The 144179-nt window shown below is 38.2% G+C and overlaps 1 protein-coding gene across 1 annotated transcript; it reads right to left on the bottom strand.

Annotated features, from left to right (window-relative positions):
- Positions 1-30074: 30074 nt before the first annotated feature.
- RERG (RAS like estrogen regulated growth inhibitor) lies at positions 30075-141138 on the bottom strand. The gene is made up of 5 exons (XM_072653644.1): positions 140882-141138; positions 134583-134758; positions 46358-46414; positions 36282-36355; positions 30075-35096 (listed from the first exon to the last, which is right to left on the bottom strand). Exons 2-5 carry the CDS (start codon positions 134641-134643, stop codon positions 34689-34691), a joined length of 600 nt encoding a protein of 199 aa, XP_072509745.1. The 5' UTR covers positions 134644-134758; positions 140882-141138; the 3' UTR covers positions 30075-34688.
- Positions 141139-144179: the final 3041 nt, after the last annotated feature.

Here is a 144179-nt window from a genome sequence, read left to right as displayed (position 1 = left end):
TCATGACTGAACATTTTGTAGAAAAGACTACACAAGTTAAAATGGATAATATTGATTATGAAATATTAAAAAAATTTTCACAAGCAAATCTAATGTGGTAAAAATTAGACAAGAAAGAGGTAATTGAGAGATGGGGGGATCTTTGCAGTGTTTCTCTGATAAAGGTGTTATATCCAAGATATAATAAATAATTCAAGATTCAAATGTAAATGTATTGGACTATAAGCCCAATAGATAAATATCAACATGACGAGGAAGTTTTCAAAGGAAGAAATCTAAAGTATAAGCAATCTTATGAAACATACTTTAAAACAGTAATAATTAGATAAATTCAAAGTAAATCTGAGGTTGCACCTCATTGCTATCAGACTGGAAAAGATGACAAAGGAGAGAGAGAGAGTGAGAGAGAGAGAGAGGGAGAGAGAGAGACAGAGAGAGACAGAGAGACAGAGAGACAGAGAGAGAGAGAGAGAGAGAGAGAGAGAGAGATAGAGAGACAGAGACAGAGAGAGAGAGACAGAGAGAGAGACAGAGAGACAGAGAGAGACAGAGGCAGAGAGAGAGAGAGAGAGAGAGAGACAGAGACAGAGACAGAGAGAGAGACAGAGACAGAGAGAGAGAGACAGAGAGAGAGACAGAGAGACAGAGAGAGAGAGAGAGAGAGAGAGAATTGGAAGGATGTTTTTTCTTTCTATGCTAACTGGGCCTTTCCTATGAACTCATTGTATTCCTCTGAGTAAAAAAAGCAAATATAGGCTTGTGAGTTATTGTTTTGAATGCATGTGAATTCAGAGTACCTTTAGCCTTGCCTGTGGGAGATGACAGGAGAAAGTCTACCCCTTGGTGCTACACAAAGAATTATGAAAAAGAAGTGGTATAAAGGATGTCATCAAAAAAGTATCAGGGAAAAGAAGGAATGGTCTCACAGAGGACAACCAAGGGATAACCAAATGAAAGTCCATATGCTCTACAAGTGTCCTTGTGATATCAAGAGAAAGTAAAGAAGGGTATAAGCCCTTTGGGCAGATCACCTGTGGAAGACTTAATCAGATGACAAAGATGGGGGCTGTACAGGATTTGCTAAATTACTGGAGGAAATACCCACAATGATGAGATGAAATAAACATCTGAGTATTTTGCATTTTTGAGTCAAACTTATTTAGTCGAGAATCTTGTAAAGTGTTGACTAAGGGTTTTGTGAAACCTTAAACAAAGTGCTGTTTGTACAAATACCACTTTGCAAGAATGTGAGAGGTAGAGTTAATGAAAACTTGTGTTTTAAATTGCCTTTGGGAAGGATCTACTATGAACACGTGTTTAACTCTTTTGTTTATCTACATTAAAAACAAACTGAGGTTTGTCTAAAATGTAGACAAGTTTAGTATAGCCACTGGCAAAACTAGTTAAATAATGTTTGCATTTAGTAAAAATTTTGTTTACTTGAAATGTCCAGAATCACAGCTTAAGGGGGATGCCAAAGCTAAAGATATATTTAAAAACGTTTTTCCACACAAGTCTGTTTTTCTAAAACAGTGATCCACTATAGCCCTAATGTTTTTCCTAGAAAAAAATTGGGCTGGAAAAAAGAAGATTTAGGGGGAACTTGTTGGGTCTCTTCTGATGTTTGAAGGGTTCTCATGTAGAAGGATAATTATAATTATTTTTTATTTATGAGAAAAAGTACTTTGTAAACTTGAAGTACTACACCAATGTGAGTTATTTGCAACAAAATAAGTATTATTGCTGTAATCGTTCTTATAACAAAATGGGTGAAATTTAGAAGAAAACAGATTTTATCTGACTATTAGGAAGAATGAACTCAGACTTAGTAATTGTGTTTTTCAATTTTGCTTTGAATACTCTGTTTTCTTCATTGAAAGCTCTGGCTTCTGACTTAAATTCATTCCCAACTTTTTTGGTTAATTTTCTATTTTTCTTTTGAGACATTCTGAAGTGTGCTGCTATCCATGAACTCTGGAGAGACCATAGGATTCCCTTTCCATCAGACACTATTTATTGGTACACTGTCTTTTATATTGTAGTATTTGCTAATAAAACTTTGGTTTTCTCTTTAGAGTTTACTTATTTCGTCTGTTTTTAGGATTTTCTCTCTTATTTCATCTCCTTTTGCACTGTACTTTTATGAAGAGAGACTTTGTCTCTTCATATCTTCGGTGTTTTAACGTTTTTATGTTGTCCTTTACTGATTCTCTGGCCTTTTTCCTCTTCACAGACTGCACCCCCATTTTCTGTCCCCCACCCCAACTCCACCCCCAAAGCAAGATTGCAGTTGTGCCTCGGGGTTAGGGTTGGGCCTGACTCCAGCACCCTGTAAATTCAGGTTTGATTTGGGAGGAAATGAAGCACTCATAAATTATAGGAAAATTAACAAAAAGAGGTTTACTTAGCCCTAACATAGCAAGCATATGCAACACAGATTTCAGTGACATCTTCCCTAAATTCTCCCTCCCCAACTCCTACGGCAATTGAGGGAAGTATAGTGAATCCAATGGTCTTCAGACATAATCCAAGTTGAAGGGACTCTGATTCCATAGGGGTGGGACTTTTTGTGCCCTTAAATGACCAAGAAGCTGGTCAGGTAGCTGGAAGGGAGTCAGGGGCCAATCAGGTGCCACAGACAGTTTTATGGACTTTCTGGGAAAACTCAACCTTTTTTTTTTTTTTCAGAGAGATGGGAAATCTTGGTCCTATCACACTTAGTATTCTAATGTTCAAGAGATATGGTGGTTGCTGTCCTGGGTACCTGTTCTGAGTAACCTCTAGGATGTTTTTTGTCTCAGCCATATTTTGTGTAGTAAGTCAATAAGGATTTATTAAGCTCTTACAATGTGCTACACAATATGCTCTAGCTCATGTTTAATGAGAGAGAGAAAAATAGAGACAGAGAAAGAAGGAGAGAGGGAAGGGGTGAGGGAGAGAACACATAGCACATCCTGAGTGTGAAAATAGTCTTTTAAAAGAAACAAAGCACAAACAAAAAATAACAAACAGCAATATATTTCCTCAGAATGGTCAAGGAACTTCCCATGTATTATGGCACTTGGTCCTAGTAAGTTAAGCACAAATTACTAATTCTATTTACTTCCTCTATGATAGACAAGATTTACATCCAAGTTTCTCTCACACACCAGTAGGAGTACTTGTAGCCCAGTCATTGCTTGCACTGTTCAGGAAACATGTTTATTTTATACATATTCCAAAAATCTCATGAACTCAGAATCTTTTAACTGTGGTGTACTTTGGTAGATTGTACTCAAAAACATATATTCATACAGATCTATCTTTAAAAATTGGAATGTTGATTCACACAATTAAAATCAAATAGACCTTGATAAAACTGAAAGAAATTTTAGTGCAAGGTGGAAAAGAGACAGAGAGGGAGGGAGGGAGAGGAAGAACATATAGCATATTTTATGTACAAATGCCCATACTTTTTAAAATCTCAACAACCCATCATAAAGACTACCTGGAGAAACTTCACCTTGGCTACCTTATCCCCTACTAATATCAAATCCCAGTTTTTTCCTTTATAATTTACACCAAGTTCTTACTCAATATAGTCATAACTGATTATCGAGTCTCATTATATGAGTTTTTATTCAGAATTCAGAATTATGAATTCAGTCTCTTATTCAGTGCATCAAATTTTAGGAGAATTTTTTCTCTCCTTATTTTACCTTTTACCATTTTAAATTTCCTCATTCTTTAGATTCAGGGAAAAAGGAAAATGTCCATGAAATAAAATTAAATAATTATGATTAAATTGCACTCTGATTCCAATCACATAGTTTCAAATTTCTTCCTGAAAAAGTATATTTCCTCAGTTTTAACTCAAAGACCAACCATGGTCATTACAATTACATGGAATGATAGTTCTTGTTCTTTTTCTTTACATAGGCATTGTTGTAGTTACTATATATCTCTCTCTGTCTCTCTCAATTTTTCCTGGTTCTTTTTACTTCACTTGACATCAGTTAACATAAATCATACATTATGTCTCTGAATTATTAAGTTTTGTTATTTCTTTCAGTTTCATAATTTCCCATTATATTCATAGACCATAATTTGGTTAGGCAGTTCTTTGCTACCACAAAAAGTGGGGTATTTACTATTTTGGTATTTATGGGATCTTTCTTTCTGTACTTGATCCTCTTGGAGTATATACCGAGAAATGGGACTGTAAATCAAAGGACATTTAAGTAAGGGTTTTTTTTTTGTCTTTGCATAATTCCAAATTGCTTCCTAGGTTGGTTGGACTAATTGACAGATTAAACTAAACTATATTATTGTACCTTTCTGCCTATGGTCCTATCAACATCGACTATTTCCATCTTTTGTCATCATTGTCAAATTGATAGATGTGAAGTGAAACTTCAGAGTTGTATTAATTTGAATTTCTCTTTTAATTAATGATTTAAAACAGTATTTTATATCATTAATAGTTTCAAATTCTTCTTTTGAAAATTATTTGTTCATATATTCTGTGACGTTATCTGGAGAAAGTTCTTGATCTTATATATTTGAATTAGTTCCATTATATATATATATGAGATATATCTTATATAATTTGAATTAATTCCATCTTATATACATATATCATATGTATATAAGTTCCATCATACATATTAGTTCCATCACATATATATATTAGTTCCATCTGATATATATATATACATACATATATATATATATATATATATATCAGATTTAGCCCCTCAAATATATTCATGAACAACTCATTATTCTACTCAGTTACATATAGGGATGGTCACAACCTTGATCTCACCACTATCCATAAATGTTACACTGCCTTGAACAAAAATTCTGAAATTACTCTATCTGGTCATAACTTCCTATCATTCCATTTCCCCATTGCTCCCTCCTTAGAAACCTTATAAACTTACTCTCCTTCATTAGACTTCCAATATTTCTACCCCTTAATACTTTCTTATAGCATTTTCCCTGCTCTTATTCCATTTTATTCTTATTTCAATTTCAACTCTGTAGTTAGCCAGGCAAAATCTACATTTTCCTCTACTGTGGAATTCCTTCCACCTTGTCCCCTCAGTTAGATTTTCACCAAAGCAAAGCAATCCTTTTATTCTTCTCCAATTTATTCTCTATTTTACTTTCTATAGAAGTTATTTCAAACTTTCTTTTCTCTCTCTGGGCCTCCCATACTGTTTCCTCCTCTCTCTCCCTTCTCAAAGAGCTGAGAGCCATAACTTTTTCTTTAGAGGGAAAACTGAGATGGTTATGTATGAGTATTCTCCTTTTCTTTCCATCACAAAACACTGTTATCATCACGAACTCTCTTCTCCTTGACCTGGTCTCTGAAAATTAGGTTGTTTTCCTCCTTATGAAGCTCAATTCCTCCATACATGCCCTTGATCCCAATACCCTCTCATCTTTAGAGGTCATCTCCTCTCTCTTTCTTATTAAAAGAGATACAGATTTGATTGCTTTGCCCATGCAAAGCACTTTATAAAACTTAAAGTGCCACATAAATGCTATTATTATTATTATTTTTTCCCTTTAGTCCTTCTCTTTCCACTGGTTCCTTCCCTTTTGCCTTTTAATCCACTCAAGCCTTTCCTATTTTTCAAAAGAAAAAAAAATCCTCTTTAGACCTTACCATTCCCTTAAGATGTCTTTTTATATTTCTCCTCTCTTTTTCAGCCAAACACTTAGTAATAGCTAATAACACTCATTGCTTCTTCTTCTTCTCCTCTCACTTTCTTACTTATCCTTTCACAGTTTGGCTTCGTACTTCATCACTCAACTGCAATTGCTCTTTCCAAAGTTATCAATATTCTCTTAACTTCCATACCTGATTGTTTTTCTTCTTATGCTTCTTGACCTATTGTATGCTACATCTGACACTTTTGATCACTCTTTCCTCCTGGGTTCTCTTTCTTGCCTTTCTGGGTTTTTGTGACTCTACTGTCTATTGGTTCTCCTCCTACCTACCTGATCACTCTTTTGGTTGAATCATATTCTCTAACTAGGGGTATTTTCCAAAGCTCTGCTCTAGGCATTCTTCTCTTCTCTATATAAATTTTCTCTTTAGTGACTTCATTAACTCTTATGCCTTTATCATCTATATACTGATGATTCACAGATCTATATATCTCAATCTGAAGATTATCTTAATTATATATTTTGAACTACAGTTTCCATAGACAAATAAAATCAACATGTTCAAAACAGAACTCATTATCTTCCTCTCAAAACACCTATCTTCCTAATTTCCCCTTTTCTATTGAGGGTAGTACCTCCATCATTCCAGTCATACAGGTTCAGTACTTTGCATTCAAACACTGCCTTACTCCTCACTTACCACACATGTCCAATCATTTGCCAAATCTGACTGTTTCGACTTCTATAATCTCTCTTACCTCTGTCACTTTCTTTCCATTCAAAAACTCATTAACCTAATTCAGGCTCTCATCACCTCTTATCTTCTCTATTGTAATAGCTTCCTAATTAGTCTTCCCACCTCAGGTTTTTCTGATTCTAATTAATCTTCTACATAGCTTCCAAAATATATTTCCTAAAATGCATGTATTACCATGTCACTCCCTTATACAATAAACTCCAATATCTCACTATCATCTCTAGGATCAAATATGAACTTCTCTGACATTTAGAGCCTTCTGTAACCTAAATGAACCTTACTTTTCTACCTCTCTCTCCACCATGCACACTATGATTCATCCAAACTGATCTTCCAAATGTTCTTCATATGTAATTCTCCATCTCTCATTTCTGTTCATTTGCATTGGTCATCCCACATGCCTGAAATGTATACCCTCTGTATCTCTGCTTCTTATAATACCTTGTTTCTTTCAAGGCTCTGCTCTAGGTTCATGTTCTAAAGGATACCTTCTCTGATTTCCTCTTCCCCTCATTCCTCCAAAATCCTCCCATAATTATGCTGGATCTCTATATTATATATATTTAAAGATATAATGTCATCTCTCCAGCTTGATTGCAAGCTCCTCAATGCCAAAGGCTCTTTCATTTTTGTCTTAGTACCAATCTTAGAATTTATGTACTTAAAATCTAGCACATAAATGCTTGCTGATTAATTGTGATAGAAATAAAACTCCCTTTTCCCTCATGGTTAAAAATATTCCCCCAGCAATATTTGTGAAAGACAGCCACTGTTTTCTACTTTTTTTCTTTCATGATGTGACCTCTTATGCTTGTCAAATATTCATTTAGAATGTATGATGGTCTACAATAGAAGATGTTGATCTGAACATATTTTCTGCCAAACTGCTTTCTAGTATTTCTAGTAATTCTTGTTGGATATGGAGTTTTCCCCAGTGCAACTAAGGAGTGACAAACGGTCTAGAATCTTAAGAGAAAAAAAATGAAGAATATTGGCAATAAAGCGGGAATAGTTCTTTCAAACAATAATCAAAATAATTTGGTACTAGTTAAAAAGTAGAAAAGTGTATCCATGGGAAAGACTAACTAAGCAAAAAGTGGAGTCAAATGAATCAAGTATCCAAATTTTTTATAAACCCTTGCTTTTTTTTTTTTAGTTTTTTTTTTAGGGGTTGAGTATGAGAAGCAAATGTGTGGTTTTTGTAGTGAATATATTGTTTGTTTCATCACTTTCTATTCTTTGGGGGTTTCTTTTAAATTATATATATACATACCTATATATTATATATATTCTATTATATATTTCTATTCTTTGGGGGGTTTCTTTCTTTTAAATTTTATACACACACACACACACACACACACGTATATATTTGTAAATAATCCAAGGGACAATGAGAGAGACTCATAGTGGGCATAAACAACTATGACATTTTTCCAGTGATGGCTACTGTCCAAGAAATGACATAAAGGGTTTCATTCAGGAAATGTGTAAGTGAACCAGTAGAATGTAATTAATTAGGGCTCATTTCATTTTTTTTATCTTTATATTCCTAGCATCAGACAAATGTCTGGATCATGGTAGGTTTTTAATAAATTCTTGTTGATTGATTGACACAGCAAGAGTGAAGTGTAGCAGATGGCCAGGTACTTCATTGTAAAAATGAAATGTGAAAAACCAGCTAACCAGCCAAATAGTAGAAGATGGCTCCAAACACATTGGGGAAATGCTCTCTGGAGGATTTATGGAAGAACATAGACAAGATTCTTATAGAATGAGAAGGCATGAATGAATATCAATGAGATCCTGGATTTATTGAAGTATAAATGTATTATTAATGTTGTCAGAGGAGGTAAACAGCTTCGCATGGAAAATGGCAGGAGCACATAGTGGCCTGAAGTCATTAATTAATTTCCTAGCCATATTTAAGTAGGCACAAGATTTGACTTTGTTGCAGTGACTCAGGAAATTCTAATAAGAAGGGAGATTTCGTTGTTGTTGTAATGTTTTACAGAGCTGTCCTGTTTTTGTCTGCCCATATTGTTAATCAATGCTTTAGTACTAAGTACTTGTATAAATTATATAAATTCATATAATTTATATAAACTTGTATAAATTACTCTATGTAATATTAAATGTAAAAACCCAATGGTTGAGGCTTTAAGAGGTACGTTAAGGGTACATGACCAACTGATTGGTGTCATAAGACAACAAAACTGCTTATCTGTTTTTTTCCATTTTCTTTTTCTAGATCCTCCTCTTAAAGTTACTTCCCTCCTTTCCCACTGCAGATGACTCAATCTCAAAACCACATTTTATTGATTTGTAGATCCCAAAATGTTGATTAGAAACTATAACAATATAACTGTATAAAGAGTCCCTAAAGATCTCTGTTAGTAATTTTCCCCTAGAAGAGGTTGTGCAAGCAGCTGTAGATAAAGAAAAAGCTTTTGAGATTATAATCATCCTTTTTCTTAAGAGCAGCAATGAAAAGCACATGTTGTATTTGACATGTATTCTGATATATTTCCTGCAATTAACTATACAAACATTTAGGTAAATAAGAATTATAAACTTTATCATATTTATGTACCACCTCCTCTGTAGCTAATTTTCCCTACTTGTATTAGCTGATTGAGTACCCAGAAAGCAATGAACTACCTCTCAAGGTTAATAACCTCACTGAAACATTTCTAGTACTGTCATGTGATAGGGGACTAGGAGGGGGGCAAAATCATCCTGAAAGTCATCTAAGTATTCTCCATATTCTGTGGCTTCTCTCATCACTCTAACTTGCCATTGCAAAGTAAATGTGGTCTAGTTATGAGATCTGAAATAGGTGGACTAGCAGAATTCTATTTTTGACTCTGAGGGACCTTGAGGATGTGGTACCCTTACTATCGACTGTTCCTTCTCTCTATAGCATGAAAAGAGAGATACAAAATCCTTGAAAGAGTTCTGAGACAAAGTTTCCTTTGTTTCCTCCAGTATCCTACACATGCAGGTGCACCAAAAATCTACTTAGAAGAATTAATATAAAATGTGAAGATATTCATTATATATCAAATTATGAGGCAGAAAGAAGATGCTTAATTACTAGTCAGAAGTTTAAAACCGGTTTTGGTTACAGCAAAAAATAATCCACAGTCTTTAGGGAATGACTTGATTAGAATCCTTTGTTTATAAACAGTTTCGTCCTGCGGCACGCACTCTGCCTTTCTTCAACTACATTGATTCTAGAGTTTTGTGTTAAGTTCTGGGTATCATAGTTTAGGAAGGATATTGACAAATGGATTACCTTCCAGGGGAGGATGATCCAGGGATTAGAAACCAGACCTTGTGAAGATCAGCTTAATAAAGTCCACTTTTGGGGAAGAACAGTTAACGATTAAAAGTACAGAAAACTATTTTCTTCTCATTGTTTATTTATTTATTTTGGTAAAGGGGAAGATTCTTACTAAGATATTGCCATGGTTACAGATGGCACTGTTACATTTTATTACCTGAAAGGTATTAAAGTCGTTGTGGAAGGACTTTACCATCACTGGCGGGGTGTAGGGTGTGCTCAGGGAGGACCAGTATCTTGGTGTGATGGCTGCTGAGTCCTTTTCAGGGCTCTTTCCACCTTTGGTGTCCACCTGTTCCACCTAACTCTCACCTGTGGCTCCAAGAAGCTGCAGTATATACAGTGGCCACACCCTGGTAAACCATTTCGTCAGACGGGCCAAACCAAGTTGAGGGTAATCAAGGGTTCTCAAACCCATTGGTGAGTTGGGGAGTGTCAACCCCAAGCATGAGAAGACTTCATCTGGTGAAATGGTTGGATGAGAACAATTTGTTCCAACGGCGATGAAGGCAGATGAAGCAGGCAATGTGGAGTGCTTAGAGCTTGATTAGATACTGAAGACGCCAATTTCATCCACTGCATCCTGGACCATCACCAGCCATCTTGACTCAGTCCTGCCACTGGACTATGATGACTCAGGAGGAGACAGTGAGGCTGACAATTTCATGCAATTCTGCTTCACTTAAATCCAATTTACCCACAAATCAAAAGACATCATCCATACCATTTCACTATTATGCCTCAAAGTCCTGTGGCGACAGGCAAGTGATGAAGCAACAGGGGCGAATACACCCGGAGCTGAGTCACGACCCTGCACACAGGAGGCCCAGGCCATAGGGTCATTTCTCATTGGAAGCAGCAGTGGAACTCAGCAGCCCCCTGGGTTGCCTGGAGCACACAGGTGCTCCATCAGCCACCACCACATCATCCATACGTGGAACCACTGGTTACAACAAATGGAGAAGTTTTGAATGCTGTGGATAAATTCACTTACCTTGGTAGTGTACTTTCCAGGAATGTACACATTGACAACGAGGTTGATGCACGCATTGCCAGAGTTAGCTCAGTGTTTGGGAGACTCCAAAGAAAGGTTTGGGACAGAAGAGGTATTAGACTGACTACCAAACTGAAGGTCTAAAGAGCCGTTGCACTGACCTCATTGTTATATGCTTGTGAAACACGGACAGTCTACCAGAGCCATTCCAGGAAACTGAATCGCTTCCACTTGAACTGTCTTAGGAAGATTCTGAGGATCACTTGGCATGATGAGGTACCAGAAGTCCTTGCTTGAGCTGCACTGTCAAGTATTCAAACTATGCTTCAGAGAGCGCAACTCCAATGGGCTGGTCATGTTCAAATGCAAAATGTACACTTGCCAAAAAGACTATTTTATGGAGAACTTGCCTGGGGCAGGCGATCACATGGTGTCCAGAAGAAATGATACAAGGACACTCTCAAGGTCTCTCTCAAAAACTATGGATTTAGACACTGGCACAGGACCACTCAGCATGGCATACCCACATAAGAAAGGGTGCTGTGTTCTTTGAGCAAAGCAGAAATGAGACAGCACAAAGTAAATGCAGGGTGTGCAAATTTGGGGTATCCTCCCCAAATGTTCACATGGACTATCTGTGCCCAACCTGTGGTAGAGCATTCTGAGCTCATATTGGTTTGATCAGCCACAGTCAGACACACTGAAATTTCACTTTACAATAGTGATGTCATTTTGGTCTCTTCGAAGATGAAGGTCAACAACCAACCAACCATCACTGGCAGAGTCAGACACTGGATGAGCTCTTGGCAGTGTTGTAAATGGAATTCCTGTTCTGATATGAGTGAATTTAGATGGTTTCTATAATTCTCTCTAATTCTGAGGGTCTGTGATTTTAGAGCTTTTATTTCTGTTGTTTTTCCCTATGAGATAACTAAATACAACATATCTGTAACCAGATAGATTAGAGTTCAAGAGAAACACATGCAGTTACATATATACACACATAAATTTCACTTGGCAAGTCAGTAGAATTTAATAGAAAGTATAATTTTATTCTCAGATTTAAAATGTTCCATTCTTCAGAATGTACCACCTATAGGAAGTGAAACTCCAGTGATCATTGTCACTGACTTACTTTTTACATCCTTAACACATACAGAAAAATCTCTATAGATTTGATTTTGTGAATTCAGTTGTATATCATTCTTATGATGATGATGAAGAGCTCATCATGGCTACATCTTTTTTTTGTATTTAAATTTATTTATTTAAGTTTTCAACACTCATTTCCATAAAATTTTGGGTTCCAAATTTTCTCCCCATTTTCCCCTCCCCCCACCCCAAAACACCGAGCATTCTAATTACCCCTATCACTAATCTGTCCTCCCTTCTAACATCCCTCCCTTTCCTTATCCCCATCTTCTCTTTTGTCCTGCAGGGCAAGATAATTTTCTATGCCCCATTACTTGTATTTCTTATTTCCTGGTTGCAAGAACAATACTCAACAGTTGTTCCTAAAACTTTTGAGTTCCAACTTCTCTTCATCCCTCCCTCCCTACCCATTCCCTTTGGTAAAGCAAACAATTCAATATAGGCCATATCTGTGTAGTTTTGCCAATGACTTCCTTAATAGTCATGTTGGGTAAGACTAACTATATTTTCCTCCATCCTAACCTGCCCCCCATTGCTTCTATTCTCTCTTTTGATCCTATCCCTCCCCAAGAGTGCTGCCTCCTCCCACTGTCCTCCCTTCCATTATCCCTCCCACCCTGCTTACCCCTTTCTCCCTCACTATCCTGTACTGTAAGATAGGTTTTCATACCAAAATGAGTGTGCATTTTAATTCTTCCTTTAGTTGAATGTGATGAGAGTAAGTTTCATGTTTTTTCTCTTACTTCCCCCCTTTTTCCCTCCACTGAAAAGTCTTTTACTTGCCTCTTTTATGACAGATAATTTGCCCCATTTCACTTCTCCCTTTCTCCTCCCAATATATTTCTCTCTCACTGTTTAATTTCATTTAAAGATATGATCCCATCCTATTCAATTCACCCTGTGCTGTGTGTGTGTGTGTGTGTGTGTATGTGTAATCCCACCAACTACCCAGATACTGAAAAAAATTTCAAGAGTTACAAATATTGTCTTTCCCTGTAGGAATGCAAATAGTTCAACTTTAGTAAGTCCCTTATGACTTCTCTTTCCTGTTTACCTTTTCATGCTTCTCTTAATTCTTGTGTTTGAAAGTCAAATTTTCTTTTCAGTTCTGGTCTTTTCATCAAGAATCCTTGAAAGTCCTCTATTTCATTGAAAGACCATTTTTTTCCCCTGAAGTATTATACTCAGTTTTGCTGGGTAGGTGATTCTTGGTTTTAGTCCTAGTTCCTTTGACTTCTGGAATATCATATTCCACACCCTTCAATCCCTTAATGTAGAAGCTGCTAGATCTTGTGTTATCCTGATTGTATTTCCACAGTACTTGAATTGTTTCTTTTTAGCTGCTTGCAGTATTTTCTCCTTGACCTGGGAATTCTGGAATTTGGCCACAATATTCCTAGGAGTTTCTCTTTTTGGATCTTTTTCAGGTGGTGATCGGTGAATTCTTTCAATATTAATTTTGCCTTCTGGTTCTAGAATATCAGGGCAGTTTTCCTTGATAATTTCATGAAAGATGATGTCTAGACTCTTTTTTTAATCATGGCTTTCAGGTAGGCCCATAATTTTTAAATTGTCTCTCCTGGATCTATTTTCCAGGTCAGTTGTTTTTCCAATGAGATATTTCACATTATCTTCCATTTTTTCATTCTTTTGGTTTTGTTTGGTGATTTCTTGGTTTCTCATAAAGTCATTAGCCTCCATCTATTCCATTCTAATTTTTAAGGAACTATTTTCTTCGGTGAGGTTTTGAACCTCCTTTATCATTTGGCTAATTCTGCTTTTGAAAGCATTCTTCCCCTCATTGGCTTTTTGAACCTCTTTTGCCAATTGAGTTAGCCTATTTTTCAAGGTGTTATTTTCTTCAGCATTTTTTTGGGTCTCCTTTAGCAAGGTGTTGACCTGTTTTTCATGCTTTTCTTACATCTTTCTCATTTCTCTTCCCAATTTTTCCTCCACCTCTCTTACTTGATTTTCAGAATCCTTTTAAAACTCTTCCATGGCCTGAGACCATTGAATATTTATTGTGAATGTTTGGGATACAGAAGCCTTGACTTTTATGTCTTTCCCTGATGGTAAGCATTGGTCTTCCTCATTCAAAAGGATGGGAAAAGATATCTGTTCACCAAGGAAGTAACCTTCTATGGTCTTATTTTTTTTCCCTTCTTTGGGCATTTTTCCCAACCAGTTACTTGACTTTTAGGTCCTTTGTCAAGAGTACGGTATACTCTGGGAATCTGTAAGATCTCAGTTTCTCCAAGGTGGCACAATCAAGTGTGTACTGGTCTGGGCATAGAGGGGAATTTTTGTGCCTAGAATCTTAGCAGAGTTTTCTCTCCACAGCCGCCTGGCCTCCAGTTCAGCCAAGTCAGCACTGGGGGGCTGATTTTCTGATAAGCTGGATGGGCAGGGCTGCCATTCAGTGTGAGACAAAGACCAGCTCCCCCAGGGCCTCCACACAGAGGCGAGGCAAGAATCAGCTCCTCAGTGCCCCCAGGGGTTTTATGCTCCAACAATGGATCTGGCTGCTGCACCTGTGAAGTGGCCTCTGCAGCCACTGCCTAAGGTCAGAGCTATGCAAGGCCCTTCTTCCTTCCAGGCCAGATGAAAAAAACCGGGCCATTGACCTTTGTTCCCTGTGGATTGAGGGATCTTCGAACCCGCTGCTCCTGGGACTGAAGATTCCACCCCCGAGGGCTGTTTGTAAGCTGTGCTGGGGACCAAGGCTGGGCTGGGTTCTGCTCCACATCTGGTGCAACAGATGTTTCCCATGGGCCTTTCAGGTCACCCTGGGCTGGAAATTTCCTCTACTCTGTTGTTCTCTACTTCTGCAGCTCCAAAATTTGTTGAGAGTCCCTCTCTCCAGGTATTTTATGGGTTGTGTTGGGAGAGCCTGCGTATGTGTGTCTTTCTATTCCGCCATCTTGGCTCTGCCCCCCATGGCTACATCTTTTTTGCTACTTGCAGAAATCTTAGTGCTTGAGATATATCCCAAGTGAAAATATTTAAAATGGCATTTTAATATTTAATACATTTTAATTTATTATTTATTTTTAACATTCTTTTAAAAATTTATTTTCAAATTCTCTCCCCCAAGCCCCTTTTCTCCCTGCTAAGAAGGCAAACAGTATATCATTTATACATGTGAAATCTTGCAAAACATATTTCCATTTTAGCCATGTTGCAAAAAAGCAAGAAACATAAAGTGAAAAAAAATTACCCTTCAATTTGCACTCAGAGTTCATCAGCTCTCTCTCTTTCTCCGGAGGTGGTTACTGTTTTTCATCAAGAGTCCTTCTTCCTGATTGTATTGATCACAGTAGCTAAGTTTTTCACCATTGATCATCATTAATAATATTGCTCTTAGTATGTACAATGATCTCCTAATTCTGTTCACTTCACTTTCCATCATTTCATATTGATCTTCCCATGTTCTTTTCTGAAAACATCCCCCTTGTCATTTTTTATAGCACGATAATATTCTGTCACAATCATATATCACAACTTACTTGTTCCCAATTGGGGAAATATTAAAACAAATTTATTTTTTAAATTGAGAAAATAGCACATGTAAATACTTTAGTATGAAAAGCAATTGATCTAGAAAAGAGGTCAGAGAGACATGATTTAAGAAGCATGAAACTCCTTGGGAAGCATGACCACTTCCCCCAATTTTTTGCGGTCACCATATTTCAAGAAATCATACGTAAAAGTTGTTCAGATAAATTATAAAAAAAATAAGCTCTATACATATATACATACATACATACATATATATATATATATATATATATATATATATATATATATATAGAGAGAGAGAGAGAGAGAGAGAGAGAGAGAGAGAGAGAGAGAAGAGAGAGAGCCAGGCACTATGCTAAGCACTTAGCAGTTATCTCATTTGATCCTCACAACAACTCTGGCAAAGTAGGTATTATTACTGTATTTTACAAATAAGGACACTAAGGCAAACAGAAATTAGGGTCAGACAGGGAAGGCACCAAGGTTATCTGTTGCATCCTGGGCCATTGACTTGTGTCCTGCCACTTGTGTCTTTGATGTCTCTGGAGGAGAGGGTGAGGCTGATGACTTTGCACAACTCTGCCTCGCTTAAATCCAGTTCATGCATGAGCCAAGACATTATCCATCATGTCATTGGTCCTCCTCTAAAAAGAAGGATGAACAAATGGGAAGTAATGAGGACTTGAACCAGGGTAATTGTAATATGAGTAAAGACAGGAACTCTGGTGTGAAAGATATTGTGTAAGACTGACAGTATCTGGAAGCTAGTTGGATGTGGGAACTAAGGAAGAGGAAAGTCAAAGATAAGAGGAAGCACAATGTGTTGGAATGATTTAGAACCAGAATATTGGAGTTCAAATTCTTGACCTCACACAACTCACTTTATTTCTCCTGGATTTAGTGTCTTCATCTGAAAATTGCTCAGAAAAATTTCCCTAACCATTAATGCTCTCCCTTTTAAATGTTCCCTGAAATGCTCCCTTTCCTTGGAGGTTATCAGAGGCCACCTGTTAGGTGTGTTATAGGGGAGATTCCTTTTCATGTATGAGTTGGACTCATTGGTAATTGAGTCCCATTCCAAACCTTAATTTTGGGATTCTTTTATTATGTGCTCCTTGAATTAGGACTTCATCATCCTTTGGCTCCAAGTTTCCAAAACTAGGGAACCAAAAATAAATAACATCGGAGTAGTGGCAGGTGCTGAGAGAAAGATGATGAGTTGAGTTTTGGACCAGTCGAATCTGAAGTCCTAGTGGGATGTTGAGGTAGAGATATACAACAAGCAATTTTAGATCTGGTACTGAATTTTAAAGGCAGAGATTAAACCTAGAGATATAGAGCAGATCAATTATGGGAATCTGTGTATAGAGAGGATAAATGGTTCTAGGATATTGCCTTGGGCAACTACCACATTTAGAGGAGGGGAAGAAGATTATGTGCTTGCAGAAGACATTAAGTCTGGCTGGTTGGAGAAGAACCAGAAGACAGCAGTAACATGGAAATCAAATGAGAGGGAATTCAGGAACTAACACTGTCAAATGTGCAGGTGAGGACTGATTAAAGACCTTGGGATGACTAGGTTACCTTTGAAAGAACTATTATAATAAAGTGGTGGGACTGAGTAACACGTTGCTAGGGGTTGAACAAATTATTAAAATACTTATTTAGCTATTTTAACGTGCAAAACACAATGCTAAGTACTGTATACTTACAAACAGAAATGAAAGATAGTACCTGCTTTTAAGCGGCTCACATTCTAATCGAGGGAGATGGGGCAAATTCATGAGTGAGGCAAGTAGGTGGCATTGTAGATAGATTGCTGAGCTTGGAATCAGGAAGACTCATCTTCCTGAATTCAATTTCAGCTTCAGATATTTATCACTTGTGTGAATCTGGGCAAATCACTTAACCCTGTCTGCCTTAGTTACTCCTTTGTAAAATGGGCTTGAGAAAGAACTGGCACCCTCCTCCCCTACTCAGTATCTTTACCAAGACAATGCCAAATATGGTCATGAAGAGTCCAGCATTACTGAAATGACCAAACAATAGACTTAAGGGTTGACACATGAGTTCGTATTGAGGAAGTAGAGTATAGATGATTCTTTATAGTAACTGAGTTGTGGAAGGGAGGAGAGGACCATAAGGTGCAGAAGCTAGGCCCAAATATGTGGCATTATATCTGTATTAGTGGAAAATACTTTAGGCGGGACATTCTGGGTTATCAGCTCTGGACAAGGGGAAAGTACAAGTTATTGAAGTGAGATTGAAAAAAGAAAGTCAACAGCTCTATACTTCTCTCAACCTTCTACCTCTCCTTCCACAAAAAAGCCTTCATTTAAAAGGTCAGTGAGAAGAGAGGAAGAGTGAGGTAGAGCTAAACTCCCCATGATCAGTGTTTTTAGAACTCTCAAATCATAGGGTATAAAGGGATTTAAAAAAATTCAGCCTCAGGAGGACCACTCCCAAACTATCCTGAAGAGTAGAATTCAGTCTTGTTTGTACTTTCTGAGAATAAACCAGATCATTTCATTCACCCAAAATAGGCTTGGAATGAGTGAATCCCACATCCAAACCCACAAAGGAAAATGGGGTTGGTTTACAAGGAAATGGAAAGGATGTTCATTTGCTATTTGTCATTGACAGCACTCCCAGTCAGGAGGGTTGTAAAGGCAGAAACTTATACTGAATTTGTTTTCCTGGAGAAACATGAAACCAGAAAAGATTCCATTTTTTAAAAAAATGAAACTTGTCCATTAAGAAGAATAGAATAGGTATAGATGGGGGAATTTCTGGCAAGACTGATGAGTGAGTAAATGTGATGAAGTTCTCATTCCTTTCATTACCTTTATACAACATAAAATTAATCAAATATTTTTTTAAAAACAAAGCAAAAAGGGAAAAATGAAAAAATCGCCACAAGGAAAATCCTACAGAAAACCCAGCAGAGAGGCTGAAGAAATAAATGAAGCCCTTAATATTATGAAGAACAGTTGGATAAAAAGTGTGGAGAGAAATCTCCGGAAGAATGAATGAATGAAAAAAGCACTTATTTATCACTTACTGTATGTTAAACATTGTGTTAAAGATTCAGGATACAAATCCACAATGAGACATTCTCTGTCCTTAAGCAAATTACATTCTAATAGAGTAACAGAAGATACACAGAGGAGTGATGAATTTATTTGGTTTGGGAAATGATATATTGGTCAGTGAGCCAATGGAGCTGATACATGATTTTCAGTAATATTAATACTGATTGGTTCCAGAGCTTGAAGAGGGAGGGAGAGATGCAGTTCTCAATAGTAGATGGTGAGAATATTGCCAAGAGAGAGTGAGAACCATGGCTAGGGCTGATTAGATATATGGGCAGTGTAAAGCACTCAACAGTTAGGACTCCAGAAGGGTTCAAAGGAGGAATTTCAGACACAAGACAGTTAAATTCTCAGGGCATGGGTCTGGAGGGCACAGTGGCAGGCTAAGTGATGACAACCAGAAACCTAGAAAGTATAGGGCAGGTAGGATTAACAGGAAAAACACAGACTAGAAGGAAAAATGCTATGATAACTACAAATAACCAAAAGTAAGAATTGTAAGAGCCTGGTGAGTGACTGAGATAAAAAACTAAATTAAAAGAAGATATAAGGAGCAAAATTAGGAATGTAAATAATTTTAAAAGATAAACAATGGGAATCAATGTTTTAGACAAGAAGGTGGAAAATTTTACTAAGCGGATATTCTGAAAAAGAGAACGGAAGAGAGAACTCAAAAATGGAATGAAGCAGCAAGATGTTATTTAAATGACAATAACATTGGAAGTATGCTTCCCTTCTCATCCTAGTTAATTTTGTTTTTGAAAATACTTCTCAATTTCATATTCCTGACATGTATTTATCCTTTGTAGTTGCCTCTATTTTTTTTTTTTGGTTAAGAATGCAATCCTTATCCACTCTCTCCATGATCTTCGCTGACCTATTTCATCATTCCTTCTCAGTCTCCTTTGTAGGATCCTCCCCCCTAACTGGAAGTGGCTCTCAGAGTTTTGTCCTGGGCCTTCTTCTTTTGTCTTCTCCCTCTATACTGCTTCACTGAGTGATCTCATCAGTTCCTATGGATTTAATTACCATCTCTGTGTTGATGATTCTCAAATCTACTTTTCCTGCCCCAGTGTCTCTGCTGACCTCTGATCTCACATCTCCAACTGGATGGCCAGTAGACTTTGTAAAGTCATTATGTCCTCCTAGTCCCTCATGCTAAAAACCTAAAAGTCATCCTGGATTTCTCATCCCCACCTCCAATATCAAAATTATTGCCAAGGCCTGCTGATTTCCTGCTGATTAACATCTCTTAAATACACCTCCTTCTCTTCTCTGATGCTGCTACCACTAGTATTCATCCTTCATGCCTCATGCCTGGAATATCGTTAATAGCCTCCTTTCTGATGGGTGTTAAGTCTCTCCCCTTTCCAATCCATCCTCCATTCAGCCACCAAAGTGACATTCTTAAAGCTCAAATCTAGCTCCCCTGCTCAGTAAACCTCATTGGCTCCCTATCAACATCAGGATCAAATACAAATAGTATGTAATTCAAAGCCCTTTATAACCTAGCCCCCTCCTATCTTCCAGTCTTCTTAACACCTTATTTCCTGCCAGGTACTCTTTGATACGGTGACATTGGGTTCCTCGCTGTTCCATGAACAAGACATTTCATTTCTCTGCCCCAGGTATTTTCTCAGGCTGTTTCCCATGTGTGGAATACTTTCCCTCCTCTGCTCTGACTATTGAACTCCCTGATTTCTTTAAAATCCCAACTAAAATGTCATACTTTACAGGAAGTCTTTTCCAACCTCTCTTAATTCTAGTGCCTTTGCTTTGTTAATTATTTCCTATTTATCCTGTATATATGTATGGAACGTACTTTGTATATATTTGTTTGCATGTTGTCTTCCTCATTCAACTGTAAGCATTTTGAGAGCAGGCACTGTCTTTTTCCACTTTTTGATTCCTAGCACTTAGCACAGTGCCTGGTACATAACAGGTGCTTAATGAATGTTGATTGATTTATGGATAACTGTGAAAGGTACCTTCTCTTCACCTTCTTCTTTCTCCTCTCTCTTCCTCCTCCTCCTCCTCCTCCTTTTTAGTTCTGTTTAATTCCCAAGAATACAAACTACTGGGAAAGATTCATCATTTTATAAAAACTCCTGTAAAAACTGGAATTTTTTCTTTGTAGACAAAAGATTTAGACTGACATTATAGAACACATGCCATAACATTTCCAAGTGAATAGACAGTCTAATATAAAAAGGCACACAATAAAAATCAAAGGACAGAAAGTTATATCTTTCATAGCAATTAATTAGGGGAAAATTCTTAACTGAACAAGGACATAGGAGATTATAAAAGAAAAAATAGTCTTGATTATCTAAAGCTTAAAAGATTTTGCAAGATAAAATGAAAGTAACTAGAAGAAAAGATTAAGCGTGAGGAAAGTATTTTGCATTTAACGTCTCAGTCTCAGTTTTCTGATTTGTATAATGAGGGAGTTAGTCTAGGACAGAGGTGTCAAGCATATGGCCTATGGGCTGATTGTAGCCTCCAACCCCCTCAAAATCAGTGGAACAAGATTAAAATGCAATTGGGAAATATTTAACAAAATTAATAGAAATACAATGGAAAATAGATATTGTTACTAATTTTATACATTAATATGCAGGCCACAAGGTTACAGACTGTTTAGTGGCCCATTAGTTGGACCCTAGTGGTCTAGATGACCTCTAAGGTCATTTCTATCTCTGTATCATCTTATGAACTTTGATAAAATTTGATATCTAAAACCTAGAGGGGATTGACACACATTTCTCTAAGAGCCATCTACCAATAAACAACCAATCAAAGGATGTGAGCAAAAACTTTTCAAAAGAAGAAATGCTAATCTTATTCCAGCAACACTGTGAATTGGAAAATAATTTGGAATTACACAAGAAAATTTGTGCAAGAAAAGTTGCTAAGTAATTCATACCCTGAGTATTGGGATCAGACCTCAAGTGAGTTAATTTTGTCTTGCAAAATCTTGCATTTATCTTGCATTTTATCTTGCAAAATTTTTTTAACTTTAGGTAATCAAGACCTTTTCCTTTTATAATCTCCTATGTCCTTGTTCAGCTAAGAATTTTCCCCTAATTAATTGCTATGAAAGATATAATTTTCTGTCTTCTGATTTTATGGTGTGCCTTTTTATAATTAGACTGTCTATTCATTTGGAAACCTTATGGTATGTACTCTACAATAAGTAAAAATCTACATTTTCCTTTTTTTTTTTTTTTTGAGGCAATCAGGTTTAAATGACTTGCCCAGGGTCACACAGCTAGTAAGTGCCTGAGGCTGAATTTGAACTCAGGTCCTCCTGACTTTAGGGCTGGTGCTTGATCCACAGCACCACTTAGCTGCCCCCTACCCTTCCTTCCTTCCTTCCTTCCTTCCTTCCTTCCTTCCTTCCTTCCTTCCTTCCTTCCTTCCTTCCTTCCTTCCTCAAACACAATCCATTAATGTTCCAAGACTGCAATATTTTCAATATTCTAATAATAGCATGTCTCACTTAAATCAATTTATACCACTGAGTTGAGAATGGAAACCTCTATACACTCTTATTCTAATCATTGACTGATCACTTAATGCCCAAACAGCACAATATCCATGCTGACTCAACATATAATTTGAAAAATTAATTTCAAATATTATATGCAAAAAACCAAAAAGACACTCAAGGTGGGGGGAACATTACTTGTGATTTTCCCTAAAAGTTTTCTCTGGAGGTACTGAAACACCTCATATATCAACTCAGGAAGACTCCTCTTCCTGAGTTCAAGTTTAGTCTCAGGCATTTACTAACTGTGTGACCCAGGCAAGTCACTTAACTCTGTTTGCCTCAGTTTCCTCATCCATAAAGTGAGGTAGAGAAGGAAATAGCAAATTATTCCAGTAACTTTGCCAAGAAAATCCTAAGTGGGGTCACAAAGAGTAAGACACAACTAAAAAATGACTGAACAGTAACAACTTGGAGGAAGCAAATAGGGGGGGTCATTTGGGGCGTTGGTTGGGAAATGTCTATTATGTTAAAAATGAAATGTATCCACTGTCATTGATTGATAGATATTCCATGACTCATAGCCATACTCTGTCACTGGAAGAATATTGATGTTAACAAAGATTGTTCTTCATTTCAAGAAGAACCTTGGGTCATTAAAAATGCAAAAATGTGACATTTATATAAATTAAGGTTCTTTATCAAAATGACAATCTGTACTAACTTTTTAAAATCTCTTGGATTTGGGGAGAGGTTTAGGCATGAAAGGGATATTTTATTTACATATTTCTTAAATATCACAATGCTTTTGGATGAGACTACTGGCAAGGACCCAAATGTCAGTTTTACCGTGGTTTGGAGTTAATTTGATGAGACTATAATCTTAGAGAAGGTTGGACTAAGCTTGTCTCAACTCTTTTCCATTTTCCATTTACCTTGGAAACTCATACATGGGCTTAGAGATAATTTGCCATTTCCTTCTCTACCTCACTTTATAGATGAAGAAACTGAGGCAAACAGAGTTAAGTGATTTGCCTGGGTCACACAGCTAGTAAATGCCTGAGACTAAACTTGAACTCAGGAAGAGGAGTCTTCCTGAGGTGATGTATGAGGTGTTTCTGTACCTCCAGAGAAAACTTTTATATTACTTATATTTAAGCACTACTGATGGAGATGACAATGGGCAGCTACAGCCGTGCACCTTCTTTCTTAAATCTTGGTAGCTCTAGCTAGACGTTCAATGAAGGAAAAGAATCCCAGTAGAGGCCTGTTTATAGCCTCATAATAGCTGAATTGGTTGGAACACTGAGCATTTATGTTTGTTGATTGTTGTCCTTGGTTCTCGAACAGGACCAAAATGACATCACCATGGTAGAGTCAAGTTGCAATGTGTCCAAATGTGGCTGATCAGACCAATACTTGGAATGCTCTACCACAGGTCGGGCACAAATAGTCCGTGTGAACATTTGGGATGGATTCTCTAAATTTGTGCATCTCACATTTCTTTTGAGCTATTTCAATTTTGTTTTGCTCATAGAGCACAGAGCCTTCTCTGCTATGGGCACACCATGCTGAGTGGTCCTGTACAAGTATCTCCCATGTCAATTTCAAAGTTCTTAAGGAAGATATTGAGCGTGTCCTTATATCGCTTCTTCTGATCACCATGTGAACGCTTGCCCTGTGTGAATTTTGCATAAAATATGGTCTTTTTGGCAAGCCTACATTTTTCATTCATCTAATACAAATCTCTCATTTTTCACATAAGGAAACTGAGGCCCAGAGATGTTAAACAACTTGTGCAAGGTCACAGAGTAACAGTTCTAGATTTGAAACCAGGTCCTCAGACTGAAAACATGACTCTCTTTTCACTGTACCACATCACTTTCTGAATAATTTGTTTTCCAGTTCATGCAAGATGGGAATAGCTAGCACCCTTCTGTTTAACTACTAAGACATCATTCTTGGTAAACTCCCAAGGGCATCATTTCTCAAAACAGTTTATTCAGTTTGAATATAAACTTCAAATATGCATGGCATAGTTTATAGACGTTCAAGGCAGATTTGCAAAGCCTTCCTATAAAAAAAATCCACCAGCCTTTCTTAGGTTCCTCAGTGTAGTGACAAGGAATATGCGGAGGCTGCATACTCCTCTAGTCTATAGCATCCATTTTTTATTAAAATTAACAGCATATAACACAAGAACTTTGAGATACAGTATCATTTCTTGAAAACCAGACACTGGGGGTCAGTGACAATTGGTATAACTACAACAGTTGTCTATAGGACTTGGTCTTCATTTCTGAATAGAATGCACCAAAAAAGGCATTTTCTTTCCATCCAATGTATGTTATATGCGTAGAGATACTGATAATTATCCCACATATTTTGTTGTTGAGGGTATCTAGGTGGCATAGTGGATAGAGTTCTGGGTCCTGGAGTCAGGAAGACCTGAGTTCAAATTTGGCCTTAGATACTAGCTGTGTGATTCTGGGCAAGTCACTTAACCCTGTTTGCCTCAGTTTCCTCATCTATAAGATAAGTTGGAGAAGGAAATGGCAAACCACTCTAGTATCTTTGCCAACAAAATTCCAATGGGTCATGAAGAACTGGACATCACTGAAAGGACCAAACAATAACAAAATGGGCACACATGAGATAAAGGACTTAATTCTATCACAAAGGAAGGTGGAAGAAGCTCAGAACTCCCCCTCCCCATCTGTTTAGTAGAAAAGACAGGAAGTTGTTCTAAAACTGTAACAAATTTCTTTTCTTTTTATCTTGGTCCGTGTTCATTTAGTCTCAGGGTGGGGTTTTACAATGTAAAAGAATCATTTACATGTAATAATTTATAAATCTATCACAAAATCAACTTAGCTCATAACACTGCTGCCCACCCTGACTCTGGGGACATTGCCAAATCTCGTTTGTGTCTGTGGTGGTGGTTATTGTCCTTCATTCTTGAAGAGGACCAAAATGACATCACCATGATAGTCAAGTTTCAATGTGTCCAGCTGTGGCTCATCAGACCAATACAAGCTTGGAATGCTCTAACATAGATGGAGCACAGAGAGTCCATGTGAATATTTGGGGTGGATATTCTAAATTTGTGCATCCTATGTTTCCTTTGAGCTATTTTAATTCTGCTTTGCTCATAGAGCACAGCACCTTTTCTGATGTGGGCACGCCATGGTGAGTGGTCCTGTGCCAGCGTCTCCTACATCTCTGTAATGGTCAACTGGCCAACAAGAACCCAATCCTTAGCAGCACTCACATGTATCCTTAGCAGCAGCACTCACATGTACCCTTGCCCCTCAGTGTGGAGGACTTGGGTTCACGCTGGCATGAAATGGCAAGATTGCTACATGCAGGAATTCTAAGGCCGTTTCTTTTGTGCATGTTGGGTGGTGAAGAAAAGATCACTTGGCTGGCTGCTGAGTCAGGAATGAGAGCATATAAATATATGAAGAGTGTATGGCCACGGCACGCAGTACTGTAAGACGCTGTTGATCTGCTTGGTTGATCTCTTGCTAGGTTGGTTGCTCCCCTCCCCCCCGCCCCCAACCCCTGACTTGGCTCCTGGTAAATTCTAGTATGAAGTTCAGTGAGTGGACCTTTGCTGCTCCAACGTTTGTCACAAGGTCAGTTCCTGTACCAAAGTGAAGATGATATACCAGAAGGCATGGCATTCCACAGACCATTTTGATCAGAGGAACTCTCCAGCTAGCATGAATGCACACTGTACCACCGCTACCACACACGCTGTCCCTCCAGAACCCGGAGACTTGTCCTTATGCCTTGTGACAAGCAAGAAACAAAGAAAGGGAGTTTCTCTACCGGGGTCTTTTGTAGGCATATCAGTTCAAGCTCAGCAACCAACAGAATAGCTCCTCTTCAGGAAGTATGCAGAGAAGAAACAGTCACAGAATGGGGCCATGAACACTCTGAATTGGAGGGTTTTCCATTATGTTGTGAACTTCCAGATGCAGCTCATGGGAGAGTCCCTCAGACGGAACATGTTGCACATTCCTAAGGACTGAGCTAATGATAATATAATAATAGCTAGCATTTATATAGTTCCTACTGTGTGCTAGACACTATGCTAAGTGCTTTACAAATATCTCATTTGATTCTCACAACAGGAGGTATGTAATATTATTATCCTCATTTTACAGCTGAGAAAACTGAGGCAAACAGAGGTTAAGTGACTTGCCCTCAGTTGCATAGCCAATAAGTGTCAGAGGTGGTATTTGAACTCAGATATTTTCGACTCTAGGCTCAATATTCTGTCCACTGAGCCACCTATCATTGGCCAGTCCCCCAATACATTTCATTTTTCCCATTAGATTTTTATTTCCCTTCCAGCTTTGTGTAACCTTAAAAGGAAATCATTTATATTATAGCTTATTGTAAGATTACATATATTGTAAGAAATTGAAAAATAATGGAATGTACTACTGAGACTCCCCAACTAGCTGCTCCAGTAACAGCCATCTGAAAGTCTAGTAGCAATCATCATGTTAATGACTAATATAAGAGTTACTTTTTCCAAGGGACTCCTAGGTCTGAATTCTTTGCAACAGATCTCTTGTTCCTAGGTTTTGGCAGAGGAGAATCCATTTCATTCATCTCATTCATTCCTCTTCTGAGTACTATGATCATAAAGGGGGACAAACATTTCATACTGAGGTGAAAGGGTACAAGTGATGGCTCCATTCTGATTCTTATGGAAACGTCTGATGATTTCTGGGTACATCAGGTGGCCTACAAAGGGAACCGGAGGACCTGCAGGCTCCCACTATAGGTTTATCAGCCCTTTTTCTTTGGCAGCGCTCATTCAAGTCATGTTCACCTTTCCCATCATTCTGGATGGTCACTACTCTGAGCATGAAAAACCTAAAGGAGGGATAGAAAGCCTTGTCCTATGCCAGGTGACCCCTCTTTCAAGAAGGGGCCTCGGCAGTCAGGCCTGTTGGTGGTTTCATGTGATTCTCTTTTCCCATACTCTGGCAGCATTCAATTATGGTCCAATATGATTCCTTAAGTGACTCATTTATTATGCTATTTTACAATATCAGACTGCAGATTTTTTTAAGCTCTAAGCACTTCCTCTCAGTGCTCTTGTTTGATCTTTGAGGGTACGGTTCCAGGTAAACCCAGGAAAGAAGAAATGTAAAAGAAGTTTTCCCATTCATGCCCAGCTACATTTGCATAAAATTGGGTTGGCTTTATTCTAATGTCAAGAGCCAAAATATACCTGAATGTATCTCAGAATTAAAAGCAGGTGGTCAACTCAGAAATGTTCTAGAATTTTGTGACAAAATGTGACCATACTGTAATCAAAAGCCCTAAACTGTTAAGAAAAGATAATTATTCAATACCGGACCTGGTAATTGGTCTAGTTTAGGGGTGGAAAACTTGCAGCCGCCGCATGTGGCCCTCCAGGTCCTTAAGTGTGTCCCTTTGACGGAATCCAAACTTCACAGAACAAATCTCCTTAATAAAAAGATTTGTTCTGTAAAACTTGCACCCATGGATCTAGAAAGCCACATGTGGCCTCGAGACCACACGTTCCCTACCCCTGGTCTAGTGGGTTATGGATTGAACAACTTTCTCAATTTTTCTGAGATTACATGAGGAAGCATCTGTGATTTGCCAATCCCAGAAAATTCTCTTGTATCCTGGTATCATATATTTGAATGGAGTCATCCCACCTTGTGGCTGGAAAGCAAGCTGCAAAACTTTTTGATCCAACATATCATTTTGATATGTTGGAACATAACACCAAACCTCAGGGAAAGTAGTATGCAACCATGAAAGCTAGAGATTAAAAAAGACATTCTGCAGGAAAATCTACTTGTGTCACTGAGTCCTCTTCTGAATATACTTAGAATTATTCAAGTGACTTTTCTTTCTGATTGACTTTTTCTATTACCTTACTTTCTTGGATGGACACTTACTTTCTGGAAGTAGCTTGAAATCATTTATCATTTCTATTGAAGTTTTGTTCTTCTTTGTATATTGAGACACTTGTGTTAAATTCATAATAAGGAAGGATATTTAATTAACATAGTAAGTATGTACCTAAGGAAACCACAAAAGCACACAGGGAAATAACAACATGGGGAATAAAGAAATTGTTGCACATGAATGCAATAGAATATTATTGCACTAGAAGAAATGATAAGCAGTTATGGCTAAAGTAGAAAGAAGCTGGTTTTGGACTCATGAAGACCTGGTTCAAGGTTGCTGTAGGACACACTTGCCGTGGTACCCCTGGGTAAGCCATGTAACTTCTCAGTGCTACAGGAAACTCTCTAAAACTATATATTACAGAGAAAGTGCTAATATGCACTGATATCTTACTGGCATTCCACATATCAATGAAAAAAGAAAAGAAAAGAAAAAAGAAAGCAAAAAGAACAAGAATGCAAAACTGAATACTCTGTAAGTATGATGACCCATCAATCAGCGAACATTATTAAACACCCTCTTTGTGCCAATAATTGTGCTAAGTGCTGGGCATATGAAAAAATGCAAAGGACAGTCCCTGTTCTCAAGGAGCTCACCATCTAATGATGATGATGGAGTTTTACTCTGGAGAACAGTTGAAAAAATATACCTCACTCTTTTCTTTAGTTTTGCTAAACTATTTCATTTATCTTTCCTTTTTAAATTCATTGTCAAAAAGGACAGTTCATTGGATAGAGGAGAAGAAATGGATATATTTGGGAATGAAGGTGATTTTAAAAAAAGCTATCAATAAAATGCTTTCTGAAGTTCCTACTCCACCTAGGACAAAGGGCTGTTGGGAGGATCAAACAAAAGAATGAACGTGAAATTACTTTGTAAAGAATAAAATATTATATAAGTGTAAGGCATATTTTAAAATAGCTATTTTACTTTAACTTCTACTGCAGAAATGGTTTGTCTTTGCCCTGCATTAGTTTTAAAAGTCAAAATCAGAATTCTTTACAGTGGTTTTTAATAGTTAAAAGCCAAAAGAAGAAGAACACAATTGTTTGTATTTTAAAATAAAGACATTCAATTATTTTTTAAAAAGTGGGCATGAGAAACGACACTGGAAATGGGGAAGCATGAAGGGAACTCTAGGTTAAAACCCAAACTCTAGGATAAACACAAGCTCTAGGATGAAGCTTCTCTTTTTTAACCTTTAAAGCCCTTTATAATTTGACTCCTTCCTATTTTCCTTATTCTTTCTATGTTCTAGCACTAGCCTGTGTATGACTTACCATTTCTTGTCTGTGTGTTTTTGTGTTGTCCTTCATGCCTGGAATATACTCTCTACTTAATTCTACTTCACTGCATCCTCTGCTTTCTTCAAAGCTCAGTTCAAATACCTTTTTCCTAAGGAAGTCTGTCTTGATCCCTGACTAGTTTAGTCTCCCCTTCCCTCTCTCTGAAGCTCTTTTCCCCAAACTTTTAATGTGTAGCAAGATGGGCTATGCGTTTGTGTGTGATACAGGGTATGAACAGTATTTTCTCAGGTGCACTCTGAGGAATGACAGCAACCACCACTCCAGTTCATTATCGTGTCCCTATTAATCCAGGTTCTAAGGGTGAGGACAGGCAACAGGTACATATACAAACATGTTAAAATATATAACAGGTTATTTTGTTTTTGGTAGGAGAGGCAATTGAAGCTGGGGATATCAGGTAAGGTCTCATTGTAGGAAGTGGCATTTGAGCTAAGCTGTGAAGGAAACAAGGGATTTTAGGGAGTACCAGTCTTGGAGGGCAATTCCTGTGCAAAGATACGGAGATGATGGGCAGAATGTTCTATCTGCAGAATAGTAAGAGAGTTAATTTGGATGGATTGGAGAGTTCATAAAGCTGAGTGATGCATAATGAAGGTGGAAAGGTAGGTTGAAGCCAGGAATTTAAATGCCATACAGAGGAATACTGGGTATGCTGAGGGGATTCATTTTCAGGTATGGGTTGGACCAGATAATTTCTGAGGCTTCTTCCTACTCCGAAATTGTTATTCTTTATCAATATGATCTACCAATATGATCAGGAGAAAGAATATCAAAGACATGACAGGATGTGTGAAAATGATATTTTATTATAATCTCAGTACTTCAAATAAAATAAGTTAATTACACCAAATTTTCAAAATGCATTGGTGAATCAAAGCTTCAACCTTACAAATGGTTTATACATATATCTATGCACTTATATATGTGTGTATACATACACATACATATATGTAAACATATACATAAACACACATACGTAAAAGATATAGACATTTTCCTCTAAAATAAAGTGCCAGAATTTTTAGATTTGGGGGCATGACAGAAATGACTCATTTATTTCAGTAAAGAGTAATTAAAGATTTACAAAAGAACCTAATAAATTTTTAAACACACAACCCTCTCATCTCTTACTTTGAGAGTACAGGTTAATGGATAGACAGCACTGGGCTGAGTGATACAGCTAACTCCCAGTTATTCATGCACTGACTATTAAATTCTTTGAGAGTGGGGATTGTTCTTTTTCTTGTATTTGAATCCCTGGCAAATAGCAAGGTACCTAGCACACGGCAAATGCTTAATAAATGCTCACTGATTAAAGCTGTTGCATATCCAGCACTGTGGCTTCCCCTCTGTCCTGCTAATACCTCCTTCTTTCTCCTCCCTTCATTCCTTTTCTGGGACTTTACTTTCTTTTGCCACTTTCACCAAAGGTGAAAAATCAGGAAAAAACAAGAGGGAAAAATTCGACAGTTTTGTCCTTTGTCTCCCCCCTTTCTCCCCTTAATTCTGGTGAGTCTGTAAGGGTGTGTATATGTACAAGATTACTGAATCAAATGAAGTTTCCAATTTATCTGTGGATGTCATTTATCCAAATGGATCTCACTAGTATGAATGAATGGACTATAGGAAATTTTGAATCTCAGCCAGAGCTCTGTGAAAATATATCTTACCACTATTTTAAATTGAGGTTTAATTAAATTAATGCAGACATTGTCACCTTGACAGCTTTGGGAATTGCTCTACTCTGGGAGAAACTGCCATTCTTCCATGTTTGCTGACAAATTAGTGCATACCACTGTTAGAGGTTTATAGTTTCACTAATTGAATATGATATGTGATACATGAATTGATATGGCATATCAATTCATTTTTTTACGCTTAAAGTACCTGGTTTTTATTTGGTTAGCCAAGAACTAATAAACAAACCCCATTGTGAAATCCCGTATATTTTTAGATACGTACCTAATAATTTTCCTTTTCCCAGGATGACCCATGTGGTCCATTATCACTCCCAAACCTTATTTTAGCCAAATGTTTCTTCCTCTTTTTCAACCCAGTCACTTATTAGGGCTATCCAAAAAAATGCTAAAATATTCATCTACTCTGTTCTCACTACTTCTCCCACCCATATTGTGGAGATTCTAATGAGCATGAAAAATATTTCACAGATAGCAACAGGGAAACAAAGAGGCTTGAACATTAGATGCTTGCTATAATATTCTGAGGAAAATAAGATCATATTTTTCCTCTATACCATTTTTGTCCAAGGTTCCATAAAATAGCTGCACTAGCTTGTATCCCTTACAGCAAAGTGTTATAAAGTTGTAAACTGCTGGGATTAAAAAAAACCCATCAAAATGATGTGTTCTAAATTAAATCCAATCTGCCACAAACAAACTGTGAAACGAGCAGGGTGAATCAAGAGGAAAGTGTCAGCAACAGAAACCACACTGCTTCAGAATTAAAAACAATAAAATTTGACTGTATTTATTTGTGTGTTTTTGAGAGGCAGTGTAGACTGATGGGTGGTGGGAGCTGGGCTGGAGTCAGGAGATGTGGGGTCAAGTCCGCCTCTGCCCCATTGTCTCCTTACATCATTTAACCTCTTGGTGACCCAGGCAACTTTTCTCAGAAACAGAGAAGGTGCCTATTTCATTGAGAGAGCTTATACCAATGAAATCCCAGGTTTGGTTTTTTAAAAAATGTATTCGTGTGCCCTGTAGAGAGGGAAGATGTTTAGGATATTTAATTTTGCTCTTTTCACTCTTTGGTGTTTTTTGACTTCCTCTTGAGTCAATGAAATAAGAAATGTTAGAATGAAAGCATAGCGTAAGCATTTCCGAAAGCTGTAACCTAGTTTTCTGTTCTATTATCAGCCCAAGCACGGCATCAACGATCTACCTTTAAACATAGATGAAAGACATGAGAAAAATCACTTATTTATAAATGCCTAGAATTCTGTCACACGCTTGCTCCCCAGACATGGGGATTCTTCATCAATCTTTGCTAATGGCTATAATGAATGAGCTTCCCACAATGGGTTGAGGGCTGGATTTAGAAACAGGAAGGCTTGGGCTCCAATCCAGCCTCAATCAGCCATGCGACCACTGGCAAATCCCCATCCCTGTCTGAGCCTCAGTTTCACCCTCTGGAAACTGGGGATAACAATACTTTTAGTACCTACCTCAAAGAACTGTTTTGAAGCTCAAATAAAAAAGTCTATGTGAAGCATTTTTCAAACTTTAAAGCATTCTATTAGGTATCTGTTGTTAACATCAGCATTCATGGCTAGTAAAAGTCTGCCCAAAGGAGACATATTGCTTTCCCTGGGGATTTTATTACTTCCCCATACTGCTTTGGGGAGTCATCTCCTCTAAGAATCTCTGAAGACAACTTCTAAATTAAGTTTAATCAAAGGAAAAAGGCTACAGTAAGATAAGGATTGTTTCTTTTCTTTTTAAAGGCACCCCTCCAATTTGAATGAAAACACAAATGATCAGAGGGTTTTTCTAAAATCTCTGTAAAGGAAGACCAAGATATAGACCACTGCTTGAAATTTTTCAAATACAAGTGTACATAAAATAACCTCATGGTTCAAGTTCAAAATATTTCTAGTGTCACAAGGCAATGAGTGATCATTTAGAGGATGTTTCAAAACTTCCTTTATCTACTAGAATCACCGAAACAGTTATGTGAAAAAGGAGTTTTCCAGCTCTCCCATCTTTCTCTCCTTCTCTCTTTCTTCCTCCTTGCCCCCACTCCTTCCTGATTATTTTGGAATTGCCTTTTAAACCATTAATCCTCATACAGACATTAATAATCACCACCCTACTTACTGAAATTCATTTTTATATATGCTCAGGCATACTTCAATGCCTCTCGGCCCCTCTACAACTTAAAATATAATTTCATGGTTTTCTGTAGCCAAAAACTTAAGCATCAACTTTTGAGAATGGGCTTCTTTGAATCTGGTTAGACTGAGACCATGGGAGAAAATCTACTGTCTATCCAGTAATAGAAGTGTCTCTAGCTGGGATGAACCTCACAGCTTACATTGTGAAGGCAATAGATTTGAGAACCCACAACTAAGATGACAATGTACATGTCAGAGTATATGACTTGTAAAAATGTACAAGAAACTACTACCATTTCTAAGGTTTTATAGTCTTTATAATTCTTATAAATAAATAATATAGTTAGGAAATAAATGATCACAAGATTTCTGACCTACCAGGTCTAAAATAAAGACACTTAAAGTGAAAGATGTATCAGATTCAGTTTGATTGGGAGTCATTTAGAATTTTAGTCAATTTAGTTAATCTGGGCCCTCAAATACTTTAAATTTTATTAGCTATACTTTCTTTCTGTCTATATTGTCTCAAATCCGCCAGGCTGTGTGACCCTACAGCCACTACAGATATCATTTGCTGTATTTTTAAAATTAATTTATTTGCATAGTAATCTTCAAAAGAAAGATTTCTCTAGTTTCATATTCAGGGCAATTTTTGTTTTTCCCATGAGGCAATGAGTATCTACTATGAATGTCAACTGGCTGCATATTTCCAAGAAAGTAGAAAGAGGACAAATTTAGGACATGAAAAACTCTACTTTCTAATACTAATTACTCTAAACTTTCCATTTAATGAGGTGAGGACAATAGGAAAAAGGTTGTTTTGGGGGCAATGCACCAGTGAAGAAGGGTCTGATAGGTTTTCACTTATGGTACATTTTATCCCTATTTTGGGTATGGGAAAAAAGAGCTGAGAAATGTTCCCTGATCTGGCATGAGGGATACTGCTTTATTCATGTTGATCATTACACAACTATTCATACAGTGTATTCATGGGAAAAAGATCTTGAGTCAATCAGGTGACGATAGAACCCATTTCACAAATGGAAACCAAATTCTATTGTGGAAAGGGAAGAAATACCTTTGGATGGACTCCAGTCCTAGAACTGTCCTAGTCTGAAGTGAATTTCTAAAAGACATCCAATACTATTCACACTGGCCATATCCTAAAACAAGGTGATGTCTTCAGAATATACTATATGCAAACAGGAAAGCTGAAAAACCTTATTAAGCATAATCACACTGTAATAACTGAAGCATATGAGCCTAGGAGACAAAATTCCCCCTTTGCCAAAAGAGGTGATAGTGTATTTTCTTTTTTCAGAGGGGAAAGAACAGATAGGGAGGAGAAAGAGGGGGCTGGAGGGAGAGAGGGAGGGAGGGAGGGAGGGAGGGAGGGAGGGAGAGAGAGAGAGAGAGAGAGAGAGAGAGAGAGAGAGAGAGAGAGAGAGAGAGAGAGAGAGAGAGAGAGACAACCATTTGGCCATTTGGTTTGCATTTTCAAATAGCCACCCCTGCCGTAGCATGGATTCCCCAGGAAATGTAGCCCTTTAACTGCTGATTTTGGTAAGCATCTTGTTAATTGCCTGTTTGACATGTGTGGTAGAACTTCGCCTCCTTGTCTTGCCCTGGACCATCTTCCTACGTCGGACCTCCCGGCACAGCTCATAGAAAACCTCTGTAATATTCCCTTCTCCGGTGCAAGCTGAACACTCATAAAATGCACAGGCCAGGTCAGTAGCCAGCTTCTCCCCTTCTTCGGTACTAACTTGCCTAGAATGGTCTAGGTCGGCTTTGTTTCCCACTAAGATCAGAGTCACATTCTTAGGTTTTTTGATCTCATCCAGCAAGTTCTTAAGTGGGAGCACATCCTCGAAGCTTCCCCGGTCAGTAATGTCATAGACCAGCACAAAGCCTTCGCCCCATCTCACGTGTCCTTCCCTCTGAATAGCATCCTCCTGTTGACAGAGAAATGACAACTGAGAAGCTTGAAGATAACAGCATTAACTGTAGCCTACAATGTCTTTCCTTAATTAGTATCATCTGTTGAATGCTATACAGCTTTGCAAACCTAAAAAGCCATTCAGTAGTGCATTCTCAGATGGACTTCCTCAGACAGCTTGTATAGTAGGACCATGGTAGTTTAATTTAATATCAGTAACCATGCCATACCCTTCCAGCTCAGTGACACCGAGGCTGGAGGTCCTGCTCTGCTCAATAGCCTCATGTGGCATGCCATACTTCACTCCTCAGCTGTCTCCTTACTAAAGGCTGCACTTCTGTTTGTGTATCCTCTGTACCCCTCCCTCCAGATTTCCAGGTCTGATATCAGAGTCAAAGGAATACTAGTGTTGTTACTAGAAAGGATGTGGCAATTAACTTCCCTACAGCTCCACTCACCATGCCTGAAACTCTTCACAGCCACCGAGACCTTTATGTGCTGCCTTTTCATCTTAGAATGGAAGCCCCTTGTGGGCAGCAGCTGGATTCACTTTTGTTTGCATCCCCAGGTGTGGCACAGTGTCGGTATGTGGTATGTGCTTGGTGAATGTTTTTCATTCATTCATTGTATATGACACCTGCCTTCTAAGTGACTGAGACAGGAGTCAGAATTGTATCTTTTAAAAGTTACGTCTCAGGCTTCCAACAATTAAAGGGGGTGTGTGTCTGTCTGTCTGTGTCTGTGTGTGTGTGTGTGTGTGTGTGTGTGTGTGTGTGAGAGGGTGGCTATGAAATAGTGTTTGTAAAGTTGCCTAATACCACTGCAAAATGTGCATACTATAGGCTCCTTTATTACACTATAAGGTCTTGGAATTCTTAGCAGGGACTGTCGTTTTTCACCTTGCTATCATGTACCTGCATCAATACCTTGACCGGTAACTTGCGTAAGCAATGAACTTAGCAAGTGTTGAACTGAATTGCACTGGCTATAAGACTATTACAGGAGTATATTAAAAGCCTGCATAGTCTGGGCAAAGCACTTCTTTGGTCATCAATCCAGGCTGCCATATAAGTGCTCACTTTTGATAGTCAGACTAGAGTACTTACTTATATTTCCCAGGCTATACATTTCGTGATTCTGAGATCCTAGTTTTGCTTTTATCACTCTCTAATCCAGAATACATTTTAACTGAACCTTCTACCTGACCAGCTGTGTCTAGTATGTCCACGGAAAGAACTTCATCATCGATGGTTGCTTGATGTCGATAAGTTGATTCTGAGGAAAGAAGGAAAAAAAAGAATATGATATTAATGAGATAAACTTGGTTCCTAAGGCTTGGATTAGCACTAATGAACATACTTTCTGTGTTTATATGTATGTAGCATTTAAGCTTTTCTTTCTATAAGACAGCAATTGTGTCTGATCTTTTATTTTTCCTGCGCTTCAGGAGGCTCCGCACACAGCACACAGCTAATCTATTTGTTGAAATGAAATAACTGAAGCCAAAGTCACTAAGGTCACTCTAATGTGATTAGATGATCACAGCAATGATTAAAACAGTGTAAGAAAGAGGAGAACTCCAGCTCACATCCTGAATTACATAGACGTGTAGAGTGACTTCTGCCTCATTTATTTATACATGCAGAGAATATATGTGTGCAAGTGTGGTATGTGAATGTGGTGTGCGTGTGCGTGAGAGAGAGAGAGAGAGACAGAGAGAGAGAGAGAGAGAGAGAGAGAGACAGATAGAGAGAGAGACAGAGAGAGAGAGAGAGAGAGAGAGAGAGAGAGAGAGAGAGAGAAGAACGGGTGGGGAACCTGTGGCTGAGGTCACATGTGGCCCCCTAGGTCCTCAAGTGTGGGCCTTTGACTAAATCTAAACTTCACAGAACAAATCCTTGTAATTAAAGGATTTGTTCGATAAACCTTGGCTTCAGTCAGAAGGCCTCACCCAAGGACCTAGAAGGCCACAAGTGGCCTTGAGGCCTCAGGTTTGCTACCCCTGGTAGGCAAGAAGACCAGAGGCTGTAATAATAATGATGGTGATGATGGTGGTAACAATAATAACCAACATTTATATGGTGCTTACTATGTGCCAGGGACTATGCTATTATTATGTTAGTTATTATGTCATTGGATCCTTATAAAAACCCCTGGGGGCAAGTGATACATTTTATAGAGGAGGAAAATGAAGCAAACAGAGGCTAAGAGATTTGCCCAAATAATGTGTCTGAGGCTGGATCTGAACTGAGGTTTCCTCACTCTGGGCCTGTTACATTATCCACTTGCACCACATCTGAAAAAAAATTTTATATAGTATTAACTATGTGGCAGGCACTGCACTAAGTGCTTTACAGTGATTACCTCATCTGATTCTCACAACAGCCTTGAGAATTAGGTGCTATTACTACCTCCATTTTACAGATGAAGAAACTGAAGTGAATATAGTTAAGTGACTAGCCCAAGGTCACACAGCTAAATCTCTAAGGCCATAATTGAACTCAGGTCTTCCCTTCTCTAGGACTGGCATTCACTTCACTTCACCACATAGCTGCCCCCTAGAAATGCCAACTCCAAGTGTCATACTTGTGGTCTCAAGAGTAATGTAGGCAGACGATTTAGTTTCAAGAGCGATAGGCTAGAGTTTGGGAAACTAGGACCACCAAATTATAACACTGGAGATGACTACTCTGTCTTTTCTCCATGTCCCTCCATCTAAGGGTGAATCCTCTCTCTGGTGAGCAGGCTGCTCTCTCCTTCTGTGATGATACCTTCCCATCCCAAATGTAGACCATCCCCTCTGAAACAGACACCTGTGTATCTGGGTTTAAACAGCTATGCCCTACATGACAAGCATGAGCTTCAAGCTTCAGGATGGCCCTGACCTTATGGTCAGCCCAAGTGCTGAAAAAAGATGAACAGAACTGCAGGATTGAGGCAACTGACGAAAGAAGAGATCCAGAATGGGCATTTGGAAGTCTGGTGGGCTTTAGAACTCTGGGATGAGTAGGAGCTTAATGTCAAGAGTAAGGAATGTCCCCTTAAGGGCTCAGCTCTAAAGATGGCTCAATGTGGACTGAACTCCACTGCCTTGAGGGAGAGTCAGAGTTCTAAGCGGCCCAGAGGATAATGAGTCATGCTAGGAAGAAACCACAAAGCTGTATGGAAGGCTGCTGCCAGAGAAAGAACCGTGAGCAGCCAGCTGCCTCCCTCCTTTTCCCATTTGAACACTGATGTGGAAAGCCAGGAGTGAGAATGCTTATGAGCAGTAGATGAGAGGCTTTGGTCTAAGGCTTGAACACACAAGCTCTGTACAACTTCCCTTTGCAACCTTATTACACTCCCCCCATGCACTCTACAATCTAGACTTACAGGTCTCCTCACTGTTTCTCTTATAAAATGATAATAATAACCAAACATATATACCTATATAATTATATAAACATAATTACAGTTAACCTTTCTTTAGCACCTATTTATTATGCGTCAGGCACTGTGATGTGGACTTTACAAATACTGTCACATTTGATCTTCCAAAGAACCCTGAAAGGTAGATGGTATTACTGTCCCCATTTTACAGCTGAGAAAACTGAAGCAAGCTGAGGTTAAGTGACTTGCCCAATGTCACACAGGTAGTAAGCATCTAAGGCTGGATCTGAACCCAAGTCTTCCTGACTTCCATTCATCCTTTCTCCACACTCATCGAGCTTCTCCATTTTTATTCTTCATGCCTTTGGACTAGCTGACTGTCATGTCTGGTTGTACTCTCTCCTCTTTGCTTTCCCTCAAGACACAGCTAAACACTACAACCTTTCACAGCTCTTTTGTATATTTTATGTGTGTGTATGTACATACAAATCACATATATATATGACATATACACATATACACACATTCTGTCTCCTTCAGTATATAAAATGTAAGCTGCTTGAGCTCAGGAATTATTTTGCTTGGTTTTTTTTTTTTGCACAGAGAACGCCTCCCTCTAACCTTCTGGGGCTGAAATCTGAGGCCGTTTGCCTGCAAAAAGACCACCTCACCTTCTGGCAGCACCCTGACTAAGCCGCCTGCACAAGGACCATCCCATCTGAGGGCAAAGCCTCAACTCTCAACCTGTAGCCTAGACTGAAGGGCAGGGCCCAACACCATGAGCATTCTAAGCACCTGCCATCTTCAGCTATGCAACTTCCACTTCTAATACTCCTAAAACTTACCAAACTCACACTACTGATTACTCTCCCAATCTCACACTCTCCTCTTCATTCTGGACTTCTTTCTCTGACACTCACAGACCTAGTTCCTCCTCAGTGACATGGTACCACGGGTCACTGTCTCTAGTGCCAGCTGTACCCCTTTAACCCTCAGCACCTTGGGTCTAGAGGGGGAGTTTAGGATGCTCTTTGCTCTCTACTTCTTCTATGGGATGGCTTTTGCTGCTGTAATCACTCAGAAACCTCTCTTCTTCTGAGGTATCACCCACTCCAGATCATGGTGGCTGCTGTCATTCTCCACCTTTTCTCAAGGAGTTTAGTACCAGGCTTACAGGCTTCTTCTCTTCCCCAACTCCTGCCCTTATGGCAGAGGAATTAAAGACACACTCACAAACATATATATATATATATAAAACAATATTATTAATATGTTATTATTAATATGTCAACATATACATAACATTAACATACAAGTGGTTCCTGTTACCTCAAATAGCCTACCTTGTTAGTTCATCAATTTTCTCAAATTCCACAACCTCTGTTTCTCCAATTCATTTCAGCCACACACAGGCATGGTCATACCACTGATCTTAACATCACCCACAAAGGCTCCATCTCCTTGATCAAAAACTTGAAAAGGCCTCAGCTGATCATAATTTCCTATTATTTTATATCTGCCTGTACCTTACTCCTCTTAAACCTAGTCTCTGACCTCACTGTGACTTCCAAATCATTTATTTACACCTCAGAACTCTCTCTGGGGCGTGGGTTATTTCAGTTTGTCTCTGTAGCCTTAGCATTTAGCAGAGGGTCTGGCATGTAGTGGGCACCCAATAAATGTCTGTTGTTGGATTGGTTTCCTAACCACTCTGTAAAAAAGGGTACATCTGGGGTTTTTTTGTCATCTAGCTTTCTAGTGTGCCATTTACAGCAAGAGTCCTCAAAGAAATATTCTGCCTTGATCATTTTTATCATCAATGCTCCAGTCTGACCCTGGAGCACCACAGGAAATGTCACACATGCTACAGGCACATATTCATTCCCTTCCCTTCTTTCTTTGATGTTTCTTGTGGAGTTTCTTATCCTTGCATCTTTGCTGGCTCCCTCTTTTAAATGATTAGCATTATTATTGAAGCCTCGACGGAAGCTAGAGTTTGAGGCTATATTTCATCTGCTTCCTGGTCACCTAAAAAATAAGGGTGATTTTCACTGTGCCTTCCACAATAAATCAGATAAGAATTTCAAGCACAAAATTCCTCAGTAAGGAGAAGAGAAATGTAATCAAATGATGTGAAGTTATGTGATCATTTGTCTGTCTGCTAACAGAGAAAATGTAAGAAATGAGGAAATGCCTGCTGCAACGATGACAGCGGCTGGTAGGAGTAATTGTATCTGCTCTGAATACTAGCTTTACACAAGTGTGGATATTTTATTTGAACTGATTTCCTTTCTCATTAAGGACTCTGCTTTTTCTCAGACAAACTCATTAGGAGTTTTGCCTACAAGGGCTTCTTGTATATGTATTAGGGGTTTTCTTTGCCTTAAAAATGCCTTTTTACTGCTACATTTTCCTTTAACACATTGGCTACTACCAAACAAAGAAAGACTCCTCCTTACACACACACACACACACACACACACACACACACACACACACACACACACAGTTTCTCTCCACTTTTGTACTCGATTGTTAACGGAAAGGATGAATCATTTGAAGTTTTGTTGCCTCTTTTTACATTTCTTTTCTTTACATGACTGATTTCATTGTGTTTATCATTCTTCCGGCACTCCTTTCTTCACTTTGCATCAGTGCATGCCAGTCTTCCTATATTTCTAAGACATCTCAATTCTTCGACAGAACAGTCAGATAATGAGATTATTCCCTCCAACAAAGCAAACACCTACCCCCTCTTCTGCAAGGCTGCTGTCCTTCTATTCCCAAGGTTTGCTCATTGGTATTTTTAATATTTACTCCTAATGGTTTTGCTCACTTCTGGTGTCACCCAACTGTCCTAATGCCCAATCACTTACCAATGAAGAGAGCTGTACCCGTGGGTGTCCATCAAAACAAACAAAACAAAAACAAAATAACAAACAGATTTCTACCTTTATCGGCAGGATAAACCACTGAAAAACTTGACATTATAGAAGGGGTTAAAGTGAACTCTCTACTTTGTTTTCTTCCTATTAAAGCAAAGAGCTATCTACTCATGTAGAATATGCCAGAATGGATGACTGAAAGGAAAGTAATTATTATATGATCCAGAATAGAAGATCCAAACTCTCCTTGTTCTTGACATTGGAAATAATATTATTCCTAAACTATTTCTTGCTGAAATGAGAGTTCTTACAATAACTGGTGGTAAAAATTATAAAGCTGTTGCTAGCTCCCTCAAAGGTGGGGAGCAAGTAGAAAATGTTTTTGTATTCCTCCCCTGCATTGAAACTATCATCCTTGTTCATCTATGTACCTCTGGCAGGCATGCTTTATCACTGCAGCTAATGAAAGACAAGGAACATTTCAGATGTGCAGAATTATCGAAGAACCTTCTTAAGCATAAACATTTTCTGGAATCAAGAGAACCAATTACTTCAAATGTGCCTATTTGCAGAGAATACTGTAGTAATTGCACTTATCTGGGGTGAGGAACCTGCAGCTTCAAGGCCACTTGAGGCCCTCTAGGCCATCAAGTGTAGTCCTTTGACTGAATTCAAAGTTCACAATCAAAGGGCTGCACTTGAGCACCTAGAGGGTCACATGTGGCCTCAAGGCCACAGGTTCCCCACACCTGCACTAGGCCCTCAGAATAAGATCTCCTCCGTAAGATCTATGGCAACTGAAAAGTTATTACACTACAAAGAAAAACCAACTAGATGAAGAAATCTAGCCTCAGGAACTTACTAGCAGTGTGACCCTGGGCAAGTTACTTAACTCCTATCTGCCTCAGTCTCTTTATTTGTAAAATGGAAAAATAGCACCTACCTCCCAGGATGATTAGGAAGATCAAATGGGTTAATATTCGTAAAGCAATTTACAAGCGTTAAGGTGCTATATAAATGCTAATTATTATAGATGATGACATATAGTTGTTGGGGAGACCACTGAGTTCATCTATAAGTACATATATAGCATATAAAGGCACATGAGTTGGGTCTAGAACTAGGAGGGGACAGGATGTATTGGTTTTGGAAAATGACACAATATTTTCAGCGATCCTAAATTCCTACATGATGCTAAAGCCCACCAGACCATGCTTTCAGAAGAACTAAACTGCAGGTGACCCAAAGAGATTAAAGTGACCACTAGATACTACCAACAATGGTATTCATGGAAGAAATGGAATAAAAGGCATCACTGTAATGATAACGATAAAAATAACAGCAATAACTAACATTTATATAACACTGAAGTACATAAAGAACTTTTAAAAATGCATTATCTCATTTGATGCTTAACATCCTGGTGAAGTAGGCATTGGATCATTATTCCTGACAACACCGAGGCTGGGAGAGGTTTACGTGACGTGCTCAGAATCCCATAGCCAAGGAAATAGCTGAGTGAGGATTTGAACTCAGGTCTTCTTGTCTCTAGCTCCATGGTCAATAATCTATGTACTCTAAGGACCTGCTTCAAGTCATCAAGAACATGTTACAAAGGCAGAATTCTAATCATGAGGAGTGAGAGAGAGGGATTACAGAGAGATGGACCACCTAAAAGTTGGCCAGGTATCCATGGAAAAGGAATAGATCCAGATAAAGGCCTGAAGCATCCTGGCTGGATAGATCTGCTACGGAAAGGCTAAGGTCAAGAAGCACACAGAATTCATCTTTATTGGAAGAGTAAACCACCAAGGAGGACATACGCATTCACCACAGTTGAAGTGTGAAGCATATGATAGTGTCAAAATTAGGCGTAGGACCTTTCTCAATTTACAACAAAACATTCATTGTCTTCAGCCCCCTCAGAGATCAACAAATTGGCAAAGGAGCAGATTCCCCTATGTTTATGAAAAAGAGACAGAACTCAGGACATTCTGATCAATCTGGTGCTTTGTTAGGCTTACCTCACCTCACTTTTTCTAAAGATTTATTCTCTGTTTGTAAACTGAAGGGCTTGGGCTAGCTGACCTCTACATTGTTTCCTTGATCTAATATTCTATAGTGTCTATGTTCCCAGTACAAAATGGATAGGCCTTGAATGCTGTTATCGAGACCAATAACCTAGGAAACCAAGGATTTGATAGGGGGAAATAGTTCCTTTTGTGCTACCTTCTAAAATACAAGTACAGCTGAAACTCTGGCTGCACTTCAACTGTGGACTGGGTAGACGGATTGGGAATTTCTTAGCTTGGAGACTGAAGGTAAGCTATCAGCCAAGGCGGTACAATTCCCAGTGCAAAAGAGTTAATGAAATCCTGGTCTAAGAGTGAGTCAGAGACTTGACACTCTTGAGCTCATAAAGCTTCTGATCAAAGCTTTGGTTGCCTAGCAGCCGCATTTAAAAGCCATTTTACAATACAATTTCTTTTATATTTATGTTTAGAGGTAAGAAAAATATGTCAAAAATTGGTTTATACATTCCCATTGGTAGCAAATTTTTTGGAGAAAAACAAAAAAAAGGAATTCACAACTACTTAAAACAGCAATTGCTGTTAACTGATGACTAAAGAGGGACACTCAGAAGAACATAAATATGTTATGAGCTCATAATTCTTATTTGCTTTTCTTTCAGTGGGAAGTACTTATTTCACAAACATAATTTATATTCTTCAGCCTATTTCTCATAAATTATTTGTTTTTGGAAAGCATAATCCCTGCAAAGATATGCTTATGAAAACAAAGTTCATAGAATCTAGAACTGCACAGGATCTCAGACAACATTTAATCCAAACACCTCATTTTACACATACGGAAACTGAGGTCCAATCAGCCAGACAACTAACGAGCACTTATTAGTTATTTACATCATGCCAAGAACTATGCTAAGTGCTGAGAAGCTAAGAAAGGCAAACACAGTTTCTGCCTTCAAAAGAACTCACATATTGATGGGGGGCAGAAAAGGCAAACTACCACGTATAGAGAAGAGAGGTAATGGGCTGCAGAAAGGTCCTTTGATTCCAGAGACAATGCTTTTCCCATTGTACTGTGTTGTATGGAAGTAGGGAAAAATGAAAATACGAATGTATTTTAACTGAAATTTTACCTTCAATATCATGATATTATATTTACTAGAATAATGACATATATACATATATGTATCTATAATGGTAAAGAATAGGCAAAAAGAATTTGTTGGGTATGAAAGTATCTCATTTAATTTTATCTTGAATATTATAATATTTACTAAAATGTATCTATCATATAAAAACATCTCTTTTAAAAAGCACTGTCAAGTATAAAATAAAGTAAAAAATTTTATCTGGCAAAAGAGTCAATTGAAAGGCTATGCATTAGAATACGAGCATCCTGAGGGCACTGTTTTTGTCTTTCTTTGTATCCCTAGGTGGGTTTAATAAATGATTGTTGACTGACTTACTGACTGTATAAACCCAGTTTCCCCTCATCAACTCAAAATAGATAAAAATATTCCAAATAAACCAAAAGAACAAATAAAAGAGGAAAAAATGAAAGAAACTTCCTCAGAAAGGGGAAAATACTCCCACAAACTATCGATAATTAATAACATTTACGTAGTACCTGAAAATTTACCAATTGCTTTATATATATTATCTCTTTTTATCCTTACTATAACCTTAGAAGGTGGGTGCTTATTATTACTATGCCCACTTTACCAGACTAGCAAATTGAGGCACAGGAAGGTTAAATAACTTGCCTGGGGTCACCCAGTTAGTAAGTGTGGGAGGCAGGATTTGAACACAGGTCTTGCTGACTCCAACTTTAGTGCTCTATCTATTATCCTAGCTATCTCTGAGCAAAGCAAAGATTAATAATACAATGAAGAATTACAATAGAGTAAGAGAATGTCAAGAAGAATATCCAGAAAAATAGAATAATTCTGCAATAACTACAGCTAGAATTTTAGATGAGATGGACCACACTGTGCCACTCATTTCTTTCCCCCTAGATACCAACTTCAGCTATGGATTTTTTAAAATTTTTATTTATTTGAATCTTAATTTATGTAATAAAACAAGAACTTCCATAATATAGGGTAATAAAAAAATTGTTTAAAGACACAATTTATTCATCTATGCCTACAAATTGTTTAGAGTACTTGGGGCATAAACACAATAAAACAGAGATCTAGCAAAGGTCTTTTAGAGGTCTCTTACATTGACTAACAGAGCATATGTACAAGGATATCTGAGTACCTGAAGGATCTATCATATGGTTTGTCTGTGTTTTCCTGCCACCAATAAGATCACCATATCTGACTTCCTAAATGGCTGGCCTTTAAGACTCCTGTGTCCTAAAATGGCATTGTCCTGAGGCCTATCTGGTAATGAGCCTCTCCAACTTAGCTATATCAGGTCCTTGGTCAACAAACGCAACATGTCACTGGGAGACACACAGCAGATATTTTCCCTTGCCACCCCAGTGCCTAGAACACTCCCCTTCCTCGTTGCCATCTCCTGGCTTCTCTAGCCTCCTTCAAGTCCAAGTTAAAATCCCACCTTCTACAAAGGACCCTTTCCTCATACCCCTTAATACATTGCCTTTTCTCTGATGCTTACCTCCAATTTATTTCTCAATATCTTGTTTGTACAGATCTGTTTGTCTCCCTATCACACTGTGAGCTCCTTGACAGCATGGTACTCTTTGTATCCCCAGGGCTTAGTACAGCTCCTGGAATATAGTAAGTTCTTAATAAATGCTAATTAACTGAGCGTACTTGAAGTCTTGCCATGGAAAAGAACTGATACAGCTTATACTCCAATGGCATAAATTGCTGAGAACATAAGTTCACTATCATACCATAATGAGACACTGATGCATATAGTAATTCAGAAGGAGGTTCAAAGAATAAGGACATAAGAACATTGGCGACAACAATAAACCATTTTTTCTTCCACAAAAAAAGTTAACATGAAACTTGACCTACCAAGGGTTGGGTCATATTCCCAGATGAACCGTTTGGTCAGAAATCTGACTACCAGAGCTGCAGAAGAAATAAGAAATATTTCAGTTGCAATTTTAAAACTTTACAATTTACATCTGCACACTAGCTTAAAATTTCCTAGATTTGATTGCGCCTATCCATGAGGGCAAAGTCTCATTGATTTTCCCCATCCAAACAACTTCTTATATTTGTCCCATTTTAGATCAAAATGTGCTTAACAGGAATTAATGCTGTCTTGTTTAATAGGTGAAAAGCATATGCATAGGCTCTTAAGAGCTAATCTTCTGTTCAGAGATCTGGTAAATATCAGTGGATAGAGCACTAGTGCAGGAGTCAGGAGGACCTGAGTTCAAATCTCACCTCAGACACTTGACACTCACTAGCTGTGTGACCTTAGGCAAGTCACTTAACCCCAACTGCCTCATCCTGATGAATATCTGGTCACTGGATTCAGATGGCTCTGGAGGAGAAGTGAGGCTGGTGACCTGCACAGCCCTCCCTCACTCAAAACAAAGTCAAGTGCAAGTCATGTCATTATTTCTCTGATGGCATGGTCTTCTTTAGCAATGAAGGATGAACACACACACACACACACACACACACACGCACATGGTTGCACACCAGTGGTCTTAATCAGTTAGGTGGCACAAATGATTTATCCATTCCCCAAAAGGAGGCCAACTACTTAGTGTCTAATTTTGGGCTGCCATGAAAAAGTTGTAAATATTTCTGTGCCTATAGACACTTTTCCTCTTTCTTTGATTTCTTTGGGCTTTAGGTCTAGTAATGGTATGGCTGGGTCAAAGGGTATGCAAAATTTGGTAACTTTCTGGGGATACCTCTAAATTCTTTTCCAGAATGGCTTGACCAATTCACAATTCCACCAAGTATACCTGTTTTTCCATAGCCCCATCAACATTTGTTGTCTTCTGTCATCTTTGCCAATTCAACAGGTATGAGGCAAAACTAGAAATTTCTCTGATTATTAGGAATTGAGTATGTTTTCATGATTATTGATAACTTGGATTTTTTCCTTTGAAAACTGTTTATCTTTTGACTTTATCTATTGGGGAATGGCTCTTAGTCTTATAAAATTTGAATCAGTCCCTTATATATCTTTTATATGAAATCTTTATCCAGGAAACTTATTGAAAAAATTTCATCGCCCTCCTTCCCCCCCCCCCCCCCCCACCTCCCCGGTTACCTTTTCCCTTCTAATTTTTTATTACATTTATTTCTTTCCTACTTTTTAATACAGAGTATTCCAAATTTAAGGGGCAGCTAGGTGGCAAAGGAGATGGAGTGTTGGGCCTAGAGATGATAGTAACTCATGAAGGACAACCACTAGACATGAAGGGGCTTCAGTTTGTACCAGCTGAAAAGCTACTCACACAGATGAACTGATGGAGTCAGGAAGATTCATCTTCCAGAGTTCAAACTGGCCTCAGACACTAGCTATGTGATCCTTTGCCAGTAACTTAAGCCTGTTTGCCTCAGTTTCCTTATCTGTAAAATTAACTGGAGAAAGAAATGGCAAACCACTCCAATATCTTTGCCAAGAAAACCCCATACGCAAAGATTCAGACATGACTGAAACAACTGAACAACAACATTCCAAGATTAATCTTAAATTTCAATGCCATCATTATGAAAATTACTCATTATATTGTGTATAATGTGTGTTTGTCCTTTGTTGCCAAAGAAGACCATGCCATCAGAGAAATGATGACATGACTTGCACTTGACTTTGTTTGAGTGAGGGAGGGTTGTGCAGGTCACCAGCCTCACTTCTCCTCCAGAGCCATCTGAATCCAGTGATCAGATATTCATCAGGATGACTGGAGATGACCCAGGATGAGGCAATTGGGGTTAAGTGACTTGCCCAAGGTCACACAGCTAGTGAGTGTCAAGTGTCTGAGGTGAGATTTGAACTCAGGTCCTCCTGACTCCTGCACTGGTGCTCTATCCACTGTACCACCGAGCTGCCCCTATTGTGTATAATATCACTCACACCTATAGTGATGTCCTGAGGGGCAAAATAATCTGTATTGTTAATGAATTTTTTTTTGTTTGTTTAATTTGAAGATCTTTCCCATCTACTAATAGGCCCATGTGACCTGCTGAAATCACAGGGAAGCCTAAATCACATGTGGTGGGAGGAGATTGCTGAATGGGTGGAACAGGAAAGGATGGAGCAGCAAGGTGGAGCAGGAAGAAGCGGAGCTGGAGCAGAGCTGAGAGGAAGGTGGTCAGATTAGTCAGAGCTGGGAGGACAGAGAAAGCAGGCAGCTGGCTGTGCGTGACAGGAGGGTATTTTACTTGAAGGTGCTGTGTGGGAAGGTCTGAAAGGTGAATGAAATTTTTCTACACCTGTTAAAGTTGTTTCTATTAAATGCTGAATTATCACATACACACACAAACACAAACTAATTATAAGAACACAAATACAAAATACAAGTAATAACAGATATAAACAATTGGAGAATTATTAACAGCTCATGGTTAGGCTAAGTCAGTATAAGAAAAATGACAATACTGCTTAAATTAATTTACTTATTTAGTGCCATAAAAATCAAACTACCAAAAATTATTTTATAGAAATAACAAAAATAATAAAATTCATCTGATGAAACAAAATGTTAAGAATATCAAAGCAATCAAAAAAAAATTAAGTGAAGGAAGGGGGCCAAATAGTAACAGATCTCAGACTACATTACAAAGTGGTAATCTGGTACTGGCTAAGAAAGAGAATGGTGAGTCAATGCAATAGGGTGGCCATATAACACAGAGAAGCAAATAAGCACAGTAACCTAGTGTTGGATAAACTCAAAGATCTCAGTTATTGAGGCAAGAATTCACTATTTGACAAAAACCATAAAGCAGTCTGGCAGCAATTAAGCATACGCTAACATCTCCCAGTGTATATCATGATAAGCTCAAAATGGGAACATGGTTTAGACGTAAAGATTAATGTCACAAGTAAATCAGTGGAGCAGAAAAATCATTATCTGTCAGATAAGTGGCTAAGTGATCATGGGAAGTAAAACAGATAATTCTGGTTACTGTAAATTTAAGTTTTTGAACAAACAAAACCAACGTAGCCAAAATTAGAGGGAAAGCTGGAAAATGTTCTACAGCAAGTTTCTTTGATAAAAGTCTCGTTTCTCAAATACATAGAAAACTGAGCCAAATTTATAACAACAAGAGCCATTCCCCAATTGATAATGGTCAAAGGATATGAATAAGCAGTTTTCAGAAGAAGAAAGCAAAGCTATATAAAAATGTTCTAAGTCACTAATAATTAGAGAAATGCAAATTAAAAGAACTCTGAGGTACCATCTCATATCCATTAGTTTGGTTATCATGACAGAAAAGGAAAATGACAAATGCTGAAGGGGAATGTGGAAAAATCGGTAAGCTAATGCACCTTTGGTGGAGTTGTGAACTGATCCAATCATTTGAAATGATGCCTTGAGGGGTTATAAAATTCTGCCTACTCTTTCACCCAGTGATACTGCTACTAAGACTGTAGTCCTAAGAAACCAAAGAAAAACGAAAAGGACCCATTTGTGCAACAATATTTATAGCAGCTTGTTCTGTGGTGACAAAGAATTAGACACCAAGGTAATGCCCGTCAGTTGGGGGATGACTGAACACACTAGTATATGACTGTGATAGAATGCTAGTGTATTGTAGGAAATGATGAAGACTAAAATTAAAACCTTGGAAGACTTCTATGAGCTGATGAAAGTGAAGTAAGCAGAAGTAGAGCACTGTACACAGTAGCAGAAATCGTGAAATGACAATCAACTGTGAGAGACTTAGCTACTCTAATCAATACAGTGATTCACAATAATCCTAAAGGACTCATAATAGAAAATGTTGTCCACCTCCAGAGAAAGAACGGATGCGCAGATTGGATCATATTTTTTCACTTTATTTTTCTTGCTTTCCTCCTCCTGTAATATGGCGAATGTGCAAATATATTATGCATTTAATGTGTATCAAATTTCTTATCTTCTCAATGGGTGAGGGAGGTGAGGAGGGAGGGAGAGAATTTGGAACTGAAAATTTAAAAAAAATAAGCACAAAGAATACTGAATTACTATTTTATGTCCATGTTAAAGCCAATTCTTCTGCAGCAGTTCAACACTTACCAGGCAACTAAGGAAATAAGCTGTGAATACAGGTCACAATAGGCCATGCACTAATATTTTTAAAAAGTTAAATAGTTTACAAGAATATATGTCTTGAATGTCTTTTGACATTTCATTATGCCTTCTTTGTTTAACATAAACTGTCTTCATATCTTTCATGTAACTTCATCACAAAAAGCAATAACTTATAAATAATTTTTAAAAAATTAATAAAACAGGTTCTCAGATCACGATTCTGCCCATCTTTAGGTAAAGGTCAGAGATGGCCTAGTCTGGTCAATCAGAGGAATGGAACTGATGACTTGGATGAACAGTTTTCCTAGACTTTTGCAAAGCCCTTGAAATCTCTCTCATGTTCTTCCTATGGAAAAGCTATATGGGGTAGTTGACAGTACAACTAAAAGGTCACAGAACTGGTTAAATGGCCGAACACCAAAGATACAATGCCAGTCTGAAATACTTAGAAATGGATCTGTATCTGGCCCTGTGCTGCTTCAAGTCCTTATCCAGCACTTGAGTAAAGGTATACTAATGGAACACTTAGCAGATTTGCTGATGACAGCGTCTGTGAAAGATTAACATACTGGATGAAAGAACCAAGATCCAAGAAGACCTTCACAGGTTAGCTATTGTGCTGAGTCTAATAAGAATGAACTTTAGTAGTACAGTTTAAGCCTTGTTCTGATACCTCATCCTGGGTGGTTCTGGAACCCAGAGCCTTAAAGATCTTCTTAAAGAAGGTCCCAGGTTCTGGCTGGTTCTGTCATATTGGGAAGGCCTTCAGGACAGTCCTGCCAATAGGCTGTCTATTTATTAAAGACTAGCCCAGATAAGTAGTTATTAAGAATTTGTGAAATGTTTACTTCATGCTAGCCAATGCCTTAAGGACTGAGGATGGAAATACAAAAATGAATGCGTTCCTGCCCTCACAGAGTTTATAGGTAAGTGTGGTAAGGAGCAGGGGGGAGGCATTTGCTTATTTTCATGGATAAGCAAATACAAGCTATATACAAACATACACAAAATGATCTCAAGATATAGGTGCACTAATATCTGGGAGTAATCAGAAAAGGTGTCTTGCAAAAGGTAGCACTTGAGTTAATCCTTGATACCATTATTGGTTCCAAGAGGTTGAGAAGGGAGAGCATTTCAGGCATTGGGCACAGCCCAAACCAAGGTTCAGTGGAAGAAGAGGAATGTCAACATAAACCAGTCTGGCTGGAGTTCACAGAACACCTTAGGAAGGGGCAGTGTGTAAAAGCAGATTGTGAAGGGATTTCAATGGTAAACAGGGGAGGTTTTTTTCTATAGGGAATGAGGAGCCATTGAAACTTCCTGAGCCAAACAAGTGGACGTGAACTGGCCCGATCTGTGCTTTAGGTACCAATTTAGCGGGTGTGTGCTGAATGAACTAGAGGGGAAAAGAACCTAGAGACAATGAGAGTAATTAGGAAGTTATTCAGCCAAATAGTCAATAAGTATTTATTAAGCACCAACGATATGCCAAGCACTATGCTTGGCTGTACCAATAAAAAAACTAAATAATCCAGCCTCTCAGCAATCTAACGTTCTAATTAAGAAGACAAGTACATATTATATATATATATATATATATATATATATATATATATATATATATATATACACACCATAAATGTAAAGTAAGCAAATACAAATATGTACAAAGAATTTAAATACAAGGAAGATCAGGGGAGAGGGCATTAGGACTTGGAGGGAAGGTGGAGGGGCAGGAAAGGCTTTTTGCAGAAGATGGTGCCTGAACTTCATTTTAAATGAAGGGAAGGACTCTACAAATCAGAGGTAAGGAGGAAGCACATTCCAGGCAGCCACTGCAAAGGCACACAGGTGGCAGATGGAATGTCATGTATGAAGAACACAAAGGCCAGTTTGGGAGGATGGCATATCTTGGTGGGGTATGGGAAAGAGAGAAATAATGTCCAATGTCCAATGATGCTGAAAAGAGAGGTTGGGGCAAAGCTGTGAAATGTTTGAAAAGTTAATAGAAAAAGATTATAGTATATCCTTGAGGCAACAGGAAACTTCTAGAATCAACTAAATAGGGCAGTCCTGTGCTGTACTTAATAGCACAGCACTTAAATACTTAGCTTTCTGTACTTGTAGAAAAATATTTTAGCAGCAGTGTGTATGATGGACTAGAACTTGATGATGGGAGACTTGAGGTGAGGAAACCAATTAGAAAGCTGTTGCAAGTAGACATGAGGTGATGAATTCCTCAACTAAGGTAGTAGCTATGTGATCAGAGAGAAGGGGTTAAATGTACATGGGAGAGATGTGGAGAGTGAAAAGGCAAGATTTGGCAGCTAAGTAAAGAGGAAAGGATAATGCCAAGGTTATAAACCTGGGAGACTTAGAAGGATGGTGGCATCTTTGGCAGATATGGGGAAGCATGGACAAGGGGAGGGTTTGAGGGGAAAGATAATGCGTTTATTTTGCACATGTTAAATTTATGATATCTCCATGACATCCAGTTTCAAATGCCTAATAGGCAACTGGTGAGACTCTGGGTCTGGATATTTAACTTTATATATGTTGATATGCATACAAGCATATGCACACATATATATACATATATGCATGTTTATATATGACATATGTATATATGTCATTTGCACAGAGATGACAGTTAAACCCATGAGAGTGGATTAGGTTACTGAGCAGAAGAGTGCCTAGCACAGAGCCCTGAGGAATAACCATAGTTAGGGGATATAATATGGATGATGAACCAGTAAAGAAGACTGAGGAGTGGTCTGATAGTAGAAGGAAAACTCGAAAAGTTATGTCATGAAAACCCAAAGATGAGAGCAAAGAAGAGCCTTGGACAGAATTCCAGGGACACACATATGGAAGTAGGATATGGCTAATAATCTTGCTTAGAAAGGTAAGAAGAGGATTAAGACAAGGCAGGGTCAGGAAGCTGGAGTATTCAAAGGGAGGGGATAGTAAACGGAGTCAAATGCTGTGCAGAGTTAAAAAGGGATAACAACGTAAAAAGCCACGGAGTTCAACATCACTGGCAACCCTGGAACAAAGAGGCACAATTTGAATACCCGGGACAGGAGCCAGAAGAAAAGAGCTTAAGAAAGGAGTTGAAGGGGAGAAATTGAAGGCAACAAGTACAGACAGATGTTTCTAAGGGTTTGGAAGCAAAAGAAATGATAGATACAGGACAACAGCTTCAGGCCATGGTAAGGTCAAGGGGAGGTTTTTCAAGGATGGGAGAGAGCTGGGCATGTTTATACCAATTTTGATCTTTACTCTAACAAGTAGTTTTGAATGGACAGCTAATTTAGGAATGACCCCCATATCAGTAATGAGTCACTTCCTATCTGTTGAAATAGAATTAATTTCACTTGTGTGTGTTTGTGCGCGTGTATGCGTGTGTATGGTGTCATGTGGTGCTTGTCATGCAAAGCACATACTTATTAAATCAAATAAATAAATAACATATACATGTGAATCTTCCGTGTAATTCAAGAGTTTTGAGCCTCTCATCTTTTTCTTTCTAAATTTACTTATTTATTTGCTTTCAATTTTCATCAATCACTTCTTTTAAATTTTCTCCCCCTTCCTTCCCACTCCCTCTCCAAGACAGCATGCAATCTTCTATGGAGTCTCTCCTCTTTAGAACCAGATTTTCCAATCACTCCTTACCTTCTCACCTATTTCCTCTCTTTGGACTTGAGTCACCAAGTTGCAAAGTAGATGCTGATTTGCTTTGGAGAATATTTTCTGTTTTATTTTTAATTAATTACCTTTCCCTACCCCATGCTCAATTTAAAAGAAAAAGAAGACAAATAGAGTCTCTGTGACAAATATGACTCATTTTGCTTTGGAGAGTTTTATAAAGCTCTTATTTGTCTATTTATTTATTTGCAGGCTTTGTAGAACTGCAATTGTTGTCATCGTGGTTTTCCTGCACAAACTTATCACAAGCACTACAATTTTTGTTGACAAAATGTCACACGAAATGATTCTTTTTGCCTGTGAGTATGAGAGAAAACTAACTCCAGGAATTCCCTTATTTGTTCCTCTCCCCCCTACAAGGGAACCTATGAGGCATCCTTCTATTCTGCTGCATCTTGCTTCTTGGATTTTCAATTATGATGAGACTGTCAGTATTAATATGATTAATATGATTCAATCCTTAGTAGTCTGCTCATTAACTGATCACTGGACTAGGAACTTTGACTCAGAATGCAAACAGCTATGTGAAATTCTATAAATGGTCTAAAAAACAGTTGATTTTTAGTGCAGTTTGCTTCTTTTGGGCCACTCTGCGTTGAGAGAGAGAGAGAGAGAGAGAGAGAGAGAGAGAGAGAGAGAGAGAAGGAGGGAGAGAAGGAGGGAAGGAGAGAGAGAGACAGAGAGACAGAGAGGGAGATGGAGAATAGACCACCACTATTTCCTAAAGGAATATATATGATGTAAATCAATCACTGTAACAAGAAGACCCAGGGAGCCTGGAAATCTACACAGTCAGTCAATACTAGATTTACTTGCCAACTGAAGAGAGATGGCAGCCAAGGGCAACACTAATTTAAAATATAAACTCAGCTGTGGTATCTTCCAAAGGAGAAGGTGAATGAATGTAGAAAAATTGCTTCATCAATCACTGAGAAGCAGCAGAAGGAAAAACAAATTTATGGAAAACCTGGCAAGAGACCCAAATGAACAAAGTCATTCAGAGGGCATTTAGCAATGAAACTGGATGTGGAGAAGTAAGGGAATAATAAGCATTTGTTAAGTACCTACTATGTGCCAGATGATCTCATTTGATGGATAACAACACATGAGAAATGGAGACAGATAATCTGGAAAGATTTTTTTAACAAACTTTTTTTTTTGCTGTTAATGCCAATGGAGTTAGCACATTTGGCCTAAAAAACCATATGTTCTGTATGAGGAAGTAGAAATGTTGTTAAAGAAAACCAACAGCAGTTGAGGTTAGACCCAGTTTACACTGAAGAGGTCCATTCTATAGGTGATACAGTTTTGAAATAATTGAGGGGGATAACTCTAAAGATATAGGAAAGGCTCACTCTCTCTCCCCATCTTTCCCTCCCTTCACCTTCTGAAAAACCATGCAAATTTCTCCAGTGCTTCTGTCAACCACTGCCAGCACTTCCCTTTATTCATTCATTCTCAGGGTTCCAAGCTTTCAGAGCCGGAAAGGACAGCAGAGGCCAACCAGGCCATCCAGTGGCTGAACAAGCATACCCAGATCCCCTACAGAGAGCCCTCAAGCATTAGCTTGGAGAGTCCCAGTTAGGGGAGGGCTGCCACCTCATTCCCGATATTCTCTCCTTTAGCAAACATTGATTAAGTCCCTCCTGCTTAAAGCATCTTGATTAGGCAGGGCACTGAGGGTGAAAGAGTGAAGACTGAAAAACAAAGAAATAGCTCCTGCCCTCCCCAGAGATGTAGTAGTGAGAATGGAATCCTGGGTCACTTTCATGTGTAATATGACATGAGCACACCTTGATCCTGTACCAGCAGGCCATCTTTGCTACCATTTTTTAGGGAAGCAAACTTTGTGCAGAAGGGGCCTGTTGTCTTCTGTCAACATCACCACCACTACCACCAACCACAGAGGAGCTGCCACCCTTCTGGCAGCCAAAATGGCAGTAAAGGATCTGATTATAAGATGCAGACAGAGCTTGACCCTATCTACACCCAGCTGGTGAAACAGTATAGCCTTCTATCCTGCCAAGATCTCCCAAGTGAAATGTCCCCTGATCTACCTGAGTAGGAAAAGGCCCAGATTTCCCCAAGGAGCTCAACCTGGCACTTCCCAGCTCAGAAGGATAGAGATTATGCCCAGATGATACACAACTGTGAGAACAAGGAGTTGGATTTCTCACCTGCAGTTGGGAGTATCTTTCTGGAACCAGGTACCCAGAGGTCCCCTGTGTCAGTCCAGGTCCACAGTGTGCAATGCTTACAGCCCTTGAAGGCAGGACTCATTACAAAAACTGAAAAGAGTTCTGGCTACTCCAGTGGTCAGCTCCTACCTGACTTGGGGCATAGAAAAGCACCTACAGCCCTCAAACCAAAGATCGTTAGCCTCCTAGCCTCCTAGGCACTCAGCCAGACCCCATTCCAAGGCCAAGAGAAGACTCACCTAAAATTCTTGATCAGCCCCTCCCTTGTTCCTGAGGGGTCTGGTCCAATGTGGGTACCTTTGCCTACTGGCTTTGTGACCCTGACTTAGTTACTTCCCTTTCCTTAGTCTCAGTTTTCTTTTCCCTAAAATAAGAGGCTTCTACTAAATGATTCTTGAGATCTCTAGCTGTTCACAATGTGTAATCCTTTGTATTCTTTCCTTATAAAAGTGGAAAATAAAGTGATGTCCCTATGGGGGAAAAGAGATAAATGAGGGAAAAATACTAATAACCAACATGTATATAGTGGTTTACTACCACTGGTAATCACAACAAACCCATTAGCCCCACTGCACAGATGAAGAAACTGCAGGTGACAGGCTAAGTGACTTGCCCAGAGGTCACACATCTACCAAGTATCTGGGGCTGGATTCAGAATCAGGTCTTCCTGATGCCAGATCTAGTGCTTCAGTCACCTTGACACCTACTTGTCTCTAGTTAAATGAAATCTTTTTTTTTTTTGTGCCATGAATTCCTTCGACAATCTAGCGATGCCTTCTCAGAGTAATGTTTTTAAATGTATCAAGTAAAATATATAGGATTATATAGAAAACCAATTATACTGAAATACAGTTATCAACATATTATAGGTTTTTATGGATTTGGGATTAAAAATCTATGAATTAAATTATATTGTAAAAAAAAATCCTTTACAAATTTAAAATCATTATATGCATTTTAGCTATTTTTTTCAAAATGTAAGAAAAATCTCACGTTTTTTTTTTGTTATTCAAAAGGTCATATATCTACTTTCCCATCTTTACAAAATCTTTACATTATTCAGGGCATCCTTAATCAAAGCATGAAAAAGGAAGAGGAAGCCCTCTGCAAATTAACTAAAAGGTGTAGGGACTACAAGATCTCATTGTATTTGAATAAATATTTCATCCCATAGAGACAAATCCTTTTATAAAAAGTTCTCCAAACACATCCCTTTTCATAGGCATGTATTAAGGACCTACTGTGTGCAAGGGACTATACTAGGTGTTGGAAATACAAAGACAAAAATCCAGAGATAGTTCCTGCTCTCAGGGATCTTTTTTTTTCTATTATATTCCAAAAAGGTAACTCCTGTGCATATGTCAAAATTAAACAAGATTCCTTGAAAAAGTAACAAGATATATAACTTTGTTAGACAATGACCTGACAAGAAATAAAATAGGGAGAATATATGCTCCCAAAGGACCTGGCACCATCATGTTGAATATCTAATACGGAATTCAAGTCAGATGGGCAGGTGCTCCACATGATCATATTTATAGGTGATACTGTATTGGTTGCATTAAGTTCTGAAACATGATAGTCTACTAAATAAGGTTCATAAACACTCAAAAAAATTTGGCGCAATTATTCACACAGTAAAAATTAAAAGGATGAAAAAAGGCTGTTATCTAGACTATAATCTGCAGCCTATGCTATAACTGTCTATAGCATGGATGGAAAGTCCATAGAACTGGTTCATTCCTACATGTATCTTAGACAAAGAGTGAGGAACAGACAAAAAGTGGGGTTTAGAGCTAAAGTGACAGAAGAGAGCAGGCTAGATTATCTTTGGTAATTTGCATAATGCTTTTAATGACCCAAGCTTCTCTCAGAAATAAAGATTTATCTTTTTAATAACAATAATCGTCCAGTGATACTGTCTGGCTATGAGTCTTAGAATACAACAGTTTCTGAAGAATTAAATTCAAGGATCACCCAAAAATATATGAGGACAAACGAGAATTTCTCATAAAAAGCAATAAAAGTAATATTTAAAAAGTATGTGACTAGAAAAACATACTGTTCAGTTATTTACCAAAAACAAAGGATGACTTGATAGCTAGCCCACAATACTCAACTGCTCTCCATACAATGTCAAGAGAACTAGAGGATGGTCCTGGCATTTTGGGTGGATCTCCTGTGGAGGATTTATGAGAGGACATGGATAAGACTAGGCAGGTCTGGGTGGACTGTAATGTGTATCACTGGACAGGGTTATCCTTTCCTGTGGGATAATAGAGCCACTGAGGCACTGCAGCATCAAAGGAGCATATTTGAGAGTTGTCACAATGCCTTCCTCTATGGTTAGTTATTACTGTCATGATGTTCTCCAGTCGTTCCTTACACTTGTGTATAGCCTCTGTGGATTTTACTGTCAACTACCCAACTAATGTTGAAGTAGAAAGGATCCTCTCATTATAAAACTACCACCACCACCACCACCACCACCCCAAGGATAGCTGATTTTGACTAATGGAGATGGTTTAACACAGAAGGAGCTTATTCTGTTGGTCTATGGCACTTATTCCTGTAGAAAATATTAATAGTTTTATTTTAAATGCAAAGGGTCCTGAGACTTTTGGGAAACCAAATCCACCAAATGTGTTTTAATGGTGTTTCACAGTTAACACACAGGAGGCACTGGAGTTTTGGAACTCCACCCTCTTAACAGGTTCATGCTTGATCTGGTCACACAGTCAGACAGCTTCAGAGGGGTTAATAATCAGCTTTATTTTAGTCTGGTCTTCTCAAAGGGCTGTGGGTGAACCAACTGCTACAGAAGTCCCTAATCACCCTTCTTGCAGGGGCTGGCATTACCATGGTTTCCCCTGTGGATTTCCCACTCACTGCCCAGTGCCCACTTGCTTTATATGGCAACAGATGAAGGCATCTTGCCAACATTCAACTCACAAGTTCACTTTAGCAATATCATCATTCTGCACAAGGGTGGTAAATATTAATTTACATGGTCACCCCTTATCTCATGGTGCAGTCTCAGTAGGACTGTCACTATGATTCTGGGAATGACTATCTAGGATTCTTGAGACTATTCTAGGAGTTATTATTTAACATCTAGAAGCACCATGGCCATGGGTCCTGAGAAACAAACTCTAAGCAGGATAACACAATTCTCCTTACATACAAATGGTGTAGTTGGAAACCAGTCAGTTCAATGTGGATGGAATTTCCCTTCTGAATTAACATTTGTATTTAAATCAAAAGGAGAAAAGGTGTCTAAGAAGATCTCTGAGAAGCATCATTTTTGAACCCCAAATGTTTGCTATCATCATCCATTGCCTAATATGGCTGAATTGTTCCTCCTTGGCCGTGAGAGGAAATGGCAACCAGGGAGAATCTGAATTTCAGAAAGTGAGAAAACAAAATCTGAGGACAGAAAGCTTCTTTCTTTTCCTCATGCAAACTCTAGCACATGAGAGAAAAGATGACATCAAACACAAAGAATGTGATAGGCAACAGAAGTGAAACTGCCTTGAAACTGAATTTTTCTAAAAAAAAAAAAATCTCATAATTTTCATGCTTTTATATTTCTCAAAAAAGACAAAAGAAAAGCGATCTCCTCTTAGTAATGCAATAGTTAACACTACCTGCTACATGGACACCTGCAAATCCAAATGGCAAGGACAAAGGAAAGAGAATTCATTTTCATTAAAAAATATTAGTAAATGCCTGCTATATATAAGGTACTGTTAGATGCTAGGAATACAAAGTTTAACGGTAGAAGCCTTACTTGGGAACAATCTACCAGAGAGGACATGGCACATATACAAATAAGTTTAAGACCATGTAGAATATGAGTAGAGAAAAGATCCTAAAAAAGTACCCAGAAAAATAAGGAAAGAATTCTTTCACAGTAGTGGTAGTGGTTGTAGAGCTGGTGAACAGGGAAGGTTTTTGCTCTTAAGTTCAGCACACCTAGCATTCTGACATCCTCTTTCACTTCTTCCACCTGTCATTCCCCATCCTCCAATTTTCCTTCATTACCCTAGGTCTTATTCTTTCTAGTAGGAAAAAGAGCATGAAGAGGAAAAAGAGTATGAAGGAACTGGAAGTATTGGGACACTCCTTTATGCAAGGAACAAGCAAGTTGAACTAGAGGCCCAGATGCAAAGAGGCAAATCAGATTTTTACCAATCACTGAGACATGATGGAATGAGATCCATGGCTGGAGTATAACCTTGGAAAAAGTACTTATTACTGTGGTTCAGTTGTTTTTAGTAGTGTCCAACACTTTGTGACTCCACGTCAACTCACAGACCCATGTTATAGAGTTTAGTCCAACCTGACAACAAAACACAATCAAATCAGTTAAATGTCACAGAAGACATGCCTACTTGAAAACTTCTACCAAGGTCACTATTTTGTTTGAAGGTAGCACACTGAGTGTAACAAATGGATCTTTTAAGAATATCTTGATACCTGCTAGTATATAACTCTTAGGACATCATTTATGTTTTTTTATATATGTAGAAGTTAGAGCTGAAAGAAACTTTGGAGAGCATCTTATCTCTACTTCTTATTTTAAGATGAGAAAACTGAGGCCCAGTGAAATTCAATGGCTCTCTCAGACTCATAGGTATTAAGTAGCAAAGCCACGATTTAAATGTTAGCTGATTATATATCCAGAGATCACTCCACTGCATCAAAGATGCCTACGACAAACATGAAATGTTGAGCAAATTGAAGCTTATTAACAAGTAAGGAAACACCTTTATAGATAATACATATTTTAAGTACTCTAGAATCACAGTATTTTGACTTGTTATTCTTTAGTATAATCTGACTAGATAAACTGTCCTTTCTCTGAAGTGTATGGAATGTATGTGATTGCTTTAATATTGTATTCATGTTAGCGGCTGGGTTAGGGCAAAGGCTGGGGTTTCTAGGACAGGAGGCCTCCCAAGTTGTTTGCTTCTGGGGATTTGGCTTTTAATAACTATACTATTATTTGGATAAGCATGCTATCCAAATATAGTTGGATCAGCTCAGCAAGCAAATTAAATTAGAAATATTATAATGACAGCCTCATTTCCTGGATTATATGTTTTCCAAATTTGTTTTATATCCAAATGCTCTCAAAAACAAAGAACAGAATAATCAATCGGATACACAACACTTTTTTTAACTCTTGGCACGCTACTTAAAAAAAAAAATCCTTGCCAGCTCATGAGCTAAATTTCCCGAAACCTCAGAAAAGGTTTATATTTATTTGAGTTAAGCTTGGGGGACAGAAGTTCAGGCCAATTCTTATTTTAAGAAAATGGGCTCCTCCACCCCTTGAACCTTAATGTACAGTACATAATTATGCTGGTGACCATGAAGGCTAGGACAATTTGTGATGTGGGTTTGGTGTACAATTTCACAACTTTAAAATATGGGTTTAAAAATGAACATGCTTTCCCTCAAGAAAGCTTGTTTTCAGAACAAAAGGCACTTTGTAACATCCTGTTTTCTTTGTACCTAAGTAAGATCATGTCTCTCTGAGCAAAATGGAGTAATAGTATTGATAACTCAAGTTGAAACAACCTGCAATTGAGGAAAAAGAATTCTTTTTGGACAAGAATATAGTCTGTATAGCTCCAAACCAACAGGTTACTTCTTGTTTTCCAGCATAGAGAAGATATTAGTTATTAATGATAGAAAAATTAAGACAATACAATTTTCAATTTGTACATATGTAAGCCCATGTCACTTGTGGAAATCTGTCCATTGGTCCTAGACAAACTTGTTCAAATGGGAACTATTTAGATTCTCTCAAAACTAACAAAATTCGAACTTTGAGAGATACTTCTTAGCAGTGAAAATGTAAAATTACTTCTGATAAGCTGGCTCAATAATTAAATCAACAAGCATTTATTAATTGTTTACTATATGCTAAATACTGTGTTAAGCACAAGAGAAAAAAAAGCCAAAAACAGTTCCTGGCCTCAAGGAGTTTATATGTGAAGGAAGGAAACCTTATGTGCATATATGTCTATATCAGACACATACAAAATAAAATACATTCATGGTAACACTAAAGGGCAAGGCTTTAATAGGTTGCTGGGGTGATGAGGAGGGGACTGGGAAAGGCCTCCTGCAGGAGGTGGTACTTGAGTTGAGTCTGAAAGGAAGCAAGGGAAGAGGTGCTTAAAGGAAACTCTAAGAGAAAGTTAGGAGAGAAAGCATTCAGGGAAATGAAGGGCAACCAGTGTAGAGATAGCATTCTTAGACAGTGTTTAGGATGTGAGGAACAATAAGCAGGCCAGTGTGCTTGAAGGTTCAAAGAACATGTGCAAGGAAGAAACTTGTAAATTGGAAAGATTGTAAAGAGCTTTAAATGCAAGTTTGGATAAGATCCTTGAAGGAGCCACTGGAGTTTACTGAGTAGGGGAGTGATCTAGTTGTGCAGGAGATGGATTCAAGTGGGAAGAAACTTAGAGGAGTACATTTAGGAGATTACAGAAACCATTTAGGCAAGAAATTATGAGGAATTGATTTAGGATGGTGACCATGTGAGTAGAGAGAATGGGATCTATGGGAGTGCTGTAGATGATGAAATGATGAGACGTGGTCATGGATGTTACATAAGATGAAAACCAGGGGCTCTTAATTTCTTTTCATCTCACAGAATCCTTTGGCAGTCTGGAAGTCTACAGACTGCTTCTCAGAATAATATTTCTAAATACATAAGATTACAAAGAAAATCAATTATACTGGTATATGAATATCAATTGTTCCGTTCTGTTCAGCTCTTCATGACCCCATTTGGGTTTTCTTGGCAAAGATAATGGAGTGGTTTGCCATTTTTCTTCTTGAGTGCATTTTAAAGATGAGGAAATTGATGCAAATATGGTTAAGCGACTTGTCCCCCTACTAAGTCACACAGGTGGTAAGTATCTGAAGCCACATTTGAACTCAGGTCTTCCTGATTCCAGGCCCAATGCTCTATCCATTGTGCCCTCAGACACTTACTAGCTTTGTGACCCTTGGCAAGTCACTTAACGCTGTTTGCCTCAGTTTCCTCAACTGTAAAATGAGCCGGAGAAGGAAATGACACACCACTCCAGTATTTTTGCCAAGAAAACCTCAAATGGGGTCATGAAGGATTGGGCACAACTGAAAATGACTGAACAACAACATTAGCAACATAGTTATCAAAATATTTTTTTAAAAAACCCAAGTTCATGGACCCCAGGTTAAGAACCCTGGATAAATATAATTTCTGTCAAATCACTTTCCCATTTTCCCAGAGTTCTTGTCAAGTATAGAGTTTTCCAAGTAGTTTTGTTCTCAGGTTTATCAATTATTGAGTTTGCTCCTGGTTTTTGCTTATCTAGTCTTGTTAATTTTTCTATTTTTTTTAAAAACCAGTACCAATTTAAAAAAAAAATCATTACTGCATTATAATATGAAGTGAGGTCTTGAAGTACTATTCCTCTTTAATTTCTATAATTTTTATGATTTCTTTTGAGAGTCTAGATATTTTGTCCCTCTAAATGAATTTTAATATCTTTTCTATCCCTACAAAGTAGCCACTTGTAACTGTATTGCTATAGTACTAGATACATATAGTATTGTAATTTCATTCTATTGGCATGGTCCAACCATGGCAAGTGGATATTCCCTCATTCTTTCTTTCTTTAAAGATTGTTTTATAATTGTATTTACAAATCTTTCATGGCTCTTCGTAGATAATCTCCCAGATACAATCAACATCTTGAAGTTATTTTGAATGGAATTTCCCTAATTTTTTTTCCTGAATTTTGTGCAAATGGGTCCTTTTCCTTTTCCCTTGTTCAGAGATGATTTTCAACAGGCACTCACTAGGTAAAATGCTGACTGTTTTCTGGATTTGTTTTGTATTCTGCTATTTTATTGAAACTATTAAATATCTCAATTATTTTCACTGCTGATTCTTTGGGGTTATCTAAGCAAAGAATCATGTCTTCTGCAACTAGGGAGGCTTCCATTACCTCTTGGCTAACAGTTATATTTTTCCTTTCCTTTTCTTATCTTTTGACTTTCATTAGTATTTTTAGTACTCTATCAAATAATTGGGGGAACAAGTGCATTTTTACTTTATGCCTATATCTGTTGGTGAAGCTTCTTGTATTTTACCACAGCTTTTGGTTTTAGATATATGGTGTTGGTCAAATTAAGGAAAAATCCATTTAAGCTTATAGGTTCCTAGATTCACAGATTTCGAGGTAGAAGACACTTTAGCCAACATTTACTTCCACCCTTCCATTTCACAAATGACAACATGCAGATCCCAGAGAGATTAAATGATTTGCCCTAAGTCACACAAATTGTCAATGCCAGAGCCAGAATTTGAACTCTGATCTTGTGATTACAAATTCAACACTCTTTCCAAAACACAATGCTACTTCTCCATTTAGTCTTTTGCTTTTCACAGTTATAAACATACATAAGTGTGGTATTTGGTCAAAGGCTTCTTATTCACCTAGTTATGTAATGATGCCATTTTAACTGTTTTTGTCACTAACATTATAACGAGCTAACATTTATATTCTGCTCTAAAGCTTGCAAAGCACTTTACCATCGCCTTTCATCCTCACAAATCTGTGAAGTAGGTATTATCATGATACTTATTTAAAAGAGGAGGACACTAAAACTGAACGAGGTTAACTGACTTGCCCAGAGCCACACTGCTACTAAAGGTCTGAGGCAGGACTCTAGCATGGTCTCTACAGTTTTGCTAATGTCAGGCTTTTTCTGGCAGAAATACAATCTAGTAATAGTGAAAAAGTTGAAACATATTATTGTGGCCTCTTTTCTAATATTTTATTCAATATTTTGCCATCAATATTTAGTAGTGATATTAATCTAAAGGTTTCCTTTTCTGTTTCCTCTCCCTAGTTTGGGAATTAGATCCATATTTGTCTCATGGAAGGAATTTGGTAAGATGCATTTTATTTCTATTTTTGCAAGTGATTTATATAACACAGAGGTTAACTGTTCTTTAAATATTTAATGGAAATTGCTTATAAATACATGTGGTACTCGGCAGGATTTCTCATCCCTTGCTTCAGGATCTCATTTTTGATTTGTTCAATTTCTGTTTCTAAGATCAAGTTGTTTAGATTGAGCATTTCTTGTTCTGTTAATATAGTTATTTTACATTTTCTAAATATTTATCCATTTAAAGTTTTTGCTTTTAGGTTCTACAATATTTTTGCATGACTTGCTCCATGATCTTTTAATTTTCATGTTTTCATTTCTGTACCTAGGTTTCTGATAAGTCACACGATTTCCCCAGGGTCATACACTAGTATGTATCAGAAATCACACTTGAACTCAGGGGCATGACCTATTCTTTTTTTTTTTGGCATGAACTATTCTTAACGAAATCATGCTGCCACAAAAGTATCACTGCTTCCTTTTCCAAATGCTCACCGTCTTTTAACGCTAAGTTTGAGAATTCTGCTAGTCACTGAAGTCAAGCTTGGGCACTTATAACTGAAAAATACAACCTTTTTTCCTTTTTTTTTTTAAAAGTCATGACAATATTTACCTACTCACTGAATTTATGGATGGTACTTAATAAATATTTGTGAAAGAATAGATGGACGTTTTGAGCTAGAAGAAAATCTAGTGATAATTTAGTCCAGTCTTCCTGTTATAGATGAAACCTCAGAATGGGAAGGGACTTACTTGTTCATGGTGACAGAGCTAGTTAGAGGTAACTAATTGACAGGGCTTCTCTAGACCTTCTCAGACTCTTTAATAACATCCAGTCAATGGCTGGCTGTTTGGCTAGACATGAAAAAGGAAACCTGTCACTTAAAATGCCAGCAGAGTTTTTGAAGGAAATAGTGAAGATCCACAGATTTGTATAAGTATAAAAATGGTCTGAAGGAATGAATGTATTGATGTAACATCATTCACAGATTTTTTTTTCTCCTCAAGATCTTGAAGCAAGCACATATTGACTGAGTTTCCTGTGATATGTATAAGATATGTAGCATTAACTATATTTGTAAATAGATGAGCTGTCAAATCTCTACAAATTATCCATCTTGTGGATTTATCCAAGACACTTTATTTCCATCTAGAATGGTTATTCTCTGCTACTCAGAAGACAAATCAATCCTGGCAATCACTGGTGTGACAGATGTCCCAGGCAGATTGTCCTTACACATCAGGCATCTAGTAGGATTCTGGGCAGCACCCTCATGTAGTTAGGTACACTCAAGGGATACAAATTAGTTTTAAAATCTGCCTGAGAGAAATAATGAAAAAGCTAAAGACATTGCAAAGACTTAGAATAGAACTGACTTGGCATTCCTTGGCATTTTTAGAGAATATGACATAAATAATATGGTACCATGCTTTCATATTTTTTGGATATATCACTGAAGAGGGCTTAAGAGCAACATTTACTTCAAACAGTGAACCAATACTGCTATGATCCTTACTATATAAAAAAGACCTAGGAAAGAAATGGGTCAACCTACCTACAAATCATCAATATGAGAAATTCTCTACCTGGGAAAAATGTAGTTGATAAAGAAAAGCATGAATGCTACAAAACAAATAATTTGAAAAATAAAAGGGAAAATACATTAATAAATGCATTAGTTAACTTTTTCAAATATGTGTATGTACACATGTTTCAATGTTCTATAAGGATTTAAAATGCATTTTTACTATCTGATAAAAAGCACATAACTGGTTCTATGGTTAAAGTGCCCTAATCAACCTTTTGGAAAACAAAAGTTTTTTGTTTGTTTTTTTTTAAAGATGAAATAAGAGAAAAAGAGACAGAAAAGAGCTGGTAAAATTTTAAATAGAATAAACATTGGGTTGACCAAGCCTTTAGTACCCTATTCCTTAACTGTGTCTCCACAAGAAATCTTGGCTTACATCTGCTTTGGCAGTCTGTTTACACAGGGCCAACCACTCTAAAGCAATGGGGTTGTTCTGGGCTTTCTGCGAGAGGAACAGATTTTATTGCCAGTTAGTAACATTCTGGCCAAATGGTAGGAAGGCGAAGAGGAGGAAATGGAGAGGAAGGAAATATTGATGTTATAGTATAAATGGAGAAATTACTTTTTATGACTGAATGAAAAACTGAATTGAATGGATTGAATGGAAAGTCTCCAAGGAAATGGAGAAATGGCTTTTATGATCAAATGAAAAATTATGGAGGGCATGTTCCCACAAATTACTTTGTACTAGTATTTAGTGCCTTTTTACCCCAGCCAAACTCTGAAGGCAGCTTTAGCTCCCACTCCCAAATGCCCCACTAAGTTATGACTACAAAGAAGACATATATTGCAAACTTCCCAATATGAATGATGTGTAGATCACATAGAGCTGCCATCACTATCTTATATCAATATCTTTTTGAGGAATGGGAGGCTCCCAAGAACAAAATTCTGGTGGATGTTACAATTTATTCTGATGATAAAGAAAAGAAAAAGGTTTCCAAAAAGATCTAAGGGATCTTCTAATGGGAAAGATGTCACTGTACAGAGAACTTCACTCAGATTTTAAGAAGGTAAGTACAAAATGTGGAACAAAGGGCAGGTAATTGAGGCTGAATATAAAGTGGTAGTAAGATCCCATAAGGCGCTCTCTCTCTCTCTCTCTCTCTCTCTCTCTCTCTCTCTCTCTCTCTCTCTCTCTCTCTCTCTCTCTTTTTCTCCTTCTCTCTCTCCTCCTGCTCCCTCCTGTTTCCCCTCTCCATCTCTTTCTCCTCCCCTCATCCCATATAGAGAGCAAAAGTCCTACTGAGGAACAGAATGACGGCAGCCTAAAAGATCAGGATCCTGGAAGATCGTTTGCTCTCTTCCAGTGCTGTGGTGGAGAATAATTGCTAACAGACCATGGATTGTCAAGAGGGGAACCCTGAGAAAAGCAGGAGGGATTTCATGGACTGAAAACCTTTCAAATTTAGCACTAAATATGTTGAACTATTCAGTGTTTGTATCAGACCAAAAGATACTAACATCATACTGGAGACTGATGAAATCAGTATTTTTGGAATGAAACCCCAAACTCTAAGAGACTGGCTTATGGCTGGTATGAAGAGTGGCCCAGATTCTCATGAATGACAGAGCTTTTTTTCTTAGAGTACCACTCACCTGAAGAAAGAAAAAAAGAGACCATATTTGACATAGCATTTTACCTAGTGATTGCCTGTTGAAAATCATCTCTGAACAAGGAAAAAGGAAAAGGACCCATTTGCACAAAAAATACTTATAATGGCTCTTTTTGTGGTGGCAAAGAACTGGAAACAAAGAATGCCCATCAAATGGAGAATGTCTGAACAATTTATGGTATATAAATGGAATAGAATGGTATAAGAAGTGATGAAAAGGATGATTTTTGAAAAACCTGGGAAGATTTGTATGATTCGATGCTTCGCGAAGTCAGTAGGATCAAGAGAAAAATGTGCACAGTAATAGCAATATTGCAGATAATCAATGTGAAAAGTTTAGGAAACTGATCAATGCAATGATCCACCACAACTCCAAAGACTCATGATGAGAAACGCTATCTACCTCTAGACAGGGAACTGATGGACTTGGAGGGCAGAATGAAGCACATTTTTTTCTCTTTCCTTTTCTTGCTTGTTTTTTTTCTTTTTCCCAGAATATGGCTAACTTGGAACTATGTTTTACATGACTTCTTATGTACAAGTAATACCACATTTCTTGCTTTCTGAAGAGGGGCGGGGGAGGGGTGAAGGGAAGAAGAGAATTTGAAACTACAATAAAAATATTTTAAAAATTGAAAAAAAAGATCCCATATGAATTTTGTCAAGAAAACTAAAATCCAGCATGACTCAGGCTCTAACAAGATGAAGTTTAATAGGGACAAATGCAATGCCTTTCACTTAAGAAAACAAATATAATGGGCTACAAATTTAAAATGAGTTGGTGATATTATGTGGCAGCCAAAAAACCCCTTCACCTCTACATTGATAGAATCACAGTGTCTAAGAATAGGGAAATGGTTTGATCCTCAAATCAGAATCTAAGACACTAAATCATTTGCTTTATATATAAAAATAATAATATCACCTCTTTTTGTGAAGCAGAAAGCTGGAAACCAAGAATGTCCATTAATTAGAGGATAGCTGAGCAAACTGTGGCAGCTAGATATGATAGGCTGAGATCTGCTCTAAGAAATGAAGAAAAGATGATTCAGAGACATGGAAAGATTTACATGAATTGATGCAGAGGTAAGTAGAACTAGCAGAACAATTTACTGTCACATCAATATTATAAAAGTGATGATTTTGAGGACTTTTATGAACTAATGAAAAAAGAAACTAACAGAATCAGAAGAATAAAACATACAAAACAACAACACTCAAAAGACAAACCGTTCTGAAAACTGTAGGAATTATATCAACACAATGAGCATCCATGATTCCAGAGAACTGAGGATGAAAAATACTCTTCATCTCTTGACAGGGAGGTGATGAATTTAATGTACAGACTGAGGTATATATATATTTGACACAATCAATGAAAAACTTGGCTTTATGTGGCTATATATATTTAGTAAAAAGGAATTTTTCTTTCTTTTTTCCCCAATGGGGTGAAAGAAAGAGAAATCTATTTCTATTCATTAAAAAATAATTTCCATGGCCACATAGCTAATAAGTGTTAGAGGTAATCGTTGAACCCAAGTCTTTCCTGACCTCAAGTCCGGTGATCATTTCACTATAGCTACTGGATTCATTCTACTCAGTTCCTGAGAATAAAATTAGGAGGAATGTATAAAGACTGCTAAGTTAGATTTGATTACAAAAAACTTTCTAATAATTTTATCTATCTAAAAATAGAATGGGGGAGCTCAGTGGGAGTGGGTTTCCTTTCAACTCCTTTCTCTACTGGAGGTCTTCCAGTAGAGACATGCTGGAGCTAGCTGGACAGCCTTGAGAAAATTATTAAATTTTCAGTGAGAGCATTTATGCCTTGGAAATTGGCAAATACTGTAAATCAAGGATTGATTTACTGTTTTGTTAACTGCCTAGATTTAAGTAAATGATGGACAAAATGTTCATAATGCAAGAGGAAACTATCTCATGCATATATTATTCATCCCCAGAGAGTTGGCTATTAAACATTTACCAGCACAACCTTATCTTCAAGCAATTGCTGAAGGACTATTTGTTGGGTGGGTTGTTAAGAAGATTCTTTTCCAAGATTGGATTGGATTAGAGGGGTCATAAGCCCTTTTGAACTATGACATTCTGAGATTCTGTGATACATCAATGGAGTTAGAAAAAGAGTGGTCAGATAAACAAGAGAAAGCAGTACCATGGAAGCCAAATTTGTGAGGGATGGTTATGAGGGAATTTTTGCTCTGTTAATATCTGGCTTAGATAGATTCTGAGACCCCTTTCAAATCTACCTTTCTACAAATCAGTGGTTACCTCTTACCACAAGGGGACTCGCCTCAGATCAAGTCTTCAGATTTTTTTTTTTTTGCTCTTCCTTCTCTGTACTTACTTGACAATACCTCTAGCCTACTACTAAACTTATTTCATTAATGTTTAATAGACATTCCTTATCAGGTCCAGGAGACAGGGACTAGACATACAACAACAGACATCAATGAATAACAGTCCTTTGGAATTTAAAACTATCAAGGGGCAAAATGAAATTCTCTTCCCGTATACACACCTAGTATACGAAGGAATTTAATCACTTAGGACATAATGGGGAACTTTTTCAATCTTTCTATGGTTGTGAGAACCCTTTAATTTAAAATGAATGAAGAAGAAAAGTACATAAACAATACCCACAAATTTGTTAAATTTATGTAAATTAATCATTTTTTTCAGGTCTGTGACTTGTATGACCAATAAGCCTGTCTGGGGGTGGAGCCAAGATGGTAGGTGAGAGGCAGTGACCCAAATGAACTCTCCCAACATTCCCCTCCATACAACTTTAAAATAACTCCTCAAATCAAATTTCTGAGTAGCAGTGCCAACACAATGTCAGAGTAAAACGTTTTTTTTTTAGCCTAAGACAACTTTGGAGTTCAGCAGGAGAGCTCTGTGACACTGGGGTAGCTGCCAACCTGGAGCATGACAAGAGCACCAGTGGTAGGCTGCAAAAGTGGCAGTAGTAGCTTCAGGAGCTCTCAGTCTAGAGATGGGGAGGGGGTTGGACAACTGATCAGAAAGAGAGTATGGGGATGGCCTTATGCTTGTCACTGGATGAAGCTGCAGTTTACTGGCAACTCCATTGCCCATAAGCAGTTGTGGGTCACAGTTCCAGGGTGCAGAAGAGCACTGGAGAGAGGTCACAAGGGAGCAGGGGACCGGGTCACAGTTTGAAGGCAGAGAGTAGTGCTAACAATTGCAACTAAGGGGAATAGGGGCCTTTCCTGAGTAAAGACCAGAGTGTAGACCAGGAGAGCAGTGACCACACCTCTCCTCAGATCACACTACCTTGGAAACACCAAAAACTTATAGATGTCCAGAACTAGCTTTGAAAGCAGCAGCATGAAAAAAGCCCAAAGTTTAGGACAGTGCCTCTGACCCCTAGGTGAGTAGAGTCCAATGTTAACATAAAGTTCAAAATCAAGAAATAGGCTGGAAAAGTGAGCAAACAACAACAAAAAGAACTTGAAAATAAAAAGCTACTACAAAGGAGGGAAGGCCAAGATATGAAATAGACTCAGAATAAGGCAACAAGGTGAAAATACCTACAAATAAAGCCTCAAAAAATGCTGATTGGACCCAAACTCATCAAGAATTCTTGAAGTGGTACAGAAAGAGATAAGAGTAACAGAGGAAAAATTGGAAAAAGAAATTAAAATGCTGCAAGAAAATTATGAAAAGAGAATTAATAGCCTGGTAAAAGAGGCAGAAATAAATCCTGAATTGGACAAAAGGAAAAAGAGATCCAAAGGCTCACTGGAGAAAATAATTTTTTAAAAATTAAAATTGGGCAACTGGAATCTAGTGACTCCACAACACATCAAAAAACAATAAAACAAAGTCAAAAGAATAAAAAAATAGAAAAATATTGAAAAAAAAAAACAACTGTCCTAGAAAAAGATTGAGGAGAAATAACTTAAGAATTACTGGACTACCCGAAAGCCATGATAAAAAAAAAATGAGCCTAGACATCATCTTTCAAAAAATTATCAAGAAAAACTGCTCCAATATCTTAGATCCAGAGGGTAAAAATACAAATTGAAAAACCTCCTCCCAAAAGAGCTCCCAAAATGAAAACTCCTAGGAATAGGAACAAGCAACCAGAAAGAAACATTTCAAATATTGTGAAAACACATATTCCACAAGGCAAAGGATCTGGGATTACAACCAAGAATAACCTATCCAACAAAACTGAGTAAAATGCTTCAGGGGCGAAAATGGACATTTAGTAAAGTAGAACACATTCAAGTATTCCTGATGAAAAGACCAGAGCTGAATAGAAAATCTGATATTCAAACACAAAATTCAGAAGAAGTATAAAAAGGTAAACATGAAAGAATAATCATAAAAGATTCTAAATAAAGTTAAACTATTTACATTCTTATATGGGAAACATGATATATGCAACTCCTAAGGATCTTATCATGACTATGACAGTTATAAGTGTGAGTTAATTCTGTTGGGATGATATAAAAAAATGAAAGGACAAGAAAGAGGGCTTTGCTGGGAGAAGGGAGAGGTAGAATGGTGGGAAAATTCTGACATAAAAGAGGACACAAGAAAGAACTTTTATAGTGCAGGGGAAAATGGTGGTGGGTGGCTGGAAGTTCTTGAACTCTCTCTCATCAGAACTGGTTCAAAGAGGGATGAATATATATATACATCCTCATTTGAGCACAGAAATCTATCTTAACCAATAGGGAACTAAGAGGGGAAGGGAATAAGAGATATAGATGGGAGGGGATGATAAAAAGGAAGGAAGATTAGGGGAGGCAATGGTCAGAAGTAAAACAGATTTTTGAGGAAGGAGAGGATAAAAAGAGAGAAAGAATGATGAACTGAAGAAAATAGGATGGAGGGAAATAACACTGTTAGTAATCATGACTGTGACTGTGAGTGGTAGGGGCTCATCCATAAAACAGAAGTGGATAGCATAATGCATTAGACACCAGAATCTAACAATATGATGTTTACAAGAGACACACTTGAAACGGAAAAATACACAAAGTTAAACCAAAGGCTGGAGTAGAATCTAATATGCTTTGGCTAAAGTTAAAAAGGGAGGGGCAACAATCACAATCTCAGAGAAAGCAAAAACAAAAATAGACCTAATTAAAAGAGATAATCAGGGAAGCTACATTTTGCTAAAAGGTACCATAGGAAATAAAGCAATACAAATTTTTTTTTACAGCAAGTTTCTCTGATAAAGGCTTCATTTTTCAAAAACATAGGGAATTGAGTCAAATTTATAAAAATACGAGATATTCCACAATTAACAAATGGTTGAAGAATACAAACAGACAGTTTTCTAAAGAAATCAAAGCTATCTATAGTCATATGAAAAAAATGCTCTAAATCACTATTTATTAGAGAAATGCAAATTAAAACAAATGTGAGATACCACCTCACACCTATCAGAAATGACATATACTGGAGGAGATTAGAAAAAACAGCTATACTAATAAACTGTTGGTGTTGCTGTGAACTGGACCAATCATTCTAGAAAACAATTTGAACTAAGCCCGAAGTGCTATAAAACTCTTTGACCCAGCAATACCACTAGTAGGTCTGTATCCCAAAGAAATCAGAGAAAAAGAAAAAGGACCTATATGTGTCAAAATACTTATAGTAGCTCTTTTTGTGTTGGCAAAAAATTGGAAAATTCAGAGATGCTCATCAATTGGGGAATGGTTAAACAAGTTGTGGCATGTGATTGTGTTGGAGTTGTGTTCGTCCTTTGTTTTCAAAGACTGTGTATAAGAAATGACAAAGGGGGTGGTTTCAGAAAAAAAAAGGCAAGACCTGTATGAACTGATGCAAAGTAAAATGAGAACTGGTAAATCATGGTACACAGTAATTGACATGCTAAAATGATCACTATAATGATCCAAGACAATTTCAAATAACTCATGATGAAAAACTGCTATCCATCTCCAGAGACAGAACTAATGAACTCTGAGCACAAACAGGTAAAATTTTCTCATTTTATTTTATTTTATTTTGGTGATACAGCTAATATGGAAACATGTTTTGCATGATTTCATATGTACAATTAATTGATATCATATTGCTTGCTTCCTCAGTGGGTGGAGAGAAGAAGTAAGAGGGAGGGAGAGAATTTGGAACTCACAATTTAAAAAGTAAAAATAAATAATACATTTTTTAAATGAACAAAAAAACAAAAAAGAAGCATGCTTATATTAGAAAAATCCATTCTTTCACATATTTGAAAAAATAAACATTTATAAATTATAAAAACACATGAAAGCCACCCTGAAGTTACAGTGCTTTGTTAAACATTTTAAAAGAAAGTGCTGGGGAAAAATATTTATGTGTCTCCACTAACACTACCAGACCATAACATTTGTATTAATGTCAGTATAATATGCTGGGATGAAGTGACGGATGTTCCCTATGTGCTTGGAATCTTTCCTCTTCTTTGTTTTGACTTTTGGACACATTCATCTTTTTTTAAGGCACATTCTCCTTTTTCAAAACACATGATGCAAAGCTAAATTAGAAAGAAGCCTGCAGAGTTTGCAATGCTGTGGAACTATGAAATGAGATAATGTTCCAGCTCACACAGCAGAAGCTATGAGAACCCTGGCATTCCTAGACTTACTGTGTCCTTCTGATCCTCAAAAGGGAGGATGGCTCAAGCACAGCCATTTATTTCATTTTCTCCAAAATCGCTCTTTGAAACATAGTAGGAGCTAACACTCAGAGCAAAATTAAATGCCACTTTCTATTTTGTATAAACAATTACTATTTTGTGACCACAAAGATCTACTGAGAATCTTAAATTTTTTTATATTATCCCAGTTAAAAGACTGAGATGCAGCATGGCATAGGGGGAAAAGCACTGCACTGAGAATTAAGGGAACTTGGATTTTAAGAGGTTCCACTTCTAACTACCTGTAAAATCCTGGATAAATCACATAAGCACGCGGGGCCCCAGTTTCCTCATTTGAAAAATAAGTAGATTATTTCTAAGATTCATTTTTAAATCCTATTATTGTCCTCATTTTATAAATAGTGAAGGTTATGGAGAACATCTGGCAACAGTCAATCCAATCTGTACATTAGTACATTAAAATCTAAAGTTCTTTTAGGGTCTTGGTGTTGAAAATGTGACTGACATAAGATATCACCAATTTGGTAAGGAAAATATCAAAATTGTAGCCTTCATTTTCTTTAAGGGGAAGATGGTTTTGGTAATTAGAATCTAGTATATCTGTTAAGTTTGTCTTGGGTCCGTCCTCTTCTCTTCTATCTTCATATTCTGCTTGATTTTCTCCCCAGCTTCCAAGGATTCAGTTATCATCAATGTTCAGATCTACATATCTAGCCCTCATCTTCCCCCTGAGCTCCAGGCTGCCAGCTGGACACAGACATCTGTATGTCATGCAGTCATTTCAAACTCAACATGTCCAAAACAAAACATTACATTTTTCCCACAACACTCATTTCTTCCTAATTTTCCTATTTGTGTCAAGGGCACTGATCATTCTTTAAATTACCTGGATTTATAAGCTGTCATCCTCAACTTTTCACTCTCTCTCTGTCCCAATATTTGATCAGTTGCCAAGGCTTCCTGTACAATATCGCTTGAATTGGTTCCTTTCTCTCTATTTGCATGGATACCACCCTGGTTTGGTTACAATAACCAAGGTTATCTTAATAACTTCCTAATTGGTTTCTCTGACTCCCATTTCTTCCCTCTGCATTACATATTCCCTACGACTGCCAAACTGATATTTTTAAAACAGAGGTCTGACCATGTCATTCCCATGCTCAAGAAGTTTTGGTAACTCCATATTGTTTCTAGGATAAAATACAAAATCCTCTCTTTGGCATGTAAAGCCTTTCACAAAGATGTCTCTAACCTAGCTATAGTGAATGATTTCTCTTCACACATCCTTTACAGCCAAACGTGTTTATTTTCTGTTCCCTGTACATTCAACCTTCCATCTCTTTGAACAGATTGTCCTTTCAGCTCAAAGAGATCCTCTTTCCATCTCATCACCTTCCTAGCTTTTCATGGAGTCCTAGTTCCCTTTAAGGCTCAGCTCAATGCTACAAAATACTTAATGTAACTCTAACTCTCCATCTCTCTCTCTCCTGTACTTTTTATTCGTCTGCATATTCACTGTATTTATTTATCAATGTACATGTTGTATCTTCCCCCTTCCCTTTTATCAAAGCTCCCTGAGGTCAAGGGCAGTTTCATTTTTGTTCTGTTCTCAGAATATAGCAGTGTCTTGTAGACATGAAGCACTGATAAATGCTTACTAAATTGGAAAGAACAATTAATATACTTCATGGATTCAAAAAGAGCCCAACTTTTGAGAACAGGGACTATACCTTATTAATACCTCCCATTCCTAATGGAGTGCCCTTTCATATAGAAAGTATAGTTAATACTCATCTTATATAAAATTATTTCCAATCCATTAATTGTTCCCATTAGTCATATCATTTACTGCTTCCATGGCTTGTACCATTTTTTTTTTTTGGGAAAACTTTTTATTGTAGGTGCAGTGAGACAGTTTAGATGATTCCAATTTTGTTGGCAACATCCAAAGCATCATAGTCTAGAGCAAGACAGACATAAGCTTTCTTCTCTCCATCAGGCTGGATCAGTGTGTTGACCTTGGCCACATCGATGTCATACGGCTTCTTTACTGCCTGCTTGATCTGATGCTTGTTGGCCTTGACGTCCACAATGAAAACTAGGGTGTTGTTGTCCTCAGTCTTCTTCATAGTAGACTCAGTGGTCAAGGGTAACTTAATGATGGCATAGTGATCAAGCGTGTTTCTCCAAGAAGCACCTTTCCAAGGGTATTTGGGCTGCCTTCTTGGGTCGCCGGAAGGTGGGGGATGTTTGGATCTTCTTCTTTTTGTGGCTATGGACACCCTTCAACACCGCTTTCTTGGCCTTCAAGGCCTTGGACTTGGCTTCTGTCTTGGGGGAGAAAACAGCTTCCTTCTTCACCTTCGGTGACATCTTGGGGGAAAGGGGGCCTGTACCATTCTTAATGGTTATGAACATCAAAATCTGAAGTGCATGGGAAAATCACAGAAAGGAGGAACTGGGAATAGGTGTAGCAGTAATCTATTCATGTACAATTCAACTATTCAACTACTATGTGCCAGACACAAATGTAAAAATGAAAGGCTCTTCAACAAGTATAGAGAGAAGTATATATAAACTACACACAAAGTAGGAATTACAGGTGAGGATGGGAGAGAATCAATATTTAGTCAGGGATCAGGAAAGCTCTCGTCCAGTGGGGTACTTGACCTGAGCAAGATGAGAAATTCTCGGCACAGGGTGACTTCTTGTACAAAAGTACAATATTGTTCACAGAGAATAGAAAATAGGCCACTGTGGTTGGAATTGGAATCCATGAGGAAGAATAAATTAAACCAAATCTAAAAAAATTGTGGTTTGTAGGTCATTCTAGAGGCAATAAGAAGCTACAGGGGCTTCATGAGCCGGGGAGTGTCATGGTCAAACCAATGCTTTAGGAGTAGCAGTTTGGCCATACCTGTGGAAGATGGATTCCTGAAGGAAGGAATTGGAAGCAGGGGGAGTAATTAGCAGTTTATCACAATAATGTAGGCAAAAAAGGACTATGGTCAAAATGAGGGTTGTAGTTGATTGAGTATAACACAGCTATAAAGGAGCGCTGCTGAGACAGATAGAATGGGATGGGAAAATGGGCACAAGTAGAGGTGTCAGACTGTCACTCCCAGTTCTGATTGCAAGGTTATCACCATTGGATGAACTCTTTGCAGGGAGGTACCATTTGATTTTTGCCTTTGAATTTCAAGGTCCAACCACAGTGCCCTTAGTGTCTGTTGAATTAAACTGAATTGGCCTTGGTAGAAGGTCTACCTCTTCCTCAAAGTCTGGAAGTAAGCAAAATAAAATGTGGGATGAATTTGAGGGCATCTGACGTGGAATTGGGCAGAAAGAGCCTATATTTTTACCACCTAGGAGTTAAGAGTCTCTGTGGAATGGGAGGGAAGGGCATATAGTATGGGGGTCTTTGAAAACAGAAAGGAAAATTTGAAAAAAATACTAGGGAATGTAATAGAGTGAATTATGGAAGGGTAAAAGGATTGCTTGGAACACTGAAGGCTCAATTCAGAAGGGTAACATGAATTTGTCATGGACCCAGACCCATTTGTGTCTCCTAACAATTTGATAAGCACATGTCTTTGTTAAAATCACCAATGTGAAAATATAGGCATATTTTTTCTCATTTTATAGGCAAAGGAAACTTAGAGGCTTAGGTTAAGTCACATGGTCATAAACACTGCACACAGGATTTGAATCCAGGTCTTTGATCCAAGCCCAGCTTTCCTTCCACTATTCCTGTCTTTAATTATCTTCATTCAACTAGTTATAAATCTACCCAAATGACCAGCTATTATTTCTTCTTGCCTTTAAAGATATCATGATCGACTTTATTCAGTGACTTGGAGAAATCAAACTTTGGCATGTCGATAGTACTCACCTGGTCTTCCACTCTAGCAAGCCTGAATTCTGAATGTAATATAGTTTGGTAAAAGGAGCAGAGAAATAGGAATCCCAGATAGAAAAAAGTAATAAGGAAGCAAGAAAACCAAGAAAAAATTTGTTGTGGTTGAGTCATTTCAGTTGTGTCTAACTCTTTGTGACCCCACTTGGGGTTTCTTGGAAAAGAGACTAGAGTGTTTTGCCATTTCCGTCCAGTATACCACCCAGGTGTCCTCAAGAAAAGATTATTAATATGGAATATATGTAACTGGTGCAATTTTCAGCTACTGATAAATTATTTTTGTACTCTTAGAATTTACTTAAAACAATACAGCAACCTACAGATTATTTCCACTGTATAATAGATTAAGAGCTGAGTAGGACCTCAGAGACAATCTGGTCTAAACCAATTATTTTACAGATGAGGAAACTGAGGCCCAGAGAAGTCAAGTTTTTTTGCCCCAGGAGACACAATTTTTTTTTTTCAGCAGAGCTGGGTATTGAACTCAGATTCTCCAACTCCAAATGCAGTACTCTTTTCCCCAGTCCTTCTAAAATAATACATTGCTGTGACTGAAACAGAAATTATCTATTATTCTTTTCTAAAAGAATGGCAAATAATTGGTAAGTAATGAATAATAAGATGTGAGTTCTCTGGTATTCTGAAGAGATTTTTATTTACTGCTTTAAGAGAAATGAAAAAAATAGTTTTTAGATAAGGCAACCCCAAGTTCCAAAGAGTAAAAGCGACTTATCCAAAGCCTAAGAACTAGTACTTCAATACAGATTTTCCAGTCTTAAATTCAGTGCCCCCCCATATATCATGCTGTAACTTAATGTATCAGCTTTTCCCAATAAGGCATCTACAATCTGAACAAGGGCCTTTAAGTAACAGAAATACCACACAGGATAAACTCAGGTTTATCTAGAATGTCTGGGAATGGTTCTGGTTAACCAAATCCTTTGGTAAACAGAAGTATCATAAAAATCAAACATAGACAGTTACCAGTTTTCAGACTACAAATGCCATCAAATACATTTAATAGTAAAAACTACCCCGAGTATATTTTAATCTGCCTTTGATTATTCAGAAGTTATTTCAGGATTTCTAGGTATCTTAATTGCATTTCTAAACACTTGGATTATCACTGTGCAAACACATGAAAAATATTTGGGTAAAGATCTCTTTTCTATGAATTCAGAATAAATGAGAATTTATTCATTTTATGTACACATGCAACATATGTATAACACATACATCTATATATGTGACAGTATGTATATACATGTATATGTACATGCATATATATAAGCATATATGTAATTTTTAAAAATGAAGGAAAATTTGCGGACATCATAATGATACAAGCTTCCTTTAACGTATGAATTTTGTGACAAACTTCCCTAAAAGTAGGAATTTACTGAGAGTGTACTTTAATTCTTAACTGATCTAACAGCTTATGAGGCTCAGCACAAAACTACGTCCATCAGTCAACAAAAATCTCAAAACAAGTGTGCTACTTACTGATGGTCAGTCAGCAGTACAATCTTTGTATAGAAATGGGAGCATGTATGAAGATAAAAGATAAATCAGCTTACACTGAACCATGCTATACACAGTTTAGGACCTAGATTCAATAATGTTAGAAGGAGTTCATGATTTTATATACATATATTACACATTGATTTTAAAAATATTTGTAAGAGATTCAATTCCTCTTTATTGGATCTGAAACTAATTGAGGCCAGGAACTATGCCATTATAAAAGAAATTCTTTTATTTGCAGCACTTAGCACCTCATGCCTGGCACACAGAAGATGTTTTAAGATCTGTTATATCTAAAAATAACAAGCTCCCCAAATGCATTAACTACTAAAACTTATGAAGGACGAAAGAAAGGAAGAAGCTAGAGATTATATCTCAGAGACTGAGAGATCCAGAAGTCCAATCTTTTTCTCTTCATCTGGAATAAAAAATTAAAACAATTATTCTAAGTATCAGCACCTAAGAAGTTGTACCTTCAACTTAAGATATTTATAAGAGTATTATAGTGAGAGGGAAGCAGGTGAATACTCCACAGTTTACGGAATAACAGTGCCCATTGCAGCTAGTAGTAGAATAGGAAACATCCTATCCAGAAAATGCAGCTCTTGGTTTTGATAGGTTATCACTGATAAATCTGACAACTATTATATGTATTACTATTATTGTATTTGTATTAAAATCCAGGTGTGAATGGACAAAAATCCACTGATTTTTTAAAAAAAGTTTTATAGATTTTTTTTTGTTTTATACTCCATCTTTCTTCCTCCTAGATAGCCTCCCCTTGTTAAAAAAATCAGTTCAAACCAGCTGAAGTTGAGGGTTTACACAACATTCTACATTCATAGCTCCTACCTATCTAGTGAGAAGGAGATGGATTCCCTCACTTCTTTCTCTGGGATCCACTGTAGTCATTATAATTACTTCATTTCAGTATTCTTTTCATTGACATTACTGTAATCGTAGTGTTTCATTACTGCCCCAGTTCTGCATCAGTTCATACAAGTCTTCACATGTTTCACTGAATTCCTCTTGTTAGATGTTAGTGTGGTAATATCCCATCATATTCACACACCACAATACCTTCATTCTTCAGTTAAAGGGCACCATTTTCACTCCTATTTTTTCACTACCACAAAAAGTACTCCTATGAATATTTTGTAACATATGGAATACTTCTTTGTGACTTTCTTGGGGCATATTCCTACCACTGAAATATCTGGGTTAAAGGATAGCAACATTTTAGTTACTTTTTTCATGTATTTCCAATTGCTTGCCAGAATGGTGGACCACCAATGTATTAGTGTGCCTGCTTTCCTACAGTCCTTCTAATATCAAGTCTTTCCATCTTTCTTCATAAAACATTTAAAATGCTTCCTGCATATTATAACTACTACTATGACTATTATCTTTGCCAATTCGTAGAGTTGAGGGTGAAATCTGAGTTGTTTTATTGTCTTATTATTTATAATTTGTAGCAATTTCTCAAATGGTTGCTAATAGTTTGCATTTTTTCTTTTGAAAATTTCTAACATTTCCACTATTGAGGAATGGTTCTTGGTCTTATACATTCGAGACTATATGACAACTCCCCATGTACCTTAGATATTAGAACTCAACCAGATGTATTTATACAATTTTTTTCCCCTGAATTAACACTTTCCTTTCTTAACCTACCTACAACGTTGCAACATACCCAATAAGGAGTCATTCAGCTTTTACTTAAGACTTAGAGGATTCTGGGAAGATGGTGGAGTATGTCAGAAAACTTTCGGCTCTCCAAATTTCCTCCACAGAAAATAACAGAACATTGCCTCAGAGGGAATATAGAGCAGCAGAAATAAACAAAGGTCAGGGTAAAACAGCTGTTCTCCTAAGACAACTAAGAAGACCCTAGAAAAGACCTGACCTGTAGGGGCAGAGAATTGGCCTGAGTAAAGTGCAAACACCTCCAGGTTGATTCTTGTGGAATCTACAAACAACAAGCCCTAAGGACAGCTGGGGTTGGGAGGCAGCCTTAGCCTTAGAAACTTTCATGTCATGGACAGAGTGGGGATCTGACAACCGAGGAGAAGAACATTGAAGGACCTTCCACTGACAAGGGACTCCAAGCACAGCTGTGCAGATCAAACGAGCCACGGACCGTGGCTGTGGGGAGAAGGACCTAGCTCACACTTGGTAAGTGCAAGAGCAGATGGGCAGGGACCCTGCTGGCTGTGAGCACTTGCAGGAGAGCAGAGTCCTTGGTTTCATTTCCAGGGAAGAGAGAACTGCTGCAGTTTGCAGCCACCAGAAGGATCATAGGGAGTAAGATCTTTTGTGGGATAGTATGACCAGAGGTCTCTAGTGATGGCTTGAGAGTAGAGGGGAGAGCCAAGGCTGAATCTCAGGAGAGACCACAGAAAATATCAGTAAGAAGGACCTGAGGCTTGAGGCATTATTCCCTATACCTTGGGACTAGAATTGGATCACACTAATAACTGCGATACACACACATGCACGCATGCATACATACATACATACATACATACATACACATACACACACATGAGCAAGCAAAGAAGAAAGAACCTAACCATATATAGCTACTATGGGGATAGAGAAGAGGGTTCATATTCAGAGGAAGATAACTGAGCTAAAAAAAACTACTCCTTTTTTAATGAGAAATATCAAATGGTCCCAAGCACAAAGAGTTATTAGAAGAACTTAAAAGGGACTTTAGAAATCAAATAAGAGAGACTGAGGAAAAAATAGAAAAAAAGAGCAATCCAAGAAAATAAAGAAAATTATGAAAAGAAAGTCAACCAATTTGAAACAGAAAACCAAAAACTTAAGGAACAAAGTAATTCCTTGAAAACTAGACTTGGGCAAAGGGAAGCTACTGACATTTTAAGACACAAATAATAAAAATAAAATCAAAAGAATGAAAAAATAGAAGAGAATATGAAATATCTCACCAGAAGAACAACTGATCTGGGGAGCAGATCAAGGAGAAATAATATAAGAATAGTTGGACTACTTGAAAATTATGTTTAAAAAAGAGAATCTTGATAGAGAAGAAATTATCAAGGAAAATGGCTCTGAAGTTCTATAAACAGAAGGCAAAGCAGAAATAGAAAAAAAATCTACCCATCACCACCTGAAAGAGATCCCAGGAGGAAAACTTACAGGAATATCAGAGCCAAGTTTCAAAGCTCCTAGTTTAAGGAAAAAAATATTGGAAGCAAAAAAACCCCTAAATATAGCTGAACTACAATAAGGATTACATAAAACCCAACACCTACTATTTTGAAGGACCACAGGCCTTGTAATACTATATTTCATAGAGCAAAAGAGCTGGGGTTATAACCAAGGTTAACTTAAGAAGCAGTTAAATATAAGCCTGAATAAAAAAAAAAATAGACCTTTAGTAAAGTGAAAGATTTTCAGGTATTTGTAACAAAACCAGCAGAACTTAAGGGAAAATTCAACATCTAACATACAGGTGAAATATAAAGTAAATATTAAGGACCAATTATAAGGGACTGAATAAGGTCAAATCATTCACTTCTTATATATGAAAATATCGGTTCTATGATGACTGTCATTTTTATTTGAAATTATTTGAATTGAATTATTTGAATGTAGTTGAAATAAAGGCTTGGGCTGAGATGGGTATGATGGGGTGATTCTAAAAAAGTATAAAACTGTGTAGGAAGAGACAAAAAGGAGCAATTATCTAGCACAAATGAGGCAAAAAAAAGGAAAACTTGACACAGAAGAAGCTAGTAGGGGGGAGGGTGGGTAGTAATGAAACTACTCTCATTGGGAATATATCTAGAAGGGTATAAAAGTCTTCCATATTCAGAAAGAAGGGGACAAAGGGATATGATAGAGAGAGAGGACAAGGGAGAGATTCTTGGAGGGGTGTGTAGGTTGAGGAATAGGAGGGTAAAGTAGCAGGTATAAGTAAAGCAGAAAGAGGGGAAGGGAGGAATCTTGGGGAGGTAGGTTAAGTAATAGGAGGGCATGATAGCAGGGAGAAGTAAAGGGGTCAGGAAGGACAGGAAATAAGAGATACACACAAAATAAAGATCTGGAGTAGAATTTATTAGGAAAAAAAGCAGGGGTAACCATGATCTCAAAGTTAAAGCTAAAGTAGATTTAATCAAAAGAAAAAATGAGGAAACTACACCATATGTTGGCCATATTGATCAATATTGTTTTAGACCCTTTTAAAATAGCTTGACAGTATAAGGTTAGAACATTGCTGTGGCGTAGGAAATGATGCATTGGTGGACTTAGAAAGATATGGAAAGACTTGGACTTATAAAGCAAGATATTATCCACCCTCAGAGAAATAGAGGACAAACGCGTATAATACGGTCTTACATAGATGTGCATGAGTGTATATGGTTACATATGAGTATGATTATACATATCTAAGTATGTATGTGTATGTAAGCATTGTATGTATATGTGTATGTATAAGTGAATATATATAAGATTCAAAAGAAGCATAAAAAGGTAAACAGGAAAGGAAAATCACAAGGGACTTAATAAGGTTAAACTATTTACATTCCTATTAGAGAATATGATACTTGTAACTCATAAGTACTTTCTCATTATTAGAGCAGTTAGAAGGAGTATATATAGACAGAAGGCACAGGTCTGAGTTGAATATGAGAGGGTGATATCTAAAAATATATAATTAAGGGGTGAAAGAGGAATGTACTGGGAGAAAGGGAAAGAGAGAGGTTAGAATGGGGGAAATTATCTCACATAAAAAGCAAAAATTTTTATACTGGAAGAGAAGATGGAGAAAATGAGGGGGGGTGTATAAACCTTACTCTCATCAGAAATGGCTCAAAGGGGTAACATACACACTCAATTGGGTACAGAAATCTATCTTATCCTAAAGAAAAGTAGGAGATGAAGGAGATAAGAGAAGGAGGAGGAGTGTTATAGATGGGAAGGCAGATTGGAAGAGGGAGTAGTCAGAAACAAAACACATTTGAAGAGGAACAGGATGAAAGGAGAGAGACAGAACAGAATAAATGAGGGAGGTGTCTGGGAATAGAATGGAGGGAAATACAGCTAGCAATGGTAAATTGTGAAAAAAAAATTGAAACACGTTTCTCTGATAAAGGTCTCATTTCTCAAATATATAGAGAATTGAGTCAAATTTATAAAACTAAGAACCATTTCCCAACTGATAAATGATCAAAAGACAGGATCAGTTTTCAGATGAAGTAATCAAAGCTATTTATAGTCATATGAAAAAATACTCTAATTCACTATTGATTGGAGAAATGCAAATTACAATGATTCTGGGGTACTATCTCATACTTATTAGATTGGCTAATAGTACAGAAAAGGAAAATGACAACTATTGGAGGGGATGTGGGAAAAATGAAACATTAATGCACTGATGGTGGAGTTGTGAACTGATCCAACCATTCTGTACAGCAACTTAGATCTATGTCCAAAGAGTGATAAAACCATACGTAGCCTTTGACCTAGCAACACCACTGCTAGGTCTGTATCCCAAAAGAGATAAAAAACAAAAGAGATAAAAAACAAAAAAGGACCTATATGTACAAAAAATTTATAGCAGCTCTTTTCTGGTGTCAAAGAATTGGAAATTGAGGGGATGCCCATCAATTGGGGAATGGTTGACCAAATTTTAGTATGCAATTATGATGGAATATTGTTGTGCTGTAAGAAATGATGCGCATGATACTCTTAGAAAAACCTGGAAAGACTTAAATGAGCTGATGCAAAGTGAAACATACTGTGTAAAAGTAACAGCAATATTATAAAACGATCAGCTATGAATGACTTAGCTATTCTCAGCAATTCAATGATCCAGGACAACTCTAAAGGACTTTTGATGAAAAATGCGATCCATCCCCAGAGAAAGAACTCATGGTATCTGAATACAGATTGAAGCACACTTTTTTTTTTTTTACTTTATTTCTCTTAAAGGTTTTTTTGGTCTGTGTTTGCTTTCACAGCATGACTATTATGGAAATGTTTTGCATGACTACACATGTATAACTGTATAGAATAGCTTGTCTTCTCAATTAGAGGGTATGGTAAGGGAGAAAGGGAGAGAATTTGGAACTCAAAGTTTTAAAAATGAATTTTAAAACCTTTTTCTATATAACTGGGGGAAAATAAAATGCTAAGTAATTTTTACAAAAAATTTAACAAGTGGTTTGTGTAATGATGAGCTTAATTAAGTACTAGCCTCCCAGGTGACTGTACCAAAGGTTATGACCTAAGTTGCTGAATTACATTCTAATCATTCTGTTAATCTATGATAGGATTCTTTTATGCCTATCAGAATTTTCTGTGTATGAATAAATTAATATTGTGCACTGAATACTTTCATTTATACCTCCCCTTATGGGAAGACTAGGTAAGAGCTTTAAGCAATGTGAGGATGGGAAGGTGGTGTCTAATTTCTGCTAAGTAGAAGATAGATTTCTCTATGAATGAACCATATACAGGACAATGTGTCTAGGTACAGAACAGGTAAGGGCTGGTTCTCCAACCCTTGTACTCCCAGTAGTGGTGCCTCTATGCTAACAGGTTAGCTCTGGCTAACTTCATCTCTTCTTTGTGTTTTCTCTCCCTTGTGAGCCCTGAAAGGTCTGGAGGCCTGCTTGTGATAGCAGCAGTATCTACATGAGCAATCACGCTTGTATCAGTGGCAGGAACAGACAGAAGCAAGGGAAAAGAATAAGAGACCCCAGTCAGAAGCTTTTTCCCTCATCTAAAAGGTACTCTGCGCATTCAGGTCTTCTGGTTGGGCAGGCAATTAGCGGACTTTCAGTGATGAGTCATACTTGGCCAGAAGCTGGCCCCACAGAGTTCCCACATGGTCCACAGGAAGAAGGCAGAGGTTATCTGCACAAGGTCTGTACAATCCACACAATATATCTGCTTTTTTTCTTTCTTCACACACTCTCTCTGGGGCTGGAAGGAGAGGGGTATCTCATTTTTTGCAGCATTATTCACAGATTTCAAGTATCATTTCCACAACTATGACTCTCAGATTTACATACTCAATACTAATCTCACTAATGAACTGCAATGGTATTTAATGAGATCAACTGGGAAGTCTTATAAATCCTAAAATCACATCTTTCATATCCATTCTCTTCTTTCCACTCTCATAGGCAGTTCTTTTTCATGCCCCTATCAGTTCTTGCCTGAATTACTCCCCTATTCAATTTATATTGCCAACATGATCTCCCCAGGGCACAAACCTGGCCATGCCACCCCTCCTTGAGGCAATCACCAAGGACTCTTGGAATACATACACCCTTTTCCACTGGGGAGCATCAGCAGCAGCTAACTTATTGAGTGCCTGAAGGTTTGCAAGGCAATTTACATATGTTTTATATACATATGTTATCTCATTTGATCCTCAGATTGACCCTATAAAGTAATTTTCCATTTTGCTATTATTATCCCCATCTTGCAGATGATACAAACCGAGGATCAGAGAAATTATGGACTAGCTCAGAGTCATACTACTAGTAGCACCTGAAGCAAGACTTGAATTCAGGTTTCCCTGACTCTAAATCCAGTACTCTATACACTGTGCCATCTCACTGCTACGTTCCACCACAATTTGGTCTTTTCAGATTCCCTTCTATTTTTCTAGCATTGTTTCTTTTGTTTCCCCTTTTAAAAAGCTTTCCTGCTAAACTGGATTATCAACTGTTCCCTAAACATTTCACTCCACTACAGCTCCATGCATTTCCAAAGGGCATCCCTGATGTCTGGAATTCACTCTCTCCACAGCCCTACCTCTCAGAATCCTTAGCTTTCTTCAAGAGTTAGGTTGGGGTGATGGGCAGCTTAGTAGTACAGTGGATAGAGTACTCCCACAGGATTTAGGATTTGAATTCAAATCTGGCTTTAGACATTTATTAGCTGCGTGACCCTAGGCAAGTCACCTAACTCCTATTGCCTCCATGCAATAGGAGTTCCTATTCTTCAAGAGTTAGTTCGGGTATCATCTTCTCTATGAGGCTTTCCCTGATCTCACCATGTCATTAAGTCACCTTTTATTTGTCTGTAGAAGTGAAATCCCTTCTAGTAGGAAACAGAGACTATTGAAAGTTTTAGAATAATTTTAAGATATTAAAGCTTAAAACTGCACTGAGACTTTTAGGATAATGATGATGATAGCTAATACATAAATAGTGCTTACTATGTGTCAGGAACGTGTTTAAGGCAGGTTATAAGCATTTTATAAAGCACCTTCTATGCATGATGGGCCAGGCACTATACTGAGCACTTTTTTTTTTTTTTATAAATCTTAACTCATTTGATGCTAACCTAAACCCCAGGAGATAGGTGCTGTTATCATTCCCACTTTACAGATGAGAAAACTGAGTCAAACAGAGGTGAAGTGACTTGCCCAGGGTCACCCAGATAGTAAGTGTGTGAGGCAGAATTGAAAATCGGCTCTTCCTCACTCCAAGTCCAGCGCTTTATCTACTTTGTTACCTTCCTGAGAGTCAGTAGTTCTAAATATACTTTGGAACCTCAGGGGATCAGTAGATGGAGTGGCTGAGAAAAGGTTGGAATCCTTGAACTCTCTCTACACTCAGTGTGGCTGCCTAGATTGAAGTGCGTACAGTCTTCTGACACTCCAGATGGATCACTCACAGTTTCCTAGCTGGTTGGTTTCCTATGAATGGTTTCCTGATACGACTCTGAACCTTAAACCTGCTCTAGGAACATTTCATTTTGCACACAATGCTGTGCTTCAACACTGACTTCTGGATTATTTCCATTTTTACAATGAATATATAGGAACATGTAAAATGCTCTTGCTAATTCCTCCAAATGTCTTACCCTACATACACATAAACATACACATATATGTATGTATATATATATATGTTTGTGTACAAATATAAAAATATTTCTTCAAGAAATTGTTAAACATTTGTATGTTGCCATGAAAAGTGTAAAACATCAAGAGAAGTGTGAGAATATGAGAACATGCCTCCAAGTTTTCTATTTCCATTTCTTTTAGCCTAAACAGAGTGATTCACTGCTTTAAAAACTTGACAGAAGAAAAAAAAAAGACACCATGACACAGAATGAGTAATTGCAGTTCTCTTTATATCCTATCAGAATGGCAGAGGTAGAATCAGTCTGGGAGACCCAATCAATTTCAAATGAATGTTCTGACATTGGATCCTATATGAACCAGAGAGAATAGTTTTCCATAGTCTAGAAACATGCCAACAGTAAGACCAAGTCTATGAAAGCTAGGCCAAAGGCATGACAAGCTAGTAATTTAGGAATTCTGGGCCAGACATAAATTGGAGATTAGCTAATAAAAACGTGGCACAGAAATGGACTGGAATATTACTGTGCAATAAGAAACAATAAATATGGTGAAGACAGAGAAGCATGCAGAGTAGTACATGAAATGATGAAGGGTAAAGGAAACAGAACTGAGGAAACAATAACAATAATTATGACACAAATGGAAAGATAACAACTACGGAACAATCTAAAACCAATGCTCTAAAATACAAAGAAAAACATGGCCCAAAGAAGAAATATGAAGATGTGCATCCTCCTATTCCTCTAAAGATGTGGTAGGTATACAAGTGTTGGAATGCCCAGTGGATTAATCCAGCTTGGGTGAAGAAGTATAACCTCCGGCTATGGGAAGGAGAGGATCACTGATGCTGGTGAAAAGAAGAGGGGTTAGAGCAGACTAGAGGGCAAATGCCTACACTGGCTAGGTCTTGGTATCCTGGTGGCTGGTTGGAGGGTTTCCAAAATTTTAGTCTATATATAGAAGTCTATATATTCTCATGAAGTCTATGAGAAAACTACTACTAGTCTACTAAGAAAACATGAAGCTTATGTTTTCTTATATTTATTTTATGCCATTATTCAGAGATGTCAGAAGATCAGAAAGGTGTCAGAATTATTTTCCTTTCATTAAATGAATGACCTCCACTTTTACTTAAAAAAAACTGCATCTAATATTTAGAAGTATGACTAAATTTTTAGTCAGTTTGGTGGCACAGTGGATATAATGCTGGGCAAGGTGTTAGGAAAGACTGAGTTTCCTAAGTTCAAATCTGGTCTCAGATACTTACTATCCGTGTGACCCTGGGCAAGTCACTTAACTCTGTTTGCCTCAGTTTCCTCATTGGTATAATGAACTGGAGAAGGGAATGACAAACCACTTCAGTATTTTTGCCAAGAAAAGTCCAAATGGGATCATGAAGAGTTGGACATGACTGAACAACTAAATTTTTACAATAGCTTCTTAACTGGTTTTCCTGCTTCCAGTCTCTTCCTTATCCAATCCACATTACACAAAGCTGCTATATTGGAAACTTTTAAAACTCAAATCTTAATATTTTAATCCTCTATTAAACATCTTCCAGTGGTTCTATATTACCTATAGAATAAATTACAAACTCTCCAGTTTGGAATTTAAAGTCCTCTATTACATGGTTTCTTCCTACCTCTCTAGGTTTTTTGTTTTGTTGTTACTCCTTGTAATGGTAATTTAATGGGAAGATCTTTCCCATTCATTAATAGAGTCATATAACCTGCTAAGTCACATGTGGTGGAAGGAGCTTGCTAAATGAGTGGAAGAGGAATGGCAGAACAGAACTGGGAGGAAGTTGGTAAGAGTAATTAGTGCAGAAGGAGAGGATACAGGGAGGCACAACTAGTCTTGTGAGTGTTTATTTGTGGGAAGGGTCCCAGCAAGAGGGGTGGGGGTGGGAGAAGGCTTGGGAATGGCTTTGTCCCCTGCAGTGCTAATCGGTATTGACTTCTTGGTTACTATGATGGATATGGCTTTCTGGTGTTGGGATTTGGCTTTCTGGTGTTGAGATTTGGCTTTCTGGTGTCTGAATAAATGTTTTTCTTTTGCCTTCTATATGGAGAGTCTGTTACACTTGGTAATTCAGAACTACGCCAGCATATTCATAGTCACCATTAGTGCTGGGAATATTGCCTTGGCAATACACTTTCCTTCCAACACTTGCTACTTCACTCAAATTGGTCTGTCATCTGTTTCCCACGTGCAATGTACCATCTCCTCCTTAAACCTTTGCATAGATTGCCTCAAAGTCTAAAATGTACTCCTTCAACTCTCTTAGGATTTCTACCTTCCTTGAAAGCACAGGTCAAGTGTGACCTCCTTCAGATGTTTTTTGATTCACCTAGTTTAGTGCCCCCCTCCCTTTTTAAGTTACTCTTTACAATTTTATACATCCATCTCTCTCTCTCTCTCTGTCTCTGTCTGTCTGTCTGTCTGTCTGTCTCTCTCTCATCCTTTATCCCCAAGATTATATAAATTTCTTGAGGCAAGGACTGTTTTATCTTTGTTTTGAAAGTGCAAAGCACAATGCCTTGCATATTTGCAGTTGTTCAGTCATTCAGTCATAATCAACCCTTCAAGAACCTGCGGACCATAGCATGACAATACTGTCTATGGGTTTTTTGTGGCAAGGATTTTGGAGTGGTTTGCTATTTCCTTCTCCAGTGGAAAAAGGCAGAGATGTTAACTGGCTTGCTGAGGGTAACACAGCTAGTGAGTGTCAGAGGCCAAATCTGAACTCAGGTCTTCCTGATTCCCAGCCCAGCACTCTACCCACTAAGTCACCTAGCTGCCTCCATCTTGCATATAGTATGTGCTTAATAAAAGTTTGATGAATATCAAAAGTATGAATTTGAAAACAGAATAATTCCTACATAAATTCCATGTATCTTAGAGAGTTCATTTGTCACTGACCATGAGCCAAAAGCATTTCATTTGGGAGTGGGGTGACATCTAATGCTATCTGTGACTCATCTGGCTCTGATGGATGTTTTAGATCCCACTAAATACCAAACATCTAAATTTTATTTATGATACTTTCTAAAGAAATCGAGTGAACTTTTCAAAAGTCAAAATTTGAGTTTTGCATTGGAGAGAATAAGAAAAAAAGTAGATTTGCTAAAAACTTCCTAAGTCCATACAGGGATTATTAGCATGAGGCATGGAATAGAGAAGCAATGGGAAAGTTCTGGAAAGAGCAATTTCAGTAAAAGTAAGAATATCAAATGCACATTTAAAAAAATCAGTCTAGTTCTTTTTAAAGACTATGCTACCATCAAAGAACTGAAGAACAAATGGGTGCCCATCAACTGGGAAAAGCCTGAACAATCTGTGCTATATGAACATAACGGAATGCTACTGTGTTGTAAGAAATAAAGAACAAGATGGTGTCAGAGAAACTTGAGAAGACCTTTATGAACTAATGAAGAATAAAGTGTAAAGAACTAGAACAATTTAAATTATGTTAACATTGTAAAAACAAACACTTTTGAAAAAATGTAAGAATTCTGACCAACTCAATGATTAGTCAGGATTCCAGAAAAACAATTATGAAAAATGCTACCCATCTCCTAACAGAGATATGAGAGACTAATACACAATATGAGACCCACATTTTTAGGACATAGCTGGTGTGACTTGTTTTACTCAGTTTTCCTTATTTGCTGCTAGTGTTTTCCTTCCTTCAGGAGGAATAGAAAAGAAAAAATTGATTACTGTAAATAAAAACTTTTTTTAAAAAAGGGATTATACTACTAAAAAGCATACTTTTTAGTGGGATATGTTTGTTTGTACAAGGTATGGTTAAAACTACAATGAAGTCTACTTTGATCCTGTCAGGGCTAGCACCAAATTATCGTTGAACACTGGTGAGTTTATACACACATATGGGATATTCTCCCTCTTCGTGGGTGACAGTTCCAGAAATTCTCACGAACAGAGAGATGCTTAAATATTTCAGTTAGATGTTTCAGATAGCCCTAATCTTTTTCAAGTTCTTTTATTTTTTTAAATAAAATTGGAGAACAAGCTGCAATTAGGTGCTAACAGTTCTTTTCTTATACCAGCTAATCTACTATTAACCAGGAGAGTGGGGGTGACTAAGGAATGTGGGCAGGAAAAGGCAGTGAATATTTGAAATCTGCATTCCTGAATTTTAAAGTGAAGACTATTTCCCACACAAACTGATCCAAAGTTTCCTGAGCACTGATACTGAAAACAATCAAATCAGCACCTTTGCAAATGAGATAATAATGTAGGTACATATTAAAACCATGGGGTAGCAATTTTCAGCATTATGATAATTTCAAAAACATGTTTATGTCTATGTATACAACTACCATGATAATACTTATATAAGAGCCCATAGTAGATACAGATACTTAAAGTATCTGGGGTAGTGTGATATACCAGTAAGCACTTACAACTACCATGATAATGCTTTTATAATATGGTAGCTACATACACCTAAAATATCAGGGATTGTGCAATGTACGGGAAAGCACAATGGATTTGAAAAACCTGGTTTCACAATCTGGTTCAGTTATAACTTGGTGTGGGCAGATCCTGTAGGACAGGAGGCAGCAAGTGCCATGTAACTCTAATCACCACTTTGACCACCATTTTCCCTCTGATTCTGATAGAGACAGTTGACGGCTCTGAACCCAAGAGTCTTGGGAATAGCAGTGTCCTCTAAACCAGGGCTACTTAAACTTTTGCAACTCACAACCCCTTTTCACATGACAGCATGCACAGTGCAAAGTGTGCATGCTTTGTGTTCAGAAGCAAGGCTGCAGTGAAGCTGCCTGATGCAACACAGACAGGCGCTGCCAGAAACACGTCAGATTCATTAGGCATTTGAGAAGAAAACCTACACATCACGTGGCACAGAGTAGACACTTAATAAATGTTTACTGACTTGCTGACATCTTAATTAATACCAACCCCCACAAGCAGATAAGTGTAGGAGCCCTAGAAATGAAAACAACCCTAGACCACTGGTCCCAGACCAGCCCCACAGTGGGCTCCTGCAGAGAAAGCATCCAGCTATCCCCAACAACTGTTAGTCAACTGCTATTTGTGAGGCAGGCAAGGAAACCTAAATGAAGCAGCAAAGCAGCCTAGGGGAGAGATGAGAGGCAGTATATTTATCCCCCTTAGACCCTGACAGAAAGGGCCCAGGGTCCAGAGTCAACATCTTGGGAAGCAACCCCTGTGAAGATGCAGCCTGATAATGCTACTGCAACATGCTGGTCACATTTTTTTTTGACAAAACAGAAAATCCTTCACACTGTCAAATGTTCAATATCAAAACCTGATATATTCTTAACAGAGGAAATGATATAAAAGAAGAAGCACTGCCATCTGCTTTGCTACGATACTCTAAAGACCATGGGACCTTTCTAAGCAGCTGAAACATTTCCTTATATTTTGTCTCCCCTGGTAGAATGTGAACTCCTGGAGAGCAGGGACTGTTTAATTTGCTATTTGTATCCCCAGTGCTTAGCATGGTCCTCTGCCCATAGCAAATTATTAATAAATGCTGCTTCCCCCCATTAATTAATTAAACTTTTTGAGCCTCAGTTTCCTCATCTGTAAGTCAAGTTTAGACTAGATGTCTGGTGTCTTCTGTCTCCAGGACTGAAAATGGTTCCATCACAGCCTGCAGTGACAAATGCAGAACTAAAGCACACTTTATTTGATTCAGAGGCAAAAGCATTTAGCACACATCATGGGCAGAACTTGGCTTGATGATGAAGGCTGACTGGCTGCACAGAAATTGTATGCATCTTTCAAGTGCCTGGCTTGCATCTTTTATAGATGGGATTCAGTCCATGAAAATAGTATGCTTTCTCTAAGGGATGTACAATAAACAGAAAGGTGTGCAGTTTTAAAATTCAGTAAACCTCCACCTAAGACAATACAAACCACTCATTGGTTCCCCAAATAAGCGATACTGCTCCTTGGGGGCACTGGAACAAACCAGGGGAATGGTAGTCTCAGGTGCAATTAAGGGGTATTGAATAAATATAAAGGGACAGTAGAAGCATTAGGAAAGAAGAGAAAACAAGAAAATTTTGAAAAATTATTTGTACACGTTTCATCTACTGTGTAATAAAGTTAAAGTCGTAGTGATTACATTACTTTCCAAATAAACACACAAAATGCAAGTTATAACCAAGCAGTGGTCAAGTCCACTGACAAGTCTTAATAAGCAAGTGTTGGCAGGCTTGTTGGAAAGTTCAGTAGGAATTTGTGCATGTAATGACTTGCTTATACCACAATATCATAAGATCACACGATGTAATATTGTCATCTAAATTTCAATGCGGGAAAAACCCCACAAATTTGCAATAAATTTTTAAATTTAAAAATTTTCATTTTTCATTTAAAAATTTTTATTTTTTTGAAATGATGCAAATTTCAAAAAAACACTTAAAGGGTTAAAGAAAGAAGATTTCCAGGGAGGTACTAAGTAATATTTTTTTAAAGGGGGCAGTAGGCCCAATAAGTTTGGGAAACTCCAATGTAGAGACTCACTGAGCAACACCAGTACTCTGACAGGGACCCATATCAGCACTACAACTTGGAAATCCAGGAACACTATGTGGACAGACCTGGGTTTAATGACAACAGATAGCAAATCATAGAAGCAGAGGGAAAGTCATCAAGGCACGCCTGTAGTAAAATGGGATCACTACATATACCACAGCCCTTCTGGAGAAACATGGGCTATTACTAACAATTCTTGAACAAGTAACCATTGGGAATTAACTGGTTTGCATTACCAAATTTTGAAATTTTAAAATCTCTGGATATGGTATGACACCCCTTATGAAGCCACAGGAATAGTCAAGCCACCATTAATACCTGGGCTTAGGGAATCCTCTAAAATAAAGCAGTTATTTTTAAATGTTGTATACTCTGATAGAAAATGCTAAATTCAAGGCTTAGAAGTTCAGTTCAACTCAACAAATATTTATTAGGTCCTATCACGTGAAGCACTATGGTATATGCTGTAGATGCAAAGACAAAAAGCAGACCCTCTCCTTGAGGTGCTTACTAAGAGATATACCATTTAAGCAGATAAGCAAATACAAGATAATTTAAGAAGGGAAGAGAAGACTAACTGGGGATAACCCTGAGATAAACAATGTGGAAGTTCCTCATTGAGATGCAGTGTTACAACAGTAATTATAAATAGCTAACCAAAAAACTGTGTTCAGTGGACTGGGCTAAATCTTGGGGACATTCAAGAATTCTTTCTCTGTCTCTCTCTCCCTCCCTCCTTCTCCTCTTCCTGTCCTCTCTTTCTTTCTATCCCTCCCTCTTTCACCTCTCTTCTCTTCTCCCTCTCTTCTCTTTCTCTCTATACCTCCCTCCCCTTCTTCCTTTCATTTCCCTCTCTTCTCTTTCTCTGTATCCTTCCCTCCCTGTACTCCTTTTCCCCTCCTTTCTCTTTCATCTTACCATCCCTAAACTGAACCTTTGCTTGTAAAAAAGAAAAATAATACAGAAAAACACACCAGCAACATGAAAAGCATCTGACTGCATTCTGTACCCACAGTGTCCCACTCTACAGAAAGAAGGGGAATGTGTTTCGTCATCTCTTCTCGAGGACAAAATTGATCATTACAAATAACTTAAATGTTTGCTTCCTCATGGTATTTTTTTTAAAAACACTATTTTTGTAATCACTCTATATATTGTCTTGGCTCTACTTACTTCATTCTGCATCAACTCACATAAATAAGTCCACATATTTCTGATTCCTCATATTGTTCATTTATTACCAAAAAATAATATTCCATTACTTTCACATACTATAATTTTTCAGCTATTCCTCAATCATTAGGGAATTTTCCTTTTTTCCCCCTCTTCACAAAAACTGTGCCTTTGTCTTCTTTTTGTTCTTGGCTTCTGCTCCTAGATGACAGTTTTAGAGAATGGTAGGCTTAAATAAAACAAAAGATAAGTACAAATTTAAAAAAAAGTAAAATAAAGGGTTGTCACATCTGTTGTGCACTATGACAATGAGAAGGCATCTGAATAGCCCACTGACAAAAACCTACATTATATCACTTTTCTACCTCCCCCCTGCCCCAGAAATTTTCTGCCACAACAATGCTGTATTGAGCCAAATATTCTCAGAAATATCTTACCATTTAAGAACCTTATGTATTTTCTTGACAGTAAACCCAAGTAAATAGCAAGGGGGAAAATAATGATGATATGCATTCTTTCCCTGGATCTACAAATTAGTTGTTTTTTTGTTCTGAAGACAGTGTTGTTCTGATTAATTCAATACCATGAAAAATACTGGTGTCTGCTGTTACACCCAATTATGACACAGGAAATCAAGAAGCTGATAAAGTAAGAGCAACAGCCTATGTCAGTGGGGAGGGAAGAGTTTAGTGCTGACAGAAAGAGGGGATAAAAGCTGCTAATTCTAACCTGTCCCTCCAGTTTCTAACGGGCAATTTGCAAGGAACAGCCAGACACACAAGAGGCATCTGGACTTTTGTCAAGGTAACCCAAAGAATAGACCAAAATAAACTAAAAAGGAAAACAATGTCTAAGGGCTTCTTTGGTTCTACTAAGTCTGAACCATAAATGAGCTGAGATAGCCCTTGGTGCTAGGAGCTAAAAGAACAGACAGACACCCAGTTCCACTGAGAAAAGGCCATGTAACAACTAAGATTAAATGCAGTACCAGGGATGGCATCATTAGAGAACCCACAGAGATCAATTTCATCCAATTCTGAGCAGATAATAAGGCAACAAAGAAATGTATATTAACAGAGGATCTCAGCAGTGTTTTCCCAGTAGGGAAAACAGTTTAAAGTCCAATGATATTGGATTCCCTCTGTTGCTGGATTTCCTCAGTTTAAAGTGAAATGATTAATCAGAGAAGCAGATAATATTTGTATCTGAATCTTCAGGAAAAGGAGTATCATCAGTGTTTCAACATATTTCCCAAGTATATGCCTTTTCCTACTCATGCTTCCCTTGCCAAGTGAATGTCCTCTCCCATCAGCAACATGATGACCTGTGGGAAACTGTAGCCTTTTGAGAGTAGGGGCAATTCCCCTTGTTATTTCTGCCAGACTGCTTAATATGTCTTCTGGTTTGCTGGTAAAAGAAACATTGGTAGGAACCATGAACTGTGATTGTGAGTATGTATGTGCTAACCCAAAGCATTCCTTGAACTTCTGACTTAAGGAGGACTGAGCTATACATTTATTTGCTACTTCAGTCAGTCAACTAGCATTTAATATGTGCCTACTATTTACCAGGCACTATGCTAAGCACTGGGTTTATAAATAAAGATAAAAAGACAGTTTTTGCTCCCCAGGAGCTCATAGTCTAATGAGGGAGACAACAAACAAACATGATATATACAGAACAAATTAAGGGTATTCTCAGAGTGAAGGCATTAAGATTAAGGACTGGGGAAAGGCTTCATGTAGAATGTGGCAGTTCAGCTGACACTTGTTTGGAAGCCAAGAGGTAGAGATGATGAAGAAGAGAGTTCCAGGCATGAGATATATCCAGGGAAAATTCCCGTAGGGAGATTGAGTGCTTTGTGTGAGGAACAGCAAGGAGGCCAGTCACTGGACTGCACAGTACACAGAGAAGCATAAGCTATAACAAGACTAGAAAGGGGACAGTTTATGAAGAGTTTTACAAGCCAAATAGAGAATGTTCTAATGGGCACTGAAGATAGTATTGAGTCACTGGAATTTACTGAACAGGGGTGTGGAGGAACTATGGTGACAATCATGTTTTTGGAAGATCAGTCTGACAGCTGAATGGAGGCTAGATCAGCATGGGGGGGCAAGCCTCTCCCCACTCCAATCTGTCCTCTATTCAATCATGTGAGGCAGGGAGACTGACCAGAGAGCTTAAGGATTAAGGTGGAGAGGGCCTGTACCAGGGTGGTCACAATTTAGAGGAGAGGAGGGGGCATCTATAAGAGATGTTACAAAGGCAGAAATGATAGGACTTGACCACTCATTAAATATGGCTGGTGAGAGTGAGGAATTGAGAATGACACCCAGGTGGCAAGCTTGGGTGACAGGAAGGATGGTGGTACCCTCAACAATAATAGGGGAATCAGGAAGAGAGGAAGGTTTGGGGAAAATAGGGGATAAGTTCAATTTGGGACATGATGAATTTATATGTCTATGGAATGTCAAGTTACAAATATTTAAAAGGCAATTAAAGAGGCAAGACTGGAGATGAGGAGAGAGGTTAGAATGGCCCAAGGAAAACTGAGAGTCAGCAGTATAGTTATGATAACTGAAACCATGGAAGTTGATGAGGTCATCAAATGACATATAGGGAGGGAGGAGAAGAGGGCCTAGGACAGAGCCTTGGGAGTATTCCTACTGTTAGCAGGCACAACGTTTCCTTGTTTTTGTTTTTTGTTTTTTTCCTTTTTCGCAAGGTGGTTGGGGTTAGGTGATTTACCCAGGGTCACATAGCTAGTAAGTGTCAAGTGTCTGAGGCCATATTTAAACTCAGATCCTCCTGACCCCAGGGACTCTATCCACTATACTGCTTAGCTGCCCCGTGATGTTTCCTTTTCAAGCAAAGGAAATAGGGAAGAAGTCACCAGATAGTTAAGAGAGCCAGGAAAGTTCACTGTCACAAAAGCCTAGAAAGAAAAGAATATCAAAGAGGAGATGTTGATCAAAAGTGTCAAAGACTTCAGAAAGGTCAAAAATGATGAGAGTTAAGAAGGGGCTATTAAATTTGGCAATTAAGAGATGATTAGTAACTTTGGAGAGAGCCAGTTTGGATGAAATATGAAGTCAGAAGCCAGCCTGCAGAGTTAAGAGAATGAGAAGATAGTGGAGGCCCTTATTATACATAGATACAGACTCTCGAGGAGTTTAGTCATAAAATCGAGGAGAAATATAGGATGATAAATATCTGGAATGAAGAGATAAAATACGGTTTTTTTCAGGATGGCAGTAGAGAAGCAGTCAGTAGAAGCTAGGGCTTTGAACAGAAAGACTGACCCAATGCAATCTGCTATTTATCACTGCAGAGAGCAGCATAGTAAGGAAGGTTCAAATAGAATCATTTCCTTCCCCAAACTACCAACTTCCTATTTTCTTATTCTCCATATTCCTTGAGTTATAATATTATTACTTTGTTCTTTTGTTCATATTTTAAACTCCAGTATCTTTTCAATGGTAACATGTCTCTTATCTTCCATGAAAAATACATGAAATGGGCTATCATTAAAAGATCATCGTAGCTGGGAGAATGAGGCCTGGGTTCAAATTCCTACTGTGGTACTTATTGGCTGTGCGGCCATGAACAAATCACTTAGATTCTCTGAGTCTCAGTTTAGGGATCTTTAAAATGGAGATAATAATGTTGTTATAAAGAAACTACTTTGAGAACTTTAAAGAAGACTATACAAATGTGAATTTAATATTATTATTTTATGGACAACAGGACAAAAGAGAATTGGACACTTCTTATTTTCCCATGAGAGCTAGGCAGAAAGAAAATCAGGATGGAAGGATGGTGGTTGTGAAGAAACAAATAAGTGGAACTGGTGACTCAAGCCCTGAAGGAAGATCAATGAGGCCACAAGGCTGTAGCAGATGGGGGAAAACTCAGTTTTCCTTACTTATCATATATATTTAAAACCTGCCTGCTCACGAGGGCCTCCTAAAATTCTTGTAAACTTTACCAGATGAGAAATGAAAAATGCTATATATGTGAGTATCAGAAACTCTGTCCATCCTGCATAGGGAGGAACATGGGAATCATCTATGTCAATTCTGAGCTGAGCTACATATGAGAAAAGAAAATCCTGAGCCTAATTACTAGGGGGAAGGGAGGATGATTCTTAACTGTCTGCTGTACTGTTGGGTAATGCTGTTTGTTACCATGGTAATGCAATGTCTGACACTGGGATAACTGCATAGCTATCAGGAAATGAAACCCTTTCATTTTTCTCTATCAGTTCATATCTTCATCTCAAAGGCTTGGGTGGTCACTGTGCCTCTGTTTCAGGCCAAAAAAGTTAAACGCAGAAACTTACAACGAATACTAACCCTTTAAATGCTCCTCAGAGAGGCAGGAAGTTTCCAGGTGTGTTGGGGAGGGAGACAAGAGAGAAGGAATTCCTGGATATCAATTTGATATATTTCTTAAAGAATTTGGCTTGAAACAGACGAGATCACAGAGCAAGGGATGGAAGAAAAAAAGGAAGGAAAATTCTGGAAGTAACTTTTGCAAATTCCAGACTTTGGAATCATCCAGGAGGCTCCTTCCAGAACCATATGGGACAAATGACAAAGAACAGGCACTGTTGGGTAAATTCAAATAAACTGCCAAAGTATAGAACCATGTGAAAATAAACAAACATTCAATTATATGGTGACAATTAAAGCACAGGGAATTTATCAGAGATTTATGAAGCAGCTGGGAAGACTTAATAGCCCCAGGGGCAGCCAAAGAATTTCAGTCAAAGAGTAATTCCCAGGAATTGCTTCATATGATTTCCTCTATTAAGCAGAAAATGGAGGAAAAGCCCTGGGTGATTGCTTTCGTCTTTTCTTCTCCCTTCCCTGCTCCCCATGAATGGATGGTTAGACTTCATTAAGATCCCTAAGCAGATAATTAGGCTACTTGGTCCATGTTTCCCTGTCATTCACTTTCATTTTTCCTTTTTTAGAGGACTTGTTCAGAGACTTCCTGATGAGGGAACTCCCCATTCCCATAATGAGCTTCACATATTTCTACAACTCTGAGTCTCAGAGAAACGCCAAATGCACTGAGGTCAAATGACCTATCCAGGGTTACACAGTAAGTATGTGTCAGAGACAGGATTTGAACCCACATTTTTCTGACCCTGAGGCCAGCTCTCTATCTATCTTATATTCACTCTCATGCCAAAACCTAATACATCATAAAAGTTAATAATAGCACTTAGGTATGGTTTTAAGATTTGCAAAGCACTTGACATATGTTATTTGATTCTCACAACAATCCTGTCAGTTTGGTGCTATTATTATCACCATTTCAGATGAGGAAACTAAGGCTGAGAAAGATTAAGTGACTTGCTTTGAGCTACTACTGTGACACAAGGTCAGCCACATAGCTAGTAAGTGTCTGAGATGGGATATGAATTCAAATATTCCTGAGTTCAAGCCCAACAGTTTTACTAGCATGCCACCTCACTCCTTTTCCTATCTCTTCAGTCCAACTGGTTCCAAGAAAACTTTGGGAGGAAGTCAAGGCAACATAGTCAATATAGTCCTTCCATGAGTTTCAGGGGTTGGTCATGCCTGCTTCAAGTCAACAAACATGGAGGTGACCCTGGGCTCTCAGAAGTTATGCTACTTGAACCCAACCTCTGGTAAAGCTATGAGTATGTTATACTTGTTATAACTTGGATTGTTTCCTAAACCAACTTGACTAAGATCATAAAGGCTAAAGATTGATAGATTTCTCAGCCACAGCAACTCTTAAATACCATCTACTAAGATGCAGAGAGTTTGTAATCTCTGCCATTAGAGAGACTGCCTGAACTGACAAAACTCCTGATCTTGGAAGTACAGATACATGTCCCTAATGCTACTCAAGCCACAGTGCAAAATACCAGGGAGTAAAAGGATCTGAACAGACCTTGATGAGACATAAGGCTTAGGTACTAAATTATCACAGGCTGTATGTATGTTCTCAACAGCAGTTGGCATTTCAGGTCATGAATTTTAGCATGAATTCACTTTTTGCTTATTCCTGTCTAATGGAGGGAGAAGATTGAGTTACTCTTAAAGAGTAAGGATTGTTTCATTCTTTATCGTCTTGCAAACCAAGTCTATTCTGGGGCGTAAAACTGGTCTTGCTGGCTCTGGGCTCTACCAACATTAAATAAAAATGAAAATTAGTATTATACTTAGGTTTGTTTTGAAAGATTCCTTACTTATATATCAGCTGTCCATCAAAGCAAAATTGCAAACAGAATACTGATTTCCTTTTTTTTATTCTCTCTTCCTTTAGGCATCACAAAGAATGACTTGAAAAAGCAGAGCTCTATATAATCAATCAGCACGTATTGACAATAAACAATGAGCTGGAAAGGACTACCTCATAGGTTACCTAAGGAAATCCCCTCATTTGACAGGTGTGGAAGCTGAGATCCAGAAATGTTATGTGGCTTGACCAAAATCACAGGTAGCATGTCATTGGGTGAGGATTTGAATTTGGGTTCTTTGTATTTCCAACTCTAGCACATTTTCCACTCTCTTCCAGGGTCAGGCACTGGAGATATTAAAACAAAGAATGAAATAATACCTCCTTGACAGGAGTAACACAAACCTCTCCTCTTCATTAGATAGGAAAAAAATAAAAATGGAAAATAGAAATAGTATGTTTTTCCCTTTTCCTGAATTTCTTTTTACAAGAAACAGAAAAGAGAATAAGTTAGAATAGTAATAATAATAATTAGCACTTATGAAACGATTTAAGACTTTCAAAGTATTTTCTAAATTTTATCTCATTTGATTCTCACAATATTGGGATATAGGTGCTATTATTTCCCTCATTTTACAGGAAACTGAAGCAGAAAGAAGTTAAAAAACTCACCATTGCACTAGATGACTTCGGAAGTTTCTTGTAGCTTTGAATCTATGATCCTATGACTATTGATTGAAAAAAAAATCACATGTTGTCACATGATTTTCCCAAGGTTTTAAACCAAAATATTTAGTTATAGACACTTGGCACAAAACAACCTGGTTGAAACGTGAACCATCTCAGAAACAACTTAGGAATTTGAGATGTGGGATTGAGCATGTTTAACAGCAAGGATAAGTTTTAAATGCAAGCAGCAATCCCCTACCCCCAGTGTAAAAACAGATGCCTTAGACCAATTTATTTTCCATTGTTGAAATGTTTAGGAAATTAGCTGTTAATCATGCCTGGTTAAAAAAAAAAACCCAACAGAGGTCACATACCAGCTCCCTGAAATCCTGCTGTATCCTCAACTTCCTCCATACTCCCACTCTACTGACTGTTCTCCAACTTGTTTTCTCTCTTATTTTTTCCCTACAAGATTTGAAATAGCATTTAGATGGCAAGATTTGGAGTTGTGTGAGGAGTCATGACCATATAACAAACAGCTGGGCTTTATCTATCTCCCCTGAAGTAAAAATAAAAACAGATCTGAAGGGAAAAAAACATAGACAGGAGCAGGAAGCTGGCTATTCCACAGTCATTTTTAGCTTTCTATTCAACAACAGGTGAATTCTGTCCCCTCTGACACTGCCCATTTAAGCCTCACAAACTGATTTGGGGATTCTTCTTAGTGCTACAGGTCCTGAAAACAGTGTTAAAGTCTACTAGAAAATGCTCTCTGTTCTTGCCCATTTCTACATTGCCTGATTCATCCATGACGTTCAGCCTTCTGACATGGTGTTGGATCTTCTAATCTTCTGCCATTACCTTGTCCTAACTCTTGATTCTCATAGGATTTCATTTCAGGTACAACTGAAATTAGCTGACTTTCCTGTGGTGTTCTGGCATTTGTAACACCAGATTTGGATCAGAAACAATACTGAAGAATAGAATCTTTTGCTTTATCCCCTGTTCAGCAGCTCCATATTACTTCTAGTCTAAAATATTACCTATTTAAGATTTTCCACAATTTGACTTCAACATGTGTTTCCAAGCTTATTTCATTTTATTTCACCTCATGACACTTTATGTTCCAGCCAAATTGAACTCAACTTGTTCCCTGAACTTTACATTCCATCTCTGTAAGACAGATAAACACAGCACACAGGAGGGCTGCTAGCACAGGTTCACTCTAGATCTGGTCAGACAGGAAAGACACTAAGACAGCTTCAAAGAGGTTAATAATCTTACTTTGTTCTCGTTAGTCTTCTCAAAAGGGCTGCTGATAATGGGAACACCAACTCCTATAGCATGCCCTAATCACGTCTCTCGCAGAGACCAGCAAGAAGGAGGGGGGGGGCAACTACCCCTCCTTCTCGATGGGGTCAATCAAGACAGATACAGCTTGTGCATTCCCCTAAATTCCCTCAAGCCTCAATGGGGGTTGCTTGAAGCAAATACAGATTCTCCCCAAACCTTGATGGGGGCTGATCAAGGCACACACAGCATTTCAGCTTGTGCATTCAATCCTACGGGTTCCCCATTCACTGTCCAGTGCCCACCTGCTTTGTAGGGCAACAGACAAAGAAGGCATATTGTCAGCAATAGCCTCCAATTTTAGTTACCTCATCCATGTATCTACCGCACAGCCACAGTAGATATTTACAATTTAAGCACAAATGTTTATATTATTTCTCATTATATAACATTGCATGAGCATGGTGGAGATGTTTTGAACCATGATTGTGAGAACTCATATCTAACACCTGGGAACAAGAGATTGTTATGGCTATGGATCCTAGAAAACTGAACTCTAAGAAATAATAACAAAAATCCACCTTAGACACACTAAAATCCACCTTATTTAAATCTCTGATTTATGTGATTTCACAGAAGATAATCCCCATGCCTGGAATACCCTTTTTCTTATCTGAAACTTTTAAGATGTTTATCTTCCCTCAAGTTACAGCCATGCATGCTTATTACATGTCAGGCATTGTACTAAATTTGGGGACATAAGAAAAAACTAAAAATGCCTTCCAAGAATTTACATCCTAATGGGGGAGACATAAATTATACTTATAGAGTAGCTAGAAGATAGCCTTAGAGGGGAAGGTACTAGCAGATGGGAAGACTGGAAAAGTCCTATATTAGGTCATACATGGTCTGAGTAGTAACAAAACCCGGACTTCTAAGAGGTTGAAATTAGGAGGGAGAACATTCCAAGTATGGGGAAGTCAGTGCAAGGTCACAGAGATCTGAGATGGATTATCATTTGCATAAGGTACAGCAAGTCAGTTAGAATGGTTGGACTATAGCATGTTTGGAAATGAAATTTTAGAAAGTTAGAAAGACAGAAAAGGATAAAGTGATGGAGGATTTTAATTGGCAACAGAGTAGTTTGTATTCAATCCTAGAGGTAAGAGGGAGTTGTTAAAGTTTACGGAGTAGTGATATAATATGGTCAAAGGAAAATCACTGTGATAGCTAAGTGGAGGGTGTGAGGGATTGGAGAGACATATGAGGTATGGATTCCATTTAGAAGGTTGCTGTGACAGTCCAGACGAGACAGCTTAAGGGTCTGAACTAGTGTGGTGAGTGTGTGAGTAGAGAAAAAAGGAGGGAGGAAAGATGCTGTAGAGGAAAAAAATACAAGATTTGGTAACTAATTGGATATGTGGGGTAGGCAAGAGTGAAGAGTTGAGGATGATGCCAAAGTTGGGAACCTGGCTGACTGATTTCTCCCTCTAAGTGTGGGAAGAACAATAGTGAATTATCTTTTGGATGTACTGAGTCTGAGAACAGGATATTCAGTTTGAAGTGTCCTATGGGAAGGTCATGATAGGAGATTGGTACACAGGCAAAAGACAGCAATAAGCCGGGTATATACATCTGGAAATTATCTTAAGAGAGGAAAGATGACCCCATTAAAACTGGAGATAAACAAATAATAGCATGGAGATAAGAGAAGAGGGAATACAACAGAGTCCTTCTCTAGTGAGGGTGCTAGGCGATCCCTTGTCCCAATGAACAAGGTATATAAACATCCAGACAGAAGGGGGCAGTCAGACAAGCAGGAGGAAAACAAAGAGAGCAGAATCAGGAAATCCCAGAAAGGAGAGAATAACTAGGAAGAAAAGATGGTTAGTAGTGTCAAAGACTACAGAGAGAAGTTAATATTGAGAAAAAGGTCATTAAATTGGTCAATCAAGAAATCACTAATTTGGAGAGAGAAGTTTCTGATAAGTTCAGATATATTATATACTAAGTGCACATGACTTTTTCAAGGAGTTTAGAAGGAAGAAGGGAGAAGAGAGCTCTAAGTCAATCATCTCAATTATATTGATAAAATATGAGATAAGATTGTAAACAAAGTTTAGGAAAGATGATAAGGCAGTTTTGGGGAGTTAAAAAAAGATTTGAAACAGTCACTCTGATGAGTGTAAAAGGAAATCAATTAAGAGTATATTTGTAGGATTGCCTTCTTGCAGTGAGTATACAGTTGAGATTAGGCAACACAATTTTTTAGTAGACCCAATACAGTTTTGTGATTTCCTCCAATTCCATTTATAAGTATGTGAACAGGAGTGAAGAAGGCAGATGCTGGGAGTAACTAAGAGATGGGACAAGGCAAGATAGAATCAGTGACAGGACAAGGGAGCAAAAAGCAGAGAGCCCTGGGAGTCTCAAAACCTGCCTGCTTTCACCCTTCTCCAGCACAGGTCTCCCTTGCTCAGTGAAGCAGAGGTTCTCAGTATAGTCTAAAAATGCAAACTCCTTTGACTGAAATAACTGGCTTCACCATCCAGTTCAAACTTATATTTTAGCCATAGTATACATCACTTTCCTTCAAACACTCTTCAGTCCAACCCAAATTGACTTTCCTGCGGTTCCTTGCAGGGCACACATACTATCTTCCATCTATGGAGGCTGTTCCCATGCCTGGAATGCTCATCGTGCTCAAATCTAGCTCTAACAATACTGAGTTAAAAAGTTCATTTTAGATGTCATCACCCTAATGAGTCCTTCTAAATTGCTAGGGCCTTCTCCCAAATTACCTTACCCTCGTGTTTTATACACTTACATGTTCATGTTGGACACGTCTCCCTCTGTAGTTCACTGAGGGTCTAGACTACTTCATGTTTTGTTTTTGTATTCAATCTTCTATCTACCCTATATGTACTTATATCTCTGTAGACATAAATGTACCTATTTTTGTTTCACACCAACCCAATCACCATTAGAATGCAAGGTCCTTGAGGATAAGGCCTAATTTCTGTTTTTAATTTTTCTTTGTATTCCCAGAGTTTAGAATAATGCCTGGCCATTAGTAAAGTTTGATGACTAATTGGTTGACTGGGCAATAAGCGATTAGTATTTCTCCAATTAAAGTCTTCCTTTAGTTCTGTATAGAATGTTTCATCACTTTATTCAAATAAATTCTATTAACTCCCAGAAATTTTATGCATTCTGTAGATATTCTGAATGGAATGCCTTTTCTCTCTCTTCCTGTTTTTTTTTTTTTCTATTTGAAAATATACAGAAAGCCTGATAATTTCTGTAGGTTTCCAGTCCTTACTCTTTACTGAGTAAGAGAGACTACATTTTACTTGGCCCTATCCTGTGGCAGGGTAGAGGATTCACATACCTCACATATGGCCGTTCTCATTCATTCTATCACATTGCTTGTAACAGTCCATTCCACAGATATTTTAAAGTCCCATAAAACCCATAGATCCTACAACTGGGCTAAGCCCAACACACCAAAACTTTGGAGGGTAAGGACAGGGCTGGTGGCCCTTTGCCAGCATTCCTGCTGCCAAGGCAAAGGTCCAGAGGGAGGCAAAGGTCCAGTGCTGCCAGGCTCTTCTTTTCCCATGTGAATCTGGAAAGAAACCTCTAAATCTGAAATTTAGCTTTAGAACCAAGAAAATGGTAAACACCTTTGCAAGAACAATCTAAAAAATGATTCATGGACTGTGGAAAGATTTCAGATTATTTTGCTATTTTAAGAACCTTCAGGGAAATATGTGAAATTACACATCTAAGGGATAAATGAAGGGAGAGAGCAGCTGCAGCATCTCTATATTTTCAGAGTACATATTGACTACATGAAAATTAGTCTCCAAATAACAAACACTGGCTTCCCTCAAGCATAATATTCCAGAACTTGTCATTTAGGGAAAAAAAATAATACTTTTTCAAAAAAAGAAAAGGAATCTTTCAGCAGCCACAAGAAAATCTCTCATTTGTTCTCCTACCCTACTTCCCCTAAAAGAATACAACCCTTCCTCACAAAGCTATACCCCACCACCCAAAAAACACACACACCCCTTCATAACGTGATTTTTGAGGAGATGGCTTCTGTAACAGGCTATAGCCTGAATGGAAAAAAAAAAAAAGAGAGCGAGCGAGAGTGAGTGACAGCGACAGGGAGAGAGAGAGAGAGACAGAGAGACAGAGAAAGAGACAGAGAGAGAGACACAGAGAGAGAGACACAGAGAGAGACAGAGAGAGAGACAGGAGGAGAGAGAGAGAGAGAGACAGAGATAGAGAGAGAGGGAGAGGGAAAGAGAGAGAAAGAGGGAGAGAGAGAGAGAGAGAGAGACAGAGGGAGAGAGAGAGGGAGGGAGACAGACAGACAGACAGACAAACAGAGAGAGACAGAGAGAGAGACAGCGGGAGAGAGAGAGGGATAGAGAGAGAGAGACAGAGAGAGAGAGACAGGGGGAGAGGGGGGAGAAAGAGAGACAGGGAGAGAGAGGGAGGGAGAGAGAGACAGGGAGAGAGAGAGATGGAGAGAGAAGGAGGGAGAGACAGAGGGAGAGAGACAGAGGGAGAGACGGAGGGAGGGAGGGAGGGAGGGAGAGAGAGAGAAAGAGAGAGAGAGAGACAGAGACAGAGACAGAGAGAGAGAGAGAGAGGGAGAGACAGAGGGAGAGAGACAGAGGGAGAGACAGAGGGAGAGACAGAGGGAGGGAGGGAGGGAGAGAGGGAGAGAGGGAGAGAGAGAGAGAGAGAGAGAGAGAGAGAGAGAGAGAGAGAGAGAGAGAGAGAGAGAGAGAGAGAGAATTGTCTTTGGAGAAATGGGTGTTTGGAAGAAGGTGAGTAAATAAGAAAGGTTTCCAGTAGGCAGACTTCCTTTCTGCACACACAGCTTGCATGCTATTCAGAGGGCCCCACCTATCCCCTCCGAGAATGCTCCGAGTTTCGCGCAGGTGTTGTTAAGTAAATAGAACTTATTAGCTCTATTTAATGGAATATTTATTGTTCAGTGAGAGATAACAGGAGAAATTCAGAGATAATATTTGTATAAACTGAAAAAGAGTGAAGTAAGTAGACTCAAAAGAGCAATATATACAATGACATTTTAAAAAATCACTGAAAAGTTGTTTTGAGTAACTGAAAAAGCAGTGGTGGTTCCGAAGAACAGATCACAAGAACTGCATCTCTTTTCAAGACAAAGAGACAAGAGCCTATGAGGACCAAATACTGTACACACTGTCAGATGAGGTCAAATGTTTTTGCCTAATTATTTTCTTTGTTACAATGGAGGGTTAGATGAAGGGGAGAGCAAAGTGGAAGTCATAAGACATCAATAAATTTAAGAAAAAAAGCTCTAATTCACCTCAAATCTATTCCCCCGAAACTGACGAGAAGTCTCACAATATATGTGTTCATTTTCTTGAGCACTCGCTGAAGGGCATGAAGGGCTGACTATACCTGACCACAGCAGTCGTGACTTAATTGGAAAGGGAAATATGAGTAGTGCTAATTTCTGGTAATGACAAAATTTCTATTGTAAAAACGAAGCCTTCCAAAAAACTCAGTTTCCATATCGGGGGTTAACTCTAAGGGAAGCACTTTCTCCCTTTGTTTCAATGGCCTCATCTGGAGTTACTTCAGAAGAATCTCAAAATACTGAAGACATACCTCTTGTTTCGGCTTCCCTAAATATGAGTAACTGCTCCCACGCAAACAGTCAAGGTAGCATATGAAAACAAGATATGGGGCAGATTTTATTTTACCTGATAAGAAATGCAGAAGATACAGGAGCCCATAAACATATACAGAAACACATCTGCTAGCCACAAGAAGGAATCTAAATCTAAGGTTCCCATTGCTTTGCCATTCCAATAAGCATCCTTGTCTTTCCCACAGAGTCCTACAAAGTCTCCACCAAACTCATAATACCACCCTGTGGTTTAGCTTTCTCCAGAAAGGAAAACTATTTTGGAGACTGCTGAGCAAGCAATCTCATTTTCCATCACATCTGCACCATCTGATTAACACACTGTTTTGTTCTCCAAAAAGGCTACATAAGTATGTGGATGGACTTCTTCTTTCTCCTAGGACAAGCTGAATCAGAAAATTTCCTTCTTTCTCTAAAATGTCCCATCTCCTACCTCTCAAACTTGGGTGTTTCCAAACTTAGAGCTACTCAGGAGGCAATTCCCAAAGTTGGTGCTGCCCTAGGATACCTTCTTTCTCTGGCTGGAAGCCCAGAGTTAGGGGTCAGCCTACCTAGGAGTTAAATAGGCCGCTAATCCACAAGGGAGCTGAGGTTCACAATGTTCATGAACTAGCCTCTCAGGTGTCCTGCAGTACATGGCCACCCAGTTTAGCATGCTCATCTGCCACCAAATTACTGTCTATTGATCCTCCAAGGAGGAAAGTGCACATGAGCCCAGGTTTCCCCTCCCTTACTACTTCCATTCTCAATAAGGGTCTACTAATTCCTGTGAGTTGATCTTTCTTCTCAAATTCCACAAGAGGGAGTGAGTTGGTCTCACTAATTTTAAGTTCCAGGGAGACCAGTGGCTCCTCTAACATTAATCTCCCAGAGTTGAATAATGAATAATGAATATATAAATATTGAATGATGAATAATGAAAAATGAATAATCAGGTATTCCTTATTTCCTATAAGCAAGAAGCCTACACTCTATGAGAAGGTTCCCACAAATACTTCAAAACAAAGACTTATACCCTATAACCTCATTGATTTGATTAGGTGACTCATTAAATGGATCAAGAACTCCCTTAATCAGTGTCCAACTCTTAGACTACAATCCACCCAATCCTTAGTGCCAGATGAACTCCTTGGCATCCATCAGACACTAAATGAATAGAATGATTTGACATCCACACATACTATCCTTACTGTATACCCTTTATAGGAATAAATGTTCAATCTATATGCCTGAGCATTAGGAGGTGTGCTTAATTAATGTTTGCAAAATGCATTAAGAAAATCCCTGGTAAACATCAGTATGGCCATAGCTAATCACTCAGTAATTGCTGACATCTGGAGAATTCTAATAAGGCACCTAGAAGCAAAAAAGATTTCCACATATGGAGGAGGTGCCATAAGCAAGGTCAAGCAGGGCTAAAGATCAGGGGCGAGGGAGGCAGAAATGGAAGCAGGAGCCAACCTCATGGTGTCGGCCTCCTCTAGGCAGATAAAACTGCAGAGCATGAGGGGGTGGTTAATTATGAAATGAAAGGCTAGGACAACCATGACAGATCACTGGAAATCACTCAATCATTCCTTCCCACTCATTCCATTATTACTAAGAGGGTGGGCCTTTATTTTGCTAGGTGAACAGTTTTGCCTTCTGCTACTGAAGACAAAGAGTTTCACAAGCTACCTTAATATAAAACAATGCTACCTGTGTTTTTGTTTTTCATTGCTTGTTTTAATTATCAGAACTTCATAGTCTCAAACAGAGTTAATATAAAAAGCAAAGAGAAACTTTGCTTTCAGGAACATAGGGAGGAAGTGGTATTTGTTGCCACCTGGCACTTAAGCCAGGCAAGTATACGTATGCATCGTTGATGATAAAGATTTTGCTTAATGACCTCACAGTGTACTCCACTCAAATTGATCTGAAGTCCAGTTTGACTGGAGAATCAATCAGTTGCAACTCTGCAATCCCTGTTTTGTTTATATTCCTTTTAAAAAAACTACAAGCAACAATTTGACCCAGAAAACATCTGCTATGAACTTCACCCACAATCGTGACATGAAACTGGGGACTATCTCAACCATATGGCTTTGTGTGTTAGGGAGAGTGAGGCATTCTTACCCTCTTTACCTTTCCACTTAGATGAGGTAGCACTCCATAGATTTATGAGAGCACAGTCACTAGCTCATAAATTGGAATCTAAGTCAAGTGAAAAGGAAACCCTATTGTGCAGCTCTGTGTGACCCATTCCCAGAAGAGAGAACTATAGAGCTCTGATTTATCTATACAAAGGTCAAGGGAACATTTTGTTCTACCCAGGCAATTACCTTTTCTGTTTCAAGAGATGACTCTGGCTGCCAGAATTGGCAAAATTAGCATTATCAGTCTGTCATGTGATTGGCACAAACATGCAGGAAACTACACCTTGCCTTAATCACTCTTTGGCTCCAAGGAAGTATAGATCTCAGAGACCAAAATGTTTAAACATAAAAATATATCATGGACACTGCTCACTATCTCACTTCTATGGACATCTTGTAAATTAAACATATATTCATTTAACAAGCCTTTATTAAATGCTTTCACCCTGCCTGGTACTGATACAAAAATGAAATCAGCCCTGTCCTCGGAGTATACATTCTCTTGGGGGAAACATGTAGGCAGATAAGTAAATGCAAAATACATAAAGAATGGATTCAATGTAATTTTGGAGGCACATAGGGTATTAGCAACTGAGACTATCAGAATAAGGTAACTGTCTGAGATAGCACCTAAATCAACTTTTGAAGGAAACTAGAGATCTTAAATACTAAGTGGCACAGTGGAATACAGAACTGGGCCTTCAGTCAAGAAGACTTGAGTTCAAGTCTGATCTTAGACACTTACTAGTTGTGTCACCCTGGGCGTGTCATTTAATCCTGTTTGCCACAGTTACTCATCTGCAAAACGAGCTGGGGAAGAAAATGGCAAACCACTCCAGTATCTTTGCCAAGAAAACCCCAAATGGGGTCATGGAGATCGGCACAACTGAAACAACTCAACAGCAAAAGAGATTTTAATCAAAGGGATTCTAAATTATGGTTTCAGAAGTAAGGAGGGAGTGAACTCTAATGATGAGGGACAACCTATATATAGGCATGGAGATGGGAGATGGGAATCCTCTCATGGGGAATGTCAAGTAGGTCTTTTTGAATGAAATGTAGATTTTGTGAAGGAAAGCAAAGCAGGAGAGTGACATACAGTTATTCCCACTAGACAAAATGGGTAATGGAAATAGGTGTGTTGACTTAGCATACCCAACTCCATTTTTTTTAAACTTCCATTTCTGTTATTAAGTTACTTTCCTTACTGGATTGTTTTTCTCTTAGTTTTTTCTTTTAATAATAAGATAATCACTTTCTTTTTTAAAATTTATTTATTTAACTTTTAACATTCATTTTCACAAAATTTTGGGTTACAAATTTTCTCCCCTTTTATCCCCTCCCCGCCCCAACACCAAGCATTCTAATTGCCCCTATGACCAATCTGCTCTCTCTTCCATCATCCCTCTCTGCCCTTGTCTCCATCTTCTCTTTTGTCCTGTAGGGCCAGATAGCTTTCTATACCCCTTTACCTGTATTTCTTATTTCCTAGTGGCAAGAACATTACAGTTGATCCTAACACTTTGAGTTCCAACTTCTTTACCTCCCTCCCTCTCCACCCCTTCCCTTTGGAAGGCAAGCAATTCAATACAGGCCAAATCTGTGTAGTTTTGCAAATGACTTCCATAATAGTTGTGTTGTATAGGACTAACTATATTTCCCTCCATCCTATCCTGTCCCCCATTACTTCTATTCTCTTTTGATCCTATCCCTCTCCATGAGTGTCGACCTTGAATTGCACTCTCCTCCCCATGCCCTCCCTTCTGTCATCCCCTCTACCCTGCTTGTCCCCTTATCCCCCACTTTCCTGTATTGTGAGATAAGTTTTCCTACCAAAATGAGTGTGCATTTTATTCTTTCCTTTAGTGGAATGTGATGAGAGTAAACTTCATGTTTTTCTCTCACCTCCCCTCTTTATCCCTCCACTAATGAGTCTTTTGCTTGTCTCTTTTATGAGAGATAATTTGCCCCATTCCATTTCTCCCTTTCTCCACCCAATATATTTCTCTCTCATTGCTTGATTTCATTTTTTTTTAAGATATGATCCCATCCTCTTCAATTCACTCTGTGCACTCTGTCTCTCTGTATCTGTGTGTGTGTGTGCATGTGTGTGTGTGTAATCCCACCCAGTACCCAGATACTGAAATGTTTCAAGAGTTACAAATATTGTCTTTCCATGTAGGAATGTAAACAGTTCAACTTAAGTAAGTCCCTTGTGACTTCTCTTTGCTGTTCACCTTTTCATGGTTCTCTTCATTCTTGTGTTTGAAAGTCAAATTTTCTTTTTAGCTCTGGTCTTTTTATCAAGAATGCTTGAAAATCCTCTATTCCATTGAAAGACCAATTTTTCCCCTGAAGTATTATACTCAGTTTTGCTGGGTAGGTGATTCTTGGTTTTAGTCCTAGTTCCTTTGAGTTCTGGAATATCCTATTCCATGCCCTTCGATCCCTTAATGTAGAGGTTGCTAGATCTTGTGTTATCCTGATTGTATTTCCACAATACTTGAATTGTTTCTTTCTAGCTGCTTGCAATATTTTCTCCTTGACCTGGAAACTCTGGAATTTGGCCACAATGTTCCTAGGAGTTTCTCTTTTTGGATCTCTTTCAGGTGGTGTTCTGTGGATTCCTTGAATATTTATTTTGCCCTCTGGTTCTAGAATCTCAGGGCAGTTTTCCTTGATAATTTCATGAAAGATGATGTCTAGGCTCTTCTTTTGATCATGGCTTTCCGGTAGTCCCAAAATTTTTATATTGTCTCTCCTGGATCTATTTTCCAGGTCAGTTGTTTTTCCAATGAGATATTTCACATTATCTTCCATTTTTCCATTCTTTTGGGCTTGTATTGTGATATCTTGCTTTCTCACAAAGTCCTTAGCCTCCATCTGTGCCATTCTAATTTTGAAAGAACTATTTTCTTCAGTGAGCTTTTGAATCTCCTTTTCCATTTGGCTAATTCTGCTTTTGAAAGCATTCTTCTCCTCATTGGCTTTTTGAACCTCTTTTGCCAATTGAGTTAGGCTAGTTTTCAAGGTGTTATTTTCTTCAACATTTTTTTGGGTCTCCTTTAGCAGGGAGCTGATCTGCTGTTCATGCTTTGATTTCAAGTCTCTCATTTCTCTTCCCAGCTTTTCCTCTACCTCTCTAACTTGATTTTCAAAATTCTTTTTGAGCTGTTCCATGGCCTGAGCCCATTGGGTGGGCTGGGACGCAGAAGCCTTGCCTTCTGTATCTTTGCCTGATGGTAAGCATTGTTCTTCCTCATCAGAAAGGAAGGGAGGAAATGCCTGTTCCCTAAGAAAGTAACCTTCTATAGTCTTAGTTCTTTTCCCTTTTCTGGGCATTTTCCCAGCCAGTGACTTGACCTCGGAATGTTCTTCTCACACCCACCTCGCCTCCTGATCCTCCCAGCCAGCGTTTGGGGTCTGAGATTCAAATGCTGCTTCCAGCCTTAGGGCTTTTGGCGGGGGCAGGGCTGCTATTCAGTATGAGATTATGTTCAGGTGCTGAGATGGGGCAGGGCCGCCTCTCAGGCTCAGTTCCCTCAGGGGGTTTATGCACAGACCTTCCACAATGGATTCAGGCTCCCGCCCGCTTGGGGAGCCCCAGTCTGCCACCGCCTCTCAGCTTCTGCCTCCCGGGGGGGGGGCCTGAGTTATGGGGGCACCCCACTCCCCTCTCGACCCGCCAAAGAGACTCTCTCACCGACCCCCGTCACCTGTGGGTAGAGGGACTTGTGCGGCCGCTGGAGATCCCATCCCTGAAGCCTGCTCAGATCTGTTTCTCTTGGTGCTGTGGCCGCAGCAGGTCTGGGCTGGGCTCCGCGTCTGCAGCACTACGGACCTTTTGCGAGAGGTTTGCAGGTCCCTCTGTGGGTGGAGGGACCCGCGTGGCCACTGGAGATCCCGTCCCTGAAGCCCGCTCGGATCTTTTCCTCTTGGTGCCGCGGCCGTGGCAGGGCTGCACTCAGCTCCCAGTCCCGGCGCCCAGTCCGCAGTGCGAAGGACCCCCCCACGAGAGGTTTGCAGGTCTCTCCGGAACAGAAATCTTCCTCGCTCCAATGTTCCGTGGCCTCTGGGTGCAGAATTCGCCGTGAGTTACTTCCCTGTAGCCGTTCTATGGGTTGTGGGTTCGGAGCTATGTGTATGTGCGTCTTTCTACTCCGCCATCTTGGCTCCGCCCCCCGATAATCACTTTTGTGGTAAATTTGATAAACAACATGTGTGAATTCCTAAACAAGTGATAAACATATGTAGGTCTTTGGATAGGAAAGACAGTCAATGAAAAATTATGGTACATAACTTAGTTTCCTCTTTCATGACTTAAGATTGGTGAACTACCAATCAAATTATGTGGTAAACAAATTAGGTAAAAACCATGAATCAGAACTTGGCCATGTCTAGAAAACACCTTTAGTTAGAACTGTGGGAAATCCCCTGTTTGTTTGCAAGGCCTGCTGCCTGACAGAGACTTGCACAATGCCATCTCAGAGGGAGATGTGGCCTCCAGCTGAGCAGAAAGGGAACTCTATCATGAGCACAGGTATGACGCCCATCTACTAGGACCTTTAGAATCAGGTTGGTGGATCTGTTCCTCTAGAGGCTGAAGTTTGCATCACTGAATAGATAATAAAGAATCATTGCATAGGCATTGATGAGTATAAGTCTCATTTAGTGTCTCTGTCAAACCAGTCAGCATACCTAAGTAATGGAAAACTGGCTTAGCATCATGTACTGTACATTACTGCCTTGTAAGACAGGCTAAAGGCCAACTGGGAAAGACTTCAAAAGTAAAACAGAGGAGTTTGTAGTTTCTTTTAGACACAAGAGGGAACAATTGTAGCTTGTTGTTCAGAACTATGATTTCATCAGTATAGGAACTTACAGAAGATGCAGATTGGTAACTCTTTTGAAAATTAGTCTTAGAGGGTCACTTGCAGTCCTAAGATAGAAAGTGACTTACTGTCACTTGGATTATTAGATATTAGATAATAAGTGACTTGTGTCTGGTTGTATGACTGTCATACAGTTATTCATCAGAGGCAAGACTTGATACCAGGTTATTTTGACTCTGAAACCAGTTTTCTATTCATTATTCCATGCTACCTCTTGCAGTAAAAGCTGTGCTTTAGGAATATTGATTGTCCAGCTATGTGGATAATTGGTGAGAAGGTTGGGATGCAAGATAAATTAGGAAATTTTTGCAACAGTCCAGGAGAGAGGTGAGAAGGATCTGAACTACGCTGGTGGCTACAAAGTGATTAGAGAGAAAGGGACAGATGCTAGAAATGACTAGTCTTGACAGCTAATTTGATATTAGGGGTGAAGGGGAAGGGAAAGTCAAGGATAACTCTCAGAATACAAACCTGGGTGAGTGGAAGGCTAGTAGTTTCCTTACCAGAAGTGGGAAAGTTAGGAAAAAAGGAAAGTTTGGGGGAAAAGAAAATGAATCCTATTTAAGACATATTGAGTTTGAGCTAGCAGTGGAATATCTGCTTGGAAATGTCTAACAGGCAGTTAATGGTATAAGACCAGATTTCAAGAAAGACCCTTGGGCTAGATATGTAGATCTGAGAGTTATCAGTATAGACAGAATAGTTGAACTCATGGGTGCTGATGAGACTGTTAAGAGAGCCTATGTAGAAAAATCAGAGCAGTAAAGAGAGGGTCCAGGGCAGAGCACTGGGGAACACAAATGCAGGGATGATAATTCAGCAAAGAAAACTCTGAGGAACAGTCAGACAGCTAAGAGAACCAGGAGAGAGCAAAGTCCTAAAAACTGAGGGAAGAGAGAGTGTCTAAGGAAGGAAATGATAAAAAAATATCTGATGTTGTAGAAAGACGAGAATTTCAAAAGGCCATCATCATATTTGGTAGTAAAGGGTGGTACATGACTTAGAGTATGCAGCATGGATCTGAGTAAATATATTTCTAAATGGAAATCTTTTTACTGATTGATTTTCAGTAAGTATTGACAGTTTGATGGATTTTATTCCATCAGTGCAGATGTCCCCTTCAGTGAAGCAGATAAAAACCCACCCACACTTTCTCATCTCATGGGACTCCTATATGACTCTTTAGAGAGAGTATACTCAGTGTGCTGGGTCCTAACCAGGAAAATAGTGAGGCTAAAAAGATGAATCTTCCTTTTCAAGGAGAAATACGGGTCCATTAGAAATACTATGTAATTGTCCAAAGAAAGCCTAGTATTCTCCTGTTGTTCAATTTTGTGTATATACTGTGTCTTTTTAAGATACACAGTGTGACAGCAAAACTCTATGGACTGACCATTAAAACTGCATGATAGTCTGAATGAAGAGACATTCTTCATTTGTTTAGGTTTTTTTATGTGCGAACTCTTTTTTTAAGTAATTACATATCTCACTGAAGAGATTCTACAATGTTAAAGGACTTAATAACATGCTATCCATGTCAATCCACAAACAATCATCCAGAGGAGCCTGTCATCTTCAGTTTGGACTCCGTACTGTATATCCTTCCTTAGAGTGACAAAAAATACCTTTATCGAGCATACATCTACCTGTGTGACACTATATTTGATATAAATAATCAGAGGGACATCGGACAATTATCTCTGACATTTTGTTGCTCAAGAAATCTTATACTGATTCTGACATATGCATGGAAGACACCTTCTTGGAAGGCAACTTTTAAGGTAGCACTTTGCTCTTACAAATCAAATGACATTCTATAGTCAACAAAAAAAAAATAAGCCCAGAGAGATCTTGTATTCTTGCAAGTTTCTGCCAATTGTGCAACTCTCAAGATTTGACATGCCACAGAATCACGTCTTTATCTAAGCTGCCAGTCATATGTGTATATATTATTCTCCTAATAATGCTGTAGAGATGGGATAGTAGACATACAAGTCAATAGTCACTAAATTTTTCTCAATCACCTTTTTTTTTTGTTAGTCCATGATTCCCTCCCCCAAATTTGACATTGGCCTTGCCTTTCAGATATTTCAAGAACTGATCCTTAAGATCTTTAAATTGGGGGAGGGGGGGAGGTCCTCCAGCATGGACCAATTCTGCGCTTACTTGGTTTAGTCCAATTTCTCTTCCTATCATTATTTTCTTGAGTGTCACTTTTACTTCCTCCTGGGACAAATCTGAGACTGTGGTGTTAGAGTCTAAATATGACAGCTCCACTGTTACTGATAGTATTGATATAAAATTTATGTGAAGCTTTGCCAGTTTTTTTTTATTTGCTGTCCTCCTTCCATTATTTTTTCCTTGGCTGCCCCACGGTATTCTAACTCTAATTGGGTCTTTCGTCAAACTTTCTGGTAGCTTGTTTGTCTCTTCACTGTTTGATAAGGCAAGCCTATTTACTCATGGCACTTATAAATCAATCAAAGAACTATTTATAAGCATGTACTATCTACCAGGTACTGTCCTAAGCACTTGAGGGAGACAAAAAGAAATAATTTTTGCTCTCAAGGGGCCTTTGCTATATTAGGAAAAACATGTATAATATACAAAAAAAAGTGACAATAAGGTTATTTTAGAGGTAGCAGCTAGGGGTATGAGTTAATAAGAATAATCTTAGGCTTCGTATGTATAATGGGTATCACTTCTTGCAGAGGAGAGGGTGGAAGAGGGGAGAGAATCTGAAACTGGAAATAATTTTTCAAATAAAGAAGAAATTCAGATTGGTTAGGACAATTCAAGGTGATTCAAGTTCAGATTTCAACTCAATTCAATACAATTAAACACCTAATATGAGGGAAAAAAAGAATAATAGTCTTATGGCACTGGAGCTGAGCCCTGAAGAAAGCTGGGAGGCATAAGAGTTAAAAGAGAGGAAAGAGGGCAGAAAGCCTGTACAAAGTCATGGAGAAGGAAGATGGAATGCCTCATATACAGAACTGCAAGAAAGCCAGGCTGGCTGGAGCATAGAATAAGTGAAGGAGAATCAAGTATAGGCCTGGAATGGTTGGAAGGAACGTAAAGAAATTTAAATGCCAAGAGTAGTTTGTATTTTATCCTAGAGACAACAGTGAGCCACTGGAGCTTTTTTGAGAAGGGGAGTGGCAATTTAGACCTGTGCTTTGGGAAAGCTGAGTGGAGGACAGGGAATTTAGGCTTAGGGAAGCTGAGCAAAAGATGGATTGTGGAGAAGGGAGAGATAACTAATATCGACTGATAAAGTATGTTCTGGGCTGAACTTGGCTCAGGCCAGTCCCCAGGCAGTTTACATTTAATACTGGAATAAAGGAGGCATTCCACTGTTACCAAAAAAGAGTTTACTTTGGCCATAGCAGAAGGGTATCCAAGAAGGAGGATATGCAGTGAGGGCACCTGAGATAATTTATCTGAGTAAGCTCCTTTACCTGAGTTACTCAGTATTTTATACCTGCCAAGAATTAGAGAGAACCTGCCTCAGTTCTGAACAGTTTTGAGTAAAACAACCAGAAAGAGACATCAACAGCCTAAGCGTTGATCCCTTGAATCAAACAAGTCTCCTGGATGGTTTCACAACCTTTAAAAAAAATTAAACTAGCCTAGCTTGCATGAGGGGAAGGAGTTGGGTTACTATTCCTACCACAAAATTTATTTTTATGATGGGAGAAAAGTCTTACATTACATATGTGTATCTTGCTTTTGTAAACTAATGGTGCAAAGAGAAATAAAATTTGTGAAAAGGAATACAAGAGAAGAACTAAAATTTCAATTAAACTTTTGGATCAGCAGTTCAGTCAGCATAATGTTTGTGGACAAAGTAAAGGTTATAAAAAGATGGAAAACTAAGTCAATGGAAGAATAAAAAATAATCAAATTTGATACCACAGTGCTTAATATATCTTGAAAACTCTATTTGACAAGAATTACTAGGAAAACCAGAAAGGAATTTGGCAGAAATGAAGTTCATACCAAATTTCTTATACCATATACCACAAGTTCAAATGGGATATATGATTTAAATATTAAAAGTCATACTATAAAACAAATTATAAAAGAACCAGATCAGATACATTTCACAGCTCTGGCTAAGGGAAAACGTAAATAAAAAAGGGATAGAGGTAATAAAAAATGATAAAACTGATGATTTCTATGAAATAACATTGAAAAGCTTTTGCATAAACAAAATCAATGCAATTAGGATAAGAAGGGAAAAATTCCATTGAGAAAAAGTCATTGTATACTATCTCTGCTAAGAATTTGATACCCAAGATGACTGGACAGCTAACAGAAATATACGTACATATATTTATGTATATACATATATACATAAATATATACACACATAAACACCCACACATATAGTCATTCAAGAACTGCACAATTGCTTCAAATTATTGCTAGGAGATATACAAATTAAAATGGCCTTCTACCTTGCAAAATGGCAAGAATAAAATAAAGTTGAAAATAGTCAATGTGGGAGAAGTTATGGAAAGACAAGTATAATTTCTTGGTAGAGCTGAGAATTGGTCCAACTATTCCGGAGTGCAGTTTCAAAGTATGCTTTTTAAACGGCTATATCCTTTGACCCAGAGATCCCATGGCTAGGCAAGACCAACTAGAACAAGAAAAGTCCTAAGATACTCAAAATAGCCATTTTTGAAGCTGCGAAGAAACAAAATAGATGCCATTGATTGGGAAATGGCTGAACAAAATGTGGTACATGAATGCAGACTATTATTGAATCATAAATGACAAATATGAAGAACTCAGAGAAAGATGGAAACATACATGAATTAATAAAGTACTACGTAAGCAGAATTAAGAAAGTAATATCTAGATTGACTACAACACTATAAATGAAAGGAAGAAACTGAAATTGAATTCTATAAAATTATAACTCCCAAGCTTGGACACAGAGAAGGTTAAGAAACCATACTTCTTTCCCTTCTTTGAAGAGCTGAGGAACTTTAAGTATATAATATCCAATATACTGTCAGATATAGTTCATGTGTTGGCTGGTTTTATTGAAATATTTTTCTCTTTTCTATTCTTTCTTACAAGGAATGGCTCTCTGAGTATGAGTGAGAGGAGGGCCATATAAATTAAGATGATGTAAAATAAGAGGTAAATAAAAATAAAGCAATAAAATAAGATTCATTTTCATCACCTGACAGGTTTCTTGTAACAATGTAAAACAGTTAAATAAAATTAATAACACAGTGATCTCATCTGAAAGCACAAACATTTCACATCTGTAGCACCCCCATCCCACCTCTATTTAAAAAATTAACAAATTAACATTTTGACATTAAACAATTTGCTAAAAAATTAACAAAAAATTAGAAATCTACTTTCTCTCTATTGCCTCCCACCCCACTGGGGAAAAAAGAAAAACAAATTTCTTATAACAAGTATGCACAGCCAAGCAGATTTTTTTTAAGAAAGTGAAGGTGTCAGAGTGAGAATATCTTGCAACTTCCTCCTCCATTAGAAATTACAGATGAATTTATATTTTAATCCTATATTGTCCTTGGTAGCCCTATCTCCCCATTAGTCATATAGATGAAGCGTTTCCTACTCGAGGCAGTTTGAAGGGTCTTTTGGTCTCCAAAATGGTGTCAACTGATTTACATCAGTTAAATTTCCTTAGGAAATGGTGAAAGTCTGTATTTATGTCTGTTCTTTTATGCATGTCCCATTTTTCATCAGCAACAGCTTATTTAAATGGTCAGTGCTTCAACATACCATAACTACTTCTCATTTTCATTCTTCTAATTTTATATTGATTTTGATATTTGTTTTAATCATGGTTTCATTGTTGACACAATTGACTCATAAATTACACCTACACAGCCATAGTTTACTGTCGGCTGAGTTAAAATCAATTTCACTTTTGTGATGTTGATGATCTCAGACATTCCTGAACAAAGGCCCATGTTTTTAATACCAGTATTCTACCAATGATATTATATGACTGAGATCACTGAGAAACAAAGGAATTAAAAGTAAGAATCACACAAAGGGCAATGGAAAGTGATATGATAAGTGTGTGCACGTTGCAACATATAGCAAATATGGAACTTTGAAGAACTGATGTTAAGGATGTAATTAAGGAAAATGTCCATGTGAAAAAGATGAACTGGTGTCTGGTGAGACCCAAGGATAACATACAGACAGGTAAAATTCTTGAGATATCAGGAAAAAGCAAAGAGTGGTACAGGATGGGCAGGTATGAACAAGGGACCATCTCTGAGATACTTCATCAAATATATCTGATGCAAAGATTTTTTTTTCCCAATTAGCAGTTTGAGAGAGAGAAAGAGAGAGAGAGAGAGAGAGAGAGAGAGAGAGAGAGAGAGAGAGAGAGAGAGATGGACAGAGAGAGACAGACAAAAAACCTTTAGAGCTAGAAGACTATTCATATTCAAATTCAGCCCCTGACATATACTAGCCAAGTGGTCCTGGACAAGTCACTTAATCTCTCAGTACCTCAGACAAATCTCTAAGAGAGTTGCCTACATTGATCAGAACACATCTGGAATACTGTGTTCCCTTTTAAGAAAGGTATTGGCAAGTTAGAACATATCCAAAAGTGGGAAACCCAGATGATAAAAAGCCTCCATTCCATGCCATACAAGAAGTGGATGAAGGAAATGGGGATGGATATTTATCCTAGAGAAACCTTTGGAGGAGTAGTATAGTTGTTCTCAAGTATTTAAAGGGTTGTCAAGTGGGAGAGAGATTAGAATTATTTTATTTGGACCTAATGTATTCATTGACACAGAAGTTTCTAACAATAGTTATCAATCATTCAGAAAATATAAAAGATTTCTAGTTATGTGATGGGATTTCTTCCTAATATGTCTGCTCCAACAATACGTTTGGAACCTGGCATTCTCCCAGATATTTTTTTCACATGAACATCGTGTATTTCAAAGAAGAAAACCTCCTTCCAAATGTGATGATTTATGAAGATAAACTCCTAGATCCACTTTAAATACATACATACATATGTGGTGTATGTGTGTGTATACATGTATGTGAGAGAGAAAAGAGAGAGACAGAGGAGGGAGACAAGGAGGGAGAAAGTATTTAGAATCAGAAAAACTACTCATACTAAAGTCCAGCCCTTGACATATATCACCCATATAGCTCCGGACAAGTCACTTAATCTGTCAGTGCCTAAGGCAGCTCTAAGATTATAAACTGCAAAGAAGTTACCTATACAGGGTATTTCTTCAGAGGCAGTTTCCTATACCAATGAATCATAGATCAATAACTACACATCTGCACAAACACATTTGTACATGTATATATTTGGAGGGAAAAACACCATCCATTTAAAATGTATAGCTTTGCATTTTTTTTAGTTGAGTTATGCATGATTTTTTTGCCTTTGTGAACAGCTCTCATTTCCTGGGTCCTTTCAGGTCAAGTTATTAATGTATCCTCCCTTCTTTCACGACTTAACACTCTTCACATTTTTTGCATATTTAATCTTAAGACCTTGCATATTTTGCTACAATTTCTAGCTTCCTCCCTAAATTCCCCCTTCAAGCAATGTCAAAGAAGAGTTTTTTAGCCATGAGGTAAAAAACAGAAGGCAGATTCAAAATCAATAGGGGGAAAAGCTTATTTAATGTAAGGGGAAAGAAAATAAGCATTTGTTAAGTACCTTGTGCCAGATACTAGGCTCCATCTTTGCACATATTATCTCATTTGATCCTTACAACAACCCTACAAAGTAAGTGCTATTATTATCCCCATTTTATAGTTGAGGAAAGTGAGGCAGGCAGAGATTAAGTGACCTGTCCAGGGTTACCTAGCTAATAAGTGTCTAAGGCAGAATTTGAACCCAGATTATCCTGACTCTAGGCTCAGCACTTACCTCGCCACAGGCCACCTACAGAGGTATAGTATACCTCCAAACAAACAGGAAAAAGATATAAAAAAAAACAGATCTAGTCATGCTTACTTCACTGTGGCCACCTGTGCTTATTTAGCCCTGATTTAAATTACACTTTTTCAGACTGGCTGTCCCAATCTCCAAAAATTGTGGCTCCAGAGGACAGTGGGGCTTCTGGGTGGCTTTCCCCTGCCCTTACATGAGCATCATCTTAATCTTTCTCTTTTTCTAGACATTTTCAGTGGAGCTTAGAGACTAGAGTTTAGTTGTTGTTCAGTTGTTTTTCAGTCATGTCTGACTCTGAGTAACCCCATTTGGGGTTTTCTTGGCAGAGATAGTGGAGACATTTGCCAATTCCTTCTCCAGCTCATTTTACAGATGAGGAACTGAGGAAACCAGGGTTAAGTGACTTGCGAGGGTCACTTAGCTAGTAAATGTCTAAGGCCAGATTTGAACTCATGATGAGAAGTCTTCAGATTCTAGACCCAGCACTCTTATCCACTTTGCCACCTAGCTGCCCCCAGAGAATAGAGAGACAGACCTAAAGTCAGGAAGACCTGGGTTTGAATCCTGCTTTACATATCAGGGGTAGGAAATCTGTGACCTTGAGGCCACACATAGCCTTCTAGGTCATTTGACAGTCGAAGGGCTGCACTTTAGGACCTAGAAGGCCATATGTGGCCTTGAGACCACAGGTTCCCCACCCCTAACTAAGCTATGTGGCTTCAGACAAGTTAACAAGGGGGTCTTCAGTGGTGAACCACGTGGACTTTTGTTTCACTCCGTGTTATTTATTATTTTATCAATTATTTGGATAAAATCATTAAGGGTACACATCAAATTTGCACATAGCATGCTGGATGGTAGAATCACTATCCAACAAGATACTGATGGACCAGAACATGGAATTGAACCTAATAACATTAAACTTAAAAGGGATAAATAAAGAAGATCCATAGAAAGGCAAACAGGATGATGAAAAGACTCGAAATCATGTCATATGACATGAGGTGAAGGAATATGGTGTGTTTAGCTGTGAGCTAAGGACACTTATGGATAGGTAACTGTCTTCAAGGTTGTGAAGGGCTGTCACTTGAAAGAAAGTTTTGATTTATTCTGCTTGGCCCCAGAAGGCAGAAGGAATAGCGATGGTTGGTGAAAGCAGTAATAATTGGCTGTAGTATTTTCTTATAATTCTTTTTAAGTTCTTCATAATAATTATGAATTTACTTTCTTTATTTTCTATTTCGATAACCTGGTTTTTCTCTCTTTTCAAATTCTCTAATGATTTATCAGTTTTGCTATTCATACTAAAACTGATCTTGCCTTATCAGTTCTTTTAGTCTTTTTTTAAACATGTTTTATTTCTCCTCTGATCTTCACACTTTCATTTTTTTGTGCTTCATTTGGGGTTTTTAACCTTGCTAACTTTCCTGGCACCACAAATAAAAATACTCATTGATTGATTTCTAGGGTTACTGGTATCTTTTAATTGCATGATTGATTAATGAAGCCTCTCTGAGGCTAATTTTTTTTCTCTGACATTGCTTTAGCTTTAATATATTTTGGTATGCTATACTACTATTTTTCTCTGTAATTATTTCTTGCTTCTACGATTTTTTTTCTTTGAACTAGCTTTTCTTTAAAATGTTAATGCTTAGTCTCTACTTATGCCTGGATCTTTTGGTCACGTTTCCTTTACTACGTCATTTTTATTATTACATAAATGATGTATTTATTTCTGCTTTCCTATATTTATTTATGATTTCTTCCTGCCCTGGAAAATGATTAACTGTGGTAAATAATGATGAAAAATATGTATGTCTGTTATATTCCTAGTCAGAATTCACTCTAGAGTCTCAAATCCATATGCTTTTACAAGTCAATTCAACTAAATTTCTGAAATGCAGTTACCTGATACCCAAACAGGGGAATGAGAAAGCAGAGAAAGAGAAACATGGCTCAACATTAATGACAATTTGGAGAAAGAGAGATCTAGAACTATGATTTGATTATGTAGTGAGCTCCATAGTGAAGAGAGTCCCTCTATCAATGCTATTCTGAAACTTTAAGTCTGGGAAGTGAAATTAGATAGGGTCACAGGGGAGAAAGAAGAAGAATAAGCTTTAGTGTAGCACCTACTATGTGCCAAGCACTGTGCTAAGCACTTTTTTTAAACAAATACCATTTCATTTGGAGGTAGGTGCTGATATTACCCCCATTTTAAGTGACTTGCCCAGAGACTTGCAGCTAGTAACTATCTGAGGTATTTCTACTCAGATCTTCCTGACCCCAAGCCTGGAGCTCCATGGACTGACCCACTAGCTGCACGTTAGCCAGGATTTGAACCAGGTAGCCCTGGCGAGACCTCTTTCCACTATGCCATGATTCATCTCATCACTAACAAATATAGCTGAATAATTAAAAACATATTTTAACTAAAAGACTACAGCAACATATTTAAAAAGTATACATTATAGCAAAGCTATATTTATATCAGGGATGCAAGAAACCCCTGATACTCGACAGACCTTTATATTTTGCCTGATTCTATAAAAGTCTCCCCTTAATAATTTGAATGATACAGCATAAGATCTGACCAGTATACTTTTACCTTTTAGGTTTCAAATGAGCATCCCATTTTAAAGATGTAAGGATATCTACAAGGCTTCTTTTCTGCAACAACATCAACAACTGGAAAACGGCTAGAGAAAGAGAGATGCTTTTGCACTGACATTTTGGCTATGATACCGGTAACACCTTAGAAATTTGGGCCTTTCACAAAACACAGGATTGAAGAGGGAACATATTTAACAGGGTGACTTAGAACTTTCCTCATCCCCTTCCTTATCAGGCAACAGTTATGATGCAAACAAATCACTAATAAAATATGGTTGGTAAACGGCTGAGTTTTTGCAAGTTGGTCATTGAGGCATAGTTAAATAAAAGAATAATCAAGTCTCTACTATCTATTCTAGTGGAGGGAAGCAGAAGTAAGATAATCCTAGACAGTGAATAGTCCAATAATTTTTATTTGACTTTAGGAAACAAGATTTCTAAACGCTTTTACCAGGTTTTACTACCCAATCATGTTTTTATTTTTGTTTTTGTAAGCTAGTTATAAAATTGTTTTGCATGCCCTGGGTAGGGTTAATCACAGATAACTAAGAATTAATCAGCAAACAAATAATTTTGTCCCCAGGTCCTATTCAGCTCAACTCACCCTTGCAACTGTTTGCATAATGTAGAAGAAAGAGCTATGTGGCCCTGTGTTTGTCTAAACTTTTTGTATGTTCCTTATATACAAACACATACAACTTGAAAAAGTCACTCCTACACACCTCATGAAAGGAACAGAAAGGAAATATAATAGTCTGCATGGTGTGACATTCTTCGCCTTTCTTATGTGATTAGAGAGGATGTTTCAGGTTATTAGATTTCCTGAAGACAAAAGGGACTGCTTCTCTAACCTTCCAATATTTTAAACCTGTCATACTGATCTTTCTTTTCAATTATTCCCTCTTTCACCACAATCTCAAGTCCTTACTCTACCAAGAAACTGTTTAATTCTATTGAGCAAACATTTATTTAATACCTACTATGTGTGGTAGGGAAGGAAAAAATACAAACATAATGAACACATGGTTCTTGCCACCACTGAACTTACAGCCTAATAGGGGAATCTAACACAAGCACAGGTAATGGTATATATAGTAATAAGAAATACAAAATGACACACAAGGTCGGAGGAGGAAAAGATCAGCCATGAGTAAGAAGATCAGGGAAGGTTTCCTGTAGGAAAATGTACTTGAGCCAGGTCTGGTAAGTTTCAGAAGTCAGATGAAATGGGAGGGAGGGCACTACAGGTGCAGTATGTGTAATGGGGATGGTGGAGGAATGGGGTTGAGTTCTTTGAATATAGGCATAGAAGCTGATAAGAGAGTTTGTATACAGCAGCTAGGAGTTTGTTTTGTGTTTATGTTTTACAAATATAATCACAGATGCTATCAGGAGCCCACTTCAGACCTCTTCTTGTTCAATTTAATTCACATCTATAAACATTTATTACTATATGCAAGATCTAGCTTTGCCACAGAAAGGATGATTCAAATTACAGGAACATAGAATTTTTGCAGCTAAAAGCTATCTCAAAGCTCACCTGGTTCAACTACATCAATTTTAAAGATAAAAGGAGGATGAAAGAGACTCATTGGTTTTTTCCAGAAGTATGTAGCTCATGAAGTGGTAAAGCTGGAACTGGGGCCAGGACTTGTTCTCTGAACTCCCTTCCATTATACTATGAAGGCAGGGGGAGGGGGAAGGAAAAGGAGGGAGAGGAGATTCAAGTACAATACTTGATGAAATCTCATTGAAAATCCAGTGGACTGATCAAGACATTATAAAGTAATATCTTTATGGTTACTATTCAAACGTACCAAATGACAGAAATATTTTCAGGAGAGAATCTGAGAGGGAATGGGGAGTACAGGTCTTGGCTTTCATTGGACACATTTTAAAATGTTTTGGACCTGAGATAATTCTTTATACTAAAACACTATATCCTGTATTTATCTATGTACACATACACAGGCATATATAGGGACTAGATCTTCAGTGATATAGGAAATACCTGAATGAAGAAACTTCCTCTACCCTCAATTGATATTAGCACCCTCACTGTAACATATCCTAGTAATATGTAATTCTAGAGGATCACTAGTCACTTAGACTGAAAAATGAAAAGACTTGATCAGATTCGTATAGCCAAATATCTCAGAGATGGGTGCTCTGGGCTGCAAGACCAACTCTCTAGCTAGTATGCTATGTTGCCCAGCACCTATGCATATGTGTTCAGTTATGCATATGTACACGTAACATATACGTGTAAATGCTAATGCCCTGCTTTCTGCATGAAGCTTTTACCATAACTGCTAGTACTCTCCTTCCCTTACTTACCATGTATTTATTTTGGTATTATTAGATAGATATTTATGTATGTACATATTGTCTTCCCCAAAAGAATGTAAGTTCCTTTAGAGGAAGGACTATTTCATCTAGGTCTTTGTATCACCAATACCTGGCACAAGGTCTGTCACATAGTAGGTAATTAATAAATCTTATTTAGAGAGAGAAAGAGAGAGAGAAAGCGCTGTGGTTACAACTAAAGATATAAATATATGAGTATATAAATACATATACATATATTACATATGCATATAATATATATGATAGATAGATGATAGACAGACAGACAGTCAGACAGACAGATAGATAGATGACAGATTAAGGCCCAATATTTTCCCAGGAAAGGAAAATATACAGCTCAGTTTGAGCTCCTTAACATGTTACAACAATCTATGTCTGTAAAAATGAGAGTTCATGACTCAATGAAGCAACTGGTCTTTGAATTATAGTGTCATGTTATTGATGACAGCCTATTCAAGAAATGTATCAGTATTTATTTATAAGGGGAATTGCACAAGTTATCTCATTTCTATTGAGGGGATGTCAATCATGAAAATATATACTTAAAAAGAAACAGATCACAATAAAATATTTAATCAGCTTCCCTTCCCACACTTACTACCTAAGAAAAATTGAAGAAAGGGAGCATCAAGTTAACCTGAGAGGCATAATAAAATACTAGATTTATCTTCATTCTATTCCTACCTAGGACTTGATTCCCTTCAGGACCTACACTTTGACTAAAGTACCTAAATAATTATATTCATGTCATATGTTCAACAGTAAGAGTGAAGCCAAAACCTAAGAAACTCATTTCTGATCTCTATTACAGGACCTTTGTATGAAGGAACAGGCAATAAGGAGGAGGATTGAGATTTATATTTGCCAAACAATATTTGGCAATTAAGAGATCAATGGTAACTTTGGAGAGAGCATTTTCAGTTTAATGATGAGGTCAAATGACAGACTACAGAGGGTTGAGAAGAAAGAAAGTAAAAAGAGAGGAAATGGGAACACCAGATATGGATGACTTTATCAAGAAGCTGAGTAGAGAATAAAAGATATAGTACAATAGCTGGATGGGGGATGAGGGCAGTGGGAGAAAGGTAGGATCATCTGAGAGATTTTTAAGGATGGGAAGCCATCAATATATTTGTATGTGGGAGAAAAAAACCCAGCAAACAGGAAGAGACTGAAGATTAGACAAGGAGTGAGGACTACGATGGAGGACAATCTTCTGGGGATGATCAAGCATGCCTGTAAATGGGGTTGGCCTCAACAAACAGAAAGGTCACACATCCATCTGAGACTAGGGTGAAAGAGACAGTGAAGAATGATGTTAGAGGGATGACCAGTGAGGAGAAAGGGGAAAAGGGAAGTCTCAGAAGATGGACTCAATTTTTTGGATTGAAAAGAACTCACAACTGAAGAGCTAATTATTGTCATTCTCTAACAATGCTATCAGTATTCAGTATGTGAATGCAATGAAATAAGAAACAAGAAATGATGAAAGGGACAGTTTCGGAGAAACCTGGAAATACATTTATGAACTGATGAAGATTGAAGAGATTTATTTATACAACAGCAATAACAACAATGTAAACATGAACAGCTTTGAAGGAATTCAGAACTTTGATCAATGCAATGGAATCACTACGTCAAAAAGACATACATTTTTCAGTCATGGTCAATATGGGAATTTTTTTTGCCTAATTAATCACATTTGTTGCAAAAGTTCCATTTAGCTTTCATGTATTTTCTTAGTAGATGGTGGGAATACAAGAGGAAGAGAATATAAATGCTTATTAATTGAAATGAAGTATTTTCTAAAAAAAGTATCAACAATTAACAAAATTTAGGTTACTCCTATAGGACTGAATTTTAACCAGATAAATATGGCTAATATCAGTACTAATCAGCTAACATAGGAATTAATCAGATCATGAACATTAGCAAAAGTACAGTATGTATGTCTGTGTAAGATGACCAATGTGTAACAGCTTTCATTTTGAATGTGTGAACAACACTATTAAAAGGTCTATGAGAAATGCATAATGAAAGTGAAATAACAGTTTACATTTCATTTGAGGAGAGAAGGCAAACACTCGAGGGTAAATGCAGGTACCTATCAAAGTGCCTGGCACATGGTACATGTTCGATATATGTTTATATCAAACTTGTTGATGTCTAACTTCTTGAGCCATTACATCATTCCTTTTGAACTTTTCTCCTCCATCCACTGAAGCAATTTTCTCACTTCCCTCTTACTTTCACCAGCTGGACAAAGAGAAATTGGCCTCCCCTCACAAGGAAATATAAAAAGTACTAGCAAGGAAATGGTCATGGAGGAGTACAGCATTGTGGCTTAAATATCTCTAACTCCGATGAAGAATGGCAGCTTCTTAACTTATACCTACTGTTCAATTTCTATTCGGTTTCTGCTTGGATCTTGGATAAGAAAAAAGAGAGAGGAGAGGGCAGAGGGAAGCACACTAGAAGAAAGATAAAAATGATTTCAGATAAAAGTGAGATTATGAATGAAGAAAACCCAGAAAGCCAGGAGCAAGACCATAGATTGAAGGAGATAAGATGAAACTTCAACACTTCAGGCACTGGGCACTTTGGACTCGATTTTTGTGGACTATCCATTATCTGATTTGTTCATTTTAATTCTGAGTGAGGCATGGCTCTACCATCTGTCTTACAGAAGACTCGTGAATCCCTTTACTAGGAATAAAGGGATAGTAGTGTATGTAGAGTCAACGACTGTAGCTTCCTCCAACAATAAAGCCAGCATTCAAAAGCTCAAGTTTATTTGACATTTTGGTATCCTCTATTTTAGCAATCCTTAAATCATAAATCCTTAAATCATAAATGATCAAAGACTTAAAAAACCGGATGTTAGCTACATCACAGTTCATTATTTTACTCTCTGTCTTCAGGATAAATATCCTTTACTATGGTACGGAATACAAAGGCCCTGAGTAATCTGTGTGAGACAAGAGAAGAAAATATATACACATTTAAAAGAACTTGCTCATAAAACTTGCTAGTAAATTTTTTAAACTACTAACTTATAACACTTCTACTAGCTCTATCACACAACAGCAATAATGCATCTGATAAAAATAAATTAGCGAAAAGCTTACAAATGTGTAATAAAAATGTACGTAGGGAGAGTCTAATTTCTTTCAGGCCTAGTTTAATTTCTTGTCTGACCTGTGGACCTAAGCTAATCCATATGGGTTCCAGAATATTATCATCAAAAAATTTTTTAACCAAAAACAAAACTCCATGTTAAAGAGATAGCAACAAGCAATTTGAAGTAAAAATTCGAGTTAAAGAAAAGATCTTTTGCATAATGGTGAGTCATATGGGAAAGGTGAGAAGGAATCACCTGTCACATCTCATTTACAAGGTGGAAATGATGGTAGCAATCTTACCTGACTTCCCCACACCTGCCCGGCCAAACACTGCCAACTTAACTTCTGCACTCTTAGCCATACTGAAAAAAGGCAGGTAATATACTTCTCTCAAAAGAAAGTAACTGCAAAAATTGATTTGGCTCTTGTCTTCAGCTTCACCATATCATGGTAAACCTCTGCACGTCCTGTGATCCCTAAACAAAATAGAGAACATTAAAGGGGAATGCAACGTCATTTTTAAGAAGGCTGTGCTTTTCAGCCACAACTGACCTCCTTATTAGATTATCTGTGTACCTAGTGAATGCATAATATACTTTCATCCTGAGAGCATTAATTGAGAACACTTTTAAGGCATTATTTTGGGCTACTTAATGTACCTTCTTGGCAATGGAGACATCCTTAGAGTAGCACACATTCACAGTTCATTTCATGTTTTATTTTTCTTCAAATTTCTACTGTAGGCTGTCTTTTTTTTCTTAAAGTCACACTACAAGAGGGGTTCTTAACCTGGATCCGATGAACTTTTAAAGAAAACTAATATTTTGGTATGATTAGTTTCCTGTGTAATTTTGTTTTATTTTATGCACTTAAGAACATTATTTTGAGAAGAGGTCTACCTGAATTAACTGCAAAGGACATATGAAGAAAGACAATAGCTGCATCCAGAGAAAGAACCGGCAAGTAGACAAATGTATATAAAGGTTTTACATATATATACACATATATACTTATATATGTATATTTGTGTCTAATAGCAGCCATTCTAGGATGGAGGAGGGAAGAAAAAAAGGAAAGTTACATTATAACTTTATTACACATTTAAAAAGAATAGCAAAGTACACAATAGATTTGCAGTTTCATGTACAATCATCTTTTCCCCCCATTCTACTCTGTTATGAAAATACTTTTTTTTCAATTTCAAATAAATTAAATTTAAAAAAGAAGGGATCCAAACACTTCACCAGACTGCCAAAGGGGTCAAAGGCTAAGAATCCCTGCACTATACTACAGTAGACAAGTTTCACATTGACATTCACAAAGGACAAGTGACCCGGCCACAGCTGTATGATACACAAAATAGCAAGGGCTTTGGTTTTGGTTTGTTTTTTTTTTAATGTTTTATTTGGGGAAAATTACCTCATCAAATATGGGGAATGTCTCAGGACAAATACAATTGTGAGGGTCTAAATTCTAATTCTAATCCTTCCATATATCTCAAACAAATAACTTCCATAGTTGGCTACCTAAAGACCTACCACACAGGAAAAAAAAGAAACAAAACTCTGTCTTCTTAACTTTGCTAACAAAATCCAATGCAGATAAGTAATCTCAATTATGCCCCTTACTAAAACAGCAAAACAACCTTTTCACACTTCTCCAGAGTTTACTTTTGCTCTTCCAGTCACCACAGAGGCTATTCCAAACATTTTCAACTCTTCTCAAACCTCCTCCAGCATCCTCTCCCATCTCACCTGAGCCCCTTGCCTCATCCTTCACTGGAAAAAAAAACAAAAAACAACAGATCATTTCCAAGAGCTTCCTCTTTCCCTCTCACCTCAAAGTATTCAGATTCCTTCTGGCAACTATCTGGTCCTTGACCCCTGTTTCACATGGAGAGGCACACCCTCTTATGCCAAGGCAAACTCCTTTATCTCTAGGCACCTTTGATCCCATTCCATTCTTCAGTTTAATCCCTCTATTATCCCCATTCTCACTTGTCTTCATTTTCCCACTGTCCACTGGTTGTTTCTCTGCTGACTAAAAACATGCCCATTTCTCCAACATTTAAAAAAAATCCCTCACTTTATCCAACCATCCCCACAAGGTTTCTTCCTGTGTCTTTCCTCTCTTTAATGGCTAAATCTGAAAAGGCAGCCTGTGGTTAGTGCCTTCACTTCTTTTCCTCTCATTCAATTCCAAACACTCTATAATCTATAATATTCAATTGAAACTGTTGTTTCCAAAGTTAACAGTGCTCTCTTAATTGAAAAATCTAATGGTTCTTTCTCAATCCTGATCTTCTACAGCCTTTGACACACACAATGATCATCTGTTTCTCCTGGATACTCTCTTCTCTCTAGTCCTTCTCCGAACTGTCTGCTCCTTTTCAATCTTCTTTGCTGGACCTTCATCTAGGCCATGCTCATTAGCCCTAGAACTCTACCAACGGTCTATCCTGTTCCTTCTTTTCTTTTCCCTCTGTACTATCAATTCCATGGCTCCAATTATCAACTCTTTGCAGACAATTCTCCAATCTATAATCTGGCTCTATCTCCTGAGCTTCTGTGCCACACCACCAGCTTGCCTTTTGGACATCCCTTATTGGATGTCATAGACATCTTGGAACTCAACATGTCCAAAACAGAATTCTCTTTCTGCCCAAATTCTCTCCCATTCTGAGCTTCCTTATTACTCTGAGGGCACAACCATCAGCATCATCCTAGTCCTTCAGATCCACAACTTTGGTATCATCTCAGCTCCTTGTATGTATGCACCTTATGTATCCAATATATTCCCCAATCTTGTTACATTTCTCACACATTTCCTCTTAATTCACATCCACTACAGTCACCTCATACCTCAACTAGTACAACAGACTTTTGGTCAGTCTGTTTGCCTTAAGTCTCTCCCCAGTCCCATCCATCTCTCGCTCAGATGTCAAAATGATTTTCCTAAAGTCCAGGTCTGACCATGTTACCTCCTATTCAATAAACTCCAGTGGTTCTGTTAACTCCAGGATTAAATATAACATCTTGTTTAAAGCCCTGTACAACCTGGTCTCTTCTTTACAACTTTTCTAATCTTTTACTTTACTCTGTTCCACACACTCTATAATCCAGAAATATAGGTTTCCTTGCTGTTCCTCACATATATCACTCCATTTCCTGCTGCCACATTTTTTTTTTTTTTACTGGAAGTCAACCCATTCCTAGAATGCTCTCCCGCCTCACCTCTGCCTCCTGGCTTCCTTCAAAACTCAGTTCAAATCCTATCTTATGCAGTAGGGCTTTCCCATTCCCTTCTCTCCACCCCCACACTCCACTCCTGATAGCAACTTTCCTCAGATCTAACAGTTCATTTTTTTGTTGTTGTTACATAATGTCTCCCCCATTAGAATATAAGCTCCTTGCAAGTAGGGTCTGCATTCCCTTCCTATACTGAAGTGTTCACCACTGGAGGTAGTTCATTCCATTAGCGGACAACTCTCATTATTTAAAAGCATTTCTTATACGGTGGGCAATTAGGTAGTACAGTGATTAGAATGCTGGGCCTCAAGTCAGGAAGACTCCAGACACTTGCTAGCTCTGTGATCTGGGCAAGTCACTGAACTCTGCCTCAGTTTCCTCATCTGTAAAATGAGCTGAAGAAGGAAATTGCAAACTACTCCAATATTTTTGCCATGGAAACCCCAAATGGGGTCATGAAAAGTCAGATATGACTGAATAACGACTAAATAAACAATTTCCTTATATTGAGATAAACTCTTCCTTCCCTGGAGAGCCACTAGGTTCTACTCTCTAGAAACAAAATGTTTACTCCCATTTTTCACATAAAAATTCTCCATACATCTAAAAATACTACTGTATCTTCTATATCCTCATTAAAGAGAGGCATTCTAGTATAGAGGATAAAGACTTAACTGGAGGCCAGGAAGACCTGGGTTCAAGACTCACCTCTAACAAATATTGACTGTGTCACTCTAGGCAAATTACTGAACCTCTCGGTGTTCTAGTCAACTTTATTTGTCTATAAGTTTTAGAAAAATGTGCTTTATTAATAGACTTCTCACCTGAGAGTTCTCTATAACAATGAAATTCCAAGTTCAGCCCTATACCTATATATCCCTACTAAGCCTTTTCTCTTTTTACAGGCTAAATATCACCAGTTCCTTCAACTAGTCTTCCTCTAATATGATTACAATATTCTTTTACCATCTTGAGTGTTCTCTAGATGTCCTCTAGTTTGTTAACATGCCTCTTAAAGTGTTGTGCCCAGGACTGAACACGATAATACTCTAGGGCAGAAAACAATGAGTCTAATATTTTCTGATCTAGACACTCCTGTTATTCACTCGTTAGTTTCCAGCAGTCTCATTACTAAGTTGGTTTATTCTGAATTTGTACAATAGGGATAAGGGCTAGACCTGGGATTTCATTTCATGGAACTCCCAGATGAATAAACTCCTTTAGTAAACTCTACTAAACACAAGTTAGCATCTTCTCAGCTATGTATACACTTTGAGATTTGCTTAAGGCATCTGAAAGGTTAAGTGTCATCATCTGGCCAGTATAGGTCAAAGGCAGGATTTGGTTCCAGGTCTTACTGGCTCTAAACCCAGTTCTCTACCCACTACCCCACACGACCTCTCAGTTGAATTTTTAGACAACTATCTTTTCACATGAACTATTTTAGTTTTAGCCAATCTCCCTCAATCTTTATTTTTTAAAACTCAAATGCAGGACTTGACATTATCTTCCTGTTTTCCTAATCTGTCAATATCTTAAAACGAGACTCAATTCTATTCTCCAACCTAGTAGCTCATCTTCTTAGCTTTACTATCTGCAATTTTTTAGAAAACTTTACTTTGATTAGCAAAGTAATTACTTAAAGGAGAATGACACTGGCAAAAGTAATGGCTTTAACAAAAGTGAAGATTTCTGAAAAATTCCATAACAGCAAAGATGTACTAGAGTTTATTATTCATTTATGCTATTTACATATGCACACATGCATATGTATTTTACTAACATATATACTTCTGCAAAATCTCTACTTTCGGGCTATTAATCATGCATTTACCACTTTCTAAATGTAAGACCAAAAGATCCGTATTACCACTTGCTAATATGTTAATAATATCCTCTAATTAGGGAAGACTGCCTTAACAATTAAAAACAAAAGAAAATTTCAAGATAAAATTTTAGCATCTGCTCTTTGTCCACTTTCATACCTTTATCTAAAAATGGAAGGTTTTCTTATTTTATCCTTTTACGGTCATAATCGTTCATAGCAAAGGTTACAAAAAAGGCCTCAACCATTATGGATCACAGATTTAGCACTACAACATCCTAAAGATCATCTATTCCAAGTCCCTCTTTTTCCATATGAGAAATGGACTCAAGGTCATCCAAGGAGTAAATTAAAAAATCCTGGATTCAAGCATAGGTACTATGACTCCAAGTCCAGAATTCTGTCCACTCTACCATGGAACTAAGTAGTTCTATGTTTCCCTAGAGAAAGTTCTGTAAGATGTAGTTCAGTCACCTAAGTCTCAAGTAAGATTGTGTGCTTGAAAAACAAATCTGAAACAAAGAATATACAAATGTTTATATACGAGTTGTCTGTAGGAATGCAGAGTTGTCCTCTTGTCTGGTTTATATTTCATGAGGGTTACCATCTAATCTTGCTTCTCCGCAGTCTTTGAAAGCCTTCAGTAACTTCCATCCAGCCCCAGTGACAGCAATCTCACAGAAGGAGAAGATGTCTCTGCTTATTACCTCATGAAGTTACAGCCTGATATTGACAAGCGCACGCCACGTTCTGGGACGTAACTGACTGTAACTGACCAGGGAGACAAAACGCACTGGCAGCGGCTTTCGGAATTGTATTTCTCACAATACAATTAGCCATCTCGCATTCGGCAGTGCAACGCAAACGGAGACGTAGGGTCTGTCTGATGTCATTTGGTCCCAAGTTTCTGGTGTTTAGAACAAACGTTACTGCAAGAGCTGCCATCCAACGCTGCTCTGAGAAAACTAGTGTATTCTTAGCGTGTTTCAGGAGGTGCTGACTGGCTGGAGGGGGAACAAAGCACTTTGTTCTAGGGGGCACCGGTCATGGGGAGGGCAAACAACACTGAACGAGCACCGACTGTATGCGGGGCGCCGCGCTGGGCAGCGGGGACGCGGGGATGGACTCAGATACCGCCCGTGCCCGCCGGCGCCCGCACGTTTGTCCGAGGGGGCCTTTGCACGCAGTGCGGGTGCCGTCCCGGACGGCCGAGGAGCCTGAAACCCAATCTTCCGGCCTCAGATCATTGCTATCTTTCTAGGGCTATTGATCCGCATCTCCCCGCGGCCCCAGGCTGGCCGGTCCCGCAGCTGCGGTCGGGCTAGAACTAGGTGTGCAACAGGTAAGGCCCTCGAGGACGGCGCCTTCTCCCACTCGCTCCCCGGCCAGGGGCGCACATGCCGCAGCCTGCCCCCCAAGGTCGGCGCCGCCGGGTCCCCCCAGCCCGGGAAGGCTCCCCCCAGCCCGGGAAGGCTCCCCCAGCCCCCGGCGCAGCGCGCGCACGCGGCGGCCGCCGGGACACTCACCTCTGCCCCCGGTCAAGTTCAGGTCCGGGGGAGGGTCTCTTCCGGTCTGCTCTCGGCTCTTTCCAGCTCCGGCGGGATTCTGCGGGTGCTCGCGGGGGCCTGCGGAGGATCCGGCTCAGGGCTGAGCCGCAGCGGCCCGGGCAGAGGAGGCAGGAGCTGCGGCCATGGCGAGGGGGAGGGACCTTCCGTGCGCTCCCTCCGCCGAGCGCCACAGCGACTGCCGCAGGATGCCCGGGGGCTGCGCCGACTCGGGCTGCTCTCCACCGCCCAGCCAGCCATCGTCGCTGCGGAGCGGCGCTGCGGCGCCCCCTGCTGCGGGCCCGCGGCGCTGCGCCGCGTGCGCACCCGGCCTCCCTCGCTCCCCGGGCTCCAGAGGATTGACAGCCCCGGGACGATTCCTAGGACTGAAGAGTGGGAAAGGAACTTGTACTTGGTTTACTGCCATCCCCTTCAGAAGGGGAAGCAGAGGATCAGAGAGGTGCAATGATTTCCCCAAGTCAAGTCACCAAACATTTATTAAGTGCCCACTGTGTACCAAGCACTGTGCCAAGGTCTGCAGGTAATTATACCGATGGTGATGATGGTGATGATGGTGGTGATGGTGATGATAATGATGATGATGGTGGTGGTGGTGATGATGATGATGGTGGTGGTGGTGGTGGTGATGATGATGGTGATGGTGATGATGATGGTGGTGGTGGTGGTGATGGTGATGATGATGATGGTGGTGGTGGTGATGATGATGATGGTGATGATGGTGGTGGTGATGATGATGATGATGGTGATGGTGATGGTGATGGTGATAGTGATGATGATGACGGTGGTGGTGGTGATGATGATGATGGTGATGATGGTGGTGGTGATGATGATGATGGTGATGATGATGATGATGGTGATGGTGATGATGATGATGATGGTGGTGGTGGTGGTGATGATGATGATGGTGATGGTGATGATGGTGGTGGTGATGATGATGGTGGTGGTGGTGTTGATAGTGATGATGATGATGGTGATGATGATGATGGTGATGGTGATGGTGATGGTGGTGGTGGTGGTGATGATGATGATGGTGATGATGGTGGTGGTGATGGTGATGATGATGATGATGGTGGTGGTGGTGGTGATGATAATGATGGTGATGGTGATGATGATGATGATGATAGTGGTGGTGGTAGTGATGATGATGATGATGGTGATGATGATGATGATGATGATGGTGGTGGTGGTGGTGGTGTTGATAGTGATGATTATGATGGTGGTGGTGGTGGTGTTCATGGTGATGATGATGATGGTAGTGGTGTTGGTGGTGATGGTGATGATGTTGGTGGGGGTGGTGTTGATGGTGATGGTGGTGTTGTTCATGGTGATGACGATGATGGTGGTGGTGGTGATGGTGATGAGGATCCAGCAATGGATCTGCAAAGTGGTCTAATAAATCTGTATTCCAACAAGATCACAAGAAAAGGAAAAGGACCCACATGTACAAAAATAGTTGTACTAGCTCATTTTGTGGTGGCAAATAATTGGAAATTGAAGGGATAGTCATTCATTAGGGAATGGCTGAGTAAGTTGTGGTATGTGTACATGAATGTGATGGAATACTATTATTCTATAAGGAATGATGAGCAGGTAGATTTCAGAAAAACCAGGAAAAACTTACATGAACTGATGCTGAGTTCTGAGTTAGCAGAACTAGGAGAATATTGTACACAGTAATAGCAACATTGTACAATGACCAACTGTGATAGATTTAGCTCTTCTCAGCAATGATAGAAGACAATTCCAAAAGACTCCTGATGGAAAATGCTAACCATATCCAGAGAAAGAACTGTGGAGTACGAATGCAGATTGAAGCATACTATTTTCATGGGTTTTTTTGCTTTCTGCTTCTCGTGGTTTTTCCTTTGTTTTGATTCATCTTCCACAACATGGCTAATGTGGAAATATATTTAGCATGATTGTACATGTATGACCTATATCAGATTGCTTGCTGTCTTGGAGAAGGGGAATGGAAGAAAGGAAGGGAGAAAAATTTGAAACTCTAAATCTTGCAAAAATAAATGTTCAAAACTATCTTTACATGTATTTGGAAAAAATACTATTATGTAAAAAATAGAAATATTTTTATAAAGAGAGATCAAAGAAAAAGGAAAATGACCTATCTATCTATCTATCTATCTATCTATCTATCTATCTATCTATCTATCTATCAATAGAAATATTTTTATAAAGAGAGATCAAAGAAAAAGGAAAATGACCCATATATATATATAGCAGCTGTACTTGTGCTGGCAAAGAATTGCAAATTGTAGGAATTCCCATCAAATGGGGATTGGTTGAACAAATTATAATTTATGAATGTGATGGAATAGTATTGTGTTATAAGAAATGATTAAGGGAATGGTTTCAGAAAAACCTGGGAAAACTTGTACGAACTGATGCAAAGTGAAGTGAGTAGAACCAGAAGGATAATTTATAGAGTAACAACAATATTATAAACATAATCAGCTTTGAAATACTTAGGAACTCTGGTCAACTTAATAACCAACCACAATTCCAAAGGATCTATGACATGCTGTCCTCCTCCAGATAGAGAGCTGATCACTGAAAGCACAGATTGAAGCTCTTTTTTTCTTTTCTTTCATTCCTCATCTCTTCTTTCCTGCTTTCTTTTTCATTCTCTGTCTCTCTTAACATAGTTAATGTGGGAATTTGTTTTGCATGAGTATATATATTAGCAATGAATTTTGTTTTTATTGACTTCTCAATGGGTGTAGGAGGAGAGAGGGAGAGAATTCCGAAGTGAAAATAAAATAAATTTTAATGAAAAAAAGAATAAATGACCTCTGAAGCCCTTTTCTAAAAATTCTAAATATGTAAATCCATATACTATGCTATATTATCTTTGATACTTTAATTAACTCACCAATTGTTTATTAAATACTTACAGTGTGCTTAGGCACCATGGACTAAACCAGGGGTGGGGAACTTGTGGCCTCAAGGCTACATGTGGCGCTTTAGGTCCTCAAGTGTGGTCCTTTGACTGAATCCAGACTTCACAGAACAAATCTCCTTAATAAAAGGATTTGTTCTGTAAAACTTGGACTCAGTCAAAAGGCTACATCTAAGGACCTAGAAGGTTACATGTGGCCTTGAGGCTGAAGGTTCCCCATCCCTGGGCTAAACCATAGAAATAATTGACATAATTCTTGTCCTCAAAGTGTTTACTAACTCACTGTCGGGGTAGAGGGGTGAAGTGAAATAAATAGAATTTAAATATAGTGATAGATTTAATATA

This window comes from Notamacropus eugenii, chromosome 3 (genome assembly GCF_028372415.1).
Source record: "Notamacropus eugenii isolate mMacEug1 chromosome 3, mMacEug1.pri_v2, whole genome shotgun sequence".
In the NCBI taxonomy this organism is placed as follows: domain Eukaryota; kingdom Metazoa; phylum Chordata; class Mammalia; order Diprotodontia; family Macropodidae; genus Notamacropus; species Notamacropus eugenii.
Note: the sequence above shows the minus strand (reverse complement) of the source record. Positions and strands in the feature narration are given on the sequence as shown.

Bases quoted from the DNA above. Each gene is read 5' to 3' on its own strand.
- RERG (XM_072653644.1), bottom strand. From the start codon at position 134,643: ATGGCTAAGAGTGCAGAAGTTAAGTTGGCAGTGTTTGGCCGGGCAGGT. The intron at 46,415-134,582 runs GTAAGATTGCTA...TTTCTTCTGCAG, and splicing joins GGCAGGTGTGGGGAAGTCAG to CTCTGGTAGTCAGATTTCTG. The intron at 35,097-36,281 runs GTAGAAGGTTCA...CTCTGTCAACAG, and splicing joins TACTAGACACAGCTGGTCAG to GAGGATGCTATTCAGAGGGA.